The sequence below is a fragment of the Haemaphysalis longicornis genome, unplaced genomic scaffold (assembly GCF_048455015.1).
Source record: "Haemaphysalis longicornis isolate Haplotype H1 unplaced genomic scaffold, Haemaphysalis longicornis Haplotype H1 scaffold_5, whole genome shotgun sequence".
Classification (NCBI taxonomy): domain Eukaryota; kingdom Metazoa; phylum Arthropoda; class Arachnida; order Ixodida; family Ixodidae; genus Haemaphysalis; species Haemaphysalis longicornis.
In genome coordinates this window covers 154058458-154202636 of record NW_027526385.1, presented here as the reverse complement: position 1 = coordinate 154202636, position 144179 = coordinate 154058458, and the positions used below count along the sequence as shown (strand labels likewise).

The 144179-nt window shown below is 45.3% G+C and overlaps 3 protein-coding genes across 3 annotated transcripts in view; all 3 read right to left on the bottom strand.

Moving 5' to 3' along the window:
- The window catches only part of LOC144139957 (uncharacterized), a 10696-nt gene extending 3504 nt beyond the window's left edge, over positions 1 to 7192 (bottom strand). Inside the window, exons 1-2 of the mRNA XM_077672177.1 lie at positions 6983 to 7192; positions 1108 to 1248 (exon numbers count right to left, since the gene is read on the bottom strand). Coding sequence (XP_077528303.1) covers positions 1108 to 1248; positions 6983 to 7175 — 334 coding nt within the window. The 5' untranslated portion in view covers positions 7176 to 7192. The remainder of the gene's footprint in view (positions 1 to 1107; positions 1249 to 6982) is intronic.
- A 25255-nt stretch (positions 7193 to 32447) lies between these two features.
- LOC144139471 (monocarboxylate transporter 9-like) lies at positions 32448 to 59401 on the bottom strand. The gene is made up of 5 exons (XM_077671806.1): positions 59270 to 59401; positions 49347 to 49594; positions 37825 to 37965; positions 34838 to 35848; positions 32448 to 33029 (listed from the first exon to the last, which is right to left on the bottom strand). The coding sequence occupies exons 2-5, from the start codon at positions 49537 to 49539 to the stop codon at positions 32890 to 32892; spliced, it is 1485 nt and encodes a 494-aa protein (XP_077527932.1). The 5' UTR covers positions 49540 to 49594; positions 59270 to 59401; the 3' UTR covers positions 32448 to 32889.
- A 3524-nt stretch (positions 59402 to 62925) lies between these two features.
- LOC144139956 (arylsulfatase B-like) lies at positions 62926 to 99216 on the bottom strand. The gene is made up of 9 exons (XM_077672176.1): positions 99184 to 99216; positions 97204 to 97363; positions 92331 to 92443; positions 91105 to 91221; positions 84324 to 84452; positions 75688 to 75814; positions 70457 to 70750; positions 65948 to 66441; positions 62926 to 63138 (listed from the first exon to the last, which is right to left on the bottom strand). Exons 1-9 carry the CDS (start codon positions 99214 to 99216, stop codon positions 62995 to 62997), a joined length of 1611 nt encoding a protein of 536 aa, XP_077528302.1. The 3' UTR covers positions 62926 to 62994.
- Between the last annotated feature and the right edge of the window lie 44963 nt (positions 99217 to 144179).

Below are 144179 nucleotides of genomic sequence, written 5' to 3'. Positions count from 1 at the left end.
AAGTCCGCGTCCCGCTGTAGTTGGCAGAAAATGGCAAACCTGCTCCACAAACGTCCTCGACTCCGCGTCTGTTTTTTATTGAAACGCGCCGTTTTATTTCGTACAAAACCGGTTTTTCGTGACTAACGTTCTTGTTCGCCATGTAATTTGTAAACGGAGAACCGGGCAATGAGAGCTTTTTTGTCAAAAAACACAATTTGCGTAGCCAGAGACCTGCTTTGATCCTACGCAATCCGGTTCCAGAACTACCCATCATTCCTATTGAAGCGTAAGCGCCGCTGCCATGTTCGCGTTGACACTAGCACCAGTTTCCCCTCTAGTTATTTGTATGACGCTCTATGTACAGGGGTAGACAACTGGCGCCAGCGCAGTCTAGCCGACGTGCCGCCGCCGACCGTGCAGCCGCGCGCCTGTGCGCCGGAATAGTCGGAGTGTATACGCGCCTTTACACACACCAAATTCAGCAGATGACAGGATCAGCAGAAGGCAGCTAAGGCTGCGCCAGGAACATTTATGCGAGAACCAATAGCTCGTGCCTCTCTCTCCTGCTGGCTCGTCATTCTTTTGTTAGGAGGCTACACACACTGGGCGTAATGATCGCGCAAGGAGCCTCGAGGTAGTTTTACAAAAGATTGGGTTTACATCTTCGATTGTTTTACATGAAGCTTCTACAGTGCGCAATGGGCAACAAAAGGCGTGGGCTGTATACTTTATGGCCTAAATAATACCACAGATGCGATACAAATATGTCAAAATTCCACTTTTAGAGCGCAACCTTTCTTAGTGGCGAAGATGGCGTCGCGTAAAAAAAACTAAAGCATGTTCTCAGAGACAGGCTCGTCCACCGAAAAGCTCTAATAAGATCTCTGGTCACTCGGCGCATGCGTGAAACCGGGCTTTTAACATTTGCTTTTTACCGGAGAAAACTTCGCGTTTCAATCACCTTTCATTTCACCCACGATCATCATCATCGGCAATGAAAGTTGACTTTCTACAAGGTTGTTTTGGGACAGCATCGCCATCTAGTTAGGCATAGAAAGCTTCGGTTTAATACAGTCATTCACAATGAAATTTGTTATTGAATTTCAAAGTAAATGCAGCACTTACTGTACATAACGAGCGTTGCGATCATACATGTGGTGCTTGTAGCGAACCCGGACGCCAGCAGGCCCACCCAGAGCACAGTTACGGCCATCAGGGTGACCTGGTAGAGCGAGAACCGCAACTCCAGCAGTGCCACAATGAATCCTATGCGAAGTGAGAGCCAATGAGAATGTTGCTTACAAAAAAGGAAAGAGGGTTACGTTATAAGAAGACAACACAAACATATTCATGTGAAGTTGTTTCAGCGTGTTAACGTCACTGTAATCAATAGTGTTATGAAAATATTCACGTGCCTCTTGTCTTTGAAGATGATGTGCCGTAGTGCATTATTCATATTGCAGAAAATTGTGTCTAGAGTCAACGCATTTGCGTCTAGAGTAGACACAAAATTGTGTCTACTTGTGTGTCAAAATTGTGTCAAAATTGTGTCATCGGAATTCAGTAATTTGTGTCATATAACCATCCTAAATAAATCAGGACCTTGGTGTTTGAGCGTGTTTTCAAGCGACTTTTTAACGGTTTGCACGGTAACAGAAGGGTAAAGCAATAGTAAACCGGCTCCACTGAGAGCATAATTTAAGCGATCGAAAGGCTGCTTACTAACTTTGGTACCTTTAAAAAAATATCATTTCTTCTAATTCGCAGCGCCAACGGCATTAGCTACTGACCGGGGTGCTTAATAAGTCAAGAACAGCAATTGTTTAAATGTAGCTGTCTCTTTGTTTATTTGTGTAGCAAAAGATGCAGAAATAAATTTTAGTACCCATATCATTAGGCTAGCTGCAGCACTGAAAATATTGGCGCGTTCCCACATTTTAAGCAAGAAAAAAACAGCCGGAAGAAGCACTGCCGGAAAAACGGTAAAATGACAAGGGCCTTTTATGTCGAACCTTCTTATATTTTTTTGCCATTGCACTGGATTGATTGAAATATTTACTTGGTTCTTTGCTGTGAGTATTAAGTATAGACTTTTATAGAGATACTAAGCTTTCATGTCGAATACCATTTTTTATGTTCAGAGCGTTCCTGCCTACCCTAAGCCTTGCGCGGTGTTCCCGCAAGTACCGTGAAAACCACACTGCTGCATGCAGTGACCGGACTGGGTGAGGCTGTACGAACTGCAGTCCAGCTCTGCGTCTAATCATACTAAATTTTCATCTGGACATTAACAGTTTCATATCTTCATGGTTCCGCACGCCTTCAATGGGTTGCGATACTCCTTCCCTCTTTGCGGCATCAACGACGCACCAAAGTGTTTCTAGAGAAATGTGCGCTGCATGTGGTTTGCAGAAAAAACGATGCTAAAATGGCATTTGTTCAAAATATCCCCATCAGTTATCTGCGTTGAGTTACGCTTCCGACATAGGGAGACACAAGGGCTAACCATTGTCCGTTCGGTCACTACAGATTTCCTTATATAGGGAAAAAGCTGCTCTGAAGCTATTCCAAATACCGCTATTATAGCTATTAAAATACCACCATTAGATAGATTCAAAATCACGCTAAATTGTAGAAAACACAATTTCTATTTGTTTTGATTGACAGCGTGCTTGTTACAAGCTGAGGCTACGAGCTGAGGATTACGGAACATTCCACTGTTCGGCCCGTTCTGGGACTACCATTTCAGTCCCAACGAAGAGTACCAAGAAATTAGGCATTGATAGACGGACGTCGAGAGCAAATTGCAAATCGTGGTAAACTGTACCTGAGGCATCGTTTTCTAAAATATAACTGCTAACTTCTGAAGTTTTCTATCGTGTTAACCACTGCACCCTCGCACCTTTACGTCTTGCGCGCTTGTTACCGGCACAAACGCAGCTGAACATCACGCAAATAAAAACGGATCGCAGCTTGCACAATCAGTTAACGATCAGTTACACTGCTACAACATGAGCCTACAGATACCTGTTTATGCCTACACGGATGGCTCGGTTGGCCCGTGTAAATCCGCGGCGGTATGGTTGCACTAGCAATGACGAAAGAGAATCCACAACACCCGCTCAAGTCCTTGGGTTTATTTCAGCACGAGCGCGTCGCTTTGGCATCATGCTCCTTGTTTCATAAGGATGACATAAGGAGTCGAAGCGTTCCACAACCACGGGTCGTTTAGAATGTACGTAATGCCATACATTCACGATGGCAAACCCTGTGGCGTTTCTGCCCACTGCAAATCAACACACATTGGTATTTTCGTACCATTGGTTTGGACGTTTACGGCACAGCTGCCAGCTTCTACATACGAAGTTGGTACGTTCGGTGTATTGCTACTATGATGGCCGGCGCTCCTGGTGTGAGGGTTTTGTTTCGACGTGGAGAAAAATTGCCCATCGGGTAGATACAGAGAACATATTGAAGACTACATAGAAGGTGCACCCATGCCGTATGTGCACAGGCGAGTGCTTGAGCGCGAGTTAAAGCATTGCTCCTCACTAATTTCTCTGGATAAAGTATTTTTGTCGAGAGCCGTTTCAGAAGTGGGACTGGGAGAAGGATAAATTTGTGTATGTATTGAAAAGCTTTACACTCCTGAAAAAGTGAGCCTACTCCGTCCAGGAAGCTTTTCGGCTCGGGCAAGGTTCAACTTCCCACTCGATGATGCGACATCTTATGAAGAGAGCAGTGTAGCTGTGGTTTGCGGCGCGACATCCCGCAGGACATGAATGGATTTCTGATAGCCTACGCAGTAACGGCAATTGGTAGAAGAGTCTGAGTGGTGGGAATGCAGGATCAGTGAAGCGTTCGTGTTATCGCATGCGAGCCTCGATTGTCGCTTCTTTGGGTTTAGTGCCAGTGATAGGGTCATAATTCTTGTACCAGTCATTTCCATTCCTTTGGCGTCATTATATCTAAGATGTTCGCGCTGAAGCAGATAAGTAACTGGCAGCTCCTGAAGCATCTCATTGACTTCAAAAATGCTAAGATGAGCGCAAGCTGGTAATGGGTCTTGTTGGACGGCGCTGAATGTTTACATAAGACGAATCAAACACACAAGACAAGTCAGCGCTTTTGTGAAGGTCCCCGGTGTATTTTGATCGCCTTTAAAACAGTCCGCACCGTCAAATGAAAAACATACGGACTTCACTAGTACTTAGCGGCAAGTTTGTAAAGGCGTTTAAACAGCGCCTAGGAGGATTTTAATAAAGAAATCCGTGTGAGGCAACAGCAGCTACTGAGACGGATATTGCCGTTTTGGTGATCTAGGACGTTTTGCCAGTTTATTCGCATCGGCTGTTTTGCATGTATCGTTGTATTTAGATGACCTTTATGCTTTTTTGGCATCTTATCCGGCAATTTGGCTTGTGTGCGTCTAAGGCCAATCAGGCTTCGTTGAGATTTATAGAAGTGCAGTGTATGTGGATCAAGGTCCGGAAGCCCTTTTATGAGTCTGATTTCTGAGAGTGGGGCTCGAAGAATTAGCGGACATCTGTGTCCCCTGCCGTAAGATCCTGAGCCCGGAACCAGCTCCATTCATTGCGGTACTTGTGCCGGTCGGTAATACGCAGCACTTTGTTACCTCTCAGTTTTGAAAACCAGATTCAGGTTCCGTGTGGAGGTTACTGTGACCACTGGCGAACGCTTACCTGGTGAATAACGACTATCAGCTCAACATACAGAGAATAAAGGGGACAAGTGGAGTTGTGTGACGTTCTACTGAATTTAATTGTTTTATCGTGAAAAGCGGCTCATTCAGAAGAGTGAACCTTGCTTCGTGAATAGATGTGTTGACATCTCTGCCTTTAAACATACATGTGAAGTGTGCTTCACATGAAGTCTTCCTCCCCCGATGTGTTCAACGGATTTCAGGGCATTAAGTAATTACCAAGAAAATTTGCTTTCTTTCATATCATAGCAGCTGTTCATATCATTCTCTTAGGCTGGTTGAGTGTCGGCTGTTTTTATTAAAATTGGTGTGGCAAGTTCCAGAAGGAGATAAGGTTCAGCGTCAGCACTGTGCATTCTGAAATGAACAGCTATTCCCTTGCGAATGAAGGTGAGAAAACGCCGGTTATATTGTCAAGTTTGTACGTCGTGTATCCAACGAGCGTCCGGACGAGTACGGACCTATATGATCGCGTCCTTAGTTGTGTAGAATGACGTCGGGCTTCATGTATTTGTTTATGTGCCGACAAAATTGACCTGAGATAGTAACTTCTTTGTATATTTGTTCCTCAAAAACGTCTTGCTATCAAATTCGACGTAAGTGTTGTATTTTGTATTGTGTCCACTTCACTGTGGTTGTTGGCGTAGACGCGATTAAAATCCCAATGGAGCTCAAAATACTAGGTTTATGAGCACAGCAGAGACATTTCTTGGGGTTTTCCGGAATCCTACTGCAGAGGAGCCACGTAAAACGAATTCGTGGACGTCGTTCAGCAAACAAACAGTCAGCATTTCGCCTCTTAAACACACGCAAAACGTGCAAAAATACGTGTCACATTAAAGCCGTAGCGTTCGTTTTCATGGAGCAGAAAGAAGTTATCTTGAAGGAGTCCAAGGACATACATGGACATGAGCATTGTATTCAGAAAAATAGGGACAGCTTATGAGTCGATTACATTCGTTTTCTTGGCTACAGCTCCTAAAGAGACGCTTGCATGTGCCAGTCAAATTCGAATCCCCATTTTTAGCGTCGGCTTTCATTGTCGACGGAGGATATAAAAGACAAAATGTGGCCAGTCATAGCGTTTACTTGCACTGTGGCTGTGCAGCCTTATGTCAGCAAGCAATGAGCGCCAGATAAAAACTATGCCGAGAATGCAAAGTGACATGGGTGCAGACTAGTTAAGTAAAATTATATTTCGCCTAATAGCACAACTAGAATGGGCACACACCCAGAAATCCACATTTTCCTCTTCCAAGTGCTTTGTTTTCCTCGATAATCACTTGAACGGCCATACAGAGAGAGCCTTTCAGAGTTGGACCCTAACTAATGAGGCTACAGGAATGGTTTGCTTTTCGCCATCCGAAATAATCTTTCTGGCAAAGTCCCTGCTTTAAAAAATGCGCAGTACGCAGCACATTACACCTGCATATTTCTCAACACCACACTTTAAAAAACGTTCACTGCATAAAAACAGACAAACAGGGAAAGCACTATCAAACTGAAACAAATCGTGACTGAATGAACACTGAAAAGGGTTCAGCTTTCTTTCTTGCCAGGCTTGCGAGTTAAGATGGGGTGTTTACAATGAGCTACAAAATAAAAAACAGGGGTATAAATTTTTTTAGGTATGCAATGAAGGAATAGAGGCCTAGGAATATAACAGTCAAACTTGGCATCAAGAAGACAGAAATAAGTAAACACAAACAACATCGTTTACTAGTGAGGCATAAATTTGAAGAGCACATTTGTACTTCGCGCTGCGTCAGCATAACTTCACCATAAAATTAGTATGTCCCGCGGTCATAACGAGCTTCGTGGTTGAGGTGGTTGAGGTCGCATGAGCATATGCTTCCGGTGGTTTCGTTCATAGTGTTAATTTTCGGTTGTCAAACAACAAAAAGGCGCAAGCTAAAAAAGTTATACCAGAGGAGAGTCAGCAACGTTTTAAAATCGCGACACACCGGTGTTTAGTTTTCTTTGTGTCGAACCAAAACATGACCCCCAGGGCGGGGTCAAAACTCGTTTCTTTGGGCGCAGCAGCCAAAGTCCTAGCCCCCGATCTACCAAGGCGGGTGCGATAGGCAGTCAGTCACCGCCAGCAGCCAAAGACTTCAGAAATGTCCTTCTTGCGGGGCACATCGAGTACAATCCAAACTGCGTTTCCAATTCCCTCTTCCTATGTTTCTTAGTGAGGATTACGAAAAAGGTGAGTTGGGCTGAAGTTCTACAAGCAGAAAAGGTAGGAAACCAAGTTTTTGCCTTCCTCGTTCTTACCACCTAAATGGGTGACGATACAGGTGGCGGTGGAGACCCACGAAGCGGCTTCGTGGCTCGCATTGAACTCCTCCATGAGTAACACGTAGATCACAGGGCCGTTGGAGACGACCACTGCCGACAGCAATGCGACGAAAAAAGCCAGCACTGCAACGCTCCACGCGACATCCGTGGGCACAGCTGCGGTCGTCATTCTTGATTACACCGGGGTTTGGGGTGTTACTGGTCTCGCTCTGCCCGTTCGATGCACTGAAACAGCAACGAGTAAAGCTTTCGCATTCACATTCCTGGATAACCAAAAAAATGGAGCGAAAGGGAGGGGGCGAAAATTGGACGTGGCGGCCGGCACAAGCCGTAAAAAGTTACGCCTTTTAAGGACAGTGCGTTTGATACAACAGAAGAGAACTCTGGCTCAGTTGATTGGGAATTATATATTGAACGACATGGAAGAGAGAGAGAGCCAAAGAAGAGCCCCACGCAGGAGGAATTTTGGTTCATAGTTTAAACAGCGCTGCGGTGTGTAGCCCTTAAAGGGACACTGAAGTGATATGTAAACATTGCGGGATTACTTGCGCAAATTGTTGTCCGGAGTCCCCAGGCCATGTTACGACCACTCTGGGCGCGTTTACGCGATTTCATTTAGTAGAAAAATTAATTCGAAAATGCTGTCCTCCTCTGTTTACGCTCGCCCATTTTCTGCGGCGTTTTCGTGTGACGTCGAGAGGAGCCGAGCTCGCAATTGGCTGCGCTACTGCACGGCTCCCCGGCCTTCAGACAGAGTCAGCCAGCGTTTCATCCGCCGGTCGCCGACGGGTCGTGGCAATTAGTTCGCTCAGTTGAAACGAAGCCAGGACACGTTTTTGAATGGAAGAATGGGCCTTTCTTTACTTGGTTAGTTTGTACACTATATCTAGCTCCAAGTCAAGGTCGCTTCACACAAGCGCTGCACAAGCGCACATGCGACGCTTCGCTGACTGGTACGCCAGTAGGAAAATATAAGGCCTCTTGAAGGCAGCAGAAGAGTCAGCGAAGTCAATAAAGGTACTAAGGAAATAAAATAAGCTGATATTTTTACCGTACAGCGTAAAAATAGGGTGCGGGAAGCACTTTTTTGCGCTGGGCGAACAAGCACAGCGGTCAGCAGCACGACTACGCATCTGCGAACGCTTTTCCGGCTACGAAATGCAATTGCTAGACGTGAGCTATTGTGGAAACTCGGGGGACGCTTACTGCACGAGCGCAATACAACAAATAGTCACCTAAGCTGCTTGAAATGCCAAAACTAAATAAAAGTGTAAACTTGTTTACAATATATACCTTATATTACCAGGGTCGCCGAGCCCGCTCCGTGGCCGAGTGGTCTGGGCGCTAGGTATGTTGCCGCAAGTGTTTTGCAACTCACGAGTTCGAGTCCCCGCGGGTACGTGCTTTTTTTTTGTAAGTTAGCTTTTTCGTTTTCTGCCGATGTTTTCTACATTGAGTTCACCTTTTTTTGGGCCGCAACGTTCATGGCTCCACGAACTAGTTCACAGAACGCGCGCAGGCTGGCACTGGTGCGCTAGCGAGTTCTCGTTGGCGTGCTGTTGCCAGTAGTTCACAGAACGTGCGCAGGCTGGCACTGGCGCGCTAGCGAGTTCTCGTTGGCGTGCTGTAGCCATAAGCACCGACTGCTTGCGGGCAGTGATCACAGGCCAGAATGAACAGGCCCTTGGCCTGGTGCGAACATGCTTTTTACGGTACAGGCATGAGTGAGGCAAGCTCCAAATATGGGGGAAAAGCGGATTATATTTGGGCGTCTGCGGGTACGCGGAGGGCGTCCATGCACTGCGTAGGCCTCGGCTAGTGAATGCTACGATTCCAAGCCGTCCTGGGAGGCTTATCTTTATGCATTTTTACAGGTGACAACATGGCAGAAGCGCGGTACGATGATTACTGAGTTATTGAGAATGCCCATCCAACAACGCCACCAGTTGTGTTTTACAGAACCGAAACGGAAACCGAAACTTGTTTGGTTGCTCACCTTGGGCATCGTCCAATCACGGTGCCCGCTCCTCCTAACGTCACAGCTTTGGTTGGTGCAGCAGCCGCAAACCGCGCATGGTAGTTTTTCTTCTTTCGCGCTTTGTAAAATAATTACCGATTTGTCAACCGGATAAACGATGAAAAGTGTGCTAATTTGAGCCAGTCTACGCAGTGCAAGCAAAAACGGGAGCTTGACAAATTCACTTCAGTGTCCCTTTAACATTATCGGCTGTTTAAAATCTCTGTTTACTAAGGCGTTGTGCTGCTGAGCGCGAGGTCGCGAGGTCGATTCGCGGCAGCGGCGGCCGCTTTTCTCATGGAGGCGGAAAGCAAAAGCGGCCGTGTGTAAGTGATTTCGGCGCACGTTAAAGATCCCCAGGCGGTCCAAATTAATCCGGAGCCCTCCACTACGGCGCGCGTCATCGCCTGCGATGCGTCGGCGCGTTAAAACCATGCAATCAAAATCTCTGTTTAACATCTTGACTTTGCTTGCGTGATTTGATAAGTTGGCCCCAACCAAAAATACGAAGCTACCACGACACCAATGACTCTTGGAAATAAAATGATCAGCTGTGGGGCTGAAAATTGCACCAAGTTTGTCTGAACACTTCAGCTGTAGGAAGCGTCCAAGCGAGAGTCAGGTTAAAATAAAATTTGATGACTCATTTATACACTAGTAGGAATGCGTCACCATTATTTTTATTGTTCGAAACGAACGCGAGACTCAGCTGGGTGAGCACTGCTTGCTTCAGCTTCAAAAGACCCAACACGCATTTCAGGTAGCACCGTTCTTCGTGTTCTAACCACCTCAGCGGTCACATGTGCTTACTTTATCAGCCCCAATGGCTGGCTGTCCCACTTGCATTTGTCTATCAGAATCGAAATTTTATCGCAGAATTCTGATTCCGACCCGTTTTACCGCCCACTGGACGCTACACTCGCGCCCACTCTATTTTACAAAGCGTGCAAGCAACGGTGGAAGGAATTGAGAATTCGGGGCTTAAAAACTAGTACAACAGACAGTATGATCAAAAGAAATGTACTTGTACACATGAAATGTCTGGTCTTCCAAAAGGAGAACGTCGGCAATATAAATCTAATAAATCAATTCAACGACCTTTTATTATTCAGCAAAACATACTGTATCGTATACAAGAGTATGTCCCCGAGTCGGGGAGCTCAAGGGGTCCTCCCTGTTACATGTGGAGCGTGCAAGGAAAGCGTTGGACTCTCCCAACTCCCTTTAGACCCCTAAAACCGAAAAAAACGTGTTTTACAGGCTGTAGCTGAGTAAAAATCCAAAAGTTTGACTAGTCATACAGGCTAGAATGAACCCAAGTAACCTCTGTGCACTAGCTTCTATATTTCCTAATGCAGCAATCCGTTTGCAGACATTTAACTACGCCCCAAAAAAGTGTTTTGTTTCACATGATTTCGATCTAACTGATGTCAGCAAATACAAAAATTGGATGAAATCGCCTGAAGGTATTCATGCTCTGTACAAAATTTACACTCCTCGTGTATTTTATCTCCGGCTTTTACTTTTGGCTCGATGATATATAGTTTATATAGAGGCAAACGAAAATGACCGCGATTAACTGAGATTAACTAGTTTTAATTGTTTGTTTTTGAAATCGCCGTAATAGTTTGAGGAGCAGTGTTGTTTTGTTATTTAAAAAGCCGTACGTTACAAATTTCTTTCTATTTAGCGTACTGCACTTGGCGACTTCAAAATAATAAGGCCCGTCCCAGGAAGTGCGTGTTGTCCGTATACTACGTGCTAGTTAATAGAAACCTTTTTTTTTGTTTTAGGAACACTCCGTGGTTTTAGCTTCCGAAGATCTCTTGTTCATGGATGTTTTTGAAGATGTTAACGAAGGAATGTCTAAAAATTATGCATCCCAGAAAGCAACAAAAACTACAGAACATCAAAGAGCTATGCTCACCTGATTGTGTCGCCAAATAGAAAAACAGGCGTCAATTAACCTTTATTGGACATATCCATAACACACAAAAAGGAATAAAAAGCGCGTGTGAGCAACCACACGAGACTGGGGACCACCTAACAAAAAATTCTGGGCCATCGCTACTAGCGTGAAACCTGGAAAGCCCCGCTCGTGGCAGCTTTAACAATATTGGTGAGAGTGAGTGGCGACACCGCGGACCCCGAGCTCCCATACTCGCGCTGTATCCCAACGTGGCTAGGTGTTTTAAGGTTAAGGGCAGAAACCACAATGGTGGCCGTCGGAGCCGTGGACAAGCTCCGCGAATGGACTCCGTGTCTGTGTATCAGGAAGGGAGCCCCGGGCCCTCCCTGGTAATCAGGGTAAACCCAGGAAAGAAAGTAGCTGTGTGCCCTGCTTTATACATTAAAATTATGGTATTTTATACCTCCCCCAAACGTGATCGGCCTCCGTAAAGGTGCTACCGACGTTTTTTTCCCTCCTTTGCATTTCATCTCGCTCGCAAAGCCCGAGAATTTCTCGTGCTTTTTGATCATGGCATCACTTCATAAAAAAAACACATCCCTTCCCAGTCTGTGTTTCTGATTTCGAAGCTTCTTTATGCTTTATCGGCGAGCCGTAAAACGCTAAGAAACTCCCCACTGGAGAAGCCCTCATTGACGTCGACAACAAATGCCAATCCTCTCACGTTCTCGCGCCAATGAACATGGTACATGTTGGCATCAAGATCACGCCCCATCGCAGCCTTAACAGCTCCCGGGGAGTGACCTCTGATCGGGATCTAATAAATGAGACCGAAGCTGATCTGCTCCATGGCCTTTGTGATCAGGGCGTGACGGCAGTTAGGCAGATCACCATACGCCCAAATGACAAAGTAATACTCAGCAAAGACATAATCTTGACGTTTGACCACTCAACACTTCCCGAGTCAGTGAACGCAGGCTTCAAAAGATGTCCGGTCCAATTCTTCGTACCAAACCCACTCCGCTGCTTCAAGTGTCAGTCGTTTGGGCACGGGCACCACATCTTGCCGCGGCAAACAGACAGGCGCAAAACGTGCAGCACAAGATCACCCAATCGACAGTTGTCAATCACAGAGCTTCGCCTGAGCGAACTGACAGGCACCACACGCTGCGCATTCCAGGAGTTGCGAAAAGTTCAAACACAAAAAACAGATCATTACCTTAAAAGTCAACGAGAACATGACCTTCCCTGAGGCGCCAAAGAGGTTCGCCTTTTTCCCCTTGGGGAGGTACGCCGAAGCAGCTCACCAGGGGGCGGAGCAGCGTCTGGTTTTGGCGAGGATCCATTATGGTGAGCCGGACTTTGTCCCGCCACCACCTCCGCCCCCCTCCCCCCCCATTTCCCCCTTGGTGGCCTGAGGCAGCCGAACGGCTTTTCATGACACCGCAGGGCAAGCCCATAGCGGTTGCGCCGTGTTGTGCCAGAGCGCCTGGCCCAAAGGCGTTGCACGAGGCGACGCGCCGACAGCGAGGCTGAGTCACGCCTCTCCCTTTGTCGCTGCGGCGCGGCCGAATCCTGCATCTCGAAACGCTGCGGCGCGGCCGACTCCTGCATCTCGAAACGCTGCGGCGCGGCCGATTCCCTCAGCGGAGAACGACCCAAACAAGGGCATGTCGCTACGCCCGGAGGCGAGGTCACGGAGACGGCGGCGGCATCGCTCTCCCTTTCCCCATTGGCGGCGCAGCTGACTCACCGCTTCGCTACCATTCGTCGGAATTCAAACTTCAGGCAGCGAGAGCCCTGATTGGAGCATTTCGAACTTCTTGGGGCCACAACGAACTCCCGGGCTATAAAAGAAGCCCGGATGCTCTCATCGTCGGCTTTTCTTCGGCGGCTTCTCTCCGGCACCAGTCTCTTCGGAAGCACCGAGTGAAAGGGGTGCTGTCGCCTTTGTGCGAGTTATGTAACGTTTGCTTACCTTGTACATACTGTATATAAATGTTACTTCAAGTTTTCGTCGGCTCGAGAACTTCTTCGCTCGGCTCTGTGCCGCGTCGATAGCGGACGGAGCAAGGCAACATCGCTACACCGGTGACTGCGCTCGGGTGGCCAGTCGCAACAGCGAGCGGAGACAGCGTCGGGATGGCTGATTCCCAACCTCGGTGACGAGCAGGAAGGCGAGTCACAACCTTGGCGACCGCCCTGGGATCGCCATTCCCAACAGTGGTGCCAGCGGTGGGATCGTCAATTCCCAACAAGGGATGGCAGCTGCGGGATCGACCGGCAACGGCTACTACCTGGTGTGGTAAGCGCTCGACGTTTTCTCTCAGTTCACCAGACTTCTCTAGCACAGGTTATGGTAGTTTAGAGAAGGGCTGGGTGAAGCACTGTGTATAGCTTTGAGTGTTTCAAGCCTAGAGAAAGTTCGTTGAAACCAAAGCTAGTGCCGAGAGGTAAACAAAGGAGCGTAGAGAATTACTTGCGCGTGCCTTACTAGTAGCTCGATATTATAGGAACGGCAAGGGAATTCTAAAGCGGGTAAGCAGCAAGAGGCCAGTGCAAACGATGGAGGACCTTAAAGTGAAGGAACTCATCGAAATTTGCGAGGAGCTGGGCCTTGACTTAGGCCGTGCGAAACGGAAGCATGCGATCCTTGAGATCATGCGGAAGGAGAACGTAACGGCTGAGGAAGTCAATGAGGCCAGGGAGGATATCAAAGAGCGCCGTGAGCGCGAGGAGGCCGAAAAGAAAGAGCGCCGTGAGCGCGAGGAGGCCGAAAAGAAAGAGCGCCGGGAGTGCGAGGAAGCCGAAAAGAAAGAGCGCCGTGAGCGCGAAGAAGCCGAAAGGCAGAAACGGAGAGAGGAAGCCGAAAGGCAATTAGAGAGAGAGCTAGCCGAAATGGAGCTCGAGTTGATGAGGCTAGAGTCAGAGCTCCGGCAGGGTTCGCCGGCGCCTAGCGTGACTTGTCCAACAGTTCAGGCGAGCGGTCCGAGAAGTCAGGACCAACGGCCGCCGTTCGTTGTGGAGAGGTTAGGGCCGGAAGACGGAGCGTCCAAGGCCAAAGGCGAAGCGACCGCACTCGTATTCCTGGACAGAGAAGCGAGCCAGGAAAGCGAGAACGGCGCGGAGGCAGAGAAGCCGCTTCGAAATAAAGATTTCGAAACGCGCGCAGAGTCCGCGAGCAGTGGCCAGTGCAAGGCACTTACGAGTTCGCAAGCGGGGAAGCTCTCGGAGAATGTTGACTCTTCCCTAGCGAGCGAGACGCGAAAGGACGCCGAGCAGCTTAGCCCGAACTGCGAGCCGACCGAAAACTGTCGCGGTAGGTTAGTCGAACCGCCAGCGGCTGAGGCGGTTTGCGTGAAACCCTTCGGTGGAGAAACGGAGCCGGGCGACACGGAGAGTACGTTGTCACCATTTTCCGATCAGCCGTTACGCGAAGACGAGCTCAAGGTCGAAGCGCTGCCGACAGGGCCGACGGAGAAATCCGGTGAGCTGGTATTGAGTGACGTTAGAGACCGTACCGCCGTCTCGGAGAGCAATGGCGTACCTAAAGTAGATAACGCACTTGCTGAGACGTCCGATAGAGGGCCGTGCGGGTCCGCTGATCGCGTTCATGTGTCGGTCTCGGGTTCAACGATCTCGGCAGAACGCTCAGAATCAGAGGAGGCCTTAGAGACGGCTTCCAACAGGATCGCGCACAGTGCGCGAGATAGCGAGGTTTCGCGGGAAACTTTGGACGGCGAGGCTAGCCAGACGAAGCCGCTAGAGCCCCCGGAAACAGGTGTTCCTTCGGGTGCGAGCTCTAACTCTGGCGATGTTGTGGCTAAGCCTGCGAGCGGGACACGAGAGACGAGCGAGCAACGAAGGCCGAGCGGCGAGCGGACCGAAAGCTCTGGCAGTAGCTTAATCGAGCCGCCGTCGGCCGAAGCGGGTTGCGCCATCCCCATCGGCGGGGAAACCCAGGTGGCCGAGCGTTGCGAGGCGAACTCGATGTTGTCCCCAGTTCGCGATGACTTGCTTGAAAGCAAGGTGGGGCACTTTCACCCGCATTTCAAGCCAGTGGAGCGAAGACGCTCAGTGCGAAAGCGAAAGTTCAGAGCTTTCTGCTATGAGCGGAAACGCGATTGGGAGGCATGCGTGCCGGCCGCTATGTTGGCCTTGAAGTCAGCTCCGCGCGAAATTACGGGCGTCAGCTTTGCGAGGCTTGTATATGACCGCGGAAAGAGAACGCGTTTCGAATAACGAAACTAGCCTGTGGGGAAGAGCTAGTTCTAAGGCTGCGTTCTTAGTTTCCCCGTTCGGACAGTCCGTCCCGTCATGTTGAGCTTCGGTATCAAACGCGCGCCGTGTGGCCTTTTGAGTCGAAACTAATGGATCGGTGTTTCGTGGCCTGTCAGAGTACGCGCTGGGTAGGAGCATGTCGTCTTAGAGTCGTGCTGAGCAGGCTCAAAGAAGCAGGCTTATCAGTCAAACAGTCAGTGTCACATAGGTTGCGCCGAAGTGACGTAACTAAGGCAGGTGGTTGTGGTAGCGCGGCCGACGAAGACCGTCAGTCGTAAAGTAGCCGCAGTCGTAAGCTATCGCCGACCAACGACTAAGTCTGAGATAAGGACTTTTTCGGGTTTGACTGGATGTGGCTAGACTTAGGGGAGAAATCACTCCACACTTGCTAGCCCGTTACTGACGCTCTCAGAACGACGGAGCCAGTGGGGGTGAAATCGAACACAAAGTAGGAGGGCGCGTTTTAAGCGCTGAAACGAGCCTTGAGCGAGGAGCCAGTTCTAACGGTCCCCGACTTTTCGAAAGGTTCGTTATTCAGTGCGATGCGAGCGATCGTGGCATGGGAGCTGTACTAGGCCAAGAGGATGCGAATGGCCGGGAACGACCAGTTTTGTACTTAAGCCGCAAGCTAACTTGCAGGGAAGAGGCGTACAGTACATCCGAAAAGGAATGTGGCTGCGTCGTGTGGGCAGTACAGAAGCTGGCGTGCTATGTAGCCGGTTCCCATTTTGTTGTGGAAACTGATCATTGCCCGCTAACCTGGCTAAATAACATGTCATCTAAAAGCGGTCGTTTGCTAAGATGGAGTATGATACTCCAGCAGCACAATCTTGTCGTTCGCTACAAGAAAGGAAAGTTGAACGCTAACGCAGACGCACTAAGCCGTGCGTTCTAAGTAAGGCTGCGTTCATCCTCCCCGTGTCTTTCATTTCGCCTCTTCGTGAGCAGCTTTTATCTTAGCAGGTAGCTGGGAGCAAAATTATTGCCCTCATTTGCTGCCTCAGTTGATTATTTCCGCACCGCGTTATTTCAAGTAATCAGCCTTAGTTATCATTTAATGTCGTGTGTTACGTTTGACACTTAGTGTGAGTTCTTCTTTTAAGAGTTTTACGTCCCGCATGGGCCTCTTGGTGTAGAGGGTCCAAATTGGGGATAGACACTTAGCTAGGAGAGTTTGTCACGTTTTGAGTCTGGTGTTCTGACGGAGGACAGAGGGTGCTTGCTTGCGCTGGGTGTTGCCTGTTGTCGGTCGGTTCTTTGCAAGCTCCAGAACGATGAGCAACCGGTGCTGAGGACAGACCGGAAGAGCCGGACGAAGCTGGTCGAGACACCTGGGCAGCACGGCGAGGTACCTGTGATCCGGACCTGGCAGGCGGTACCTGTTCAAGGAGAGGGACCTGGTGGAGCCGCCCTTTTCCTGGGGCACTGGAGGTGTACCTGGATGAGCCTGGCGAACGAGCGCGCCCAGCATCCGAGCCACGTGGAGGCAGCTCGTCTTCACGGCGCATTGTCTGGCGGCGGGGGTGCTGTTGTGCCAGAGCGCCTGGCCCAAAGGCGTTGCACGAGGCGACGCGCCGACAGCGAGGCTGAGTCACGCCTCTCCCTTTGTCGCTGCGGCGCGGCCAAATCCTGCATCTCGAAACGCTGCGGCGCGGCCGACTCCTGCATCTCGAAACGCTGCGGCGCGGCCGATTCCCTCAGCGGAGAACGACCCAAACAAGGGCATGTCGCTACGCCCGGAGGCGAGGTCACGGAGACGGCGGCGGCATCGCTCTCCCTTTCCCCATTGGCGGCGCAGCTGACTCACCGCTTCGCTACCATTCGTCGGAATTCAAACTTCAGGCAGCGAGAGCCCTGATTGGAGCATTTCGAACTTCTTGGGGCCACAACGAACTCCCGGGCTATAAAAGAAGCCCGGATGCTCTCATCGTCGGCTTTTCTTCGGCGGCTTCTCTCCGGCACCAGTCTCTTCGGAAGCACCGAGTGAAAGGGGTGCTGTCGCCTTTGTGCGAGTTATGTAACGTTTGCTTACCTTGTACATACTGTATATAAATGTTACTTCAAGTTTTCGTCGGCTCGAGAACTTCTTCGCTCGGCTCTGTGCCGCGTCGATAGCGGACGGAGCAAGGCAACATCGCTACACCGGTGACTGCGCTCGGGTGGCCAGTCGCAACAGCGAGCGGAGACAGCGTCGGGATGGCTGATTCCCAACCTCGGTGACGGGCAGGAAGGCGAGTCACAACCTTGGCGACCGCCCTGGGATCGCCATTCCCAACAGCCGGCAACAAACACCGAAGGGACCGCTCCTCCCATCTCTGCCTTTACGGACCCCAGGACACCTGAGGGTGCTGTGAAGATGGACGTGGAGGCAACAGCAGGGGCTGCCCACGCGGCCTCACCACCTGCTCTACCTGTGGTGTTGCCGAAGCCCGCGACGGTGGCAGCTAAAACCAAGGACACCCTAATGGATGCTAAGTACAGTGGACCAAGAACGCCGGGCACCCCCCGCACATTTGATGAGGAGATGGACATAGAACCTTCCTATCTGCTTCGCAGCGTAAGGCACGGGTCCATTCACCCAAACCATCAGAGAGGCCGAAAGAAAACCCCTCCAAGTATAACAGCATTGAAAATCCTTACATAAACATCACACTCCAGTAGCCCCGAACACTTATTAATGGGAAAGGAAAATCTTGTTCCACGGAACTGTAGCGTTCTTCTTATTAACCTTGACTATGTGTACGAGGTAATTCAGTTTAATCACCCAAGTTTATTGTGGGTCCAGGAAACAGATTTAAATTCCAAACGTACAGATTTCTTGAGTAATAATATGGTGTTCAGAAAGGACAGGGATGGCTGCAGACACTCCTCGGGCGGTGGGGCCATAATCACCCTTAAATCGTTAGCATGCCTACCTATGATCTTAAGAAGTGCCCTTTAGGCTGTAGCGATTCGCAGAATAATATTTAATAGGTTTATTAATATTTATTAATTTAACGTACAAGCCTTCTCTGTCGATGTCCGAGACCTGTACTATTCGTTGCCCCACGACACTACTTTTGAAGCAGTACGAGACGGCATTGATTCATACGGTGCGACCGAATTCCAGAATGCCTGTGGCGTAAGCATTGGCGGCTTTTTGGAATTGCTTGAGTTCTACCTGCAGTCCACCTTTGTTTGCTTTAGAGGTAACCTTTTCGTCCAGAAGAAGGGAGTGTGTATTGGCTCGTGCCTCGCCCCCATCCTCAGCGACTTGGTGTTGACGCAGCTTGACAGGACGCTGTAGGAGGCACTCAAGGAGTTCGTTGTTCAGAAGGTATTCCGCTTTGTGGACGATTTTTTAATCATTTTGGGAGCAGCCGTCGGGAGACCGGAACCGACAAATGGTGAGCTTCGATTCCTCGATGTACGGCTGCACCTAGACCGTCAGCATGTCTGCTGGACATACCCTCCTCGATCAAAGAAGGCCCTCTTACCGCACTCATCGGCCTACTCGAAGTTGGTGAAGAGGGCGGTAGCCACCTCTGCTCTTAAGGATTTCCTCTCCAGGTCCTGTGAGGGCACAGTTGAAATTAGTATTCCCACTCAAGTCCAGCGTCTCCGCTCCGCCGGGTTTACAGAACCGCTCCTAGTCAGCGTATCCAAAAGAATCATGGGTGATCTGCGCAACACAGCCACAGAGAAGGTCCCGCAAGACGAGCATAAGAAGAGAGCGGCCATTGTCTACGTGCACGGCGTAAGTCGTAACCTGAAGAAGATCGTCAGCCGCTCAGGTGTGGATCTCCTTTTTTCAGCGCCCAAAGCGCTGGGCGGTCTTTACAAGAGAGTCAACCAGGAGGAAGCACGCCAGCACTGCACTAAGAGTCACGCCACGCCCTTCGTCCAATGCGAAAAAGGGGTCGTCTACGAAATACCGCTGTCTTGTAAAAAGTCGTACATCGGCCAGACGAGTCGTTGTCACTCACAATGACAGGCTGCGCGAACATGCCAACTCGCTAAAACCGGCAAAGGCAGCATGCTTGTCCAGCATGTGAAAACGTACAATTCGTGCGTGCCTGATTTTGAAGCCTGCCGCGTCGTGAAAAGGTATAGAGGCCAGCGCACACGTGAAATATGCTAGGCATTCCTCATTCACAGCAGAGGATCGTCATGCGTCAGCGCAACATCGGTGGCTTTGCTGGATAAGGAACTCGCTTATATGGCCGCATAAGAGGAGCCCACGTTTCGGCTATATCTTCGCGCGCATGCTGGATAAGAGCTTCCCTGCCTGTTTTCCATGCCTTAATCTGTTATCTGATAACCATGCTAATTTTTGCACCCGTATAAATGTTCCTTCTTTCCAAAAATAAACCGTTCTTAGTCAGCGCCCGTGTTTGTCGCCTATGCTCTTAGTCCCGTCCCTGCGCTGTTCAACTTCATGAAAGTAGCTGAACCCAGCTGAAAGCCCTTCTGTTGTGTTCTCCAAAAGACGTGGGATCAGGCACGACCCAGACATCAAACAGAACGGTGTCTCCATTTGGTCAAAAAAGAACACATGTTCTCAGGCATAGTTCTTGATGAAAAACTTCCTTTTATTCCACATGTGAAACAACCAAACGAATGTTTTAAAAACAATTATATTCTCGAGGTCCTGTCAGATCACTCGAATGGTGCTGAAAAACACATATGCTGCGGGTGTTTACTAGCCTGGTAGGATCGCCTTAGGACTATGGGAGTGTTTTGTACCGATAAGGAAGGGAAACAACTTTCAAAATGCTCGAACCTGTCTACCAGTTGGGCGTTCGGCTCGCGTCTGGTGCTCTCCGCACTAGCGCGGTGCAATGATTGCACTTGAAGTGTCACGAATGGTGCTTTGAGTGCCAACTCAATCATGTCGGTTTACTCTATGCTTTTTTAAGTTTCAGCAATGTCTCGCCATCCTCTCATACGTATTATGAACGATACATCCACATCTAATCTCTTTTTAAATCGTCCATCAATTTCTGTGCCTTCCTCTCTTAGAAAAGGACAGGATGCCTCAACTGTCTGTATCGTTTTTAGACACCTTCCAAACATCTGTCATGGATTCTCTAGCACCGTGGTAGCTTCGTCATGTATCGTCTGATTTGTTTTTTACAAAATTTAGAAAAAACACAGCGCCCAAAACTGCCATTTTGCAGCATTTCAGGTATCTCCAGGAGAAACATGAGGCTGCAGAGTATTTTAGCGATGCATCTAAATCTTCCACTGCGATGTGTTGGGCTGCACACGAACCCGACTTCATTGCTTGTAAAACAATGAATGTGAATTCCAGCATTTTGTACGGGGGAAGCTTATGACATATTTCTTGTTTTAAATCATATCTTGCAAGTTCAACATTTTCACAGATTCACTTAGCGTCGCGGGTACATTTTCACTCCAAAGGTCCTCCAAAAATTATGTCGTCAATCTCGTCTTTAGATCTTCCATGTCAGCATAGGCCGCAAATCTGAAAGACACCGTCGGCTGCTGCAATCAGAAACACTGCAGACAAAACAGTACCCTACACGCAGCTAAAGCCAGTCATCAGACAACACCTGCGTAAACCGGCAAACACACCGTAGTGAACAGACAGACAACAAAATACATGCAATAAAGGGAAACTTGGTACGATACACGACTGACTGATAAAGAGACACAGTGAAGTGACCTCAACAAGTTTACGGATTGGCCACACACATGTAACACTCTCCCGCCTGCTCACTGGATACCGAGACCCATGTGCAGCGGGTATGGAGAGGTCCTATTCTTAATCCAGAAGGGAAAAGGTTCGGGCGTGTTGGTTCATCGTCAGACGGAAAGCAAGCGCTAAATAAAAACACAGGACGAGGAGTGGACGGGACGAGCGCTTACTCATCCAATGCAAGGCATTGACACAACACGACGCAAACACATCTCACAACTATACAGACAACAGATTTCACTACACCTAACGTTTTCCTCTTTGACGACCCCATGCTTTCTGTCAACTGCGTTTTTAAATATTTAGAAGAAGGAAGGATTTTAAACATAATTTTATATCAATCATAATCACCACCTGGCCTGCTAAACCAGCCATCGCTATTGTCTCTGAGTGACTTTATTTTTGTTGTTATCGAACGATTTTAGTGTTTACGGCTTAATCGCTCGTACAAAACTAATGTTTTGGCGCTTTTTTCTCCAGTTGAGCTTGCGCCATAAACCCACAACCATCTTCATCATGAAGCCTGAGAAGGGGCGAAGCGTGCAGTGTATAAGTGTATTCAAAGATTGTAATTCTCTCTCGGTTGTCACACGATGCGCTGATTGTGCACCGGAGAAGCGCCGCTGGAAGGAGAAATCGAGCTCTTGCTGAGGCTGTGGCGCCCTCTTTAGTGTGGAACAGGATTTAAGCAATTAAATGAGACACAGACTGCGAAGTTGTCTTCGCGTCACCCGCAGCAGCATGCTGAGAAGTATGCTTTACAAGAAAAAACCTGCCATTACAAACCAATTTTGGCACGAAATGTAACAAAAAATCGGTTATTAATGCAAATAACACTTGATTATCCCGGTATATTAAATTATATAAATCTTGTTAGCTTATTTTGAACTGGTTTTATCTATCATAAACTTGTTTTTTGACCATCGTTTGACAACTTCATTTACCGTTACAACAGGGAGACGACGCAGTAGAGGCAGACAGCCCGAGCCCCTAAGGTGCTTCGCCCTGATATAGCATAGTAGCCGAACAATTTTGTAGACCGGGTTGCAAGGTATATATTCATCAGTAAATTACTGTTATAGGTATACCCATTTTAGAAAGAGGAATCTGCAAAGTTGAAGTCATTCTTGAAATCACTACGCCTGATTAGGAAGATATATACCAAGTTCCTCGAGCTATTTTATGGTGTCCTACTACCACCTTCCAGAAAAAGAAATTCCCCGGGCAAAATGTTTGTAATCTTGGGGTAACAACTGTTTTGCTTTCAAAATCGTGTTCTGTCTCATTGAGGCCAAATTTAAATAAGTGACTTTTTATGATTTATTTAAACGGTAAATTATCAGCCTGTTTTGCGCAGCAGATATGGGAGCATTATGCGCCACCACGTTCTCCAGGTGATGCTAGTGTAGAAGGTTACGAATCTACTGGCGCATATACCACCCGATTCAATGTTTTGTACAAGTGCCGCGTAAAGCACATTGCGCTCCTGCTAGGCACGGTAATGAAGGGGTGCCTACTGTGGGGAGTGTGCAGGGAAATTCATGTGTCCTCTTGCTATACTCCTTCTTTTTTGCAACAATTTCTTCCCATTTCGGTACCTATGACTCGCAGGCTTCGCCAACCACCTTGTGAACGCTACTCATACGCAATTAGCGGGAACGGGCTTTGCTTCCCTCATACGTCCTACTAGTAAAATTACTATGCTCAAATTTGTCTTCTAGTAAAAACTACCCATCTCTAACACAGGCTTTTAATTCAAAGGCCACAACCTCTTAGCCACGTTATTCTTCATTCGGCTTTGAAGATGGAGTTGCGGTAGTCGGGAGGTTTTGTGCGGATTTTGCATCCTTCAGACCCCTGGCCCGAATACGAGCCAGCACGCTATTTCCACTACTTTTTAGCGAAGTTTGTTTGTTTTAGTATAGGACTTCATTAAGGAATGTGGTGTCGTTCGTTGCATTAAATTACGTGATCTTTTACACCTGAAAGAGCCCTCCATTTTCTCTACCATTCGTCGGCCGTTTTGTGCGCTATGGACACGGGAGGTTCAATCAATATAATCGATCAGTTCATTTTCAACAAAAACCTGTTTGTAGAGGAAAAAGTTCGAAATAGATGGTAATAAAAAGAACAAAGTAAACTTAAAAAGCATGTAACGAATACAGCCGGCGTTAGAGCGCCCTCTTTAAGAACTTGATTGCTAAGTAACCGAGTAAAAATAGCATTAAAGTGCAATAAAACATTATCCCGATTAGAAAAGGTGATCATAAATGCCACCGACATTACAGGCATACTTCTCACCATTTTGTTTAATGGTTCTTTAGCTAAAAGTAATCAAATCAGTAAACCTGGGTTATCGTCTGAATGAAAACATGTTGCAATTCAAATGGGTATTTCTTGACCTCGTCTCTGGGAATGCAGCGCCATCCTCTTCAAGTAGTTCAAAATAGTTAATCTTGTGATCCCGAGATCACGCAAATTCTACAAGAACAGCAAATGTTACGTAATTTCACCCCGACCGTTCCGTACGTTTGACTTTGTTTGGTTAATGCAATTTATAAAAAGAAAGACGCTGATATGTGTTTTCTGATAGAAAAAAAGGTAGGGGATTATATAAAAAATTATATCCTTCTATCAATATTACCGATAATATTGGAGGGCTTCAAAAAATTTCCCTTCTACCGTAAAAATATCTTTGTGAAAAGACCACAATGCAATATCAACTGCACAATTTGGCGTCACAAAGGTTAGATCAACCAAGTCATCAACCAACTGGTGGCGCAAAACGAAGCTATGTTTGTCCCCCTCAAAGCGAGAAGGCTGGTACTGTACGTCTGCACGGCCTCAGGAATAAATAACAACCCCCATTCGAACTGCAATAAAAATTTATATTTGTGGCATTCAAGGTCTTCTTTTCGGGCTGAATAAATTCCGTCTGGCAAGCAAACAGCAATTCCGTTGAAATAGCAAAGCAGTGTGTTGTACGAAATTTTTTTAAGAGTGTCATTATGTAAATGCTTTGAGGGCCTTGTTTATACGCTTGCCACAATGAAGTGACAAATGATGTATCTTGAAAGATATCTTTTTTGCTGATGTGACTGGTACAAAAAACCACAATAACAGAAACCAGCAGCAATATTTAGACGGGACTTGAATCTACACTGCCCGTTTCTATGAACATTTTCTTTCCGGGCCAATACCGGCATATTTTTGTTCCTTCTTATTAGGAATTGTAGAATATCGTATCAAAGGTCGAAAAAAGGTCATTGTATACAATGCCCCCGAATTTCAAACAAGCATCGTAATTTATGCACTCACGTTAATGTAAATTAGGGCCCAACAAGACAAAGGCTGTATCTGCGGTATTTTTAGGATGCAAGTTGAGTGGGCTGTCTGGAAAAGTTATTACGATATGTATATACAACATGTATGTGTATACATGAATATAAACACCTATATTACACCACATTTATTATTTACATTATATTTATTGTGTTACAGTTAGGTGTATTTATTCGTTTCGTTTGTATTTACCGTATAAACAGAATAGTAACTAAGTGAAACGTTCTTGATAGGGAAAGTAGTGCTTCGGTGCGTATGCTTGCATGTAAGTCGACATGTATGTAATGGTTTGTCATTGCTACCATTGAGATTAACGAATTCTTTATAAAAGTTATTGAAGGTCAATGCCAGCTGCTTTCGCTGGAATGTATTTTACTTGTATTAAAACGAAGCTTTAGTGCATTCGCAGCTGCCTTTGAACAGCATTACGCTCGGCAGGAAAGCGAAATTTCTTTGGCGATGATGATAAATGATCGCGGATGAAACGAAAGAAAAATACGCTTCCGTGGCCGGAATCGAGCTTGGGTCCCTCGCGTTACGAAGCCGACGTCTATCCGATTGCTCCATTTCGACATGGTCGAAGCGAACAGCAATTAGCAGGTACGGATTCGCGCCGTACACCCAAAATCCAAACGTTAGTCCTACGGAGTGCACTGCCGAGGTTAGCTGCTGTGGGTATTCTAGAAAAGCGGTGCGTACCTCCAGAGTACCACCTACTACCGGTGTGAGATTGGTCATCCAACAAATTCAGAAAGCTGCTCGTTGAACCATCGTGGTCGTTTGACGGAGGGGCGCGTGATTTTAGGAAAGAAGCACCTTAGCGGTCGGGCTGTGGCGTCTCATGTCGTCACGGTACTGAAATACCGGGACACTCGTTTTCCAACCCCTCGCACTAGAACGCAAGGAGTACTAAAAGAATACACTCGAACGCTCGTATTCTAACGCCTCGCGCTGGAACGTTTCATCTCCGTGGAAGACACGTAATAAAAGAACTCGCTGGTACAGTCGTTTTCCACAGCCTCGAGCTAGAACGCTTGGTGCTTCAAAAACACGATACATTTACAGCAAAGCTGTATACGTCTACCTACCTCAACCCCCAAAGGTTTCACCTCTGGCGGCAAAATCACCATATAAGAAGCCGAGCCAAGCCGCATCATACACATAAACCGCACCATCAAAACCGCCTCACACAGTTATACAATGCGTGCTTCGCCCCTCGTCAATGTATAAGTTAGTTGAGATGGCCCGGTCTTTCCTCTTAGACGTTACTGGCTTAGATATTACGAAAGGTGTGCTTTCATGTTTTTTTGATTTTCTAGTGTGATTTTAATTTGCTGGGAACCGTAGCCGCATTTAAATTAAACGGGAAAATGTAAGTACAGACCACAAGTAAACGCCTAAAAGGTCTTCTAGGCTTCACGCTACTTTTTTCTCCCAAGCAGGTTTTGTGGATAAATTTTTGAAAACCTGGCCGATGTACTCTCTGTACAACAACAAAGTGTCTATAAGTCGCTCAAGTATCAGTAACAAGTCTGAAAAAGTTACCTTACCATTTTTGTCGCACTCCAGTACACGTATTCCAGTTCTGCCACAGTGAATGGGATGTGCGGTGACATGTAGACCAACAAAATCAAAAAGGCGAACATGTCTTCCCCAGGTACTCACGGGCACATTGCAGGATTGCAGGGCAGCCGCAGCCGGAGCGTGATCACTGTCCAAGTTCAGATGGCTGACGCAGTCAATCCAGTAAAGAATCTGACATTTGTTGCTTTTCTCACAGCGGGAGCTTCATTGTGTGTTTCTGGCTCAGGCATTTTTGGGGAGGCCACATACTGCTGGCTTAGTACAGCTGTCTGACTCGTGGAGCTCAAGCACTGACAATGCCCTAAATACAACTCACATGGACAGCTGTATTCATGTTCCTGAGTGAGAGGGCACCAACAAAGAGATAAGGAAGTTCATTAACGTTTCTCCTTGCAAAGCCCTCAAAATGGTTGCTGCCACTTTTTGCAGAAAAACTTGAACGTTGGAGGGAATGACTAGTGCGCACGAAGACTTTCAACATAAGCAAATTCAAACCGCGTCCATTATAATGAAGAACACTCTGTCTTGTAGAACGTGCACGGGCGTGGATAATTATGTGCAGGGGACACTCATAACCCGTAAATTTTTTGTAAAGGCCATCTGAAAATACATCTGACTGTGCGCTCAGCGCAAGAATATTCACTACCATGCGGCATGTTTTGGGGTTTAGATGAGTGTTCTGCTCTTCTTAACCCTTTGATGCCCAACGTTGCTGAGGAGCAACAACTCAAAAAATATTTTTTTTCTCTCCAATCTTGTGAGGTTTTCGTTTGAAATTTAACACCACCTGGCCACAGACAAAAGTTTCCAGAGCTTCAAAAATAAAGAAAAAGAGGGCAGCACGTATTTTCGTGTGTTAAAAAAAGCATTGTTTACGCATGTCAACTCTTATCGAGCCCTTGTTCCTCAAGGGGCTCGTGACAGGTAAGCGAAATTATGCCCTTTTGTTGTTTTTACGAATTATAGCAAAACAAACTTTATGTTATAGTCTTCACTTGAAACATAAACCATGCTGATCAACGTAGCTTTCTTTTTTAACTGATATTTGGAAAGCTGCAGTGCCCAGTGTTTCCCAGTGCCCAGTGTGTCCTAGTGTTCATCCTAACGAACATAATTTTTTTCTGACTTCATATTTGTGATGTCGGAAGTCCTTTATTATCATAAAAATGTTTTCGCATGTTTAAGCAACATAATAAAGTTTTGGGCATGAAAGGGTTAATTATTCCTGATAGATATACGTAAATAATTGAAGAAATTTATTTTTGCAGAAATTTTTGAAGTTTTTTAGTTGTTTGGTAGGAAAATTATACCTTTTCATAGTATTTTGTGATTTATACTAACTATTCAGGAGTTAATTTAGTTGCCGTTCATTGTAAGTTGAGATTAGCTTTAGATAATCGCATGGTTAAAAACCTCGCAATACTACAGACTCTTCAAATGGAAATACTGCAACTACCCTGTACAGTTGCTCGACGTGAGTCCATCAGCGACATATTGCATTGATGCGAACTTTATTCACCAATAAAAACCTGTTGCGCTTTCATGCACCACTTAGGTGTAAATTACACCGTAATAATGAACCCCAATTTGGACGTTCAAGCTAAATGGAATATTTCCAGATTGTTTTTTACTGTGCTCTTCATTCTCTGCACTTCAAAAAATGCCGACAATACGCAATTTGATTGATGTTGCTTTCCTCCTATGGACGAAAAATGTATCCTGCGTTAGCGCTGCCCATGCACCACCCTTCGGGGCATCGCGCGGCTTCTTGGCACTGATTTTTTAGCCATTCAATTTTTACTTTATTTATGCCTTAATATTTCTCGGTACTTTATCCTTAACCTCCTTACTTGAAGTCGATGTGTTCCTACACCAGCCACTTTCTATTTCGCAACCATTTTGGCTATCGATACTGTGGTTTCCCGGCGGCGATGGCGAGGGCAACGGCAACGGCGTTGTAACGGAGCGAGCCAAGGCATAAAAACAATATTGGCTGTTTCTTAACTCAGTCATGCATGGGTTGGCGTAGCGCGAGTTGCGGTTAATGTTATTGCTTAGCATGGTTCTCTGTACGGTTACATCCTTATTGTATAGCTTCGTCTGTTTGAATGTTTAGGTTTGGTTGTTACCTCTCGTTAAGCTACTGTTAGATACTCCGAACACGTTCTTTTTCTGTCCCCGCAGCTCGTTGCCTCCTCCTGGTTCCGTTGCGTCGTTGATCCCCGGCCCTGGGCCGAGATGCGAAATAGACGGTGAACCACCCTCAACTATATCCACTCGGCTGGCCGCGTCGTATTACGACGCTTATCGGGTTCTGCTGCTTGTTCTTCCTGCGTCTCCTGCGCTCGCTGCCTCCTCTTGGCCTCAGTTCAACGACAAAGCCTGGCTTCTTGCCGTCTCTCCGACTCACTTTCCATATCTGACGACGAATCCCACCCATCCCTCCCTTCAATATATACGATGCAACGCGGGTCACTCTTCTGTGGTTGCAACGCGGTTTCACCGGCGCTTCCTCTGACGCCATGCCAGATGGCGCGGCGAGCGGCGCTGCCAGGTACGGTCACCCGGTATTGGCGGTTAGCGCAGACACGGGCGGCGCTGCGAAGCACGCCTCCGTAGGTTCGCTTCCGTGACGTCGGCTTAGGGATTCTCCCATTTGTCGTCTGCTTCAGTCGGGCTCGCTCTCCATGATGTTAGTTTACGCTCGGTTGACGTCTGATGCTTGTCCGCACCAGATTTGGCATGTGGTTACCTTTTTATCATAATATTAGACATAAAATCGCATTCACTAGCTGAAGGCGTGAGTTAAAATGCCGTTTTGGGTACGGCAACAGAATAAACGTTGCCAGCGTCGCCATATTTCTGGCGTAGCCGGTTCTGTGCGGAGTGCGAATAGTACGAGCTAGAGTTCAGCTTCTATCTTTCGAATAAAGTGAACAGCCAGCAGCTAATAACCGACAACAGCGAAATTGCAAGACCAAAACAAATACCAGGCCTTCAGTGCTGTCGGCTTTGGCAGAAGGCATTACGATTTCTGGTAATCATATATAAAGTAAGGGTTTTTCCAACCTTGCCGAACGGCTGAAAGAATTGTAACACATCACTTTACGTTGTCATGGCATAAAAGTAGGCCGACAGGCATTATGGGGCGGCAAGAACTGTAGGTTGAGTTCCGAATAACGCGCTGTGTGTATAGCTGGCGCGTGCTGGGTTCTCCAAAGCCGCCCTGTACGCCTTCATGGTTTGCACCCTGGATGAGAACCTACGACTTACTACCTCGACCGCGGTGTTTCCCAAGGGTCAATTTTAGGCCCTCTACTTTTCAACCTGGCCATGACCACAGTAGCTCGACAAATTGAAATTGACTCAGGCGCCCGCTTCACCATATACGCCGATGACATCAAGGTCTGGATGGAAGCGGCCGACTTTGATTCTTTAGAGGGCCAGGTTGTTGAGCTACAGGCCGCGGCTAATAGCGTTCAGCTCCCTCTGGCTCAGCTAGGTCTAGAACTCGCACCTGCAAAAACCAAATTTCTGACAGTATAAGGTTGTAAGCCACCTGACCCGCCCCAAGAAATTGCAGTCAACCTAGTCAACTGCAATGTATCTTCTTCAATTGAGCCCATTACACCCTAGGCCTTCCATTGGAACAAAAAACAGTCCTGGCATTTGGCCCAAAAGATTAAACAGAAATGGAATGTCATACTGCACTCGATTCGTCGATTTTCAAATAAATATGGTGGAGCATCGCAGAAAGCAATTTTGAATATGGCCAGGGTGGTCACTGTGAGCACCCTCACGTAAGGTGCTACGGCTTACGACCTCAACAAGACGAACATCAAAACCATTCAGGTGCTACATCGGGCGACCCTAAGGACAGTAACTGGCTTACCAAAGCATACACTCATTGGTAAACTGGAGCAAGCTGTATGTCTTCCTCCTATTGAAACCATCATTCAGAAGGCCAAAGCCCAGGCGGACTTCAAAAGACCCCTTACACACCAGAGACTAGCCTTTGCAGCGTGGACGCCAGAACACCACCAGTACTTCCCATTACCCAGTCCCCATAGCACCCTGTGAGCGACCAGCAATTGATACGTCTACCAATAGCAAACCTATAGAGCGTACTAATACTCTATTGCGACAGCGGCAAATTCGACGCCTCCAAATGGATCGCCTTCAGAACGAACTGGACATTTTCACGAACGCAAGCATAAACCATCATGGCGCGGGCTTTGCCCGGTCGCGGTTAGCACAGGACCGGGATACCAGAGAGCAGGATTTATGCTCACCAAAAAACTTTATTCTCTCTATTTCTCTCTATATACACAGAGAGAGAGAGAGATAATAAAGTTTTTTGATGAGCATATATGCTGCTCTCTGGGCTCTCACCCAATAGAAGGCTGTCGTATTCCGGGAAAGCTAGTGTTTCCGTGCAAGGCATGTTTACAAAGTTTTGCTGGTGTCCAAGGTTTGGATCGGCCAGACGAGCCATCCACTGTTAACTAAGGCGGAAAGGGGACAGCTGATAGGCTTGCAATTTGTTGGCATTCCCATACCTGGTAGTGAAGGGTACCGGGAGTGGGGAAATAGAGAGCCTTTGATTACTATTCCTGTCTTTCTTGCACATCCCAGGGTACCTTGCATTTTATACTCGACATGTCTTGCTCATAAAACACCATATAGGATCGTGGAAGTGTAGCTACATTATAACTTGCTTTGGCTTCACAAATTTTGCAAAAGAAAGCTGCTGGAGTTGCGCGGATGTGTGCAGTTGTCGTTGTTAAATTGGCCTTCAATTGGCGTCTTGCGGTAAGGCTTCTCCGTCATGTGTCTTTACTGTAAATATTAGTTTTGCGTTACTCTAGGTGAGATGCATTACTTCTTAAAAAATTACTGATCTCGGTAATAGCCGTGACATTCAAAACTGCATGCTGCTTCTGCAGGTGAGCCTGCTCGCTGATAGCCCAATAAAAATTAAGGAGTCTTAATCTGCTCCCAAATGCTGCGGCAACCGTTTCCGTACCGGTTCTCCGAAGAAAGGTACACAAGTATCGATTGACAGGCACAGAAATGAACGTTGCAACAGGTTTATTTGTTAGTCAGAGCGGTACGAACAATGCCGTTATTATAACTGGTATGCTCCTATGCCTGTGCTTCTGAACAACGGCCGCCAGATTTTTAGAAAACATCAAATCTTCACACGTTTTCTTTGCTGTCGTGGTTGAATATGGATAATTAAACACATTCGCACCGGAGGGACTGCCTGATAGGGATTAGGAACTTCGCATTTACTTGCGTAGACACATCTACATGACGTCAGCACCAGTGATGACGGGAGTTTTTGCGTTCAGCTCAATCCAGCCTCTATTTCAGAAGCAGCTTTTTTTATTGTAATATGTCAATGTTCCCGTATTTATTAGTGATGGTATTTCTTGTACTTTATGCAGCCATTTAAATTGTTTTTCTTAATTACACCAATAAAAATTTTTTCTCGATTCAAGTACTTCCCCACAAGCAGCGTTTTCCCTGGGTAGGGTAGAGTAGGAGGAGGAAAAACTTTTAATGCAGAGCATGCCAGCAAGAGTGGCTCCGTCTTCACGGGATTCCATATGCTGCCTTCGGCTGAGGCGGGGCAAGACAGCAAGATCTCCCATCGCTCGCTAGGGCTAAGGGTCGAACTGTTCCTCACTTGGAGTCATGTTTTCGGCTCAGCGCTATTTCCAGCGAGACTTCTTTCCTGCCTACGGAAGTACATGGTATATCCCCACCAATGAAAGGCTTACTTACAGTTTTACCGTACAAGAGCGAAATGTCAGCGTTTTGTTAGGGTGGAGCTGTTGCAACCAATATTTGTCCCTGTAGAAGTACTTCGTGTGAAAGGTATATTTGCGTTTTTGTCGCCTCAAATAATGAACACGGCAATCATGTGTACCTGTCGTTACATTGCTCGCTCCATTTTGAACCATGGCCGTGTTTTTCGACTTTCCTCTACACTCCCTCTCTATTAGGTGGCGTGAACCCTGTCAAGTATGCATGCACACTGAAAATCCGCAATGGCATAACGGTTCGCACATTTTATTACGCCGTCAACGCTGTCATTTTCCCTTTCTTGTATACCAAATACCCTATGGCGCTGAATTGCTGTAAACGCAGTGTGACGATGCCTTCTGAGGGACGTGTTGCTGCATAAACCTGGAGTGCCCTTCGGAACCCCACAATGGACATGTCGCGGGTGGCACCACAGAGTCCATCAACGGAACACAACAGAACACGAATTATGACTGCAGAGTGGCCACAGTTGAGCGAGATACGCTAAACAAAAAAAGCGTGAAGCGGGCTACACCTGACGACTTGTGTACAAATACGAACTGATGAGTAAGTGCGGAGTATAATGCTCATAATTCTATGTCCTGCTATTTTGGAATTGCTTTGTACTGTCAGGAATCCTTCATACGAAGGCTATGCTTTTTTCGCATATCTGAGAAACTAGTTCTTAGTGTGACCGTCCCAGTAACAGATGTGCGTCAAAGACAGCTTGGTGCCTACTTATCCGAAGACCCCCTCGCTCCCCCCCCCCCCCCCCACAAAAAAACCTATAAAAGAGTGGAAAGATATGCATCATGACGAAGGACAGATTAATAATTGTCATTTTCTGTCTGTGCAGTTGCGAAATGCACTGCCGTCCTTGTTCAATAATTCACCTAATATTGATCCTTGATTATTTTTGAGGCCTAATAGGCCTTACACGAATCGTGTCAGACGCAGACGGGAAGCGACGCCTGCATGCATCGGCTGTCATCGCCTTGAAATTTGGGTGCTGAGGGGTATTACCATATTTCCACAAAAAAAAAACGTCATGCGAGGAATATGCCGTACCAAGATAGCCGCACAGGAGGAGAGAGTTTTTTTTTGCCACATTTTTTACACCCGAAGGAAAAGGTGCACTTCAGCGCGAAATAATTCGCTCTCATGGTTCGAATTACCTACTTCATTGGAAGAGGGAATATTTGAATAAACGGTGAGGGTGGCGGCACCATATCAGTTTTTTATGCAAATACCACTTTTCCTCGTTTCTTTCGCATTTCGTAAAGTACAATCGCAAGCAATATTACCACCACAATTACATTCAAACCGGCTACAAGACGGTAGTAGTTGTCATAGGAGCCCAACCCGTCACGGAAGAATCCTGGAAAGAAACAGAATAGAAAGTGCTTAAAACTCCGAAGAAAATAGGTGTAAAGTGTGAGCTTTTTTTCGTTATTACCTTGTGTAATGTTTACTACGCGAAAAATAAACTAAAACTGAAACGTTTTGTTCACTGCAGGGACGACCGTCAATACGGCAACTTTTTGTTCGCCGTCAAAAGCCCCGCTCCCACCAATCAATTCAATGCAGAATTCTTTATTTAGAAATGCGCTGTCTTGCACTCTGAAAGCAGAATACGAAGCACCGTTCTTAAGTTCAGCAGAAGAGAACTTACAATCTCCTCAATATCGGGCCCATGCCACACAGAACTACAACCGGCTACACGATGTCTTCTACCTTGCTCTCGTAGTTAAACGAGTGAACTTATGTTTGCACGCTATCAGGAACTAGTGAACGAGTAATCTACCCCCCGCATATTAGGAAAAATAAATTATCCTTCTAACCGCATAATCGTGGAATCGACTATAATAATACACGAACAACAAGCCGTTATCCAGTGACAGCAAGACTTAGCTGACAGGGGAAAACGCTTGTTTCTATGCATTGCTTTTTTAGGATAATCCTTTTTTAGGAATGTGTGACCCACTACCAACATCTGGATTGAATCTGCCACCAAATAAAAGTGTATGACTTTGAACGGAATGCATGCCACAACCCATTGTACATCATTGTCCTCCTCGTTAGCTGTTGTTGGCCCGCCTCACTATGGAGGAGAATGAGAAAAACAATCCATGGGACCGGCTGTTAACCCTCAAAATAAATTTAATGAAGTGTGATGACCTCAGTAACGTTAAAAGCAGAGGAGGGCAACATTGTAAAAAGACAAAAAGACAAATTGCACGGTGCGTGTACGTCTGCGAGATGGCTTAAAAATACGCAGTTTTTTCTCATTTAATGAGGATTTCTTACAACCAAGGCCACATAAAAACTGTTCATTCTACCGAACGCGAGTCTGCAATGTGCCGCTTGTTCGCGGAGAACAATTTAATCGGAAACCACGCCAGCTCTCACCGCCAGCAGCACAGTATGCTATATACGCATTGTCACATTCTCTGTGCGTACTGGTGCACACAGCGCATTGAAATCGGTGGGCTCGCATATGTTTTTTTCACTACTTAAATTAAATTAACTTCGATATAAGTATTGTTCTCGCTAACAGTGGTAATGCAGACACAACGGAGTCTTCCTTACGCAGACTACTAACTCTCCTGGTGGCCTTACTCGCTCAAGGCAGGGTGGCCACGGCCACGTAGTCCACCTAAACTAGAGGAGCCAGAGTGAAGGTGTTTTTAGAAACTGTGGTTTCATTTAATGGAACTTTATCAACCTGCTATTGTGTTTACGTCTGGGTGAGGGGGATTTTTCGACTTTTACTGTGCGACAACGCCACACAATTAAAATTCCGTTCATGCGTGTGTAAATGTTGTAGATTAAATATTAGAGTAAAAATAGACGGGATACTGGCATGCTGCTTGAGATGTGGATGGTTTCGGTGAGATATTGTTACCAATTTGCGTATGTACAACGTCCGTCGCCAGGAAGACATAAGTACGGCGTCCATTCCCTTTACAGCACAAAATTGACGTGTTCTTGCGGCGAAAAGTTTCCAGATATATTACTCGAGTATTCAGTCTAACTCACGCATCATCGTACACACGGTCTTAAAACTCAGATAGAAAGTTGCACACCGAGTTGGATACTTTCAACCAAAGTACACTCATTGCGCTCTCAGCCTACTCAACAAAGTAACAGCAGACGTCACTGCAAATATAAGTACCCATTTCTTACCAACAATTGCAGGATTTCCGAAATGCAGCGGCAGCATTATGAGTCCCGTTACACCCATTGCGGGCGCAATCTGGCCGGCGCCCAGGTAGTCAGCCACGAGGACCGGCTTCAGTGACTGCGAGCATCCCACCGCCGCTCCGGATACAACACATAGCAAAAGTATCCCATGGAAAGAATAGACGTGAGGCATCGCCAGAAACACGGCCGCGACGGCAGAGTAGCAGGCTGCCATCAAAGCACTGCGGGTTAAGAATTTGAAGTCCGCAAGCAGTGGAAGGAGCAACCTGCCTATCAGGCTCCCCACAGAGAGACACATTATTAGGGACGTGGCATCCTCCCTCTCCCAGCCTTTGTCCATAGTGTAGTCTACAATGGATAGCTGGGACACCATGTCGTCGTAGTCGCAGATTATGAAAGCTGGTACGAATGCGTAGAATATTTTCTTCCGCAAAGGCCCGCAGACAATAAAAAAGCTCTTTCGGCTCCTTGAATCTAGAACGCTTTGCGGTGCCTTCCAAACGGCTTTGCTTTTGTTGTTAGGCGTGGGTTCATTGCCTTCCGTTGACACGCCATTTGCTTTCACGCCACATCTAACCGCTTTCTGCAGCCTTAAATTGACTTCGCTCCTTTCTGGCGCACTTTGGTTCTCGGCTTCTATACCGTTTGTTTGCTGTATGTTCTCTTTGGTAAAGCAGTACTTTGAAGCTGACGTCGCCCGGCTTTTTATTTCATGGGAAAGTGGGCTCTGCGTTTTGTTTCGTCTCCAGGTTATGATGGGAGGATTCTTGAATAGCATGACCAATGGAGTGCAATGCATGCATACTCCGGCACAAATTATAAATGCTCCCTTAAACCCGTACGTGCTTAAGAACGCCTCAAACGCCATTGGAAAAACGAGGCCTGCGGCTGCCCAGCCGCCAAATTTGACTCCGCTGGCTATGGCGCGGTATCTGTCGAAGTACGCGACAACGTAGATGGATAGAGCAATTAAGACGACTCCTGCCGCCCCACCTGCGAGAAAGAAAACAACACATTCTATTGTTTGCTACTGCCCCTTATTGCTGAGATGCTTGGCAACAACAGATACAATGAAACGAGAAATCTGTTTCTTGTATCGATTACAATCTTTTTCCTGCAGGTATTCTTTGCTTTCGAAGGTAGCATTTACATAGGATTTGTTCAATGCAGGCACTTGAAATCAATGAAAGCATAGAACGCCTACGAAGCCAAATATGAAAAATCTTGTTCGTCTGGTTTGTCAGGACATGCGGCTCGAAACATCAATTCATGAATGAACTGGAATCGCAAACGGTTCTGCATTGCATTACAAAATGAGTGTTGAGCTGTGGCGGCTGGAACAACACTTAACACAACCCTTCATTGCATCACACAGCACTTCATTGGAGTTTGAAATGGCAATAGCATTGCAATAAATGCATGTCCAATTTTGACACTGCCTGCAGACCGCCTCGATAGGCGGGGAATTAAAAGTGATGCGGTTGATTTATACGTTGGACTGGATTTGTTTGGCCAAATTGCGCTTTTTATTCGCGTATATAGCTATAATGTATTCGAATAAGGAGATCGAGAGTCCTGCCAAGGGTGAGCCACAAAACAAGTGCCTTTTATTCGCTTTTTCGAGTAGTTCGGGAGCGCTGCTATCCCCAAACACAGAACAGCTGTGGATACACCACGCGGGTCACGAAGAACAATCGGAACTGTTTCCCCGGCTCGCTGCCTCAGGTCGCCGCTATGACTGGGGCTAATATCCATGGTAGCTTGGGGAAATCGTTGCACAGGTAGCATCGACTGCATCGGCTTCCTTGTGGTCGCTGTCCTCTCAGGCTGCGCCGTATTGGTTTTTCACTGCGTCGACGTACAGTGTTAATGTGTGCGAAGCATGAGCCTTGTGTAGGTCCTTCATCCATTCAAGGTGACGTTCTTGGTTAAAGGAAGGGTGGATTTCCAGCAGGATGGGGGTCGCATTGTCGCGAGATAGGAGCGAGTCCTCCAAACAGACCTTACCACTGTGTTGAACAGCACAGGAGATGTCCAGTTGTGTGAGGATGGGACGACACGTCGCAGAAGAAGCCAGACTGTGGAGTTGGTCAAAACGTTCGGTTCTTCGGAGCTATTGCATGTACTGGTTTGAAGAACCTTGCCAGTAGTGGTGTCACTGGAGAGGCCAATGGCCAGCTTGACAACCATGCAGATGATGGATGCATTGCAGGCGTCGAATGTCAGCCCCGGGGAACTTGAGAAAGAGGTGGCGTACGTAATACAACTAGTGATGAATGCTTGCCGCAAACGAAGGGGGTTAGCGTATTTGAGACTCTGGCTGCAGCTACGCATAAGGGTGATGCATCTGCAAATTTGGCCAGCTGGGTTGTCGAGGTGGGGATAGTCTGTGTGTTGGCCCTCTTTCTGATAGTTGATAATATTATAAATCTAGCGACTTTAGAACATTTTCATTCAATATAACGAATATTCTCATTGCTTTTATAAATATAAGCCAATTTAATTACAATAAGATGATTGAAACGTGAAGCATTATCAGATGCAACATGCGTCAAAGTCAAAGTCGAAAATCCAAACTGCTTCAGGCATGCCTGAACAGCGCCATCGGCTAGACGTGGGTTTTGTTGCGCGAGGGAACTAGGTTCGATTCCGACTAAGGGAAGCGTTTTCTTATGCGCTTGATGTGCGTTTGTTGAAACCCATTGTGTAATTTGGCTTTCTTTTAGTGCGTTTGAACACAACGACCTAAATGTTGGACTTTTACTTTGGACTTTACAAAAAATGACAAAAAGCTGCGTGTTGCAACCACCATTCTCTTCCCACACGATGATCGTCATCGTCAGAGAGAGGTGGCGTTCAAGCAGTGCGTTTTGTAACAAAATTGCCAGCAGTGGGGAAGTTAGCTTCGCTTTGAACTGTCGTTCCTATGGAACATTGTTATTGACCAGCAAAGTAAATGTGGTATGTACCGTAGACAACGAGTGCAATGGTGATCCATGTGATGCTTGTAGCGAACCCAGACGCCAGCAGGCTGATCCAGAGGAGAGTTACGGCCATGAAGGTAATCTGGTAGAGCGAAAACCGCAACTCCAGCAGTGCCACGATGAATCCTATGGGAAAAAAGAGCGAAAGTAAACTGTTGTTTTCAACGGAGTAAACGAGGTTGCTTGATAAAGATTCCACAGAACCACACTTATGCGAATGAATTTTGACGTGTGAACGTAAGTACAGCCAACATGTCATGCAAATAATCAAATTCTTTTTCGAAAGAGAAGGACGCTTAAAACGCGAAGCTTTCTTGCGTGAACCTGCGCCAAAGTCAAATTCCAAAATACACTCTCTCAAAGCCCCCTATCAGAACGGCGAGAGCCTAAAGCCAAATACAACTTCAAGTCAGCCCGATCCTAAACCGAACACACTACTCCACACCACTGAACTTCAAGTCCAACCCTGCTTAGAGAATTTATTTCATCAGCAACATCGCTTTCCTGCAGTCTGTTTAAGTTGGCCTTTCTGGAGCTTATTTTAAGATCATTGTTGCGTTCCTTCAGAGTGTTGAGCTGGCTTTGCTTGAGCTCGTTTTATTTGGACTAGTTACGCCATCAGTGCGGCACAGACAGCTTCGCGTTAAAACATTAACCTGCTACCTTTTGTTTAAAATCATCTGTGGTTATAAAATGATAGTTTTGTAGAACATTGCGTGCAGAGTGGAGATCTTTTTCATGGGGTGATATTTTCATCCCGATCCAGAAACGTATCACCGGTAACTATCCTAGATCAATCAGGAACTCGGTTTGAGTGTTTGTGAAGCGACTTTCTAAAGGTTGGAAATGCAAAAACTGAACTCGCACGGGTGAGGCGTAAAATAACCGGCAGAAATTCCCAAAATGAGAATTTCTTTTAATTCACAACGTGAGCATCCTTAGCTGCTGACCGCGGGACTTCCTACGACGAAAACCGCAATTATCTCTCTCTAGCGATCTATGCAAACGTACGTGTTATGTACTACCGTCTTATTTTTGCCCCTCAAAAACTGACTGGCCTTCTTGCTCTATTGTTTTGTTTAACAAAAAGAATTAAAAATACCTTGCAGTGCAAATAATATTGTGCAACCTACAGCTATGTGGATATGGGCTCGTTCCTACATTTTAACAAACAAAGGAACACTGGGAAAGAGAGCACTGCCAAAAGAGAAGTTGAAATGACAAGGGCGTTGTGTGTCTACGTTTCTCCGTTATTCTTCGCTTTCACTGGTTCGCTTTGGTACTTTTTCTGGTTTCTTTCCTTTCATAAAGTCCGTGATTATATCTGTTTTCACGCTTTCGATCTGTTCACAATGCAGAGACTTTTATACAGATACCGAGCTTTCATGTTGAATACGAATTGTTATGTTTAGAGAATTCCAGGAAGAACTGGCTGCCCCAGGCCTCGCGCCATTTTCTAACCGAAAGTGCCGTGAGAACCACGCTGCTGCATGTTTGGTGATCGGACTGGCTCAGGCTGTACGAACCACAGTGGAGCTCATCATCTAATCTCAAAACATTGTCACAGGAGATCCAATATTTTCAATTCTCCATGCTTGCGAGCTCTCTCGGTTGTTGGCGATTCTCCTGCCCTTTTTTTACATCAGCGTTGCACGGAAATGCCTCAAGAGGGGTGTGCGCTGCCTCATGGTACTTTTATATGCTGTTTACGGGACGTTACTTTAGTGGTACGTCTTATGGATATTGTAGTAGTACGCATGCAAGACGTATATAGATGTCTGTTCTACATTGGTTTTCTGTCTTTGGCACAAGCATTAGTTTGTTATATTCATGATTTGTGTACATTAGTATGATTTTGTTGAGATGAACCTGTATTCCTGAAATTTACATTCTTCATACATTATTTGGAAGTTTGGCCAGCCTCCTTTCCGAGGTTGCCTACGTGTTGTGGGCATTTATACTTCAAATACATGCCTTACTAGCTATTCAGCACTGTTTGCTGTTACTTGTCAACTGGTTTCTAGATTAATGTGTTTCCCCTTTTGAAGTGCTGCATACTGCATGAGGTCTCATATGTGAAGTGCCAAGCTGACCACCCGCTCTCGCAGAAGCACACGAAGCACACATCTAAACAAGAAATGTCGCATCGAAAACAAGAGGCAGTAAGTAACAGCAAACCAGTCCTGATCAGCACAAGCGCCCTGGACACTAAGGCAACCACAGTAGCGTCATCGAATTGTACCATACAGCGCCGCTGTACAGGCCTTCTGCAAATAAACTATCACAGAAACAATTCAAAAATTATACTAATTAAAATGACAGTATCCCATCTTATCTGTAAGTACCTGCATCTGGGTAGTAGGAACGCTTTCAAAGTACACATAAAACACAAAAGAGTTCAGAGAAAACAGTCTATATTGACTTCCAAATTATGTAATATGCTTTCGCAACACAACCACTTTAATTTTCATTCCTCTCTGCTTTGGCCCACAGGCTACACATTGTACAATTACAAGAATAGTACAGATATTCATAACTATAAATAAGTCATACACAGCAGAAAGGTTGACAAAAAATAGGAAGAAAAGCAAACATGTAAACCTAGGGTATCAGCACAAGATACTTATGAAACTTGAAATATCGCACATTAAAATAATTGGGTGAAAAACAACGCAAGAAAAGTGTGAAAACAAAGAAATGATTGAATGGTGGTTATAGAAACACAGCAAATTTACGAAATATAAATAGTTCACATGTAGTGAGAAGTTTGTGGAACAATAAAACAAAAGCACCTAGGAAACACAAAAGTGGTGTTGAGTTGTGGTTGTGAGTGCTATACAAATTTAGGCTACCTTAAACCAACCAACATCTAGGCAAATGGTTATGATCTATAGAAAAGGTGTGTATAAAGAAATCACTGTACGGCGGTTACAAGAGCAGTAGATATTTAGGTGATGAAATGATTCACACATAGTGAAATGGCAGGGCAACAGTAAAACAACAAAAAAACTTTAGAAACAACTTATTGAATTCTGGTTAGCAAAACAACTAGTTACACTATTTCCATATTTCACACAAAGTGATATGATTGGGGAACAACGAAAAAACGGGGAACACGGAAATGATTAAATATTAGTTACGAGAAGACAGATTTACATGACTACGTGATTCATACCAAGTGATACGCTCAAAAAACAATAACACAAAATAAAAACGCATGGAAGCACGAAATGATTCAATGGTGGTTCAATGGGGCATGCCTCCATCATCAGTAAGGGTAGAGAATTCTTGAACAATTTGCGTTCTTCGTTGCGGTGCCAGAAACCGCCAAAATAGTTGCAGACTGGATTGGTTTGAAAGAGAGTAAAATTTCATGGTCCAAAGGCTGCAAGAAAGTTAATACCGCTTCAAGCAATAAAAACTAAGAAGCCGCAGGTTGTCGACAAAGCTGATATTTGCGCACGATGTGACTGACAATAAAACTCTGGGCCCTATACATTGTCTAGTGTAAGAATTTGACGTCTGTAACTAGACGAATATATCTAGTTACACACAATGCAGGATGCCACTCGCAGGTGGAAAAAAGCGTGGTTCCTGTTTCCCAAACCAGGAGAAGTCCTGCGCCAAGTTTACCGTGAACAGTAGCTTGAGCAGGCGCCTTGTGCAGACTGTCGCAGCAGCACCTCCTTTCCAAGTCAGTTGATCAATCTAGGCATGGGTACAGGAAAATCTGTGTTGTTAACAGCTTTTTAAGACTGGTATAATACGGAATGGCCGCCTACCATTGTCCCTGAAACAGACAGTGTATCCTACATCCTACCGGTACATCCTACCGGTACTTGTCTACGGGGCAGAAACTTTTATGCTAACTAAAAGGCTCTAACTTAAATTAAGGACGACCTAGCAGGCAATAGAACGCTAGAAGATGGGTGTAACATTAAACGACAGGAAGAGAGCGGGGTGGCTATATTTTAATGTCAGCACTGGCACTATTAAGGCAACCTTAGCACTAACTATGACAGTTAATGTCATGTACCACTATATATAAGAACTATATATCGTGAATGGGGACTCTGAGGACATTTTAGCCCAGCTACAGGTCCCATCTGAACTTGAAAAATATTTTTCTGTGTCTATCCTAACCGCTTGGTGGATTGAAGTGACAATATATACACGAATGAAGCCATATCAACAAAATGTGGCAAAAGGAAACATGCACAAACCCGGACAGCGTCACAGCCATGGACGTATACTTCCTGCAGCAGAATGGTGAGGTGGGCTAGTTGGTATATATGCATTAGTAAACCTTCAAAAAGCACATCACTGAAAGACTCGTCATGTTGCCCTGTTCGCTTGTCCTGCTAGGCCTACATTTTTAGTTGAAGTATACGTTGTACAGCAGGAAGCATCAAAGTAGCGCAATATATTTTTACAGCACAATCACATTCACACATAGTCTAAGTTGCACCAGTTAGCAGCCTACAACATGTAAGTTATTAGCAAACGACCAGCCAGACACCACAATCATGCTCTGCCTTAAACCTAAGAAATACCAAATGCTGTGTTACTCTGATCACCAAGGTGTGTTACGCACTAAATTCATTAAGCTGAAAATTGCATTAGTGACAGAAATTTAACAGCCATTTTTGAATATTTTTACTAGGTTTTTAAAGGTTAATTTACGTTTGCGATGCAGCGTAAGAGTACGAAGCACAGCCAACGCTGCTCATACTACTGTACCAGTTACGACATGCGTGTAGTTCTGACGTTACAAATAAATTAGGGTTGCATGCACGCTGTTCAATCCAACATTTCACGACCAAACTGAGCGTTCGAAAAGATTGAACACTCAATCGAAACGCGAAAAAAGCATCCAGATGGCATTTTAATCTAATGCTGTAATCTCGGAATTCACTCGATTTATTATTTTATTTTAATTCTACACGCACAGCAATCATTCAAACAATTGCGCACGTTTTTTAACCGAGAACTATTATGACGAAAAAAACGGCATCTGCAGAAACGAAACAGAAACCAATATCACGCTAAAAGTACACAATGTGCGTTTAACCTATACACGCTTATATTCGCACACGCGCTTACATTCGCACTTTCCAGCTTCCCGTATTTCACTTCATATCAAAACATTCGCCTAGCAAAGCAGGACAGAACACAAACACTTCACCAAACACAGGGCTAGAAATTGCGCGAGAATTGATCCTGTTTAGAAACGCGGCAGCCAGGTACAAAGGTCAACCGACAAATCTCCGCAACGCACAAAGCTAGTCCCTCAAATCGTTAGGGCTAACCGCTTACGCATACCGAAGTTCGACAGCAACTCTACTACGTGAAATACATATGTCAAGAAAACAAGGTTCAATAGTACTCACTTACCTAGACTACTTGGCAGTATTTCTTCGTCCGGTAGATAAATTCATGGTAGTCAAGTCACCGAAATAACGAAAGCTCAAGGCGTGCACACCCATGCCGTCACCGGCCTGTAGCACGCGTATCGATACGGAGTGCTGTTAATACAACTGTCGAACGATCGGACTCGCCGCGCAGCGACTTCACGTCTCGTGTTTGTCCGAGGGAAAAACTAGTTCCTGAAAGACACCCACCTTGATAAAACGCGTTGCAAAATAGATGCCCAAGTTATTGGTAAATACACATATTAGTTGCCAATTATATACAAGAAGAGCTTGAGCGTGGGTATTTTCTAAAGAAAACAGTAATTGTACCGACAACCTATATTACGGCATTTAAGGCAATTTCAGGGTCTGCGATGGAAATACAGCTGCCGTGGCGTTGTGGGCGCCGTAATTTTACGGTTTGTTTTGAGGCCGCAACCACTTGCAGCGTATTTTCCGCGCTTTCGCGCGTCGGCTTCGCCCCGCATTGACGGCGTGGGCAAAATACCCGGCGACATGAGCTAACGCGGGTGGAGGAGGGAGAGGAGAATAATTTATTGAACAGGCACATCGAGCTTTGCAGTGGGCGGGGTCCTCAGTCCAGGACTCCGTTGGTGCGGCCTGCCGTCTTCGCCCTTTCAGCGAGCCAAAGCTGTTTACTTAGGTCCCAGCTGGCAAGTTCACCCTCCCACTGCTCCTATGTAGCTACGCCGATGTCTATGCTGTTCGGCAGATATCAGCGTCGACGCAGCGCGAGAAAGGATCCGAAAGCAGGCGACATCGTCCGGATTCCATGTCCATTTCCTGGTTTGGGATCATTACGTGCGCAGAAAACAATCATTTTTTTTAACGTGCGGTAATTTGGTGCCTTGAGGCAAATTACAAGCTATTTGTGTTCGAAAGTGCGCATTCCTCCGTGGCTAGCTTGGCTTTCATCGGGGAGATCGGGGGTTTGGGAGAGCTTTTTGCGAGGTAAATACGGGAGCTCTGGCTACATCGCTTGTAGTGTAAGCATGATGGGCTTGTCTGCAAGATCGGTGCTTAACGAACAAAGTTTATCAACGCCAGAAATCTAGCGGTGCAGTCAATTTCATTCGCAGCTACCGTAGCTTGCATACTAGGAATGATGAAGCGCGATAGCTTTTCTTGGCTTAAACAAGGGAGCTTTGGTTACATCACTTGCAGTATTAGCATAATTGACCTCGCCTCCAAGATCGGTGCCGAAAAAACAAGCGTTAGCACTGCCGAAATTTGTCAAATACGACCAAAACCCGACAATACTCGCTGGCAGCCACTGTTAGGGTACCAAATTCTTGCGTACCGCATTGTTTTCCAGCGTGGTCGAGGGGATTGGAGCTTAGGTGCTGGTGTTGTGTTTTTAAAGTCTATGGTTCGAATGTTGGCAAAACCTCACGGATTTTTTCAGTTTTTATTCTTGCAATGAGCGTGTCATCGAAATTTTTTTCATGGCAAAAAAGGGCAGAGTACCTTGCCGTTTAACCTACAAGTGACGTTTGACGGTAACCTCAGTATCAAGGCAGCCCCGAAATTTGCTTTGCTCACACTTTGAATTCATGAAGTTGCAGTTGGTACGTAAAATCAAGGTTAAATCAAGTAGCAAGTTAAGTTGTGCTAATTGCGTCTTCGTTCATCATCCTATCTTATTTTGTTCAGATTTGACGGCAATGACCCCCCCTCCCCCCCACCAAAAAAACCTTACAAGGCTCGTTGGCAACGTCGCTTGTAAATGAATTCTGCACTAAGTCCCTGCGTCTTTCCGTGAGGTTCGGTATTGGGCTACTGTTTTGAAAGTCAATAGTTCAAAGCAATAGTGGTGGATTACAATACTTGCACAAAACCCCTCGGTACAAAACTCTTACAAAACACATACAAAAACCCTCGGTAACTTCAATACAGTACGCCTGCGGAGAGTTTGAAAATGAAGTATAGCAGATATAGCTAAAATAAATGTTACTGCAATAGACATGCTCGAAGTTAAAAAGGGACATTCCAACATCATCTGAACAACGTCAGCAAAACATGTCTAAATACCGTCCCCAAATGAAGCAGCAGCGACATCGAGAGTACGTCTTTAGCAAAGTTGAAAGAACATCCGACATTAAGGTACCAGCAACGTTATCTCAACATCCAAAAATTTTCATTAAAATATTGCACGTTGTACGGATGTCTAATAGAGATACTGCTGGGACATAGACGTTCGGATTCTTTTGGGACTTTGCAGAGATGTTAGTGGTTTGCTGGGTTACTATAGGAAAGCACTTCGCATTGATAGGTAACATCCCAAGGATTATACACGCCTTAACAATGATGTAGCCAGCATGACGGTGTCAGCATAGTTGACAGGTCACCATAAAACCAAGGTGTTTATATTCACACACAGATGCAAAATTAGTCCCGCTAATGCTATACGAATACATGTGTTTGTGACTCTTGTCTAGTAAAGCGCATCTGCACAGTTTGTCAAGATTTATACTCATGCCCAACTTATCACAACACCACTCTGCCACCTTTTCTACATACTTCTGTAGTTCATTGCAATCGTCGGGACCTTTTCAAACAAGATACAAAACGCAGTCGTCCGCGAGCAATGGAATACAAGATGATTTGCCACAGGCAATATCATATGTGTATAACAAAGTAACAGCGGGCCCAAAACCGAGCCTTGAAACACCCCTGATGACACATAAAACCATGCGACCGTTGACCGCAAACGACTGCGCGTTGAGTTATACAATTTAGGTATGCTTTTATCCATGCAACAACCGCTTTATTTACGTTGGACCACGACAATTGTTCGAGCAACAAAAAATGGGGAACTGCATAAAAAGCCTTCCTTCAATCTGAAAGGATGCAATTTGCCCAACCCTTTGTCAAAGGTTGATGCTAAGTATTGCATTAATTATGTAAGTTTAGCGATACTAGAAAAACTACTTTGAAATCCCTATTGCTGGGGGGATTAATTTGGGAAACAAGTTTAAGGGGTTCATGATGCTGCTGAAAATGGCATGCCTAAATATCTTGCAAAGTCAACTAGTCAAGGAGACAGGCCGGTAATTCAACACAAGTTTTCGAGGTCATGATTTCGGAATAGGCACAACATCGAAAATGTTTTAGTCTGAAAGTAATTCTGCGCATGTTCAGAAGTTAAGAGCCCATACAGATATTTCTGCTCATGCTACCAACACATTGGGTCAGTGTTCGTAGCGCGCGATGAAAAAACAGCTTAAGAAATAGTTAAAACATTCTGCCTTATAGGCTATCATGAGAAAGAGACTCATTGTGTTCGAGCACAGGAACTGGTACCTCTTTTTGTATGTTCCTCTTGATAAATTGCCAGAATTACCTAGGGTGACTTTTTAACCGCGAATACAAAGAAGCATAAAAATATTTTTGGCTTGTGATATTGCATACTGAAGTCGAGGGTTTGACCGTAGCCCACCGGGAAGGGAGACATTTTACAAGTGCAACGTATGTGGGTCGAGGTATGGGAGCCCTTCAATGTGCTCGATTTCTGAGTGGCACTCTAAGACCTAGAACACATCTGTGTGCTATGCCTTAAGATTGTGAGCTGGGAAGCGGCTCCATAAATTTCAGGACTTGTACCAGTCTCCGATAGGCCATATTTTGTTACAGCTCTCGCAGCCAAATTCAAGTTCGGTATGGATACTACAGTGACCACTGGTGAGTGTTATCTGGTGGTTGAGAATTGGAAACTCCATTATCCGCGAGTAAAGAAGAGATGTAGACTTGTGTGGAGCTCCACTGAATTTCCTTGACAAGTCGTGAAGAGCACCTCATTCAGGGCGAATTTTTCGTCGACAATGACTGTGCTCACATCGTTGCCTTTGAACTCACACGGGAAGTGTTACCGGGCGGTGTGGTTGGCATTGAAGTTTTCCTCACATAGATTTAGAAACGGTGACTGGGGGCTAACAAACTTATAAAAAAATTTGGTCGTTTTTAAAATAGGAGCTTTTCACATTGTGTTAAACAGTTTGAGTGTGTGCGGTTTCAATTACAATCGATGTGATAAGTTCAAGAATTAAATAGTGTTAAGCCTTAGCCCTCTACATTCTGAAGTGTAAAGCTATGTCCCTACGAAAGAAGGTAGCAAAGGGCCTGTTATATTCTCAGGCTTGTACGTCGGTTATGCAACGTGCGTCCGGATCAGGACGGACGTATGATATTCCGTTTGGACTAATGTAGAATGACATCAGGCTTCATGTATTTGTTTATGTTCCGATAAAATTGGCCTGAGATAGTAGCCTGCATTTATATTTCTTCCTCACGAATGCTTTGCTGCCAAATTTGAGGCAACTGTTGCATTCCGTTTTTCGAGTGTCCCTCTTACAAAGCTTTTTGGCATAGACGCAACTTAACTGCTAATAGAGCTCGAACAGTCCGTTTACAAAACACGACAGGCAGCGTCTTTGAGGTTTTTAGTAATGCTGTTGCACAGGAAGAGTGGAAGGATAATAAATTACCAACAATTTATCCACGTAAAATGCATTCATGGATGCCTTTCAACAATTAAACACTCAGCATTTCGCCACTTAAAAACATACAGAACGCTCAAAAATGTTGCTAAAATTGAAGTAAATATTGGTGTGAATGGAGAAATAAGACGCGACCTAGAAGAAGTCCCCGGACTAATATTGACACGTAAATTATGATTGGGACGTCAGGCACAGCTTATAAGACAATAACGTTCATTTTCTGGGCGACAGCGCTTAGCGTGACCGTTGCGTGTGCGAGTCGACTTCTAATCCCGACTTTTGGCGTCGGCTTTGTCTTTGTTGGCGGAGGATATGAAGAGAGGAATTGTGCCCAGTCCACACGTTCACTAGCACTGTACTTGTGCAACCTCATGACGGCAGGCAATGGTTCCCAGAATTGCATCAAAGGGAGAAGAGCATCCCCAAAGATGAAGCCGAGAAGACAAAGTGGCATGGGCACACACTAAGTTACCAAAATTACGTTTTGCCTTACATTAGGCATAAATAGCCCAGCTGCACACATAAAATTGGCACTTCCCTCTGCGAAGTGTTGGTTATGAGCAAAAATCACCTGATCGGTCATACAGCATATGGTAATGAAGTTACGTATTGCGGCGGCAAAACTGGTTTGTTTTTCGACATCCGAAGTAATTTTCTGTTTCTGGCACTGCTTTGAATAAAGTGTATGGGCAGCATATTACGCATGCACACTACTGCACACCACACATCGAATATTTTTTACCGCATAACACAAAAAACGGAAAGCACAAACAAACTGAAATAACGAGAACCAGCTTCAATAGACACAGAAAAGGATTAAGCGTTCCTTATGGGAAAGCTTGCGACTTAGGATAGGGTATTTGCAATTAGGTAAGAAATAAAAAGGGAAGCTGTAAAATAGTTTAGAAATGTGTGGAAAGAATCAAAGCTAGGGAATATGAATGTTAAACCTGCCAGGAGAGAAGAGGGAAATCGGTGGACATGAACAATAAATAACCTGGTCTGCTCGTGATCCACAAATATCAAGAAAGCATTTGTCCGTCGCACCGCGTTGGCATAATTTTACACTTGCTTAAGAGAGCCCGCAGTACTAACCCACCTATTTGTTGCAGTCGCACGAGGACTCTTCCAGTGGTTTAGTGCTCAGTATATAATTTCCTTTGTAGAACAAGCCGAAGGCCCCCATGGGCTTTGATGCGCGCAACAATTGCATCCGTTAGGCCGCAGGAAGGTTACCAACGTTTTTTATTCGCGACACACGGGTGCGTCCCATTTTAGCCTTGAACAAAAACACTACCCCCCAGTCGGTATCTCAACCAGTGCCCCTTGGCGCAGACGTGAAAGTCCTAGCCACTGATCTGCCGCGGCGTGTGCGATGTTTAGTAAGCAGCCGCCAGCAGCCAAAGACATGTGAAATTTTCTTCGCGGGGCGCATCCAGCATAATGCAAACTGCGTTTCTAATTTCCTTTTTCTATGTTTCTCGGCCAGGATTACGAAAAACGGGATAGGAGGGCTGAAATTCTAGAGGCAGGAAAGGTTGGGAACAAAATACGCAGGTTTGGCCCTCTTGGATCTTACCACCTAAGTGGGTGACGATCGAGCTGGCGCTAGGGACCCATGAGGCGGCTTCGTGGCTTGCATTGAACTCCTCCATAATTAGCACGAAGATCACAGGGCCGTTGGAGACGACCACTGCCGACAGCATTGCGACGAGAAACGCCAGTACTGCAACGCTCCACGCGACATCGATGGGAACAGCTGTGGTCGCCATTCTCGATTAGACCGGGCTTGGGGCGGTTATGGTCTCCCCGCGAACAGTCGATTCACTGAAACAAAAAGCAGTAGTGTTCAGCCATTCACATTCCTGCACAGCCAAAAAATGTGGCAATTAGGGGACGGGGAGAAAAAAAATGCTCCAATTAACGCTGTGAAGGTGCTTGGAAAGCAAAGATTTAGACGACCCTCACAACAATTGCCCATGCGACGTCACTTGAATTCAAAAGCGAAACCAGAGATTCGGCCAGCCGTTACTTGGAATTCGTAGGAGCGGCATACCGAACGCCGCAACAGCAGCTAAAATAACAAAGAAATGCCGAGTACGGGCACCTGAACGCGTGCCTCGCGGCGACCACCCGGCAGATAAGATAGGCAGAAAAAACCGAGCGCTCGTGTGTGCGTGCTTTGCGATGGCCGCCCAGCGTCCCGGGCGCACGTTTGTCAAGCCAAGAACGCCCACTTTAGGAGAATGGCCAAGATTGGCAAAAGAAAACCAGAATTCGCCGCAATAATAGCAACACTTGCGGGGAAAGAGAAAGACAGGTCATAGCATACGGTCCTCCATGGTGAACTCCAATAATTACCACTTCCAAAAAATAAGGAAACTCACACTTATAGCAGTAATGGTGGAGTAAAAGTCGTTGCGACAACAAAGTAGAAGCAAATCGGCCGCAATCGTAGACTTACGCCGTCGTGATGGTTGTGAAGGTTCCGTACAGCTTGGCTACCTACATGCCTTACGCTTTAGCGTAAGATTCCTTTCAATTTTTTGAACAGCTTTCCTCCTGTTTCGGTTGCTGTGACTGACAAACATTGCCAGGCACATTATTGACCCTTCACATACGCTATCGGCGGAAACGGGCCTTGCAGCTCTCTGACGTGCTACTTCTGTATGACTATGCTCAAATTCGTCTTGACGTATTCAGTACGCGTCTGTAACACATGCTTTTAACTCGAAGGTCACAACCTATTAGCCACGTTAATTTTTAGTCAGCTTGAGAGACTGAGCTGCGGGAATACGGACATTCATTGCACGTTTCGCATCCTGGAAAACAGTGGCCCGAACTCCACCTAACTAATTTTCAGCTAAATTATTTTCTTTGCGGATAAGGCTTCATTTACAACGTGACGTCGTTCCGAGCGTTCAGTAGCCTGTATTTTTACCCCTTGAGTAGCCGGTCATATTCTGTACGATTTATCGGCGGTTATGTGCGAATGGATGCTGTATTTTCAACCAAAATAGTTATCTAATGCCTTCAGTTCTATTAAAAACCGCGATAGGAAGAAACTTTTTATTTTTTTATTTATTTATTTATTTTTATTTATTTATTTATTATTTTCCGTAACTTGAATTCCACACTAATGCCGCATACTCGAGCTTCGAGCAAATTAATGTTTTGTAGATTAGTAATTTAATTGATCAAGGGGCCTTCGAAAAGTTTCGGCGGAGGTATCCTAACCTGCGGTTAGCATTGGCAATTAAATAGTCTTTGGAAGTGGTCCACGTCCGGCCGGCTGAAATGTGAACACCAAGGCATTTATTTTTTTATCCATTTATTTATTTGCAGTGCCCTCAGGTTCATAAGGCATTGGAGAGGGTAGTGGTTATACACAGTAAAGTAAAGATAATAGCAATATATAAAGATTTTAAAAATCGCTTGTGAATATACAATCGCATCTGAAGCATAAAAATGCAAGTTGAAAGATAAACATGCCGTTTTAATTATACCGTATTATCTAATTCATAACAATGGGACGGGAAGGGTAAAAGATCCTAAAATTATACAATGTTAGTTATTGTGGTATTAAATGACTCATCATCAATAATGGCAGCGGGGTATGCAGGAAGGTGATTCCATTAAACTGAATGTTCGGTATAACAGACTGAAAAAAATTCGTTAGTTCTTGACAATACTATTTCAAATTTATTAGCATGATCCAAGGGAGGTGCGATAAAATGCGGAGGCAATTTATGCTGCTGACGTAGTTGTGGCTCATAAAATGCATTGTGGAACAGAGAGAGACGGAAAATTTTTCGGTTTTCGGAGACAACCTAATTGTGGCAGTTGAAGGCTACAATTCATCGAAGTTGTGCTAGCAGTGCGTGTACTGTTCGAAAAAATAAAACGACCAGAGCTGTTTGGTGCCACTGCTACTGGTTGTGTTAGGGTATCGTAACTTGAATTCCACACTGATGCCACATACTTGAGCTTTGAAGGAAATAATGTTTTGTACATTTGTAATTCAAGTAATGAAGGGGCTTTTGAAAACTTGCGTTTGAGGTATCTTAACGTGCGGTTAGCATTTGCAATGACATAGTCAGTGTGAGTGGTCTATGTGAGATCGACTGAAATGTGAACACTAACTTATTTATAATATGACACATGATCTAAACGGGAGTTAACGATAAAGGTAGGTAACTGCTGATCTGTTCTGGTGACATGTAAATGCTTAAATTTGATAGCATATCATTTCCACGAGTCAACTTTCGCACCAGGAAGAATTGCCGTTGAGATGGGATTATAAAGTGGTTTTGTCATGTTAAAAGATAATTGCCGGTACACAACACAGTCATTGGCGAATAAATGAATGTAAGAGGAAACGCATGCGGACAGATCGTTAATATAAATAAGGTAGAAAGGTCCCAGCTATGAGCCTTGTAGCACACCGGAACGGACAAGAGTTAGCTCAGAGTTAAAATGATAAGTGGCACAAATTGAGAACGGGTGGTAAGAAAAAGCTCAACATAAGATAAACGTCTGGATTCAAGGTTAAGCTGATGCAGTTTGAACAGCAATAAGTTCTGACATACCTCATCAAATGCTTTGGAAAAGAAAACGAAAATTCAAGCGGCAAAAGAGCACTGGTCAAGAAAACTCTGCCATTTATGAGTGACCAAAGCAAGCAGCGTTTTGGGTGAATACGTTTTTCTAAAATCGCGTTCTCATTAAGAAAAATATGAATTACGAAGGTTTAACTAGAATAGAGAACAATATATGTCGTGTTTTTTTCGAAATGAGCCAGATTCAGAAACCAAAACCGAATCGGATAAAGCTGCAGGGACAAGAAAGACTCGGCAACTTTCCCCTAAAAAAAGGTGGCTAGAAAATAGTGGTGATAACGCCTGAAAACGCGTACGGAGATCATAGTTCGTATCAAGAATTAGCCAGATCCTGCTGTTTCACGGATCAAAATGAGCCAAATGCATTTGCTCAATGGGAGTTAAGAGCGAAATGCAATTGCCCAATGGGAGTTTGCTTTACCATAAGTGTTCAGACTATTTCGTGGGTGTTTTCGAAAGTTTTGTTTTTGCGTTTCAGGGCGGGCTTATTATGAATTGAGACGGCAATGAGGAGATCGGCGAAAGATCTGTGCCCAGATGTCAACGACGAAGTTAACGGAAGAAGCGAACGAAATGAAGAGATGTGAAACAATAATTTCGTTTCGTTTACCCCGTTCTTACGAAATAACTGTGGTTATAACTATTTTTTACTCCCATATTTACCATTTCAGTGCTTGACCTAATAGCTGCCGCTAAGAAGCACTGGCAAATCCCCCCCCCCTTTCAAAGTACGAACCACTTCACTGTGCTGAAGAATAAGATTTGAGCCGCCTTCTTGTGAAGCGCTTTGGAAATTCAAGACAAACGAATGAAAAGCTTGCTTACTTCGTTAGAGCCTTGAGGCATGCCCAAGATAATTATCTTAGGGGAGTATTCGGGAAGAGCAGCTAACCTGCTCTGCATGTACAATTCCACTGTTCCTGAAGCCGTGATTCATATTAAGTGCGAATGCACTTTATAAGCGACCCTGAATTCCGTTGACCGCCGTCCGTCCACACAGCAACAGCTGCGGGTGCGCGCGCTCCTCGTCTTCCTTGGCAACGGGGGGAGATGGCACATACCCACGTGGGGGATTGGCCAGGAATCTCCTCGTCTTCCTTGGCAACGGGGGTAGATGGGCGCGCGCTGCCTGGCCGCTGACATGGCACATACCCACGTGGGGGATTGGCCAGGAATCGGGCGTGAGAAGGGCTAATGCACCCGCCTAAAGGAGTACTGACACGAAATTTCAAAGCTGAGATCCGCTCTATCAATCGAGTACAACGACAACACAAATAGGTGTCTGTGCATGGCACATACCCACGTGGGGGATTGGCCAGGAATCGGGCGTGAGAAGGGCTAATGCACCCGCTTAAAGGAGTACTGACACGAAATTTCAAAGCTGAGATCCGCTCTAGCAATCAAGTACAACAACAACACAAATAGGTGTCTGTGAATAAATGCATCTTTCTTTCTTTGTAGTTGTGTGTGTGTGTGTGATCTCTCTTTTGGAACATTACCGAACCGCGCAAATTCAACTCGTGCATTCGCACTTTCACATTCTTCCCCTCGGGGAAATGCGGGGAAATTTTTTTATTTCGTTTTCCACTAACATTCAATCGCACAATACTTGAAAGTCAATTTAAATAGAGTTTTCATTAGAATGCACCATCACCTTGAGTGTTTGAATTCAATATGAGCTAAATCCAAACGTATCTCCTTAATATTGCTCAAATTCACTCCATAATTTTTAATTACTTGTGGCCATAAACTTTCCCTAGCTGACATGTAAATAATACCATATAATACTTTTGACGACGCTACATTTAGGTCCGGTAACAAACTTTTGCTTGATTCACAAATTTGCTTTGGTGGATCTGGCTCGTTTTAAAAAAAAACGCCTCATATGTTGACTTAGTTTTCATGAAGTACTAGTTAATGAGATAGAGCGGTAATTAAGAGGCGAGTGTCGATTACCAGATGTGTAAAGTGGTACCACTTTTGTAATTTTGAATTGAGATGGCAGGGCCCCAAGATTAAGGGATTGTTAAAAAATGGTTGTTATTATTATAGAAGAATAGGAAGTAGTACAGATACAAAATTTTGAACTCATTATGTCGCCACCACGACCAGTTGGTGATTATATTGACTTAAGCTTTTCGACACCACAAGAATCGGTGGTAAGTACAGGCATTTGACTTTGATAGTAATTGCGAGGTGAGGATAGTAGGACATTATTACTTTCATAAAAGTTGGATGCAAAAACTTTGTTCAGGACTCCAGCACACCGGTTAGATAGAATAGAGGTGTTACTATTATTAAAACGGTTAAAGAGTGGCCATCTTTAGGGCTTTTATAACCGGCCGAAACTTTTTTATCGTCAGTTAATTTCGATGGCAATGTAATAATCAAATTTTGTTCTTAGGCATTGTTAAAAACGTTGACATAACGTTTGGATGCCGCCTTGTAGGCAGGCCAAAAAACAGGTCTGGAAGACAGCCTGGCTAACATGTACAAATGCTTCTTTCGATTTCATAGCGTTTTAAGGGGGCAGAGTACCATGGCGCGTTATTATTAGACAGTATGGTGCGAGTGGGTACGAACGTATCTGTTTGTTCACGAATTTGGTCGCAAAATATGTCTAAGTTAGATTTTACAACACGGCGGCCAGAAACCCGTGATAAAGGTATCAAAGAAACTGGATAGTTATGCTGTAATGGCTATAACATTGTCTGTTTCGCAAAACCGAATCGTTTTTGTCTCATCTTTTAGATTTCGGACGTGCGATGCTGAAGTTAAACGACAAGATACAGTGGTCGCTCAAGCTGGATAAAAGCGCAATACTAGAAACCCAATCTAGCCTAGAGGTTAGTACAAGATCAAGAATGTTGGCGGTTGCTGATGTTGATCTAGTCGGCTGTCTGATTGGGTTAAAGAAATGTAGAGCAGAACAAGTGTCCAGGAATTGTTTACCTAAAACTGAAAAGGGATGAAGTGTGCGCCATTCGTTTTTCCAAGATATGATTAGAATGTTAAAATCACCAAGTAAGGATAATAGAATAATAAAATAACGCCAGTAAAGGAGGTTGATGACATCATGTAACTCAGTGATAAAAGTGGGAGAGTTAAAGGAGCCATGAAGAGAAAACACAAGTTTGGTTCATTCAAAAGATTGTCTCGTTAGAATCATACTGACACCACTTTTAACGTAAACTTCGCTCAAATAAGCTACATAATTAAGAAAAACGGGAATGGTCATGCGACCCACCAGCTCATTTCCCGCAACAGAACCTGTGATGTCACATGAGCTAAGCTCTGCGATTGGCGGAGGCTGGCAGAAGCAGACGCAAATTAGGTAGAGCTTACAAACTAGACGAACGAGCGATTTGCGCTTTAGTTTAGGGCACATTCTTTACAAAGCAATAAGAATGATGGGACAAACAGTGGAAGTTACGAAAGCACATGTAAACATAGAAGTACTACTGCGTTCTGCTGTTCGTACTGCGCACAGCATGCTTGGTTTAGCTGCACAGCACTACAGGGGTTGGGGTTGTCTCAGACGACACTGGCCGATTGACGCAAGCAACGGTGTCTTACGTGAGCCCATTCGTCGAGCGAGCACTGTTTCAGGGAACGAATATTTTCTCCCAGAACAAAAACAAGCCAGGTTTAAATGCAGGCAAAAACAAACCAAACGCTTGCCACGGTATGGTGGCGCCATCTAGGTTACGGAACGTAAAGAAACGCGGGAACAAACCAACACCGCTGTACAGGGTGGAGATAACCTTTGAACGGTCCCGTGCCGCCGCAATTGGGCCAACGGGCTCAACGCGTTATTCTTTTCGTTTCCCAAGAGACCTAGCAACGCGAAACAGACATTATGATTCAAACTTCTTCAGTAAACCGCGTTGCGGCGATAATTTTAGCGCGGTTTTGACACAATGAATTGCTTCGGCGGCGAGCGAGCAACCGAAAATGGCGGCGCCAGCGTATACGTGTCTCTACCCTGTACGGCGGATGCGTGAATGAAGGTACTCTAGGCTGCAGAGCGGTCGGTTCCTGTGATGTCACTTGGGACCACGAAAACGCACGATTGAGCGGGAAAATCAAAATTTTAACCTAAATTGTTTAATTTCTCAGTGAATAAAGCACCGTTTGTATCCGGACAAGCACTGGGAGCACTATAAAACACGAAATCTTTCGAATAAAACCAACTTGCATGTTCTCTTCATGGCTCCTTTAAGTGGCGGACGGTACCACACACCGATAATACGTTTTTGGGAGTGTAGTGCGATGAACCCCAAATTATTCCTAGGTTTATTTGAACATGCACTATTCTGATGGGACATAGTTATTAATGGCTTTATTTTTTAACAATTAATAATAGGTGATCCAAAATATATCGTAATACAGAGAACAAAGTAAAGAATGATGTAACCAAGTCAGTCCGTGGTTGAGTAATCTTCGCAAGAACTTTATTTTGAAGGGAATGGACAAAAAATGCCTAAACTGGCCCCTCAGCTGGAAGTAATCAAATGTGTAAAGCTTGGTTCTTCTCTAATGTGAAGCTTCTGGCTATTCAAATTTAAATGTTTCTCGGCCCCTTCTCTGAGAATGAAGCGATACCTCCCTTCAGGTAGTTTGAAATAGTTAATCGTGCGATTCTGAATTCATGCGACTTCAGCCAGATAAGCACAGCCAACGTATATTCACACCGTATGCTTCATACAATTGGATTTGTTTGGTCATTGCAATTTATAAAAATGCAAATCGTTAACAGAAGTTTTCTGTTTCATAAGGGGCAGAATGACTGTATTCATACCACCAGTATTATTACAGGGCTTCCAGAAATCCTGCTCCGGCAGTTTAAAACTCTTTAAAAAGAACAGTACAATACGAATGGCACAATTCGGCTCCATAAAGCTTGCATTGACGGAACAGGCCCACGGGGGGGCAAACTCAATTGATATTCGTCAACCTCAAAGAGAGAATGCTTGAACCGTATGCCTTCAAACTATAAATAACAACCTCAAATCGACATTGTACAAAATTGGATAGTTATGAATTTCAAGGACACCGTTTCGGTCTTCATATTAAAACACTGCGTTGGAGTGAAGTCTTCTTTAAAAGATGTTCGTTAAGGAAAAGTTTGGGCCCTTTTTTAAAGGCTTGTAATATTAATGTGAGGAGTATTCATGTGAAGCGAAAATATGTATTTAGTGCTCATAAAGCGAGTACACTTCTCTCGAGAAAAATCTGCAGGGGTATAAGGTGCGAGACAAACTATTTTCTGTTCCCCACTTGTCAGGAACGAACAAACAAGAAATTATTGCCAAGAAAGCTAAAGCTGAATTCTTTGTGCCAAAAGATGCACATCTGAGAAGAAATGCAGTGCTTATGTTTGGAGACAAACCAGTGCCCGTGACATCATGGGAATACTCTGTGTAACACTTTCGAGTCGTCCGCGTGTGCACGAATATATCGAAGCTGTTGCAATGCCGTTGTCTAGAGTTGTTGGAATTTCGCTAGGTGTGAAGGAATGCTGTCATTTGTAGTTACACTTCTCATTTATCAATCTCTTTTTTCGTGCTGTTTCATTGCTTATTGATGAGAGGTACAACTACATCTGCATGTTTTCATAAATTATGCGTCTTGCAAAAAAGAAGTTTGGCTTTTCTTTTCTGTATCCTACACTTTTCTACCTTTAAGTTCTTAGGCAAAGCTACATCATTTCTATAACACGATCATACCATTAAAAATTAGCAACACTAGTTAGACTGCAGTTGAATCAAGACTGATCCTTTCTACGAGCACGTGCTACCTTGAACCATGCCGACAAACCTTTATTACCCCTGAATATGAGTTCTAAAGGATGGTCACACCAGGTAAAAATGTTTCCAAAGACTGGGTATTGTGTACAAGTCCCCTATTTTAAATGAATATGGTAATTGAGGCTCTGACGTAATGCAAATTAGGGACCAGCAATCAAAAGACCTGTGGTCGGTGTCTGTGGGGGCAAGTGGAGTGTACTTTTTGGACATTTTAACTACTTGATATGTATATATAAAATATACACATGTATATACTTATAATATAACTAATATATTACACCACATTTATTGTATAAACTATGTAGTTTGCATTATACGTACATCGCTGCGTTCATTCGGGTCGCTTGTGTTTACCGTGTCATCAGAACCGTGCAATTTTCTGGATCGGAGGACTATAGTGCTTAGATGCTGAAGGCACAAAGAAATTTTGCTGCACGTAAAGATTCTTAGGTAGTAAAAATTAATCCGGAGTCCTGGCGCGCCTCATCGCCTGTGTAGCGTCGGTGCGTTAAATCTCAATATCAATCAATCAATAGTGCTTAGAAGCGTATGCATGCCTGTATACATGGACACATATCATTGGACACACGTAGATATTTATGTCTACATGTACATATTTCTTTATCGGTGTTGTTTTACAGGCTTTCTTTTTGTGTTATGATAGAACAACTGTTGTTAGCTTCTACCTTGTGTGTTGGGTGCCATTGCGATTGCCGAATATGTTGTAATAGGGGCTGCAGTCTAAGGCTTGCTGCTTTAGCTGGAATTTATTTTACTTGTACTTTCTGAAGCTGTACTAATTTCGACAAAATTGAGGTTTATTGTGGTGTTTTGCTGCAGTGTAAATGTGATTTGATCATAACCGTTGCTACTTCCTAATTATTGCGAAAATGCTAAGTAGCGCGTCCACGCACAGCGCCTAAAAAGGTGCTCGGGGCTTGACAAAGCTCTTTTGTCCAGAACATTATATGTGGCTTAAAATTGAGAAACTAGGCCTATTTGTTTTTTATACCGGGAGTAATGGTCTAGAAGTTAATCGAGTGTCAAGAACAAGAGAGAAAAATCAAACCTACGATTTTGTCGGGCTCCAGTATACGTATCCCACTTCTTCCCACACTGAATGGCACGCGCTTGTGACATGTAGGCCGAAAATTGAAAGGCGAGCATGTCGTCCACAGGTATTCATGGACACATGCAGTGCAGCCGCAGGCGGAGATGTGAGCATTGCCCAAGTCAGCTGGAGGACACAGTCATTCCGGTAAAGAATCTGACATTTGCTGCTTTGCTCACAGCGGCAGTTTTTTTGTGTGTTTTTGGCTACAAAATTTTCTGGGGGCCTCGTACTGCTGGTTTATTACAGCTGTCTGACTCGCGTGGATCAAGCACGGTCTATGCCCTAAATAAACTCAACTGGACAGGCACTGGAGCGTTTTCAAATGCACTCCTGTCAGGTGGCACCAACGAAGAGAAAAACAAGTACATCAATTGTATCTCCTGGCAGGGCACTAGAAATGAGTGCTCCCATTTTTGTGGAGAACCCTGAGTACAGGAAGGAGTGACTAGTGGCGGAAGTAAGTTGCCCCATCAAAAATCTATTTACCTTCCCGTTATTATTACCAAGAATACGCTTGCGTGGAAGGCACATAGCCGTAGATTCTAATGAGCGCCAAAAGTCATAACGCATGATCCTTTCGTGAAGGCCTTCACAGGACCCATATAAAAGCATTCTCAACGCAAGAATGTTCACTCCAATCTGGGGTGTTGGTAATCTATAAAAAGTGCTCTTCTCTATAGATGTGTGGTGAGACCTGAAAAAAAAAATTATTCTTCACAAAATAGTTGAAAACATTGTAACGTTGTTAGGCAGCAAAAATATAGTTTTAAGCATATTTTGCGAGCCCCAAGAAGTTTTAAGGATTCATTTGCAGTGAATTCTAAGACCTGAATCAGTTTTCGACAGTCCCACCCTTACGAAGATCTCGCAATGACGCATTTTTTGCCAGTTCAAAGGCTATAACTGCCTTGTTAAGTTGTTTTACATGCATCTATCAGCGGGATATCGCATTCACCCAAACTTGCTGCATCTACAGAAAAACTTGTTGCGGTTTGTAGCCCCATCTAAGTTGTAATTAAACCTTACTAATATACTCTCCGTTGGATTTTTAAGGCAAAATGAGTATTCAACCAAAAAAAAAGGCTGCCGCAATTTACTGTCTCCGGACAGAAAGCCTAAAGCTTCCATTTATTCCCTAAATATTAAATATGAACAGTGGTATCAGATATTCCTATCCAAAGAATGGTGATGTTAATCTCCGTGGCCTACAGGATATAATAACAAATCTTGCTGGTTTGAAACAGTCTTCATTCTTCTTTTAACAAACCCACTTAAAGCTACCTTACACAACGGATTGCCGTAGGAATATTCGCTGATCACGCAATCACTTTAGTGCCTCGCAACCAAGTGCCGGTATGGTGTCCTTGTGCAATAGTCTCAAGAAGCACAATTTTCAAAAATAAGGTGAAAGCTCTCTCAGTGGGACCGCTGGCGACCTGTGAAAACCAAATGCATTTATTTATAAACCGGTTGGGTGGCCGAAAAGCTCTGATGAGATTCATGAACACATGGCACGGGCGTGAAACCAGACATGCGTTGTGTCAAATCGGTTACATGAAAATCCCGAAACAGGAACGGTTCTATAGATAAGACCATACACGCATACATCATGAAGAAGGCGAACAATAGTATAGCTTTATTCGATAAAGCACGTATCAGTATACATTTAAATCGCTCGTAGATTCGTTTACGTTGTGCACGGAAAATCGTCGGAAGGGCCCGTTCTTCGTTTGCGATTTGCGCCTTTGAAGGTTTGGACGCGCTTTCAGCGAAGGTATCGACGCACTTTCCACGAAGTTTTAATTACAGGAAGCCTTCGCTTCTCTTAAGTATTTTAAGAAGAATTATAACGTTTTATCAATGGAGCTCGAGGAGCATTTGTAAAACTTTGCACTGAAAACCTATCTCACAAAATTGCTTTGTCGTTTTATTATATGCACTATGTTCCCTGAGTTTAGATGGATACAAGCAATAAATAATTACTCCGTTATAATCTCATGTTCTTTCGCTCCTGTTGCGCAACTATATATACAATGAGGGAGTCTACGACCCGACAATATAAATCTTGGGTTTACGAGGCATGAAGTTGTTGAGTTACGGAATCGCCTTTTCGCTGCTTCAAGTGCCAACGTTTCGGCGACGTCGCAAGGGTTTCCAAAGGTGAACAGCGTTGCAAGCGATGTGCAGGTCCCCATGACTTTAAGGAGTGCAAAGGAGACATCGTATGGGCTAATTGCCGTGGTGACCGCCCTGCAAGCTTCAGTCGCTGTTCCTTCTGGATCAGTGCCCTACATCGGCGTATGCAGTTTATCACGGGACCTAAAACACCACCACCTACCGATGTTCGGCCCCCTTGTAACAAGGACTTTCCACCATTAAATGACCAGGAGCCTGTTAATCAGGCAGACGACGCCCAAACTCCCAAGAGGCCAGACCAGACGAACGAGGTGTCTTCAACGGCAATTGCTCTTCTGCTGAACAGCTTCCATCGGCACCGGTGCAATGTCAGCGAGAACCCTAAACCGGTGCAGTGAAGGCCCAAAGCACACGAACCAAGGAAACCAATGATGTCCGGGAGGACAAGGTGGATGACTGCAAGGAGATCCTTCGAGTCCTTTTTGCTGCCGTGCGATCACACGCTGCAACTATGCCTCCAAGCGTAAGCAAGACTGTGCTTGAAGCAATCCTCGCCCTAGAGTTTGTGGTATTAGGTAGCGCAGAGCATCCCTCTATGCAGCCAAATGCCTTCTGAGAACATACCTCGCTCCTCAAAAGTGCTCTTGATTTTACAGGGAAACTGTGCCGGTCTGCATTGCCGTCTATCGAAGCTAAACTTCTTTTTGAAAGAATCCCATATACCGGTATTGGCTTTGTCACGTTCCAACGTTCCCAACCTCTACAACGTTCCTAACCTCTGCAACGGGCCGAGGTATAACCACATTGCCACCAATCCGTGCATCCCCTGATGATTTGACAATGCCGATGTCCCCATATTGTGCATGCAACGGCCTACCGTCTCCTGCTTCTGCAACCACAGCCTCACTTTGAATTCGTAAGACCATAACCCCTCTACTTACTTTATTGGATCAGACGTGGACTGTTCTGATCCAACACAACTAGCTCAACACCAGTTCGGCTACCTGAACATTGTAGTCTTATTCCGATTTGCTTGTTGCTTCTGTCACCATCTACGTTTATCTTGCATAAGTACTCTTTTGATTCATAATTCCCATATAATGAGCTACAATCTTTGACCTGTCTTTCAGTTCCCTGTCTTGAGTATCTGAAGCCTCATAACACCATATATATTGCTATCAGCACTGATATACGTCAGTAATGTGAAATGTTATTTAAATCTGCACCTTTCCCTAATGACAGCTAGTGCCCTTGCAATATGCAGGCAAATGTCCCTATTATTATAGTGGTGGTGGTGTACGACGGTGGTGTCCGGTGGGGGTGTCCGTGTCCGACTTTTCACTCATTGTGTGTGCGTGCCGGGTGTGTATGGGGGGGATGGGTTGCCTGTCTCTGTTAGGGGGTGGGGGTGCGTGTGTGACTGTGCGTGTATGTAAATGGTTGGACGTTTGAAGTACTCAGTAAAACGGCAGCGCGCCCGCCTTTTTATTTTTACAACGTTCTTGCGAGGCCGGGGATACGGCGCAAAAGTCTCGACAGTACACTCAGTCAGCGAGCGTGGTCCTTATCCATCCAAGGCGCCCAGGTGCAGTTGTTGCACTCGGGATATCCTCGGACGTCGAGCAAATCCTCTTTGGCTGGATACGAGAGGGAAGAGTAGTAGCGCAACCGGTCCTTCATTTGTTCCACAACCTGCGATTACGTACACAAATACGCAACCACGTCATCTCCATTTGTTCGGCCAATGTGATATATACGTAGTCTGTGGAAACTACACTATCGTCTTGTGTGGCGCAAAACATTTGCCTATAAAGCTCACAGCAGTTGCTCATGACAAGACACACGAACCCTCAGCGTCGTTTTTTCAGTACGTCTGATACAGCGTATACACTTCAGGCATTGCGTTAAGGGTTCTCACCGTAGAGACAAGCTCTGAATCTAAGCCACAGTTTTTACATCCTTTTGTAGCGATTGCACAACCACACCCAGCACGTAAAAAAGGCATGGCAGCCGCTTTGATATAAAAGTAAACTCGTTACGTTATCAAAATAATACTCTCCCGAGTAGTGAAACATTTAAAAAAACCAAAGAAGGTTCCTGGTGGGTGGGCAACGCCCTTCTGTGGGAAACAATTTGCGATACAGTGAACTCTCGTTAAAGCGAACTCGGGAAGAACGAATTATTGCTTATGCCGAACAACGTGGGAACGTTGATTTGGCTTTCCATAGACCCAATGCAAAAAATCCGCTTAGAAAGAACAGCTTTGCACGTAATCTTCGGGTTTACACAAGCAACTTTCACGGTGACCACCACTGCTGGAGATTCTGGGTACGAACATGCCAGTCTTGGTGGGATGCGGAGGGGCATTCAAGCGACCAGAGCGAAAGAAAAGTAAACGAAATCCACAGCGTGAAGTAAAGTCTCGCCCCTGGGGATGGGAGCCAATGAGAAAAATACACGCGGATAAAGCTACCACTTCTCCCACCCTTCAACCAGCGGGGCCATTAGGAAAGCAAAAAAAAAATTACGCCCACCTCCCCTCGCGGGAACACGGGGGTGATGAGATGCTGAAGGGGGTTTCATTGGCGTCGCATCAAGCAATCGTCAGGTACGGCAAGAGAGCAAGCGCAAGCGCAAGCGCTGACGACCGTCGACTGAGAAACCGGCCGGATCGCGGCACTCCGCTTCTATGCGCAGCGCGCCCGAACGAGAGGAGACCTCGGAGAGAAAGAGTACTGCACATGCGCACAGTGCGCAGCCGCGCGCAGCGCGACCGCGGATGTTCGGAGAGAGTGTTCGCTATCGGGGAGAGGAGATGAGGCGAGCGGAGGAGAGACGCAGCTGTGCGGACGCGGACGACGGACGCACGCAGGACAGGGCCGCCGGCAAGAGATGCTCCTCTCAGCGTCGCATCTAAAAAAAGAGCAAGGGCGAGTTTTGGGGCCGCTCTGCTGTGGTGGAGGGAGGCGCAACACTAAAGAGATAAAAAGAAGTTAAAAACGATTGCAAAGACTTCCTTTTCGCGAACGTAGCAGCTCTCCCGGCCAATGCCGTTTGCAAAAGGGAGCATGTCAGTTCGCGTTGGTTCGCGTCGCGAGTCCCACTGCGTCACCGCCGAGAACGCGAGGAGTGCCCTTTCTGTTTCTGCTGCGTTTTCGCTTGAGGTAGCGGGTGTACCCACTACGTCACCGCTTGACTGGGTAAAACGAAGCAAGAGCACTTGAAGACAGTCTTCTATCAAGTTGCTCAGTCAAATAAATGATTGTTTTGTCTTTTTCGCCTGTTGTAAGTTTATTTTATTCATCGTCTTGAAGCAAGATATCTCAATGGGCCTGGAAGTGTTGCCGATTCTTTTATGGAGGGCTTGTGATAAGAAGAACTTCTGATAAGACGCACGAACCATGAGGGTCCCTTCGAGTTCGTCTTAACTATGTTCACTGTATATGCAAAAGTAGCATCAGATGTGGTGCTCGCCGTTGTGGTGCTGGCTTTTTACGTTTGTTTGAATCTACTGAGATTGCTATCCATTGATATCTTCGGTTGATTTCGCAACTTTGTAGTTCTACGGCAAATAAATTGTCAGCGCTCATTTTCAGTTCCCACTGATGTTCGTGTAGGTTTGCACACACGTTTGGATATGGTATTATTATTCTGCACGAGCTTATGCTGGCCATATTGCCAAGAAGAGACGTAATAAAAGCTCTGTTCAGAAACAAGCATACACTTAGACGAGCGGGTGGAGACGGCGTGTAAGGGTGAATGTGTCCTCCGGAGAAAACTGGTTTGCAATACGCCACATCCACGGCGTGTTGCCTACTCTAGGGCACTAAAACGATTAATCGAGGCAGGTATCATCTCAAATTCTTGACAATACCGCCCATTTTTTTCGACAGAACATCAGGCAAAATCATATTGTGGGCAATGTATTTGTTTCTGAAAATACCAAACCAGCACATAAGTCAAACATTTTCGACGCGCAAACATAGGAGAGTCTAATGAAAATAGTAAACGGCGCACGATGATTCAATGGGTGTATATCTCTCTACAACGGTTCTGGCTTGATCAATTTATTTTATACAATGAGGTTTGGGGAAGCAAAACAACAGTCGTCGCTTTCCCGCAGCGGAGGCGACAACGTAAAAATCTTGGTCTTGTATCAACCCGCCTAGCAAGAGCGCTCACTGATGTATCTAATGTAATACGCATCTCATGTATTGACGACGAACACGTCTGCCATCATCGCATTTTCGAGAACAAAATATGCGCTTCCCTTTCTGGTTGTCAATACGGCCGAGTGTATCTTAATTTACATTCTCACTTAAGCACTTCTAGCTGGCGCGTAAATACCAAATCCATCATGTTATTCCATCACTTCGGCTTTCCGTTATCGTTTCAATTACTCCTTCGTCCTTGAATTGTGTAGGTTTCACTGCTATTATAAGTTATTTTCTTCACTTTTCATGCAATGCCTATGGACAAGTTTTGGTTGGTCAAAACTCACTTTTGTTTCCATCGCAGAAATATCCCTGAGCTCGCATGGGTCGGTGACAATGTCGAAAAGGTAGTGGGCACGGAATGACTCGAAGTTGCTGCTTGTATCCTGTCCACAATCTACGGCAGCATCCTTCCTCCAGCTTGGTTTCACAGGAAGCTTTTTCGTTTTGTACAAGTCTCTCAAAACTTGGCCCACGGCAGAGCTCGTCATCATCTCGTCCAGGTTCACCCCAGCAGGTACTTCTCCACCAGGCGCCATTATGCGATCATCGTATTTACCCTTCCAAGCAGTGCCCACGACATACTTGTAGTTCCCCATTCTCAGGGCCGTGCCGATTGAATTTTTCAGGCCTGCGTTGTCTGGCAGCGCCAATTTTGGGGGGCTCTGTACAGACGGTTCCAGGTTAAGCAGCAGCTCCTGTCGGGCCGACGGGTTGCCCAGAGACAGACTGTCCCATTGGTTCACGCCGTCTATGGTACCAAGGTCTCGGATGTTCCCTCCTTAGAGATCAGAAAAACATTGCACCGAAGAAAAATAAATTCAACTGAAAACCACGCATATACAACTTTCTCCAATGAAGTTTTATTCTACGAAATTGCAATATAGTGAACCTTCGACTTTAGACACAGAACACGATAGAGTAATGTACTCGGCAGTCGGAAGACTCTACATGCCCACCAACAGCAAACTAGCATCAAAGCTGGTTTGCTACAAAACTAGCGTCATGTCATCCTATAGAATAAATATAGAAGTAGCGTCTTCACGGCGTGCACACTAGCACCCCCGAGCGGTCAAACTTTCTACTTTTGCTCGCACGCCGTTTGTTGGGGTAGTGCGTTACAATTCTGAGCGTCTGAGTGTGCGGCGCAAGATGACACTACGGTATTTCTTACTCATAGTGAACACCGCCGACGTCGTATACGTTTCTGTGGTATAGGACCATTAACCCAAAGCTTCAAAGCGTGTAAGAATGTTGGCGTTACAGGGCTCCTTTACTCAGAACGTGGTTGACATCGTGTACTACTATTGAAAAGTGATGAACTCTGAACTAGGTGAACTTAGGACTTCTGCTGAGAGGGGAAAGAAGAAATATCAGTCAAAATTATCACCGAAAAATAAAGGGCCGTTCATTGTCCCTTGTTTTGTCGTCGATTCAAACAGACAGCGCATTTCTGCTTTAACGCATACTTGGTATAACACATCCTACTTTGACACATTCCAGCAACAATGGCAGGATGCCAGCCGTGAAGAAATCCAATGTTGTTTTTACGGCGGCCCACTACGAGATGGCGTCAATTACAATTTCAGCATAACAATTTGTGCCCCGTACGTTACTGCTGCGGGTGCCACTGGGTAAAAGGCCAAAGAACCTTGCAACCCATAAAAAATTGAGGCAACTTTGCACTACTGGCGAGACACAGGGAAAACAGCAAAGCTGGCGACCCCGCCCTGCGTATTCTTGGTTCGGCTAAGTTTGTGATTGGTTATGCTTCGAAACTCGGCCATGGTTTTTCCGTCGCTGTGCCTGACACTCGGTCAAATTTTCTGCGTGGTGTCCTCGTTAGCTCCCCAAAAAAACAACGAACACTCGGCCGTTGAAATATGTAGAATGTACACATTTCCGCTGGATTTCCGGCAAAGCTCGAATAGGAGGCGCAGCGGGACGAGCGTTTGCTCAAAACGTCTGAACCCGTTCGGTGGCTACCGTTCGACTTTTGGGGCCTGGCGTGTGGGTCGCCGATTAAGACGTTTATTAACGTCATTGCTTCGCGGTCTTTTGGATTCTTTTATTGTAGCAATAATTCCTCTTTTTGCGATGTAAAACCTGCATCACTTGTCGCAACATGCGACAGAGTGAGCGACCCGGCGACCCGTTTCCAAAGCAGTGCTTGTTCAGTTCTATTGCATCTCCCACGGGCGGTCACACGAGTCCCGCCAGAGCACGGCGAGGAAGAGCTGCGGGAAAGCGGTGCCGGCGTGCGCGATGAATTTATCGCAAGGCGAGGTTTTCTTGCGCACGTTCGCCGGCCCAACCACGAGCTTAAACAGCAACATGTTAAAAAAGTAGACTCTCAGGCGTATGCCCCTATATCTCTTCTATGTATAAAGTCACAGACAGTCTAGAGTGCCTTCCGATGACAAACACCAAAACAAGCTCGCGCGCTGCCGTTGTTGTGTAGAGGTTCCGTCTTAGCTTGATGATACCCCTGCGGTGGTTTTAGTCCCGCTCTTGCCATATTAATTTTGTTCATCTTTCGTTTTATTGTAATTTTGCTCGCTTGGTTTAGTGTTTAGTGTTTTAAACGATTGTTGTTGCCAGAACAAACATTTTCAAAAACTCGTACTTTCCTCGAACCATAAACGACTGGAACTGCCTACCTCAGTCGTTAGCCGGCTCTGTAGAAGCACTTGATCGTATCGAACCATGACCCATGATGTATCTTTTTGTATCTTTTTATTGTTCTTGCTGATTTACAGTTGTGTGCAGTGTTATATTCTTGCCCCTCCTGCTGGGGCCCTTAAATGGGCCTGCAGTATTCTGTAAATAAATAAATAAATAAATAAATAATTATTTTAGATAAGGTTACGGTACTTAACGTAATGGTGAGCAATGTAGTGCCAGTAGGGTCCTTTTTGGGGAAACACCGGTGGACGTCGCTTAAGTGGAGTGCTTTTAGTACCGTCGGGTGGCACTCTAGACGCAGACATAAACTTACCAGTTGTCCGGAACGCGAGATTCCGTTCCCTTGAGGGTGCCAGCCAGGAATTCCCTGTGCTTCGATTGCAGCAGGCCTGTTATTATGTTATGCAACTGCTGAAAGAGCTTCAGCTTTCTGCGTCAATAGCCTAGGGGGCAGAATTGTGGGGTTTTGGCGTACGCCCTGGGTTTGTGGCCCAGCAATGCCAAAATGTTTTTCCAGGACGCGTGATTTTTTTATCCTAAAATGTCCACTTGTCCTAATTCTCCGCATTGTTTTCATAAATAAAGGTCGTTTGGTATCAGTGTTCAGGCAGGGCGCGCCATATCAGCACGTTTAATTCAACGTTTCGCATCGCACCGGTGTTACCGGTCCTGTATCTACCTTCGAAGGCAATATCACCGTTTGGACTGGTCACATACACTGTCGTATCCCCGCCCCCGATTCCCTAACTTCCATTTGACTGCGACATCCACATACCGGCCTGCAATGTCAAAAGGCCGTGTCAAGAGGGCCGTAAGACGGCATTGTAAGGACTCCGCTATGTCGACGCCCAGCAGCGTTATGTAACAAAATTTCAGCGTCTGGCACTACATCGCTCTAGATAACGTAATGCTAGGTAACCTAACCTGAACCTAAGATGTCCTAACGCACACAAAGAAATCATTTAAAACACCAAAACTAATCTAAGCCTTAAAAATTATAGTTTAATTTAAAGATGAAAAAAAACCAAGGCAAGTGCCGGTCTCAAACACAACGTCCTTTGGGTCAAGGAGCTAAGAGAGATCCTCTGCACAACGACAGATGCCTTTGGCGGTTCTATCGTAGTTCCGAATATTCGAATGTCGTCGGACGTCTTTGTAGACAATGCGATGGCACAGACGATTGAGGGCGACTGGGCAGTGAAGTTGACAGCCGCCTGAGAAGGCTAATTACTGATTGAGCTATTCCGTTACTTTAATGCCCCCACCCTTAGAGTTCCTGAGAAGATTTCAGTGGCGCTGAACGCTTGTTAGCCAAGGCGGCCTGCTTTTTTATTTACAGGTATTGCTGCGCTTGGCAGCGTTGGCGACAGCGCAATTCATTTGTTATTTTTTGTGCACTAGTTCTATTTCGATTAGTTTTAGCGCTGCGTTTTAAATACTTTGTTTAAAAATCTTCTCTAAAAACATCTTGTTGTTCATTGTAGCAAGGAATGCTGTCGTTATTCTTGCCGGTCGTTTGTTTTGCCTCAGATATGCACGAAGCAACGTGTGCGCGACTCAACTATTGCATAAGCCGTGCGACCAGCCATAGCAGCTTAAAACGAATACAGTAGCCGACCGATTTTCGGACCTGAAGGGGAACGAAAAGTAGTCTGAATAGAAGAGCAGTCTGTTTGCGCGAATTTTCTGTTGACGCCAACGATCGCCACAGAACACTTGTAAGGTAGAGGTCAAAAGCTTCACTTCAAAGCCGTGCGTCCGGTCTTTTTGCATTTCCACGTTGACGCTGTTCGCCCCACAACGCCTCTATCGCTTGATTTGTGCCTGACGCACCAGCTAAGGTGTCCTCAGCAGTCGCTTGCTGCGCGCGCGCTTTACATCACGAAAGATAAACCCAGCCATAATCTCCCCCTAACTTCTGACTCCTTTCCAACGTGTTTTTAAGCCTGCTTATCGGGCTTCTCTGGAGGAGTTTTCTGCGTATTAGGGACTGCAAAATTTTGCTTTTGCACAGCCATATAAAGTACGGCCCTACATTGTAAATTAATAACCGCATTTAATTCATGACTTCAGCACTTGATAAATGCTAGAAAGTTTTTAGCTCACTGTACCGGCCCTGTAGTAGAGGGTCGGCAGCCAGTCAACGGCGTGCATGAGCTCCCAAGATACTCGACGCCTGTTACGCAGCAGCGGTGACCAGATGAACGCTGGAAGACGTATGCCACCTTCCCACGCGGTGAACTTGGCGCCGCGCAGTGGCCAGTTGGAGCCATGGTTTGCAGTGAAGCCCGAAGGCACCGCACCGTTGTCGCTGGCGAAGATAATGATAGAATTGGCCAGCATGCTTTTGGAGTGCAGAGCACTCACGATAGCTCCAACCGACTGGTCGAGGACGTCCATCATGCCTGCACAAAACAAAAGGCGATAAGACAGAAATAACCGAAAGCTTACGTCTTTTAGAAGTACAACAGACGTTTGTCCAACCGTTTGAAAAATCGACCTGCATTCCTCCGTTCATGCTTTGCCGTATATTTTTGTAAAGCGACATACTGTTTACGACAATGGCGCCGGGCGCAGTACTTTCTTACTCTAGCCGCACATGTATGACATCCTCTCACAGTTTTTATGACTTACCTGCAAAGGCTACCGTGGCAGTTATTACTGAGTGCCGTACTACTAAACCTGCCACTTCTGGAAAAGGTTTTCTACAAAAAAAGTTCTTTAGGAGTAAAATGTAATTATTTTCCGATACACAGACGCACCTTAGTTCCCATTTCCTCACCACTACACATATCCGGAGTAATTGTGAACACCCCGTTAACTGGCAACAGCTTACGCTCAACTGAAGGCGCCCGCACGAATCCAGCGAACGTGGTTAAATGGCCTTAAGACGGAAGCAAATGACAAGTTTTGTCTTCTTTGGACAAAAAACTGCGGGTAACAGACGGGACCGAGAAGAAAGACAACGGTGGAAGAAAGGTGACGCGAGGTTCGTTCTATGACACTGAGATTCCTAAGCGAAAAAAAGTAATTGTGACCTAAATCCACGGGGTAGGACCCAACAGGGAAAATGTAGTCAACAGTAACAAAGTGCACGGCATTGCTTTCTGAACCTCGTAAAAAGGATAGCCTGCGCGCTAAGGCTATGAAAGTTCAGCCAAGACAACAACTTGCCAAAAAGAAAATGGTCAACGTATGTGGGGTACGCAACTAGAGGTGTTTACTCAATTCAGAATGATTGATTGTGGCGTTTAACGCGCTGACGCTTCCCAGGCGATGAGGTGCGTCGTAGTGGAGGGCTTTGGATTAATTTTGACTCCCTCGGGATTTTTAACATGCGCCGAAATCTCATACACCCGGGCTTTCTTGCTTTTCGCCTCCACCAGAAAATCCGCAGCCACGGCAGAGAATCGAACCCGCATCCTCGTGTTCAGCTCTTCTCAATAGAGCTCACATGCGGGACCGTATACATCAGCCTGATCAACCACGGCGAAAATGACCGCTGAAGAAGCACCAGTGGTCCTTGAAATATAAATTAGGTTCGTACCTCCAGCGCAATTGTATTCTATGCGCAGTTACGGCATCTGAGCCGCGCTTGAACGAAACGAAAGTGCTGGTCAAAAGGCGGGAACAAGTTGCCGGCGAAATGATGCAGGATTTTTAAGGTAAAAACTACAAATGGCTTCTTGGGGGTGCAAAAACCGGCGTACGTAGCGGAAAACATTCAGTTCTGTTACAGTCTGGAAAGAAGGATGACCAGCAAAGCTGTACTGCCGAGCGTCTACAAGAGCGGCAATATACTTTGACCGGGTCGTAGTCCAGTAGGGGCACGAATAAAAAACTTTTATTTTTAATTTGCGATTGCGCATACCTCCTGGTTATTAACCGAATGCAACTTTCACGAACAATAGTCATGTTCCCGCAGGGAAACATGCGGCTGTCCGTTTGTCTCTGGTAGAATCCCATGTATGAAGAGCAGACGACAATTCCACAGTATGGACACCCTTTGTCGAAATTATCTGTTCTAGAGCAATGCCTACTGGACCACAGAGAATTCAAATAATAAGGTTTGCTTTTAATTATGAGAATAATATTTTATGACAATAGGAAATAAATGTGTTTTTTCTAGCTTTGCGGCACAAAACGTGTCAAATTCGCTAGAGAAGTAAGCTTGTACGCTGAATGTTTCTTGGCCTGCGCACCTCCTGCTTGGCCTACAAAGTTTTTGCAAGAAATGTACATCTTCACTGTAAGCTATGTTGTTTTGAACAGCCAATAAAAGTCGGCGTAATGGTAGTGTTGTCTTAGCGGCTAACCTTCACATGATTTGTTTCGGGATATTTGCAACAAAACAAGTTATATCCATTTTCTGTAAAGATACTCCCTCCGAACACTGACGTGCTTCACTCGATGTGGCACCGTCATCTAAGACCAAGCTCGGTCGATCCCCTTAAAGTGGGATTCACCACAAAAGCCCATTTTTGGGAAGACTTATTTCCAGGGGAATTATAAGGCCTAATAAAATATTAAGGCTTCAGAACATTTTTAAGGTGCGGCGGGCTGTTTCACGATCCCGGAGGTTTGAGTGGGCGCCACAAGGTTGTGCTACACTCAGGTGCGATTGCTGCCTATATCACTCTTTTTCCGGAGACAATCTGCTGGATCCTAGCCACAGACAGCTTTGCTGTGAAACGGCTTCTTCGGAGACGTGATAGGGTGGACAAGAAAATGCATCAAAATTCACCATTGTCATCAGCTCTTGCGTTACATGGCAGCGAGAACGAGCAGAGCCACAACGCGTACGAGGTCGATTGAGGCCATTCAAAAGCTTTGAGGCGGATCGCAATCACATGAGTCTCGAGCAGCAATAATGCTAAGTCCTTCGACAAGACGAGGCGGAACAAGGCATCCCGTGCAATCAGCTGGACGTTCATGCCTTTGCAATCACAACCCACAAGAAGTGATTAGGTGCCCTCGAACTTCTTTCATACTCAATGTTAGGAATTGCCTTCCGCAGAATTACTTTGCTTGCGAATGAATACAATTTTTAAACCGATTGATGAATTTATAAATAGGTTGCATAGAGCGAATTTGCAGGAAGGGTATCTATTCATGTTCTTCTGTTCAATAAAAGCTTTGAGTATGCGCCCGTGGTTCCTTTATTGTCCCGCACGTTACCCGCACTTTTTGTCTCAAAATGGAACGCCGACGAGCCCTGCAACATTTCGTATGCAGCCAATGTAATGTGTGCCTTGAAACACAATAATCTTTCAGGGCTAGCTATGAATGCGGAAATTTTGATATGACTGGCTGTCGGTCTCTAGGCTGAATAATTCACCCTGGCAAAACATTCATCCCGCGTGCTTTTGGTGCGCTGATTAGATCTTCTAAACACGACCACCTTCTGCCACCACCTGCCACCACCTGCCACAGAATACCAAGCACGTCTCTCCACCTCCCACCCTCCCGCTTTTTCCTACCCGTCTCGCTGATATCTTATAACAAGCAATAAAGGTTGCTCAATTCAATTTTCTTCCCTTCGCAGGGATCTTTCGTCGTATCTTTGGCCTTTTTCAGTGCTCGGCTTGAACTAGCTCAAGACATTTTTTTTTGTTTTAGTGTTTGCTTTCACCTTGCCTCTCTTTTATAGCAAATTCGATCCGTTGGTTTTTATTCACCATCGTAAAAGTGAATCTTACGCGTAATAATTAGGAATCAAACTCTAGTACTCTTCATTATGTACTTCTGTTTATCTTCAAATATGCCTGATCTTTCCATGGCGATGCATGATGAGGGTACCTATGATCCATTGCAGCAGTTTTACTAGTAGGGAATGGTCTTACAACTCTATTAGTTACGGTCCAGCATTCCTTTAAATTTGTTTTTCTGGCCAGGCGGTTGAATTGATTGCCAGACAAGCAGACATACCGAACGTTCATAATTGGGTACTCTAAGAAAGGCTATTTTGTTTACAATAGTACGTTTGTGTCGTTTTGACCACGAAACAACGCTCTCATTACTCCTAAGACATTTAACACGTTAGCCTTCAATTTTAACAAAAAAAATTAATTGGAAGAACATTGCCAGTTTGTGTTATCTGCATATGTACTTGTTCTTGGTTATACCGAGAACAAGTACATTTACCTGAAAATTCAGTCCTAATTAGATAATGGGTGTTCTTCAAAAACCAAAGTCGGGCGGCATGGATAGTTGTCTCGCTCGCCCTGTTCTGTCATGAATGCGCTGTATAGGTTCCTGGCAAGAGAGGAGGGCGTCTATCATGACGCCCCAGTGATTGATTGATTGTAGGGTTTAACGCGCCGACGCAACGCAGGCGATGAGGCGCGCCGTAGTGGAGGGCTCCGGCTTAATTTTGACCACCTGGAGATTTTTAACGTGCGCCGAAATCTCGTACACACGGGCGTGTTTGCTTTTCGCCTCCATCAGAAAAGCGGCCGCCGCGGCCAGGAATCGAACCCGCGACCTCGTGCTCAGGAGCGTAACGCCTTAGCCACTGAGCCACCGCGGCGGGTCATGCCGCCCCAGTCACCCGTAACTTAACGTGGCCATTGTGGGGATCATAGCGGCCGCTTCTGCAATAGAGAGATTGCTTCGACAGAAGTCAGCGCAAAAAAGCTGGAAAGACGACACAGCAAAAACATAGAAGACGAATTCTCCCTTTCAAGTCTGCTTGCTCCGAAGGTAACATTCAACTATATTTCTAAGTACTGAAATATCAAATTCTAGAGAAAAAGACGCCCCCTTCTTGCCACAGAGACAGAACAATCATTCGCTGACCCAGATATCACCTGCATTTTTTTATGTAGCACTCCAACAATCTATAAAGCCAAACAAGTATATTTACAGAGAGGGCGTCGCAAGTGTAAAGCGGTAAGGGGGCGTCGCACTGCTGGACACCCGCTCAGCGTGCTCACTTAGAAGATGTTTGAGCAGCGCCACATCATCTTTGTGGACACACTACATGAGTGACTGTCTCTTGTACGCTGGCCGAGAACAGCAACAACACAGTCATTCACTGAAGATATGTTCAGGGCGCGTTTATGGATATTCTGAGAATAGTGCGACCAGGATATCCCGACGTGGTATCCCAGATTGCTCTCATATACTTTCCTCACTTGATGTCTCTGATGTGGCAACATGACGAGTCGGGAATTCATGAAAACGGAAGGGTGTCCACGACCTAAGAGATTCTTCAACAAAAATGACGGCCAAACGAGCCGCAGTTTGCTGCATGGGGCTTCCCGTAGACAGCGACCAGCAAGCGCATTTCAAAAGCCTTTCCGTGTTATAAAACATAAAAGTGATAATAAACATGACTCACCGGCGAACACCTTCCGCTGGGGGTCCTGTATGTGAGCGAACTTCTTGACGTTTTCCGTAGGTGCGGCTAGTGGAAGAACTGTGTTACCGGAGTGGGCGGTTTCGTACGGCAGGTAGAGGAATAACGGCTGCGAGTGAAAGGATGGGTCAATTTTGCCAAGGTCTGCACAGATTTTTTAAAAAAACTTCCCCATACAGCGGTAGACATTTTTATCAGACCCACACTGATTGTGCGAAAACGATCTAAATCACATGCCCGTAAAGAGGGGGAACGGCTGAGGCTCCAGCACAACGGGAAATGCTGGATGTAGTTCGAAATAACTACTGCCGGAACTGCGTGGTGATGACGCCAAGGAAACTATCTAGCTGGCTCTGGCAATGTGCGGTGTCGTGTGGTTATATATATATATATATATATATATATATATATATATATATATATATATATATATATATATATATATATATATATATATATACTTTGATTGCGAGAAGGGCTGTCTTTGGTTGCCGTAGCAAATAGTAAAAAATGGGTATAGCTTCTAACAAAACTGTTTATTGGTCGACGTTTCGATCGGATGCCGATCTTTCTCAAGACAACATTTCGTATTTCTGTGCACGTATTTATAAGCTCGTCGTCCAACGACGCCGAAAAAAGAGAGAGGGGGGATTTGGGGAGAGAGGTAGCAACAAACACGCTCTCGGCGAGGTGAGGTGAAGGTTTGCAAAAAAGAGAGAGCAAAAAAAAAAAAGAGAAAACGCAAAACCAAAAGCAAACCTAAACATGCAGAAAAGGGAGAGAAGTACACAACTCTTTCAAAAACACTGTCCTCCATCGTTCGTCAGCTTGTAGAACGAGTGACAGGTAGCGCCCACTTCAGAGGGGGGCCGCTCTGCTTAAGAAACGAAAGCGCAAAGCAGTAACAGGGACGCTCTCACACCATCACTGGGAGGCACAGAATTCTAATGGTCACTGACCTTACGGGAAGAGTTTACAGGAAGCGGTCGCAGCCGCACACATATCTCAGTGACGCCAACCCCACAAAACAAACAGGCAGGCTCGTTAAGAGTGTAGGTACGATCTCCGCACTGTGGCTCAAAGCATGCACGATTCTGCCTACCGGCAGGACGGGCGAGTGCCATTCATCATTCTTAGCTCTATTCTTCTGCCCTGCCCGGGCAGCCGACAGGGTCGTCCCTGACCATGAACCAGGGAGAAGGAGCTTAACTAATCCTCTAACCGCACGCGGGAGTCGCGCGGGTCCTTTGTTGGAGTAAACGGCGGCGGGCGCCTCGATGTTGTTTGTGGCATATGCCGCCTGTGCGGACACCCCAGGAAGGGAATAAATAAAATAAGAATAGCTTGATTACTTGTTTAAACAACACAGAGACTTAATTTAGATAGGGGATTATTCTGCAGCCAGATTATCAACAGCATGTATAGACGACATAATGCCCGGGCTAACATTCATTCCTGCCTTTACGGTGTTGAATTTGTAAATAATGTAAGATTCACGTTGTTCGCGTTCTCTTGTAGTAGAAAATCCACTCTGTAAAAGTGTGACCCTGATGGAGTCGAACGGGTGGTTTTCGGAGTTAATATGTCGTGATAAGGGTAGATCCGGGAGTGAAGGGTAGATCCGGGAAGGGTAGATCCGTAAAGGCAGGAATGAATGTTAGCCCGGGCATTATGTCGTCTATACATGCTGTTGATATTCTGGCTGCAGAATAATCCCCTATCTAAATTAAGTCTCTGTGTTGTTTAAACAAGTAATCAAGCTATTCTTATTTTATTTATTCCCTTCCTGGGGTATTGTGGCATATGCCGCACAGGCGGCATATGCCACAAACAACATCAAGGCGCCCGCCGCCGTTTACTCCAACAAAGGACCCGCGCGACTCCCGCGTGCGGTTAGAGGATTAGTTAAGCTCCTTCTCCCTGGTTCATGGTCAGGGACGACCCTGTCGGCTGCCCGGGCAGGGCAGAAGAATAGAGCTAAGAATGATGAATGGCACTCGCCCGTCCTGCCGGTAGGCAGAATCGTGCATGCTTTGAGCCACAGTGCGGAGATCGTACCTACACTCTTAACGAGCCTGCCTGTTTGTTTTGTGGGGTTGGCGTCACTGAGATATGTGTGCGGCTGCGACCGCTTCCTGTAAACTCTTCCCGTAAGGTCAGTGACCATTAGAATTCTGTGCCTCCCAGTGATGGTGTGAGAGCGTCCCTGTTACTGCTTTGCGCTTTCGTTTCTTAAGCAGAGCGGCCCCCCTCTGAAGTGGGCGCTACCTGTCACTCGTTCTACAAGCTGACGAACGATGGAGGACAGTGTTTTTGAAAGAGTTGTGTACTTCTCTCCCTTTTCTGCATGTTTAGGTTTGCTTTTGGTTTTGCGTTTTCTCTTTTTTTTTTTGCTCTCTCTTTTTTGCAAACCTTCACCTCACCTCGCCGAGAGCGTGTTTGTTGCTACCTCTCTCCCCAAATCCCCCCTCTCTCTTTTTTCGGCGTCGTTGGACGACGAGCTTATAAATACGTGCACAGAAATACGAAATGTTGTCTTGAGAAAGATCGGCATCCGATCGAAACGTCGACCAATAAACAGTTTTGTTAGAAGCTATACCCATTTTTTACTATATATATATATATATATATATATGCATTATCACTTGCAAAACATATGATTACCGCATTCTAGAATATTCTACAAACTGTGTTGATTCGGCGCCTGACCAAGCTACAATGGCACTTCTGCACGCTTGCCACACGTATGCCGATCTTTTCTCCTTAATCTTCGGAAATATTGCCTTTATATATGGGCAGTTTGGGAAAACCCGCCACTCCAACCATGGCATACACCCTTGCCGCTTAGGTTTTCCTCATGTTCAAGTGAAACCCGCATCAATGCTCTTTTTTATTGAGGTGGCGCAGCTTCTGGTGCCTGTGAAGTGATATCGGCTTAAAATAATGATAATTGTGCAAGACGTTGCAGATGTGTTCATCTAGGACTCCTTTACAACAGTTCACTCTCCGATCAAATCCCCTTTATTTTACTTTCCTCTAAGTATCAGAAACACAAATAAAAATTACGTTGAGCATTATGTTAAGTTGACCTATTATATTTATTAAAGTTCATTCCTCGTTTCTGCAGCTGTCCATATTATGCGTATAAATTTCCCCACATTGTTCCCGCCGAATGTCTTGGGACCTGCTTGGGACCAATCAGCACGTCAAGCTTCGCGTTCATAATGTGTGCGTTTGTGCCTGGGTTAAAAAAACATTATTACCGCAAAACAAGAAAAACATTGATTCCCTTGCGTCAATTTTTCTGCGTGCGAAAAGTTCGTTAGGCAGTTTAATTCTGTAGCCATGCACTTAGGGCAAGCAAAGCATATAACATTGTTATTTCATTACACACTGAATCATTCAAAGGATGGCTTACGCCAGGACACCTAACGAAGCTGATATGATGGTGCATTGTTTAGTGCCTGCCTTCAGGAGCGCGTAGAAAGGAATTAACGTTGGGAGCATATGGCACTTGCACGGCAAGTGTAAGGTGGCGATCTTATGCACCAACAGCCTCGCCCTGTTGTTGCATTGGGGCTCTTGGATTTGCACTCTCGGACTCACCGCGGATAGTCCGCGGGTAGTCCGGGGATTCCCCGAAGCCATAGGGATACATGAGAAAACCGAATGCCGGACTGCTTCTCGGGGAGTCCGCGGTGAGTCCGAGACTATAAATTGAAGAGCCCCATTGTTACCCCGAAATATGGATGCCTGAATCACTCGTATGTCATTTACACTATACACACCTGTGGACACAGTTAGCAGGGCCATCGCTGCACCGACGTACTGTAACAATAGCTGGCCCCAGTCGAGCTCGATGTACGCCTCTTGACTCCGTATTTGACATGCAGATTAATTTCCGCGCAGAAGACACCGCGATTTAAGTCAACATCACTGTTGACGACATAATGAAGTCCCTACTGCCATGCATTGCACAAAGCCCGCATATCTTACGCTCGTGTCTGGTTCATAACCCAAATGAACCCACGTGTCCACAGATTTATGCCGACTCCACGCCCATTCCGAATTGTAAGCTCTTTTAAGCCTCACCCAAGTTTCCTAGCGGCTCCCCCATGGCCCGATATCGACGCTGTTCCGAACCAACCCCTTACTTCTTGTGCGCACATTGCCTTCCGGTTGATAGCCAGTGATGCTACTGAGAAGCATAACTTTCGTCTGTGTCAAGTGCCTATGGACCGAACAGCCACAGCAGCGGCATGAATGGCGCTAGAAAGGAGACTCCGAAACAATTTTTCAGTTGAAACTTGGGCAACAGAATTGTTCAGGAGGATTCTTTGAATCTAGCATCCATGTTTCCTAATTCTGGTGGTTGAAGTGTACGAAGACATGGTGATCTTGGAGTAGTATGAAAAAAAGCGTGTCTGGGGGCATATGACAAGGTTTTCGTGGCATAACCCTACCGGTTGAGGCGCTAGGCCTTTCCGATAACACTGCCGCACTGAGGGTGGCCTTGGTGACAAGCTTGGCCTCTTTCGCTACGTTTTAGGTGTATTCGCCTTCGCTTTAGCGCTTTAACGCCTTCTCTTTGAGGGAAATGTTTCAGTTGCCGACCGAATCTGTGGCTGCATCGTTGGGCGGTGACGCGTGTACCTTAGGCATGACGTCGTCCTTCCCTTCTTTGAAAGATGACTTGACGTTGGGCGCTTACTGGACTCCTCCGAAGAACTAAAAACGTGTTCATAGCTGCAATCTTCAGTGCCGCTTATGCCGTGTCGACAGTTCGAGGCGCGATGCTGCACTACTGTATTGCTTATAACAGTGCTCTCGGAAGTGTTCAACGTTTCCCGTAGAAGCAGTGAAACATCCAGGGCGTCCGCTGGGGATTCACTTAAAGTTCCTCCAGCTGCCCATGCATAACACTTGACGTAAAAATGACGAGTCCTGTAGCCTTGGTTCGCCACTCGGCTTCTTCCAGTGCCTTCCACAGTCTACCACCGATTCGCAGAGTTTTTGGCCCCAATTGCAAAGAGAGCCGTCGAGATGCAGGCGTCATTAGAAAACCTTACTAAGTGGGAGGACTTCATTCACTGACAGTTCCTTGTAAGACGTTTCGAAAACTGCTTCGAGCGAAACGACCTTAGAGCGAATGTCGGCCAGCGTCTTGTTAGTTTTTACGCTTCTAGCGAACAGTCGATCATGCATTTAAACGCGTTTCAAGGTGTCAACTTTTCATTTTCGCGCTTTTAGAATCAAGCACTGTTCATTGACCAACCTCGAGAGATATACATTGCACTGGAAGGGTTTCTTTTTATGTGTTCCATGATTTTAACGTATATTTTTCTTTTCCCGTTATATTAATGACCTCATGTTTCCCACAATATCTGTCCCACTGACCACCGAAAATGGCGGAGCAGACGACAAATGAGGCCTTACCATTCGTTCTAAATGTAAGCTCGTTTCTTTCAGTGATATTGGCATCAAACGTGAGTAGTTTGGGCAATGATTCACTCCCTCGCTCACATAGGGCGAAGAGAATAGGACAACCTGGAGGCCCTGTTCCATGCTTGATATCATACTTCTTGTTTCTCTATTACTCATCACTTCGACCTCTTATCTACGAACAGTCTGCTGCTCGCTCCTCAACCTTCTATCAACGGTATAACACTCAATACAACCCGCACCTGTAAATGACATGCTCTCAAATATGCCACGTTTAATACGAAATCAACGGATGAAATGATCTTCCCCGATGGAGCGGCACATGAGAATCGCTTTCTCATTGAAGTTACTCCGACGAACAACATAAGCTTAGTAATCGAGCAGCGTTTCTCTGTTGATGAACACATTTCGACTACCAAAATATACCTACAAGCCATCCTCTTGATTGGTCACATGTTACCAGGTGTTATACCTCATATGCAACTTGCGCTGTAACTCCACTTATAGCTCAGAACCCATGAAAGGATATTACCTCTCTATGACGACACACTGTGCCTCACCGAATAAAAATGGCACAAGTTTAACAGTTTGAAACCTAGTTAAACGAGCGAAAGCAGACTATTAACATATTGTTTCGTCAAAGTTTGCCTTCGCTTGAGATTTCACACCATGCAGTCCAGCTACCTAAACGGGATGGTTGGATTCATGCTTTGACTTCCGCTGAAAGGCACGCACACATAGCAGAGTCGAACCGCCATCGATTAGGCAAAGCCAGGAATGGAGCGCTTTCGCATTAGTGCATGGTATGTTTGTACAGCCTTCGTTCTTTACCGGCCGAGAAAAAAGGATGCCAAAAGGAACAAACGGCTCTTCCGCCGCCATAGTCGCGTCAAACACGGTAAAAACAAATTGCATTACAAGCTTCACCCAGAAAAACATCGCCCCATGTGACTTAGGCTTAAAGAAAAATTAAGAAGAATACTTGAAGCTTTTAAACAACAGAACATACTCCCCCTTTGTTAAAGATAAGTTGTTACTTACTGACTAATTGAATTTCCGCGCAGTACTTTACTTATGGCATGATTCAGCCAAGTGAAGTATATTATACAGGAAGCTGTCAATAGCATAAAAAGTTATTATATTTTTACATATTCAAAATCACTAGGCTCTCAAAGTGCTAGAAAAATTGCCAGGCGTTTTCAAAAAGCCAGCCTACCAGAAAACATTAGAATTCTTTTTGTTGGTTTACATCAAAGCCGCTCAATTACTTACCAAACTTCAACACAACAGAACTCAGATCTGTCACGTTAGAGAGCCCCTCAAGGTTTAGTAGCGCTTGTTGGCGGGGTAGTTGATGGAACCTAGTTTACTGTTACTATTTTCAATGTTACAGTTAGAATGCCCGCACGATAGTGACTGAAAGTCCAAGTCATTCTCGGCAACATATTTCACATTATCCCCGCAGGTGTATACTCTCCCAAGAGACGGAATAAAACAATGTTGTAACAAGTCGCTACGATTCGTTTGTACACTTCGGTGCACATGGGCGACAAGATAGTTACAGCCGTTAACAGAAGCCTAACACCTATCTAATATTGCTTATATAAAAAGTTTTGCCCCGCGACTATTGCTACAGTGACTATTTATTACAATTTTGCTTCGCTGCAAAGAGAAAGAAAAGGGGACGTGTGCTGATACTGTATTTTCAATGTGTTAGAGCGCGGGAGGAATAATGAGAAAGAGGGGTAATTTGCACCCAGATACCTAGACGTGTCATCACGTGGATGTGGTGGCACGTCAGTGATGGCACGGCAGTGATGGCATGGCAGTTTCACGTCAGTGAACGGTACCTGGCGTGCCATTCACTGATATTGCGTCGGTAATACCTTTTAAGGACAAACAGCTGTGTTGCTATCTCGACGCACCACTGTCTCATGCCCCCTTTTTTCTTTTGGCACATTCTCTTGCTTTTGTCGTAAACGTCGTTCAAATGTGAATGCGCTCACATCACAAATATTGGTTAAACCAAAACGTTTTCTCGCGGGGCCTTTACCTCCCATGGGTGCTATGTATTTGACCCCCTTTATCTCGAAGCATCTCTTCTCCAAGTGTTGCCTGAGAGGACAAAAAACAAAACCCAATGCAGGCAGCTGATATTGTCTCCGTTCGAACGCTGTACGTGGCCGATGTCCCCGTTACCGGAATGCTGCCCGATCCCTACATCGTTGAGATTGCTGTGGACGATGCAGCTGATCATGTGTGACGATAAGAGCCTCCAGAAGCGTCTAAAACAGCAGAAACAAGAAACAAGCTGCGCCTGCTTCGCAACACATATAATGCAGCGGTGGCGACCTCCAATTGATCCGATGCATTGAGCAACACGAGAACGCTTTTCTGGGACCAGGTGCGGCCGGGAAAAAGACGAGAATCACGCAGTTATTTCTTCTGCAATAATAAAATTTGTTTTTCCTGCGAACTTTTTTGCCTTTACTATGAAAGCTCCATTGTGCTGTGGCACTTTTGTTACCAGCAGTAGCTCTTACATCAGTGACCTGGCCACAAAGTTTCGGCATCTCGCTTAACTCTAAACTCCACTTGTCTCGAAATTTGAGTTGATTCTACGATTTCGAGCTAACGAGGGAGTACTACTGTATGTGAATAGGCTCCCAAGCGTACTGCATGCCGGATGATGCAGTTGAATGTAACGGAACTTTTAGTTCGTTAGATCAAAAGTGGCGACAGTGCAAAAGCGCATCACGACTACGTGTTCTAGGCAGACCCATAAATGGGGGCTAGTTAGTTCGAACTGTGCGACATGGTTAGGTAGCGTGGTATAGATGGGATAACAAAAAAGTGACCACACAGGACTAGCGCTGGACATCACTGGATATATCCAGATGTCAAGCGCTAGTCCTATGTGGTCTCTTCTTTGTTATACCGTATATACCACGCTACTTAACTATATTCTAAGCCATTTTTTTTTACTTCGGGGCTCTGCAATGCACGCGCAGGGCTGCCAGCGACGAGCAAACATCGTCGGCAATGTAGGCATGCCGGCAGGCTCATGTTACCTGGCCAGAAAGGGAAGAAAACCCTCTTCTAAAGAACACCTCCCAACAACGGCTGTAACAATGAAACCTGCGCTACATTATAAAGACAATTGCGAAACAACATACCTTTGAGGACTCATGTTCGTTAATAAGGTCCACGGCTCTCTGCGTAAAAAGATGCGTTGTGTATATTCCTGAAGCGTTCCACAGAGCCTCACGGTTGCGCCACATGTCGTAACCCCACTTGTCAGGGATCTGTCGAGGGAAGCACAAGTACAGCAAATGGTAAACGCATCACCCTTTTCTATCTTGTAGGGGCTTAACTTTCGGCGTCCCAGTGAAACCTGTTATTGCTCTCTGAGTGATTATTCCGATTCCTCCAATCCTGCGGCTAAAACTTGTCCGTATTGCAGCCAGTTTTAGCCTCAATACGCTTTGTGTTTAATCCGAGTGGTTTTGGATATAGCCACGCAAGTAAAGTACTTAAATATGCTCTACTGTGCCGTCCAGATGAACGAAGTAGTGGTAGAGCACAAAAAATAGGTATGCATGGATGAGTAGGTGAAAGGTAAACATTAAAGATAAAACATTTAGCTTCCTGGCAACAGTAGAGTATTTATGAAAACCATTATGGTATAAACTTTAGTACGTAGCTTTCGTCTTTTACAAAAAGGAGCCAGGCACGTGACACCTTTTATTTTGAATATTTTAAAGCTGGGCGGGTTTTCTTTCTCCTGCTAGGGAAGGGAGAGAGGAGGGAGCTTTGCGCCGCTTAACTTTAGCTGCCGATTGCTTTGGGCGAATCGTATCATTTTCACGGTGACGGCGCTGCCGTTCTCCGGTCAGTGCCTGTTTACATTCGAACTGACAAAAGAGGACAAGAACTCCGCTGTTGCAGCAGATTTCACACTGGCTTAAACTGGGTTCAATTTTTGTTTCCCGTTCTCCATGTCACACCACAAGCTCCCGTTATTTTATTTGAAAGACGATACTCTTTCTGACGCTACGTGAACGCGAAAATTTTGGTCTGTCTGCCTGTCTGTACCGCGACTCAGCCACCCGGCCAAAGTGAAACAGAAGCTGCACATGCTGTTTACATACAAACAGCCAGATCTAAACTGCTAAGTCCTGCGTTTATGCTTGTCAACATTGTTGAGTTAAAAATATATTACTCTTATCTGGGGCAATACATCAATAGATTAGTGATGTACCTTCAGTTTTCTTTACTAAAAATACACGGTTGGTTAATTTAATAAAGGATACGTCCAGAAAAATACAAAAGCGGTCACCCGCGGATTCCCTAGCGGAATTTTACAAAATTAAATGGCAAGAGTAAAGAAAGATTGCCCCAGATATTCACGATCCACTGGCAATGCACGTCGAGTAGGGTGCGCCGACCTACGCGCGTCTCCGCCGGGCGGCAGCGCTGGCATCGAAGCATTCGGCGTGGAACAGTCGAACCAGGTAAATTTCAATTGGCTTCAGCAAACCACTAGCGTGTTTATCTCGGCAAGAGCGAAACAGGAGAGGAACAGCGTGAGATGAGAGCGGAAAAAGAAGGAAGCCATGTACTAAGCTGGGGCGCCAGACGAATATCGTCTTTCGTCGACATTTGAAACATGGTATAATAATTACAGTAATATGCTGCGTCTTAGTGATTATAGAAATTATTTTATAAACCGACCCAACAAACGTGGAGGCGGCGTCGCTGTATATGTGAAAGGATGCTACACTTATGATATAGTTCCAGAATTCTCTGTTATAACCACTGATTTTGAAATTTTGACTTTGAAATACAATTTAGACGTTCTATCTGTCGTATATAAGCCCCCGAATGGAAACGCGTCCCAATTTATTCAATTCTTTGAGAGGTTTTTGCAATATGTCAACAAAAACAATTTCCGCCTAATTTGTGGAGGTGATTTCAATATAAACATTTTAGAAGATTGCGATCTAACCAACTACTTTATGAGCACTATTCACTCTAACGGCTTCACAAATTTGATTACCACACCAACACGTGTTACCACTTATACTTCCTCTTGTCTTGACCTATTAATAACCAATATCGACACCTTTGTCTCCCAAGCTGGTACAATAGTTTCTGATGTAAGTGACCACTGTCCTGTGTTCATGTCATATAATCTAGAATCCCATAATTCCAATGATCGCGATGAACCATTTACTATGCAGTATGTATCTGACGAAGCCTTGGAATCATTTAAAAATGACATTAGTGCACATGATTGGTCTCCATTGTTTAATATATCAGATGCAAATATCGCTTACGGTGAATTCATCAAAGCCTTTGAACAAATATATGCTACACACTTTCCTCTCACAACCATTAAGCTGTCAAAAAAAATAAGAAAACCGTGGATCACGGCTCTGCATGCCAAGATGATAAAAAAAACAAAAACAAGCTTTATCATACATTTCTGCGCACGCGATCACTAGAAGTGCTGAAAGTGTTTAAAAAAACGAGAAACAAATTGAATGCCGAGCTCAAGCGGGCCAAGATAGCATATTATCAGCGAATTTTCGACGATGTTGGTGGCAAGCAACCCGGAGCGGTTTGGAAGGTTATAAATGATGTACTAGGCCGTGGAAAGAAAAATGTGGCGCCTGAAAAGATAATTCACAATGGCTGTGAACTCTCCGGTAGGGCACTTGCCGATCATTTCAACAATCATTTAGTGAACGCTAACATCTCTGTCAGCGGATCATCGAGTGGGCTAACTTCTGCTAACGCTTGTGTCGATACCATATTTTTAAATCCCGTTGATGAACAGGAAATATTCAGCACATTTATGAATTTAAAGAACAGCAAATCTCTAGATATTAATAACATGCAAATAAAACCAGTTAAGTATGTTTTGCCAGTAATTGTACCTGCACTTACTCACATATTCAATTTGGTTTTTGAATCTGGCATATTTCCTAACGAGATGAAGAAAAGTAGAGTAACTCTAATATTTAAAGGTGGAGATAAAAATAATGTTAACAATTATAGACCGATATCAGTATTGCCTGTCTTCTCAAAGGGATTAGAAAAAGTAATTTTTTTTTCGGATATCACAATTCTTTGATTCCAAAAATATTCTATCTGACGCTCAATTCGGTTTTCGAAAGGGCAGGTCAACAGAAACAGCCTTACTAACAATTAAAGAATACATATTACAAAATATTGAAAAGAATATGTTTACTCTAGGTCTTTTTATTGATTTTAGTAGGGCTTTTGATTGTCTTAACCATTATGTTCTAGCACGTAAATTGCACTGGTGTGGCATTCGTGGTAAGCCTCAATCTCTTCTCCAATCATATTTACAGAACAGAGTCAATCAGTATATATTAAAAACCACAAGTCCAGCCTTCTGCCCATATTGAATGGCGTGCCCCAAGGAAGCGTGTTGGGTCCTTTGCTTTTTAATGTATATATAAATGACCTTGTGCATATTGATTCAGTTGCAAAATTTGTGATATATGCCGACGACAGCACAATACTTATTCCTGGTTCCGATTCAATTAGTGTAACAAGAAAATGCAACGAAATTATCAGCAAGCTACAAACTTGGTCAAGGTCCCACTTTCTTAGAATAAATCCATTAAAAACAAAAGTAATTATATTTAGAGCAAAAAATAAAGTTGTCGGGCTTCACGAAAGTAATAAATATGCTGAACAGGACATTGAAATAGTGAACGAACATAAAATCCTTGGTGTCACAATCTCTTCTCACCTTAATTGGGACACGCATGTAAAAAATACATGTAGTAAGCTCTCTCTTGTAGCCGGAGTGTTGTCACGCTGTCGACAGTTACTCCCTCTGAAAGCGAAACTCCAAGTCTACTACGCGCTTTTTCATTCTGTGGTCAATTACTGTAGTTTAGTTTGGTTAACAACTAGTAAAGGTAACTTAGAAAAGGTACTTAAGTTACAAAAAAATTTCTCCGTTATATTGCAAATCTTAATTATCTCTCTCCAACGCATGCTACTTTTTTACAACATAACATTATCAGAGTTGAATATATATATGATTTTCGCATTCTTCACTCCTTTTATTTCTCGCATTGTGCCTTTAGATATTTTTTGATGAGTATTTCTGTATTAACATCTAAAGTAAACGCATTAAACACACGAAGCACTGAGCCCTGGGTTCTTCCGAAATTTCGCAATAATTACAAACTGCAGTCATTGCAACATAACCTCCCATCTCTACTCAATAAATATCAATGCACTTCTAAGTTCTCAAAACAGGAACTAAGAACGTTTTTTGTTTGTAAACAATAAATATTTGTTGCTACTGTATTTTTCTTTAAGTGGATGTATTTTGTATTCTCCTCTTAACTGTTTTTGTGTTTCATTGTATTGTGGATGGTGATTTTCAAAATTGACACATGACCTATCATATTGTTTTTTTCTCTCAATGTACCACTGTAAAACGTATTCTTTGGTGCTGTTTTTAAAATTACATGCTTGTATTATATTTGTATACCGCTTTTGTTGTACTTCCAATGTATTGCGAGCATGTTTTGTTTTTTAGTGTGGAATCGTGATGCCTTGGTTAGGGTTCTCGGGCCCAGTCAAGCTGTTCATACTCAGCTTTTAGCCCGATAACCCTTCCAGAATGTTGTTGTTGTTTTTTCTGGAAAAATAAAAATTGAATTGATTTGAATTGAAGTGAGCAGATACGCGTCCAATTTTTTGTGTTAACATTTATATCTCCTTTTCCCCCATTTTGTGCCGTTGTTTCTATTTTATTTCCTGTTCTGAGAACCAACCTGACGTGTGCCCTTAGTAGTGTAAGGCGAGTACCCTCGATTATGTACATACATTTTGCCTCAAACATTCTTTAGGTTTTCTTAATGCTAAAAATTGTAGGCGTCTATGGCTTATGCCTGCAGATTTATTAGTTCTGAATAGTCCTGCTCGCATATCCTTCACGAACAAGTATTTTTCGAAGTTAGGTGGGTTGTGAAACAGCGCGGAAAACGAGACTACAGAAAGGGCACACCGACAGCGCCTTGTCTGTGTGCGCTTTTTGTAGTCTCGTTTTCCGCGCTTTTTTATAACTCAGTTATGTACCAACGGGCCCGCCTTCAATCCGTATTTTAGATGCGGAGCATCTTGTAGCGGTGGCCTGTCCCGCGTCGGCGTCGTCGGTGTGCGCACTCAATGCGCATGCGCAAATCTCATCCTTACACCCACAGCTGCGCGATACTACACTATAAAAAAAAACAGTTAGCGGCGCCCGGTTTCGATCCCATGACTCTTTGGCCAGAACGGGAGGCACGCGGTGCGCTTCCCACTACTCTACAAATCCGGGACAGGAGCAAGTGCTACGAACGCGCCTTATGTCCTTGACTCATTCAAACTACGTCAAGAAGCTACTGACACAACGAAGGCACGCGAAGCTGAACGTCAACAGAAACGACGAACTGAAAACTTTAGAGGAGGATGTTGAATTTCCCGTGGGAAAGCTGTGGCGGGAAGCGCCACGCGCCTTGCAGCTGAACCAGCCCCGTCCGCAGCGCCTCTGATGCTGATTGTGGCAGGATGCCCCTAGGGATTGGCCAATCAAAGAATTCATCACGAGATAGTTTTGCGTTCAACGACCGTCGTTATCTTCCCGTAGGGGAACCGCCGAAGAAGAAGAAGGAGAAGACAAAGCTCCGAAAAGGAGGGCGTGTACATTGCTCTCAGCCGGTGCACTAATGTCAACAACCTTTACCTCACCAACGCTGACGGAGACTGCCCATTCTACCACAGAGACAACATCCACAAGAACATGATGGACGAGTTTCGGTGCCTCGAGAACCGCCGCCTACTCACAGTAACACAAGAGTACTTGCGTGCCTTTGCCACCGGTGTGGATCCGGACGCCGAATTCCCTCTGGCGCTAGTTAAAACCACATCACTCAACATAACGGCAACACAATGGAACCATACGGAACCGCCACGATGCTTCGCATCCTCATCAGGGTTCCCCACGGGAAGATGGTGTAAATTTTTTATTTTGATCTGGCGGCTAAATTAAGTGATATACAAACAGCTGACAATTTTGGCGTTTAGGTAGGCAAAGGCAGGTCATCGCGTTCTAAAATCTGAACAGACTGTTTAGAAGAAGCCGCACTTAACCTAGAATGGATGTCCTGTACTGCCATCTTAGGTCTACTAAGTTTTGTTGCTTTGTTTACGGAGTACGCGAATTTTATCAACAAGGGTTGATGTAAAGCCCTGAACGTAGTGAAACGACAGCACATTATAAAAGACTGTTTGAAGTTTGTGGAGGTGGGTAAGCCACCTACGACGTTTTCAATGTCTCTGCTCCCAGGAGTGATAACGGGAACACCTTATTTTACGAATAACAGATATCCAATGTACGAAATACATCTTTATAGAAACATTAGAAATGGATTGTTGGAAGCTATAAATCTTTTCAGAGCTCGAACTGTACGAGCACCCACCCCTACTGGCCAGCTCGGCCAAATCATCCATTGTGTTGCAAAGACAAGTAAAATTTCGTAACATGAAATTAGTGCTGGTAATAAATATATTCTGCTAGGATTACCACGTGGGCACTAGTTGCGCGAGATTGCTGAAATTGCGTTAATTATCTGCTGCGAAATCGTGTACCTGGCACCCTCCGGAAAACCACGCTCAATATCACGCATTATTATGCACATGCGCCAGCTATATCTGGGAAGCCTGTACCAAACGCTTAAGCATCACTCGGCCTGATTTCAGTGCGTATCTCTCGCAGGGTCATCACATGTTAGACCATCTACCTACTGACCGGTGAAGAAGGACGAAGCGCTTAGGTGTCAGCACCGATCCAGAAATGCAATAGCTGACGTGATCTATATTAAATTTTAACCTCACCTTTTACTTCTTGCCATGCAAACTTACCATTGGCGAGATGTGGATGTGCGTGTAATAGTCGACCATGGCGTTGAAGAAACCAAGGTGGGTGTCGAAGCCACGCATCGTCGGGGTGTATTTCCAATTCGAATAGCCCAGGTGCCACTTGGAGAGTAAACGCGACAGCGGATGCTTAGTTCGAGTGCGATATGCAGCTACATCCGAACGTAATATCAACTTTTTCGCCTCGTTTCTATTTAACCACTTTTGTTGGCAATGCAGCCTATGTGGACAAAACAATTGTGTGGCTTTAAACTGCGCCTTTCTGTTCCAATTCTCGCGGCGAAATTTCTCGCCACATCACAGTAAAGTTAGTTTTGGATTCCTGAACTGTATACACTTCATTGATTTCTGGTAATTATTCAAAAAATTTTTTTTCAGTTCCTGCCCTCCTGAAAGGTTCCGTATGTACGAAAATATGGCAATACGGAGTACTTTCGTAGAATGGCACAAAGCCGCCAGAAAACACGGAATATTTTTGAGAAACACAGGTGAACGAAATAGTGCATATTTATCCAAAAATTTGACATCCATTTTATGTCTGTAAGTTTACTAGAACCGCCAAATCATTGTCCGTATGAATTCCTTATATACGGAGTATACGGGACACATACGGAGCGGCATTTTGCTTAATATTGAAGATAAAAACACGACAGTTGCGCCAAACGTTTTTATTGCGCGAACTAATGTGATCCCCCTTTTTTAATACTAACATCTACTTTCCAGTGCTTGGGGAGCGGCATAATTCGTATGGACTCCGTATTCCCATAATTCTGTATATACGGAACGTTTTAGTAGGGTGGCTTTTCACATATTGCTTGCAACCGAATACAAAACTACTAAAGGGTAATGAGGTCAAAATGCGGATTCCTGTGCATGTTTTCAATTTGCTTCTAACCGTTGCATCCATGTCTAAATTTTTTTCGCTACCGTGTCGCCGGAAATGACGGTCATGGTTAGTCTTGATTGACCGCAACATCACTGTGTTTAGTTTTTAGCGAAGCGTTTTTTTTTCTGAAGGGGCCACAATGTGCATTATCTAATAAAATTTTTACAGATAATCGGATGTTTAAGGGAAATTTCATGTAAGCTGGACGACGACAGCTCTCATTGACCACAAACACTGTAGAGTTGAATGTACATGCCTACTAAAGGGTCAAAAGCTTTACAACTTGTGGACATTGTCAGCAAATAATCAAGCAAACGTTTCTTACCTTTCCCACGATGTGGTTTACATATCCCAGTTTTTTTAGGTGGTCCGACATCAGCGATACGTTTAAAGGAAGCCCGCCTTTTTCCGCAGCCAGGAACACAAATTCTGAAAGGCCTGAAAGTTGATCACTTGTCTTTTATAGGAGATCTGAGTGCGAGAAAAGCTTTGTTTGTATCAGTGATGTACAGTTTGCAAACACATTTACATTATTTGTGGCATTAGTCGCAAGATAACCGTAAAATCTTTTAAACGGCAAAAATTCTTCTGCATCATACATTTCCCGTACAACGGATGGTAAAATCCGCTGCCCTTCCACTCTGTGAACTAGTGTGACCAGCGAAACTCTGTTAAATAACGTTAGAGGGGTTTCAGCCGCTAATTGTTATATTGCCCCGTGCGCAACTACTGTGGGACAACGTCATGATAAAGCAGGACGCACATGCTAATCCCTTACGAGGGTACGTGACATGTGATGCGGCACAGCAGACGACGATGAAGGAGCGCATGGGTTAGCGGCTCATGTTTTGGTTTGTTCGTCATATTGCTAGCCACCGCCCTGTGTTCTGTCGGTTTCACCTCGTTAGTTTGGGCACTTCGCCTAATAAATACTCTGCATTCTGCGTCTTTGTGAAGTTTACTTGCTGGCGTCTATGTTTGACAGGACGCTGCAATATCATCTATCACCTTTTTCGGATGGGTCCTGTACAAAAACAGTTAGTCGTTTTCTTCAACCATACGCCCTCTTTAGATGGCTCTGTATTGACAGCCGACCGTAATTTTGAAACGCTTACAACTTCACTGTGCAATAAATGATAATGACAAGTAAATGAAGTTCGGCGCCACTGTAGAGTCGTCTTTGAGGTCAATCGTCATATAATTTGTTATACTTTCGATAATAAAACAGTACAATCGTTTACTGTAATTATACTCGTACGTTATATCATGATTCTTCACTGCGCGACACACAATGTTGAAACGCCTGTTGACTAAGACCAAGGTTACACGAATTACTCTTAAAGTCGGCTTCACAAGTCAAAAAAGGGCATTGTTGAGAAGACATACTTTTGCGAAGCAGTATAGACCGCCTTATATCAAAATATGAAGACCCTACAACCCTTTTTTGCTTTCAGTGAATCTTTTTTCTATACTAGAGACCGGTTCCTGCGCGAAGGAGATTGCTGCTCCAACGAGGGAGCGTTACACGACACCAGCACAGACTCATCAGCGCCAGCCTTGGAACAACTCGGCTGTTAAAAGTTGTTGGCAGAACTTTCGAAGCTTTTTTTCAGGAGAAATGGTTGAAGTCGGCGGGCATGAATCTAAAAAAATCGCATTTTTAGTTTTCTTCTGAGCGCACGTTTACAAAATGATAAAAGTTTCCCTATTTTTTGTAGCGAAGAAGCTGGGTACCTGTCTACCACAGGTTTTTGGCGTTGCAGGATATTATTTTTGTTCAATTGCTTCACAAAGATTGACAAGGTAAGCGTGAAAATTTGGCGAATAAACAGCCATACAACCCTCTATAAAAAGAGTTGTCATACTAGGTGCACGTCCACCGAGGGTACCCGGCCACGCCACTTCAAACAAAGCCGTTCCACTTCTTGACACAGTTATACGAGGTGCGCCAGAGAAAAGTGCGGTGATGCGCCGCAGTCTGTTCTGTTGTCAGAGGCTGCTGGCACTAATATGGATTAAGCTTAGGTGAGGGAATTCCTGCACTTGCGGTGTGCGCACACACGCGGTCTAACTGGGCACTCAGAACGGCAAGGACGCGCCGCTGCGCGACGCTGGGGCTCTTCATAATCTTGCTCACATAAGAGCACCGCAGTCTGCTGGATGAGGTATGGTCATTCACTGGCAAACATCCACGTAAAGTCGACTATCAAGGATATCTTTAGTAGAAATCCTGGCTTATGCTTGCATGGCTTACAACGTATTTCTTTGTCAACAATTTTTTTTGCTTTTTGTAGGCGCCCGTTTATCTCCAAGGTTTGAAGCGCAGTTTTAGGCCAGTCGAAACTTCACAAAAATCACTACTTTTTCAATCACCACCAATTTTCATGGGTATCATGGTGAGTCCCTTGACTGCCCTATGCCGCATTTCAAAAAACATTGTCGCTTTTTTTCTTTCATTAAGCCATTGAGAAAACACACGATGTTGCGCTTTTCATTTTTTACAAATAAAAGCATATTATTTCAGCCAATGAAGCATTTTTTTCTAACTTTCACCATTGCGCAAAATTTATAAAAATAAATTGACACTGGAAAAAGGAAAAATGGACGAGAGAATATCACTGAGATATAAAAAATCGCCTTTTCGGCATTTATTGACCCCTAAATTTCGCATTATTGTTCGTACCAGACATTTCAAGTAAAAGACATTCACTAGTACAAATTATCGCAGTTTATTTCAGAAAGTGTAATAGAAACAGTTTTATTTTAGCAGAGAAAAGTAAATTTAAATTTGTACACCGACACTTCAGCACATTGACCACTGAGCGTCTTTTCTGCACGGCATCTGCCTGCCTTCATTAAAAACGCGGAGCCAGCGGCTTCTCGCTGCAAAAAATATCTGTTTACTTCAATACCGCAAAAAAGAGACAGTTCGCGTTGTGGTGCGAAAAGTGCAATCTGGAGCTAGCGGTGGTGCGCTTCTTCTGAAAGATTGATTGATTGATTGATTGATTGATTGATTGATTGATTGATTGATTGATTGATTGAATAATTGATTGATTCATTGGTTGGTTGATTTATTGATTTATTGATTTATTGATTTATTGATTTATTGATTTACTGATTGATTGATTGATTGATTGATTGATTGATTGATTGATTGATTGATTGATTGATTGATTGATTGATTGATTGGTTGATTGATTGATTCTAGGGTGTAACGCGCCGACGCAACGCAGGCGATGAGGCACGCCGTAGTGGAGGGCTCCGGATTGATTCCGACCACCTGGGGATCTTTAACGTGCGCTGAAAGATCGTACACCGGTGCGTTTATGCTTTTCGCCTCCATCAGAAAACCGGCCGCCGCAGTCGGGAATCGATCCCGCGTCCTCGTGCGCCCATTCTAGGAGGACGTGTAGATTCAACAGCTGGCTGGACAGCAGACGTGCATTTAAATCACCAGCGTATCTCGTTCTCACTAACGAATGCAAACAAATCCGTTCGACTCGATGACTCAGAATTACGGTGCTGTGGCTGCCAGATTGCACTGTGCAAGAGAGGAAAGCGAAACTTGCAGCAAGCTTCCAAAGAGCGCTTTCTATCAGAGTAGCACCACTATTCCATCTGTTTCAGCCGCCTTTCCCCCCTCCAGGCTGGGCTAACTTGGTACTCAACTACCGTGCAAGTCCGCGTATCCGAACAGTTGTCGTGAGGAAATTTTACTGACAACTTTATGCTTTTTAAGAAAATGAAAGATGTCTGAAAGAACAGGATGAATACTGTAGTTGTACAGGAACACGTGTCCCGGCCTGTTTTAGTTCCTGGTGAAATTCAGAGATGATGTTTTGTGGAACGGCGTGGTGAAGCGTCGATGTACGTGCTCCCATTGAAATTTGTAAAACTCCGATAATTTGTATTTGATATTTCACTGCGAGCAGCACACCAATGCACAATTTAGGGGTGAATAAGGGCAGGAAATTAAAATTTTCCAATATCACAAGTGTTTTCTCACATATTTCTTCTGCTTTCGTGTAAGTATTATTTTGTCAAATTATCCACAGTGTTGACATTCAGAAAGAAATGATTAACTGGCGCGCCGGGACAATTGCACCGCATTGAGATTTTCTGTAGCCTTGTGTAGAGTCAGGTTCCCTCTATTCTCATGGTTTTGTCGGCTGTCTAGTTTATGATACACGCTCAGACACCATCCGTCCTGCACACATTTTTAAGCGAAGCTTACCTCGCTACCGTTTCATGTGTTTTTCGCGTCTGTGAACGAAACTTCCCTAAGCGACATGGGTCAGCAGAGCACGAGCCGTTGTGAAGGGCAAAGCGTTGGAAAACGAACGCCCCAGTGAATGTCTCCTCATGCTTCAAATGACCTGTAATTTTGATGGGACAGCGCAGTTCTAAAAAGCACCGGATGTTTATTTTTCTCACGAAAGGAGCTCGGGACTTGAGCTCCAGGGTGGCACACGCCCTGAACGCGCCAAAAGAGCATTTATTCAATTCGGCCACTGAACTTCGCGATAATGCGGTCTAAGTGTTGGATCGGCATGTACTAGAGCTCCTTGTATTTTTCCTCTGCTTGTGCAAAAATGCCTTGCTACGAAACCAACTTTATCGTGAATGCTTAGTAGAAAAGGGCTGATTTTTTAGGGGTGGCTGCCGTCAATGCCCAAGAGAAGTAAACCTTGCTCCTACCCTTCACCAAAGTTCTGACCTCTATAACGTGTGCTGAAAAATTTCGCCAGTCATCAGCTTTGACATATGACGACGGCACAGGATTTTATTCTACCAAAACCTTTCCCTGCACCATATTCCAAACTTATTCCACTATATATAGGGACCCGGTACTGAAAATTGGCTCACCAGTACATCAAGGTTGGTTGAATGGCCATATTGTAGAACAACCCTGCCCCAATTAGCACCCCTGATTTAAAATAACATAAAATAAGCTCCTCATCCGAAGGTGGGCTAAAACGCTGATGCGCAGATTTCAGTTTCCCACAAAAACATACACCAGCTTTTTCTTAGTGAGCCAATACCGCATCCAACCTTAGTCCCTAAAGTGCAAACGGGCGCCCTTCCGCAGATGCTGCTTTGGTACATAACTTGTATTCCAAACCTAACACCCATGTGTTTCAACATAAAAGCTCTCCAAGAATGAACACGGTTAATGGAAAATAGCCGGCACTCACCCAATCGTATCGGATACCCACCGGTGAGAAGTGCAGCTCGGGATGGTGAGCACACCGACTGCCCGTAGTAGCTGTTGAGCACGATTCCGTCCCAGGCAATAGCGTCCAGATTGGGTGTCGGTATTTGTCGTGATCCCTGGAAGCTGACGTCATTCCAGCCCTAAACAATAACGCGACACTGAACCTCGCTGCTTCCAGCGGGAAATTCAAAGGAAATATTTGTGTAAAAAGCGCTGTAATTAGGTGATAGTAGCATCACAATAACTGCGACTAGTTAATAGTAGAAACTAAAACACATCTCAACTTTTAGTATTGTTTAAATCTAGTGGCACACGCTTTCTGCTCTTCTGTGGCGTGCTTTCCCTGCTCAACTTGACAGATATTTAGCGAGAGCAAAAAAGACGGGCATCGGCCTGGACGAAAAGGAATTTTTTGCATGGGTAGAGCAGTGGTGAGATCAGTGTGATGCAGTACATGCTAGGAGCAAATAGGCGTAAGAAGAAAGCCAGTAAAAGACGGAGAGTTTGCGCAAGAGCTTTATGAAATGTGCCTGAGTTCAAGGAGCGAATTTATCAAAACAACCTGCACCGCGAATGATATTACATCCATCCGCATTGGAGGAGGGATCAGACAGTGTTCAACACACCCGCACCAAACACGGGTGTGGAGGTACCTAAAGACAGAAGTATTGCACGAACAAAGAACAAATAATTTATATAGTGTTCTTGGTATAGTGAACGGCATGTTAATAAAAGTGCCTCAAAGGAAAATAGCTGTACTGGTGCGGTGATGAGTCCCTAGAAAGTACCATTGCGCACAATCTCACAAGTTTCACTGATGAGCATCTAAGGTATTATTTCCAAAGCATCTTAGTGAATTAAAACTCCCAGGGACAGTGCAAGCACTTCATTAACGAGCATGCAACAAAGTGATATGGGGAATTCTGGTCAGGTTGAATTCTGAGACACAGCTGCTTTCCAAACCAACAGACTGCCTGCACCAGCCGCGCAAATTACGATGTCATCTCCGTAAATAAGAATAATGTGTGGCCTCTGCGAGCTTCCACGGCTAGAAGTTGACAGAGCCAGCACCACCATTACCAGTAGTAGCCACGAGTGACTTGAGGCCATGCGGAAGGAACAAAAACACGCAATGAATAAATATGTGGATCGTTATCAACAAGAAGGAAAGAACCTGATTGTCTACTGTATGAAGAAAATACTCTCTTTATTGCTCTAAATTAGAAATCTCCCTGCTATTACACGATTCCATATAGCCGAGGCCGGACTGCTGGGCACAAACGTACAGTTTATTTTCTTCCTTCCAGAATCTTGAAATGGGCAATCTTAAGTTATAGTTTCCACATATTATACCAAAATGTATTTGAATGCAACGGGTGCCTTGAATGTGCTACCGCAATACAAATGTCGAAGCTTTAAGTATGTGTCATACCTAAAAGTAAGATATATAGGAATAACAAAAATATTTTAAAAAAGTTCGGTACAAATTGCAATTATCATGTAATTATTCCCTTCAAATTACGAATACCATGCTTGCACAGAAGCTTGCAATCGGTCAAATACCTTCGTTCGGCCTCAGTGCGAAAAGTTTTTACCGGTTGTGAAACTTTGCCGGGCTACTCTGAAAAAATATTCGTGCATATGCGAGTCATCCACATCATGCACTGCTTACTTCCAAGATTCCTCTCGTTTTATATATATATACATATATATAACAAGACGGTTTTCACTGTGGGTGGTACATTCTATGACACGCTCCATAAGCAAAACCAAATTTTCACTGTCAAGGGGACATGCATCGCGCGCACGTATTAACCTAGCTCCAACCTAAACTGTTTTAAATATATCGCTGATTTCATTTATTTACACAAGGGGATGCATATTGATTAGTTTTGAGGTAAAATCGTGTAACCTCACGGAGGGGATTAATATAGTGACAATAACGAACACGTATGTTCACCTTTCCGAGGACCCACTGAGGCAGAAGGCCCATATTTTTAAAGTATTTTCTTTCATTCAGCAGTGGTATGGCACTGGAGAACCTGCACTTTCTCAGAGATCAATTATATGTAGTCAATAGCATAATGAATCCAAAACTCGTGGATGCGATCAAGACGTACGTGAAAGTGAGCAATCACCTGGGGTGTAGTGCGATATCCATTATATTTCCAATCAAACAACGTTCTCAACAGAATCGAACCTGTGAGTAAACCGCTGTGCTCGTCCAGATCCTGCAAAACGAAAATAACAGGTTAGATGTGACTCCTTTCAAGGCTGAAGCCCTACTTTTGGGATGCTTATAGACACAGTGCTCTTGGTTCCTCAATTTGATTGTGCCTCCAGAGCAACAAAGAAAAACACATTGTTGGAAGATGTAACATTCGAGCTGAATCTCACCTCACACTACCGCTTTCCTCTTTGCTATGCTCTAAGCCTTTGGAGCAGGCATAAGCTGTCTATATGAGTACCACTGGCGGGTAGCATATATTTTTACATTATGCCGCGCCCGTTCCAGTGGGTTGAGAAATAGGGAGCCACGCCGTGATCCAACTTTCTGGTAGGTTACTCACATTTTGAGTTCGTTTTCCAGCGGCTTTTTAAATACGTAATTTTCCTTGTTACACGTGGATAAAGACCTTCCTGCTGGCTCCCAGCAACTACAGTTGAAGACGTTTCGAGCAGCGCCAGTGTAATGCAGTTCTCATCAGTTGTGCTTTTTAAATGGCAACCATAATTTTGTCCTGGAATTTTCGAAGACAGGCCCGACGTATCAAAGTCAGAGGGATGTAAGTAACGTGGTTATTCTTCAACTAAAATGTCTAGATTGCTGTGTACGTAGTAACACTGTATCTAGGAAGCTGCGCAAGCCCCATGGTGATCAGTTACTTTTCGTTCAATAGACCTACTTATTCTTAAAATTTGAAACCTTTTCTTCCAGCTACACAGATATGAAAGACCAGAAAACGTAATAACAGTTCTCTCCATCGGCTTCAAGCTTTTGATACATGTCGTTCTAATTACCTTCAAAGGCGCTCTTATTCTTGCGACAAACTACAATGAAGAGATCTTGATTAAATGACATTTACAGCAATGTGATGTCACCACATTCTGCATGTAAATACTTAGCAGCATCTTTTCAGTTTCATAAGTTGATTTTCACTGCTGCAATTTTAATCCGATTACGATATCAGGTCAGGTCTCAAAACACATTACTACCCTTTTACAATAAAGTTGCATATTGAAGCTCTGATAGCCCAGCGTTAATGCGTAAATTGGACAGATCTCTGATACCCTGGGATTGTCGATTCCATTCCTGATTTCAACAAGCGAGCACCTAAAATTCTACCTCCTGCAAAGAAGATGGGTCGCCCACTGTTATATGAAACCCCTTTGAATATGACCCCAAGTTGGCTGCATGATAACAATTTTAGATATTGGTTGTAACTATATAAAATATTTACCAGCAAGGAACTGGCACTTTACATACTGTTTTACTTTCAGAACTCCAAATTTGCCACGGGATTATTGGGGACATTTTTGAAAACGAAGCCGAAAGATTTTTTCACAATAAATAGAAGCAACACCTTCATATCAAATAATATTAGGCTTATATAGAAGGCTATAAATTGATTTACTAAAATATATACGACCGCTGTTACGGGCTAACGCTAGTATTTGAACATTTTAATGCTGATATAAATCGACACCTCGTCGCTTTCTCACTTGAAGCTTCTGTGGCTAGGATTAGATATATTTTCTTTCTACCAAAAAACCTCCCGATGGTCAACGCCTCTTTGAAGCCCCAAGAATTATATAAAGCAGGGGTCTCACTAACAAACACTGACAAGTACATTGGTGTGGATGCTTTAGCTTGCTGTTCCAACCAAAGTTGCCCCCCTTCAACAGAATGATTTGGCGTTCAAGCATATACGACTCATCACATGAATGCGCACCTTGGGTGGATTAGTTAATAATAGGCAGTATTTTTTAAGATCAAAACATGGCTTACCCCTCAAGCCTATACGTCCAACCACTTGGATATGCATTTTGAAGACATTAGCTATCAATCGGTACGAGTTAAACATCGTTCAAGTTAAAAATTAAGTGTGTGCTTGTATATATGCGCGTTTCTTAGGGACAAACTGCCGTCAACGCTTCAGAGAAATAAAATTTAGGCATGCGGAAACTTTCCCTTTTCACGAACGGCAATGGTCAGCCTAGGAACTCTACAAAGCGAAGTAACTCATAACCCCGCAGAGCATCCCACAAGGCTGAGTGACTTCTCCGTTATTATTCAACCTGGCCATATTCAACCTACTTACCATACTACTAAAATCTATCCCAGGGATGCGACATTTCATCTGCGCTGATTGTATTACCCTCCGAAATATGGCACGCTCCTCCGGCACACCACAAGATGTTAAACTGAAAATGGTATACCAAACCCATCATACCTACGGAACTGTGGTCTTTAGGTAGAGAGAAATTCGCACTGATAATGCTCAAGAAACGGACGGAACGACGAGCAGCACCGCCGTCCCCCAACCGTAATGTTACGCTTCATTCCGCTGTCACCCCTAAATTCGACTCGCAGAGTGTTGGACCCCGCCTTCCAAAATAATGAAGCGGGATTCACTGGCCTTCAAAAATTGCAGTATACCATTGCCATGTCAGTCGCCTTCTTGAACGGGTAACCAACAAACAACAGGGGCTAAAAACACAGACAACCAGAATGCACATCCTCCGAAAAGAAGCCAGAAATCCTTTCACAACCTTTAGAGTAGGGACGACAGATCCAGGTACGTTGACACGACAGAATATATAAATCAAACATTCTAACGAGCCCTTACAATTAGTGTGATCGACTAAATAAGCTGCCACTCAAATTTGGTGACGATCAAGCATGGAGACAGGAATTCAGCAGAGGAAACAGTGGTCGCACTTCCCATCACCGCACAGAAAACAAACAACTTGTCAAAGCGCTCGCGGGATTTCAAGCGGCTTGAATAAATTATAAAAAAGAATAATTTCACCATAGGGCTTCGGATAATATAAAACTCATTCGACACCCGCTAGAAGTCTAAACCACGTTGCCGCCGTTGCACAAGTCCCCTATCGGCCCACCTCACCGCTTGAACGTTCTCACTCAGGGCGGTTGACGAATCAGGGGCAAATCACTTCCCCGTGATGCCACGTAGCCATACTATTCTCATACGAAGCAGCGACGTCTTGGAACATCACGGGCATACAAGAAGAAAAACCTGCCTTTACATCACAGACTCGCCAGAGAAGGAGCAATAAACAGGCAGACTTAAAACAAATTAATTGCCACCCTTCCCCAAACTGCGTATAATGCACACCGCATTAAAACTGATGAATGGAACTTCTGCAGCGTGGCTCCCAACGTGCTATACGACGTTGTAAAGGAAAGCAAGGGTGTTAAGAAACTCCCATTGATCTAACACCATCACCGGTGCAGTGGGAGGCCTTGATGTTTAGCGCTCCTCGAGAACCAAAATGCCCTAGTGACCCGGCCCGTTCGTGCTGCGGCAAGCCATAATATCCCTGACTATGAATGCGAATCACCCTGGATTGTCACTTCAGGATCATTCTTCTACTTTTTTGCCAATTTGGGAGTAGTAAACGTTTATATTACTTCTACTACTCATACCTGTCCCCTCAATTCGCCACCTCCGCCTCATGCTAAAAGGTTCCTCTGCTCAGACACCTTCACACATTAAAAAGGCAGAGTTAGTTTATGTTTATAGATCCCTGATATAAATCTTATAAGCACTGCATAGCGGCGACACTAGGAGAGAATATTAATGTCCAAATGCCCTCTAGTATGAACAGAAAAGTTGCGCTGGCGTGCTTCGAATTTTGGCATGGAATAAAAGCATAATTGGATTTTTTCTAGGTTGTATATGCGTGTTGTCACTGCGGGCTCCAAACAATATCACTTTACTCGAGAGGAGAAGAAGGGTCGCACAAGAGACTTCGAAACTTGACATTTTACACGGGTGGGTGCTTCGTACGGGTTTCTACAAAGAAGCTCAGCTGTCCCAATGCCTGTGTGCACGCGTTTTCAATATCAACATCTCGTTCTAACTGACGCGTAATTGTTAAATGTAGAGATTTTACCGCATTGGTTAGCGTCCTTTGGCAGCCATTGAACATGAAGGGGAATTCCACGGGTGACCTTTTCTGAGTTACTCTCGTGCTGTGTGTTTTGTTATTGTTAAGTTGCAAATCCCACCTGTGATTCCAAAGAGCAACATTATGCAGTGATGAATTTATTCATAACTGGTCATCAGAATCCCCTATGATAGGATAAACAACGCTGTCACCCAGGAAAAGAGTGTCGGAATTTTAACTTTCAACACAATCAGCCACGTGATTACATACAAAAGAAAAAGGAAGGGGCCGAGTAGCAAACGCCACGGAGCACGCGAAAAAACATCGAGGTGGTCAGATTTCAACTTGTTGCGGAATACATGCTGGGATTTCATAGATAAAAGATAAGAGGCTAATGATCACACTAGTTATTATTTCACCCCGCAGCCATCCGTGTTCAGCAAGCATGCATTGCAAGCGCTGACTGGGGTGTGCTCGTTCGCGCACACAACGCAAAAAAAAGGCAATAGGCTAAACTTTAACATCAAGGGAAGCATTTGCTTGCAATAAAAGATCAAAGACAGTGCGCACCGGCTAATCATAGGCTCTGTAATAACAGCAAAGTGAGGCATTAAACAGTACTGAACAGATCTCGATGGTTCTACTCACGAATGAAAAAAAAAACGAAGCAGCGGTGCACCGTCCGCTGCAGCAGCGATTGCGTTTCTGAGATCGCGGGATAGGCAGCAGTTACCCGAACGTGCGCTCACTAAGCGTTTCTCAAGTCAAGAAACAGTCCCCTCTCCTCGACTTCCCGCGAGAATTCTTCAATGGGTGGCGCTGTAGCCACAGTGGGGGAAGCGGGTACAGGCCAAGGCAATGAGGAAGAGGGTCAAGGACACAACCCTCGCCAAAACGAACCCGCAGTGTGCGGACACTCTCCCACCGCACGAAAGGAAGCCGCACTACGAAAAGCATGCGGGGCGGAAAGCTAACGTGGGCTCGTGGGAATGTCACGATCTCCTCGTGTTTCAAGTGTCGCATTTTTTTGCAGAATTCATGTCCTTGGACTCGCGATTTTCTAGTGTTTCGTTGATCGGGAATGTCCACACTTTCGAGGAATCAATAATCACTGCGTCAAATGTAAGTCTAATTTATTTCTGAAACAAAGTCGTGTGTTATTTCTGGAAGTTGAGTTACCATGGGCATATCTAAATAAAAGCTGTGATGTTTTGCAAAACAGGTTATTTTGTTCCAAATTATTTGTAATTGCTGGGGTGAAAATCTGTTGCATTTACTTCCAGCAAAGTTTTTCGATTTGGTGAAATCAGCGTGTTCATTTTTGCCATCGTTTGGGTCCACCTGTATGAATAGGAGTGATTTTTACACATAGCTACTCTTCTGGCATGGTGTATGTACTATGGGGCGTCGTAAAGATTACATGCAAAAGTGCAACTACCTTGTAAACGTTCTTTAAAGAAAAATGCTTGACGTAACACTTCGAAGCCTGCAAAATTTCTTGACGTCCCTCTGCAAGAGTGACTTAGGAGTTGTTGGCGCTATCTTTACAACCTGCATTACTTGGACATTGTCGCCGATGCTGCTGCGGTAGAGGCGCGGGTAAAGACAGATTGCAAACACTTACCGAAACAGTTTGAAGCTAATTTTTTTCTTGTTTGTTACGGCACAGGCTACTTCCGATGCGGGGAGGGCGCTTTTGGGTTAGATAATACCGTGGCTGATTTATCCTAAAGCTTATCAACATGCTTGAAAAAATTTTAACAGCAAAGCTGTTCTTGGTCGATGCTTTCGTGGGACGAAATGTGCTAACGCCGCCCCAGAGATGTGGCGACGGCTTACTCTAGGGACTAGGAGAGCAAGCGCCAAGAAAGCGTGCAGCAAGGTAAAAGAATGCTTGAACGAGGCGTATATACAGGCAGAGCTTTTTGAAATTACTAATTCTTGTGGCACCGCTTATACTTATCAGCATTGTGGAGCAAAACAAAAACAATAGGCATATTTCAAGAAAGACATGGATACCTAAGTTATATATGTATTGTTCTTTTAATGAAAACAAATGTCTGTTTCATTTTTGCAATAGTAAATAAGAAAATGCACAATGAGAAAACAAAAAGCACTCACGGCATCCCATGGTTGCAGAGTTCAAAGTTAAAACATAACAACAGGTCCTAGAATATGGGGCAGGGAATTGGCGCAAAAGGGAATCGTTCTGTTGTCTTTTTAAAGTTCAATGAAGCTTAGCCTTGCTATTAGAGAACATGACGTAAGGTCGGTGAAACTGGGCTAAGTCTTTTCACTGACATGTTGTTATTTTGAACTTAATCTTTGTGCTCATTTTCTTAGATCGGCGGAAGTAATTTTTATTCGCGTTCCTCTTCACTTCATTTTCAATGAAAGCAGCCACCACATGTAATCCGCAAGTATTTCCATTCTGTGCGTTTTTATTTAGAGGAAATGAAGTTTGTTTTGTAAATCTCCTATTTCGCGTGAACTTTAACCAAAGGCAAACCAATACTTGCACTGGTAATAGATAAACATTTCATGAACATATACAACTACTTGATAGAAAAAAACTTTGTCGTTTGCACTATTATATTGTTTTAGTGGAACAAGTGGAAGCGTGTCTGGTATTGGCCGCAAGGCCCATCATTGGAGATGCGGCGATGCGATCGTTTTGACGCCAGTTGTAGGATCACCGATCCTATCTTGCTGCGGAGTTGGCCAGCAGCACGTACTTCTTTTAGGACACGTGTTCTAAAAATATTTTCCGTCGTTTGAAGTTATTTGTCAGTGCGTCAAGCGCAGTTTGACCTCATCGGGACTTTAACCGTATCAAGCGTGGTTCGTTATTCCCAAACATCGTGAGTGTGGTGGTGCATGCGGTTGTATGCGACCGAACCCGGTGTAAGCGTAAGCTGCGGCTCGTTTCCCCGAACAACAATGTAGACTACGATGATCGCCGAGTTAAGTTTCTAGAATTCCCTTCTTGGTGAGAAATGTATAAAGCAGGAAAATATGAAGCGTGTACTGCTCGTAGAAACGCTCCGCACGCACACCCGCCGTGTCTGCCCACCCGGCCGACGGAACGGCTCGAACCGGTGCAGGTCGCGACAGCAAAACTTGTCGCCGCTTGTTAAAATCACAAAAGTCGAGAAAAAAAAGTTCCAGATTGGTTAAAGTGGAGGTTAGTGTGGTGAAAAATTGTGCTAGATAGTGTCAGCAGCTGTGGGTTTCAAAGCGACGCTCAAATATCTTTCGCGATTTACACCGCCCGGCCCGTTCACGCGCGGTGTGGCGCGTGAACGAGCCGAAGGTTGGCGGTACCTGCGCCCAAGAATCGGCAGAGGCTCTGCAGGCATCTTAATCATCGATCGCTTAAAATGCAATTACCGCGGATAGAGAGTTCCAGGGGGTACCAGTGCGGTGGTAAGTTGTGTTAAACTGTCGTTCGCAACTCTTACGATAGCGGCGATGAAATATCTGCCGCGACGCTTATCCGAAGCCCTGTCGTGTCGCGCGCGCGTCTTGCGTTTGGGTTCCCCTAACTTCTTGGGGAGCCAACGCTGGGTTATCCTAGCGCTGGGTTAAAACTCCACATTACCCGAAATTATTATGGACGAGTTTTGCCTCGTACACAGCCTCGTCTTCTGTAAGCAGTCGTGAGTTTCGAAATTGATGCTAGAGAAAGGCAGGTTCGATTCCCACGCCGAGCACCTAATGAAAACTAAATATAGCCATGTCCAAACCTGCTCGAAGGCGTTGAAAACTCGCGTTCATACCATTCAGACATCGCGGACAAGTTGTCGTGACAAGTAAATATATCAGCGATGAAGAGTACTGGCTACGTCAGTGATCGTTAATCAAATCCGAACATAACGATGAAAAACATTGTAGGGAAAATAGGCACTGCTTAACCCAAACTGCACGAAAGAATAAGTTTGCGCAGGAGACGAGGGCGAAGAGATGAGAGGACAGGACGGGTCCTCGTCTTCTGCGCAAACTTATTCTTTCGTACATCATGAACCAACTAGCCAGCAATAAAGTCCTACCGAACTGCACGTCATAGCAGCACTTTTAAGCATGTGCGGCGAAGCAACCCTATCACCGTTCTCGCGTAATCATTTATTTACCCGGCAATGCGAGCAGTACGAGCGGTGAGATCACGAGAGAGCGACGCGTTTCAGTCACTGTTACAAGGTGTTTCCTTGCACACACAGCCTCGTACATGTGACGTCACAAGTATTTCATGATGAATTTACAGCGTATTTTCTCGGCATCAGTTGCATCGCCCTCAGCGTTTTTTGGCTGCGTACAAGCTGTGGGTCACGATAGTAGCAACTACCTAAACGCGGCGGTGTCGCGGAACAAGCGAGTCGCTGATTACTTGCCCGGATGGTTCTGTCTGCAGACCACTACTCTGGGTAATTCGCATCGAATCCAAAAGGCAGGGGGAGACGGTGGCCACAACAAAAAACACGCGGTCGTATACGCACAGGAACTGTGTTGTAGCAGACGACAACACGACCCGGTGACCTACAAGTGACGTCACGGTATGTCCTCGAGGACAATACGGATTTTGGATACCAAATTGGAGTAAAATAACTGTTTCATTAGAAATACTTTATTCTACGCTCAGTTCGGAAGTTAAGTGGCGGGATATATATGCGAGATGAAATCCTAAATAGAAATACAGTAACGTTGCTGGTTGGTGGTCACTGATCATTTAAAAAAAAAACATCGCGGAGAGGCAAAACACAAGAACCCCGGGACATCGACACAGCTCTGTGTCGTGGTTCCTCCATGTTGTGTCTTGTCTTCTTTGCGGTGTTTTTTGAAATTATCAGTACTAAATACACGCTTCCTTGCATGCAAGTTGACCCTTACCAATAGGGGTACCCAGACCGTATCCATTTTATTTAAAGGGACACTGAAGTGATTTGTAAACATTCCGGGATTACTAGCGCAAATTGTAGTTCGGAGTCCGTAGGCCTTGTTTCGGCCACTCTGGCCGCATTTACGCGAATTTATTTAGTAGAAAAATCAATTCGAAAATGCTGTTCTCCTCTCTTTACGCTCGCCCATTTTCTGTGGCGTTTTCGTGTGACGTCAGCAGGAGATGAGCTGGAAAATGGCTGCGCTACTGCACGGTTCGCCGACCAGCCGACCTACCGATCGAGTCAGTCGGCCCAGCGTTTCGTCCGCCGGCCGCCGACGGGTCGTCGCTATTCGCTCGCTCAATTTAAACTAAGCCACAACACCTTTGTGAATGAAAGAATGTGCCTTTCTTTACTTTGTTAGTTTGTACACTGTGTCAAACTCAGTGTCCGGGTCGCTCCACACAAGCGCTGCACAAGTGCACATGCGCCGCTTCGCTGACTTTACGCTAGTAGGAAAATCTAAGGCCAATTGAAGGCGGGAGAAGAGTCAGCGAAGTCAATATAGGTACTAAGAGAATGAAATCAACTGAAACTTTTACCGTACAGCGCAAAACTAGGAAGCAGGAAGCATTTTTTGCGCTGGTTAAACAAGCACAGCGGTCAGCAGCACGACCGCACATCTGCGAACGCTTTTCCGTCAAAGAAATGAAATTGCTAGACGTCAGATATTGTGGAAGTTTGGGGGACGCTTACTGCAGGAGCGCTATACAACAAGTAGTCACATAAAGTACTTGAAATGCTTAAAATAGATAAAAGTGTAAAGTGGTTATATATTATAAACCTTTAATATCCAGCCAGGTCAGTGCTCGCTGGTGGCCTAGTGGATTAACGCCTTATGGCATTCGCTTTTTGCCGGAAACAATGATGGAGGCGTGCCCTATGACATGTTCGTGGCTCTTAGTCTGCATTCTATGTGGAAAACTCGCATGGCGGTTCAAAATGCCGAAGAGGATGCTCGCACAGTGCGAGAGTACTTCATTGAAAGCGTTGCTTATATAAGAGAAGTTTATCGAGTGATGCCGGAAGAGCCTGAGTGGTTACCCATTCTGGATGTTTTAGCGCAATTTAAGATGTTTTAAGCCACTCCCTTCAGCCGATTGGTGGCTGGAGCTAGTAATTTGTGTACGGAACAGTACGTGTTGTGTTGTCGCCAAGCAGGCAATAAAGAAAAAAAAAAAAGCTGGTGGCCTAGTGGTTTGAGGCGCTGGGATTACTGTTTTGAAAGTCGCAGGTTCGAATCCCCAAGAGTACATTTTTTTAAAGTTGATTTTTATGTATGCGGCCGATGTTTTCTGGACTGAGTTCACCCTTTTTAGGCCTTAACGTTCACTGCTCCACGAGCGAGATCGCAGAACGCGCGCATACTGGCAATGACGCGCTAGCGAGTTCTCGTTGGCGTGCTGTTGCCACAAGCACCGACTGCTTGCGGGCAGTGGGCCCAGGCCGCAATCAGCACACCCTTGGCCTGGTGCGAACTAGCTTTTTACGAACAGACATGAGTGAGGCAAGCTCCGAATATGCGGGAAAAGCGCATGGCATTTGAGAGTCTGCGGTGACACGGAGGGCGTTCATCCACTGCGTAGGCCTGTTCTAGTGATTTCTACGATTCCAAGCCGCCCTGGGAGGTTTATCTTAGACATTTGACAGCCGACAACATGGCAGAAGCGCGGTACGGCGATTACTGAGATATCGAGAATGGCCATCCAACAACGCCATCGGATGTCAAGCATGTTGTTTTACAGAACCGAAACCGAAACCGAAACTTGTTTGATATCTAACCTTGGGCATCGTCCAATCACGGTGCCCCCCCCCCCTCCTGACGCCACAGCCTTTAGTTAGTGCGGCCGCCGCAAACCGCGCATGGTAGTTTTTCTTCTTTCGCGCTTTGTAAAATAATTACCGATTTGTCAACCGGATAAACGATGAATAGTGTGTTAATTTGAGCCAGTCTACACAGTGCAAGCAAAAACGGGAGCTTGACAAATTAACTTCAGTGTCCCTTTAAAGAGTGACTCGTATACCTATTTACTCTTGACTACCGGTCCTAGTCTTGTTTTAGTCCATTAGCCATAATTTGAAACTCCCAGTTATGCAGAGTTTAGTGGGTCAGTTCTCCTTGCATTTCAACAATCTTCTGGGGTTCGTACGTTTTCATTAAGTCGCAACTATTAAAAGAGAACCCTCATATTCCATAATTGCGCAAAAGGTACTATCTTGATTATATCGGGCTGCCTTAATGGGTTAAAAGAATTAGCCCGGTTTTTATGGCAATCGCTGCGCCCCTTTTTGAACTGTCATCCGCACGTACGGGGGCATAAGGATATAGGTTAAGGCAACTACTTTAGATTTATGTACGTTAGAATTCAGCCACATTAACTTGATAAGGAATATATAAGGGAAATAAAGAAGCTACGTGTCTAGTTTTCCTCATTCCTGCAAAATATTTTCTCGGTTGAAAACACAATAACCAAAGCGGTATATTATTCCTGATACGTGGCCCTTCGAAGTCCTGACGTCTTCGACTAATTCAACTGGGGATAATTTAAATCCCTTCCCTCGTTCTGCGCGAGGGTCCCACACGTACCAGTATTTCTTTACGTCACCTTTTCCCCAAAGTAAAGTTACTTTAGTACCGCTGTCGCGCGTAACTTTTGCCAATTCTCACAGCTCCGACACGTTTCATGAACAGCTAATACGCAACCCCCCCAATGCAGATAAGCAAGACCCCTTCAAAACTTCAATCAGCTGGTAGCGCGCCGTTTTTTTAATCATAAAAGGTAATTACAGAACGCTCTTCCCCCCGTACTATTTTTTGTCGACGCTCTCTTTGCCCTACAGCAACTCTCATTTCACTCCTAGCGAGTAGCTACAGATGTTTTTAAGGCGAAGTTTTAGTGTTATCACTGATGGCTTCCGTAACGAGAAAACGCCCGGCAGGAAAATCAACTTCCTGTGACAATGACGACGATGATGATGATAGATGATCGTAGGTGAAGTGAAAGAAAAACAAATGCTTCAGTGGCCGGAATCAAACCTGCGTCCCTCGCGTTATGAAGGCGGCGTCTATCCGATTGCTTCATTTCTTCTTTTTTTTTTCTTACATGGGAGAATACGCTCAGACGTGGCAGTACGAGTAATACATAGTCAAGCAAACAAAAGAATACATTGAAGTTATGAGAAGCACGTATACATAAAAATTCATGCAAACATGTCTCCAATAGAGAAAACCGGTCAGGTGGTTGTTCAAGCGAACTATACACATTATGTACAAATGCCACAGTTTCTCGGAAATATGACTTAGTTTATCTTGGTGGCTTTGCATGCCTATCACGCAAGCGGCATCGCCACAGACTGTAAACCAATCAGCACAAACATGTCATAATGGGCTCACGACATGGGCGAAACTCAGTCCAAACTCAGACGGCAGCCAAAGACTCCGTCCAGAGGGGAGCTTTGCGTTTCGGAGACATTTCGGAGATTTTGTTCTCAGTGACAGCTGGTAGTCTCGCAACGCCTAGCATTATGGGGACCAATGTTTTCCCCAACGTAACCCCAGGGTTCCAAGAACGACCTCACAACGCGTACTGACACATATCAACGTAGAAATACCCAAATTTGACAAACGACCACCGCTCACTAACCTGAGGAAACAGGAGAGCAGATTTTAGCATCATGCAAAACAAATGCTCAAAACAAATGCTCAAAAACACGAACATCACAGCCCCGCAGAGCACCCCAAAGTGAATGGAAATTTTCATCAATGACGCTGGTCGTGTCGAAGCGTTAAGCGTATACGGCTGAATACGTTTCATGCAAAGATAACAAAATGCAGCAAAATAACTTTCATATTCAGTCCTGTCTTTCAGGATGTCACCAATATTTGTTACCACAGAAGTGAGTTTTAGTACGTAAGACTTGTAATATTTCACTTGAAATAAGCAAGAAACTCAATCATGTCTGCGGGACAGTTCCGACTTCCCGGATGTTACCAAACGTACTAACAATAAAAATGCGCACCTTTTCTGATGGTAGCGAAAAGCACGTGCAGAATCGACAGCTTATAGCGTCGCCCGTCCACCTATGCGGTATCTATGCAGGGCTGACAATAAGAAATTGTTATAAAATACTTTTAAGAACGTTTTGCTATGAGGCCCAAACGATAACGAAAAATGATATATCATGCCGGGTTTTATTATGTAAGCTCTTCCTGTTGCCACATAACGACCAAATTGGCTCCGGAAACGTTCCCGGAAGTTCAAACATTGTTGATTTGTCTTAAAGGTCGCGGCGTTGTCAAACAAGAGTGTTTCGAACAACCAATATGGCCGCGGCCTACTCGTTTACAGTGCATCTTTATTCACTTCCGGAAGAACAAAGAGAAAAAACATGTCTTCGGTTCGTTTGAGCCGATATAAAAAACGTCAAGGATGCTTCAAACTTTCTAAAAAATGTTAAAGCGACACCGAAGTGACTTTGTCAAGCTCGTGCTTGCACTGCGTAGACTGGCTCAAATAAACACGCTTTTCATCGTTTTTCCGGGCGATAAAGCGGTATTTATTTTACAAACCTGAAAGAAGAAAATCTGTCATGCACGGTTTGCGGCGGTGGCAGCAACTAACAGCCGTGACGTGAATAAAAGGTGCTACGTGATTGGAAGATGTCCAATATTAGCATTCAAACAAATTTCGGTAAAGGTTCTGTGAAACAACAAGCTTGGCATCAGACGTTATCGTCCGATGGGCATTCTCGGTATCTGAGTAATCGGCATACCACGCATATGCCTTTTCGGCTGTAAAATGCGTCATATATTCCTTCCAGGACGGCTTGGAATCGTAGCAATCACTAGCCGAGGCGTACACAATGGATGAACGCTCTCCGTGCCACCGCAGATGCTCAAATGCAATGCGCTTTTCCCCCATCTTTGGTGCTTCCCTTGCTCATGCCTGTATCGTAAAAACCTTGTTCACACCAGGCCAAGGGGCTGCTGATTCGGGACTGTACCCACCGCCCGCAAGCAGTCGGGGCTTATGGCCACAAGACGCCAACGATAACTCGCTAGAGCGTCAGTGTCAGCCTGCGCGTGTTTCGCGAACTCGCTCGTGGAGCAATGAACGTTAGAGCGCAAAAATGGTGAATTCAGTATAGAAAACATCGGCCAAAACCAAAAAATCAAGTTCAAAAAAAAAACGATGCACCTTTGGCGATTCGAACTTGCCACTTGCAAAACTAAATACCTAGCGCTCCAGACCACTCGGCCACGAACTTTTTTTTTTGTTGCCTGTCTTTGACAATTTACAACATATTACATTTCAACATTTATATATGCACACATACAAGATGCGGAGCTGTCAGCCTCTATAGGGCTGACGTTGTAAGTGCCCTCATATCAATTAGTTGCTTTAGTTGTACCAGCCAATCCGGTAGTTCCTGGTGAAATTGAATGAATTCAACAAATCTGCCAATGCTCGTTTTGAAATACTCCCTGGCACATCGCGCATCAACATCATTGTACAACCGCACTGTACGTGAGTGCCATATGCTATGAAGACCAAGTGCCATGAATAAATCGTCAGGCACTCCATCGCCATTGTCTATGGCAAGAAACGTAGCCGTAAGGGTCTAGTGAAAAATCTTTTTTTAATGTCCTCTGTCGTACATCCCATAAATATACTCCCTCCCTACAATGACAAAATACATGATCTATCGCCTCGGGTGATTTCCAACTAAAAAGATCTGCCCCCCACGGTACAAATAAACCACATTCTTACATAACTTTTCTGACTAATAATGTTCCTGTATGTAACCTAAACACAAAGGACTTGACCCCAGGTTCATTCTGCATCCTTTTGAGCCTCCTTAGAACATCGCTGCCGGGCTTTGCACAGTACATGGCTCTGTACAGGGGCACAGAGAACACAACACCGAAAATATTATGATACAATTTTTTCCGCGAAACCGTACTTAAATACTCTTTTGAAAACCTTACGGTTAAAAATTCTACGCTAGAAACAACCTCCTGAAAATATCCTAAAATACCCTCCGACATGTATTCAGTCGCAATAACAAATTCAGGCTAGCCTATATTGAGACTTTACGAAAAAAAGGGTCCCTTACTTCTCTCAAAAAAAAAGAAATCTATTTACTAGTTGTCGCACAAATAAATGCGCTAGCCCCACTCCTCCATCTTTCACTCGCCTAAAAAGGTTGTTACGACTGCAGCTATCCCCATTCGAGGCCCAAACAAAAACAGCGAGCTCTCTATGCACCTTTTGCACGCTCGTGCGTGTGCATAGCAACACCTGCATCACACAACAAAGTTTGCACGCTAAGAACAAGTTGCACGCGGTAGCCCTAGCAAACGTGGACAAGTAAGCCCCCTTCCACTTCTCCGCTTTCGCACGAGTTTCTTGTGTCTGTTCTCGCCAGTATGGTTCACTATCCCTATAAAACTGTAGGGGGGCTCCCAGATACCTAACTGGGGTTGTTTTCCAGCCTACCTTGGCAAAAGCGCTGGGGGTGGATTGCCATTCGCCATGCCAGAACCCCTGACACTTTCCCCAATTTACATGGCCTCCGGTTGTAGTACTGAACCATTTTGTGACCTGGGCTACTCTATAAATACTTTCCTTGTTTTCACGTCACACAGAAATATCATCCGCATAAGCCAGCAGTTTCACTTCGGTCTCCAGGAGGCGGAATCGATGAATCTCTACGTCTTTTAGGATACGCAAACACAAAGTTTTCATGTAAATACAAAACAATAGTGGGCTGAGTGGGCATCCCTTGTTCACCGAGCGTTGCACGAAAATTGGCGCTCCCAATGTATTATTCACCACTAACCGCGTAGTGCAACTTCGGTACGCCATAGCCACCTCCTCTTTGATAACAGAACCTACATATATATAACCCAGTATACAAAATAACACTTCGTGTGCTACACAATCAAAAGCCTTCTCGAGATACAGCTGAAGCATCGGGGCGCCTACTTGTGCAGCATCCCTACACTCAAACACGCACCTGGGCTTGTGAATGTTAGTACATATATATCTTCCTCGTATACCGCAGGTTTGATGAGAGCCTACTATTGATGAGATGGTGAGAGCCCTGATGATGAGAGCCCTGGAGCCTACTTGCTAATATTTTCATAAAAATATTATAATCTACATTCGTGGGTGAACTGAGCCTGTATGAAGTAACCTGTTTAGGTTTTTCCGAAACCATCTTCTGTTTTTGGGATGAATATCATGTGAGCGGATCCCGAATAAGGCGGAAGGACATTCAAATAAAGGCTTCATTGAAAATGGCAGTTAGCACCGGAGATATTGCACTCTTAGATTCTTTATAGAATGCCGCACTTAAACCATCTGGCCCTGGCGAATTTCCCGGGTTTAACTTGTCAATAGCTTCTTCAACTTCTCTTACTGTTATCGGTTGCTGTAGGAGCTTCTACGTTTCTTCATTCAGTCTCGGCATCTTGACAAGAAATTCTTCCTTCAAGCTTTCCATGTCAACTACCCGGACGGCGAAAAGCGACTAATAGTGCTCGAAGAACGCATGCTCAATGTGGTCGTTATCGTCTGATGTAACACTATTCCATACAATCATGCTTATATGGTCCCGTCTAGCGTGCGCCTTCTCTAACCCCAGAGGCCTGTTCGTAGGCCTTCACCCGCTATCACTTGCTCTGCTCTTGCTTGCACAAGCGCTCTGTGATAGCGTTCCTCGTCTATACTTTCTAGTTTTTGTTTTGTTTGTCTTATGTCATCTCTGTAAGCCCCAGACTGTTTGCTTTCTTGTTGTTTTAACATTTGCAAGATAGCCAGATAGCTCTTAGCGATGTTTCCTTCTTATTTTTTCGTACTTTATGCCGCCTACCCTTTCGATAGCTTTAATTTCGACTGCTTGCTTTGTTAGTTCCCACAACTCCGCTACCTTATTTTGGCCGTCCTGTTTAATTTTGTTAAGTTTGTCCATAACTATGTCAGCGAAGGCTTCGTCTTTTAAAAGCTTAGCATTTAACTTACACAGTTCCCATGTGAACTCATTACTCAATTTTTGCATCCAATCTTGCACGCGATCATACAATGGTAAGAAAAGCACATTGGCAGAACACTGTAGTTGCGGCCCTTCAGAACCAGTTTTAAAGATATGTATATTCGGTCTAGACGGGCGTGGCTTGCACCCTGGAAATGGGTGTATTGTACGCTTCTGGATCCCTCCATACATTCAGCAACATTTTCCATAAGGGTGTGCGAATACCAAATTTTTCGAATATTAATCTACTACGAATATCTAGCTCCGCATATCGAGTCAAATATCGAATAATTAAGGGGGTGTGGCTTTCGAAGTCAACTTTCTGATTTCTTTGTGAATTTTGATGAAAAATAGCACATCAACTGGAAATGCTTCTGCGATAACACCGTAACTGTTTCAAAGTAATACTTCGAAAAATTTTAGATATGAAATTTTCTTTCTGTCCACCTTGTACCGAGCTCGAGTGGCCTATGAAACATGTTAGAAGACCTGTTCAAAATACTTTGCATTCCCAAATGAATGGATGAGGTCGTGACCTTATTTGATGTTTTGTTAGGACACATTTGATTTGGTTTTCAGTTTTTGAGAGGTGAACGTACAACAGACATGTAGACAATGAATGATAATTTGAATAAAAAATTCACAAAACGTGAACCTGAAAAACCAAGAGTGTCAGAACCTGAAAGGTTCATCAAGGAATGTAACGCAAAAAACGGAATCAAAGATAGGCCTAAAGGTAATGACGAAATCACTAAAGCAAAAGACCTATGGGGCAAAAAAACCTGTTATGTGTAAACGGATTCCGAAGTCGAAATATAGATTTAATTCATCAAAAGTCGCTAGGGTTGTAGCCTTCCGTGTTTTTTTTAACACGGGGCTTCTGTAATGTTTTGCTTTGAAACTGGAGTGTCTTTTTCGGCCTTTTTTTTTCATAAAACATCATTTTCAGCTCCTCTGTGAAGAGTACCATACCCCAGTTTGCGGACCAAGGGGGGAAGATGGCTTTCAATGCAAAGTATGTTAGCCGGTTGCTCGTATTGCACCGAAAACGTCCCTCTGCAGTGACCATGGCAACAAATTAAGCACTCTTTTTTTTCTTAAATATGAAAACTGAGCTTTGACTTCTTTCATGCTTTATAATCTTGCGTGGAGCATCAGATTACGTCCAGGCGTTCGTTGCCAAAAGTTTACATACCACAAGGATACAAATTAGCTACTTTGAAGCTTGGTATATTATTCTGCATCACTCCAACTGCAATGCAAGGACAATATTTCGTACTCAAGGCATCCAATATTCATCGTGGCCCAGCCAATGTGCCTGAAACTGTATGCATTGGTATTATTAGTTTTCTAAAAAATCAATTTGTTAAACTGAACGACAATAAGGTGCATTTTTAATGCCGTCAACACGTTTTTATTGCCAACTTTTATTACTCCAAGTGCACAGGAAACGTTGCGCAAGAAAGTGATATGGCTCACCCGCATCACGGCGCTCGTATCCCGCTTCATGTCATACTTTGTTTGTCCCTGACATGACCCGTCAGGTTACTCTTAAGAATAAATCTAAAGTCACAGGCATTATTCACAACTACTCGCGTTCAATCGTGCCAGGTTGCGTAGTAAGGCGATGCTCCAAGGAGCAGCGGCTACGCCGTGCCCGACGAAGATTTTGACGCGTCGCCCGTTGCTTTCCCAAGGCAAGGGAGCCTACTACCAAGCTTATCAATACGTAAGCGTGTAAGCATCGCAAATGAGACGAAAAATTCACTGCGTGAACCGCTATCGCAAGTGCGTACTGAGTTTCACCGACCAGGGTAAAGACACGCGCATTAGGAAGCGTTCGGTGACCTGCGCTTCACGAGCCACGCAACTTTCGTATATGGCTTGTGATCTCGGGCATTCCCATCGAAATAATGTCTGTGTTGAATACCACAGTGGATAAAATGATTGAACGGAAACTTGGCCGAGCGAAGCGGTGCAAACGAACTCAGAAAAACGCACTATGCAGTTCAGGCGGCCGTCATCTTGAAATTCCGCAGCGACGCAAGGCGGTCGAAAGGCCAACGGCGCTTCAGCATCTATATCTGTTTTCGTTTGTGCACCTTTTTTGCCATTCATGCGTTTCTGAATAAACGAAGATAAAAGAGACGGTGAGGACCAGAAAGAGGGTCGCTCGGCCCATCCTACGGTACCAAAAGGTTGCGCCCGGTGGCACCGGTACGGAGACACAGCGCTCCGAAAATTGCCGTTTTTTCGCCTATTTGCGCTCACATTTTGTAACCGCGGCTGGTAAAAGTATTCCTTATGCCACTTCGCGACGGTTTTGGGCTGAAAATTGTTGCAAATGCACAGGATAGCAAAAATAGAATCCGAATATAGGCATTCAAAAAAAACGTTGTTCTGTGCTTTTTCCGACGTTGAAAGATACGTCCCCCCTTAAAATAACAAATCCAAATATTCCCTAAGAGCCGATTATTCGAAGCCGTTGGAATATTCGAAATAATTCGAATACATAGTTTTCGAAGCGAATTCGAATATAACCTAATTAATATTTGAGCAATGCTCGAACTTTTCGAATATTCGCACATCCCTAATTTTCTATCTAAAATTCAACAATCTACTGACGTAACATCTCAGTGCTCGCACACTTAACAGCCGGCTGCTTGTCGTATCGCGTGCCGTTATTACGGAGTTAAAGTCCCCCAGTAATATTGCCCTATCATTAGATAGGGGCCGCCCTACATTGGAAAAAAAGTCTACCCACTCATCGAGAAATATCGCGCATAAATACGCACAACACGCCACTCAGCGTTACTTAAAGACCGGTCACACACCACAAACCTTCCGGACAAGCAAGCCATAACCGATTGAACCACAAAACCATACAGCTTTCAAACGAAAAGCACACAATCCGCCGAGGTGCCGACTGCTTGACTAATGCACACATAGTACCTAGCCGTGAAACATCGCACCATGCTCTCGGTCTCTGCCTCCCCCTGAGCGTTGGTTTCCTGAACAGCCAACACATCAACGTCATGCTCAGTTAACAGTCGGTGCACTTGACTTTGCTTTCTTTCGCTTCCCAATCCCCTGGCGAAAAGCAAAAACGCCCGTGTGTACGAGATTTCGGCGCACGTTAAAGATCCCCAGGTGGTCACAATTAATCCGGAGCCCTTCACTACGGCGCGCCTCATCGCCTGCGTTGCGTCGGCGCGTTAAACCCCACAATCAATCAATTAATTCCCAATCCCCTGACGTTAGGCGTGGCAATGTTCAGTATGGGGTCACGAACCAGCGCTGCGGGGATGGAAATATAGAGCATATGATGTATTGCCAGTTTACATTTTTATTGAGTTTTAACATTTCAAGCAGCCTAGATGTAGACATATATGTTGCATAGCGCTCGTGCAATAAGCGTCCCCCAAATTTCCACAATACCTCACGCCTAGCAATTGCATTCCTTAGACGGAAAACGTTCGCAGATATGTGGTCATGTTCCTGACCAGTGTGCTTGTTCACCTAGCGCAAACAAGTGCTTCCTGCACCCAAGTTTTACGCTGTACCGTAAACGTTTCGGTTGATTTTATTTCCTTAGTACCTATATAAACTTCACTGACGGTTTTCCCGCCTTCGATTGGCATTAGATTTTCCTACTATCGGGCCAGTCAGGGAAGCGTCTCCTGTGCGCTTGTGCAGCGCTTGCGCGGAGAGACCTGGACTTAGAGCTTGATGCAGCGTACAAACTAAAAAAAAAACGAAGGCCCATTCTTTCATTCACAAACGCGTCGTGGCTTAGTTTCAATTGAGCGAACGTACTGCGATGACCCATCGGCGGCCGGTGGCCTAAACGCTAGGCCGGCTGACTCTGTCGGATGATCGGCGAGCCGTGCATTAGCGCAGTCAAGCCACGCCACCTTTTTGTGATGTTATACGAAACCCCACAGAAGATGGGCGAGGATGCAGAAAGGAGGACAGCATTTTCGAATTGATGTTTTCAGCGAATCGCGTAAACGAAGCGAGAGCGGTCGAAACATGGCCTACAGACTCCGGACTACAATTTGCACTCGTAATCTCGCAATTTTTACGAATCCATTCAGTGTCCCTTTAAGGCGAAGGCTGAGTTGGACGTTTTGTTTACCTGCTGTTGAAATTTCTCTCGAACCTAGCATCCATGCCCGTCAGCACTTGACCATTGGCCTGGGCAGCACCCTCGAAGCCCGTTCTGCTGTCCACCGGCAGTGTCTTCACCCCTTAAGGCGGCGTTTACTGCACGTGCGGCAACAGTCTAACGGCCTCAGGCACTTCTGTTTATCTTTTCCGGCGAGCAATCTCCGAATGGCACTCACTCCTACCACGACTGCAGTCTTCCGGTTCCACCGATCGCCTGTACCCAACGCGCGTACTTGAAACATAGATATATGAGGCTTTCACATGAATAAGGTCTGCATTCTTTTATTCCAAAAGGCCGCGTGTTATAGCCGCTGTTTTGACCTTATCTACCCGGTGTTCAGGAGCTACAAACGGGAGACCGCTTTCACACTGCTCTGGGAAGTAGGAAAGAAAAGAATGTTAGTGGTAGAGACATTAGCATAAAAATAAATAAGTATATGTATTCGTACCTCGTTATTGGTGCAGTTAAATGGGTATGTTGTAAGGAACACGTGGCGGAAGACAGGGCTATTCCAGAAGCCCTGGCTTCAGAGTGGCCTCCATGTGCCCACCTGTGGGACGCTAGGCAACGGGTAGGATACCTGGGACCTTCTCGTTGCAGTATTTGATCGCGCTTTTTATGGAGTACGTTATCCATAGCGCGTTTGTAAAGTTCTCATGCTCTGCTTCAGGTACGTTTACACACGGTTTATCGCGGATACTCTGCTACGAACAGGAGCGTGCTGCAAAGAAGCTTCACTGCGGGTGACTGAGTAGAGACACAGTGCGAAAACCCATTGCGTTGAGTGTATAGTTTGTAGGGAAGAGGAATATGAGGATAAAAGAAGTGGGAGCCACCGTGCTTTGTATTTATGGTTTGAAGATTGACTACCCCCTCAGTGGAAACACGAGATTATAACGCCTATACCCATGCCGGGGAAGCCCCTTGAAATAAAAAAAAAATCTATGACCTTTCTATCTCACCTTATGTATCTGTAAAATCTATGAAATAATAATTACGAAAAGTTTTCAAAAGTGCGCAGTAGAAAATCAACTTTTACGGACTGCATTATTGATTTCCAGCAATGGCTGTCTACGCAGGGCGCCTTTCTGCAGTTAAAACACGATATAATAGACAACGATAACGACCAAGATTAAATAATCCTTGCACTGTGCCTGAAAGGCGCCTTCAAGATTGTATCGCAAAATTGTGTCTTCAATGTCGCCGAAGATATGCGATGAGGGGAAACAATCGGCATAGGCAACACTCGATCCGACCCCTTTAGGGCACCAAACAGAGGCACGCCACAGGAAACGATTATCTCGCCTCTTCTGTTCATTTTATAACGGGAATCAAGTGGGCTGGTCGCTGCATGTTAAAAACGTGAATAACAGCGCGAACTAACGAAGCGCATAGTATAAGGCACACACACAGCGCTGAATAACAACAAAACTTTTATTGCTTGTAGGCGGCTTAAGTGCACATCTAGAAAACAATGGAAAGGAAAAAATAAAAAGAGGCAAGAAAACATAAAATGAACAAAACTTCATGCCAAAGAAAGCGTTAAGACTCATCGATAAGTAAAACCCAGTTATTCATTCGAAAGATACATGGTTTTACTACACTTGAGATATGACACATTTGGTTATACGTACTCTCCAGCATCCTAGTCAACACGAATTTTGTCAAAGTTTTTTGCTCAACTCAGCTTGTTGAGTTCACGCATGATTCAGCTCTAGCAATCAATAAGCGTAAAGTGGTTGTCCGTTTTTTTTTCGGATTTCAAAAAGGCATTCGAGGATGTATCATGTGGCATTGTTAGTAATGGGCGAGGCTATTAACTGAATGAATCGGTTACTGCATGAATAACCCAGTACCTCACTCTAAGACAGCAGTCGGTCGTTCTCAACGGTTGTTCTTCCAGATATGTTCCCGTGGACTCAGTAATTCCCCAGCGCTCACTTGTGGGAGCTCTTTTGTTTCTATTATGTGGAAATGATATTACTACTTACCTCAAATCTTTGTTCAAAATGTTCGCGAATTAGTGTGTAGTTTACAGGACTGCAGAAAATGAACATGATTCTGATGCATCAAGCATGATTTTAAGGTACTAGCTTCCTACTGTGCCGATTCAGAAATATCATTGCATGTTAAAAAGTTTGTTCACGTCCCCTTTACAATGAAACCTACGTACCAGTTCAATACCTATAGTGTAAATCACGCTGATTTAAGAACCGCCAGGGAGTATAAATAACTAGGATTTCATTTAACGAGTGCTTTGAGGTGAACTAGGCAGCTTTACAGCATAAAAGTTAAGACCGCACGTATTTTGGGTTTGCTGAGACAAAATTTTAGCGAACATTTATCTAACTTAAAAGAACAACCCTATTTTACTCCAATGCGTTCAATCTTGAAGTACGCATGTGTTTGCTGGGATCCGTACACCAACGAGCTGGTCGACACGGTCGAAAACGTACAGTATGGGCAGTGCGATTCCTTTTAGGTAATTGGGTTCGTCAACTCAGTGTGAGAGAAAGCAAAAGTAAACACAAAACGTAAAACGCGGAAAATCACAGACGAAACAACAGTTAGAATTTGTTCATAATATCTATCATTCGAAAGCCGGAATCGATAAAGACAAGTATATACATGCGCCATTCTACATATCCAAAAGTGGGACCAGAATTGAAGTATATCATTACCTTTTTTTGAAACGTGACACCTTGCGCAATGATGTTTGTCTAGATCAATACAAGTGTGAAGTTATCGTCCACCTATGATTGTATCCATGTTTTCTAATGAGGATTATCACCGCGCATTGTTTAATTATGTTGTTATTTGGTCTCACAATTGAGATCATATGTGAGACCATTCTTTTATCCATCCCCCTGCTGAAGTGCATGGAAAGGCGAAGCAGGTATGAAATAGAATAAATAAATAAATATATAAATAAATAAATAGATACCCAGTGAAACGTTTATTCCTGGGGCATCCTTTGACAAATGGGAATAGCACACAGCAAAAATTGTTTCCCCGGAGTGTCAGTTGCAGTAAAAAAAGACTAACACGCAGCCATCGACGCTCCTGAAAGTGCGAAAACGTGGTCACTGGAACGGTAGAGTGCAAAGCACGGCTGGTGCTGTTTTCGAGGGGCGTGCGAGAAAGGTCATCCTACAGTGTAGCGTTGCAGGAAGGTGTGTATACATAGGGCCGAGCCGCAAATTCACCTTCGAGAGGTTCAGAGCCGATCTCTGCTAGGATCAGCACCTTGAAAGCTAATCAGAAAAGTTGGTCGAACATAAAATTTCTTCCAAAAAAGAAATGGTCAATAACTGGACATACGTTATGTGTGTAGTAGATTATATGGAATGTTCATGAGTGTTTTGTTCACAATCAAAACGCTTCGTAAAGGCATTCGGGCCAGTTTTATATACCACCTAACTGGTCAAGCTACTGTTGTAAACATAGGTGATTCAGCCAGAACATAGAAGTGTTCGAGAAGGTTGTCCTAAAAGAAATTGGTTAAAAGCAGTACTTTCACCTTTGTGAAATTCAACCCACTAAAGTAAGCTCCCTCTGCCTCACCCCCCTTTTTATTACAGCTGAGCCGCCGCACAGAAGATATCAGTACCTGGACAATACAACTATTCCAGCTATACCAATAAAATGAATATTTTCTGTATCCGACGGTAAAAGAGGCACAGCAATTATAGAAACGACAAGTTGTGACCAGTGTTTAATAAATGAATTCTACTGTCAACTGAGGCTGATGAATAAGCAGGGTTGCACTGAATGCTGGTCGGCTCGTGGCGTCGCGCGGGCTCGCTTTGATGTGACTGCAGTGGACCCAAAATGGTGGGTTTGTACTGCTGCACAGTGCGGCTGAGTAATCTGCTTGCACTGAATGCAGTGGTCGTCCAGCGGCCTCAGTACAGTTAACGTACTGTGGCTTAACTCCAATGCCCGTAGCATGGCCGAAGTTCCGGCAGCTTGAAACCGGCTGGAGTCCGACAACCGCATCTCGGCTGACCTCCAGTTGCCGCACTTCGGCCCCACACGGGTGGCTTTCGAATGACCGGAGCCCTACGGCGGGAATCTGGCCGTATAAACGTTAGCCGGTCAACTGGCTGAAGGAGACTGGCTGCTTGATAGCCACGGGTTTACGGCTGTATACGGCCAAAAGGCAGAAATTTGGAGACGGGCCGAACACGTCTGCCGGAAAAAAGCCGCATAAAAAATCACTGGCCACAGTAGATCGTGTTGAGTTATGCCTTACGGTCCTGTGCTGCCTGGGTTAGCGCTATACGTGTCATGCAGTATAGGTAGTACTGTTAAAGAATATCAAAAGCGGCCTCGCTTCTCAGAAGGCCGGCTGCAGCAGGGTATCGGGTACACCGAGTTTTCCGGGCCCTCATCAGCGTTTTAGTAGTTATCGGGAAGTATTATTCCGTAATGTGCTATTCCACGACCTACTAAAACACAGTGCTATTGATTATAGGGACAATTGATTGATTTTACGTTTAAAAGAAAAAAATGTGTCTGTCTAGTTTTCCTTGGATTCGTCTTTTGCGCTGTTTTTTTTTTTGTTGTTTAAACAATAGGAACCAACTGGCCCGTGTTACTTCCCTTTTACAGTTCTTGTTAGGCATCCCCGGAGATCACGGCTTTGATATCCTTTCCGCACCTCCCCCGGGTGGCCCTGTAACGCAGTTTCAGGTTTGCTTCTACTGGCGCTCAGCAATTCAAATGCCAACGGCAGCTAGCTGTGGAACTTAAGTAATTGCTTGTCGGACGGACGTACATACCGCAGGTGCATTTTTTTAGGTTGATGACATTTGCAGGCACATATTTTTACCCAGGAACAACAAAAGGACACCGACCTAAAATATAGCCGGGGTCACACGTCTGCAGGCATTCCTTTCGTCTGCCGAATATATCGCCGCTGACGGGCCAGCGCAAAGAGCTCTGTCTAACGTTTCCTTCATACGTAGTGCTGTGGGCAGCGTAATCCTAGTTTTTGTCATCCTTTAGTATCATAGATCAACTGCAATTTCTCTTTCTTTCTTCAAACCGTTTCCTGGCAGCAATTCACGGAAAGTGGTTGCATGTTGCTAAAACATTACAAAGTGGGGAGAATTTTATCAAAATAGAGCTGAGAATATTGTGTGTTGATGCCACCTTTCATGGGTCTTTTTAATTTGTACAGCGGCTTTGTGATTAGGACGTAAGCTGAGATAAAAAGAGCTGTCTGTATGCTACAAAATATGCTATGTAACAGTTTCGAAAATAGATTCAATACGGCAACGTTATGTTGTGCGAGCCCCCCCCACCCCCCTCCCCAAATACGCGCATGTGTTCGCAAGTACGCCACTTACTATGCACCATAATGAACAGAAAGCAGTGGTTAGCAAAACCTTCACCAAAATATTGCCTTCGAAATACTCTATACCAGGAGTATTTTTATGCAAATGTCCTATAAATACGTGGTGCGTGAGACTGCACTGCGTGGTGTTGTAAGCGTTTCTCTGCTGCAATATGCAGTGCCACATACTTTTATACGTACTACGTAGTGTTCCAGAGAACACAACGTTGTGCATGCATTGCATATACCACCCTTTTACCAACCTAAATCGATTAGTAATTTCAGCAGAAAAATCTTCGTCTCCGCAAACCTGAGCGTACGATTAAACAGCAACTAATTATACCAACTACGCATTTTACCCTTCATTTGTAAGAACTGCAGATGAAATGGTAAGCACAGTTCAGTTTGACACAAGAGCATACCGCTTGTGTCTTCCTAACTACGGACTTGATTTTAGTGCTCAATCTGTAAATCTCGGCCATCTCTACCGATTGCTTCTAGAATAAGCCTTCCATACCTGGAGTTGACCTTGTTTAAAATGATAAAATGAAAATGTATAACAGGTCGTTAGTGCCTTAAGAAAATTATTCTGGGGTACTAACGCCTATAAAACTGCAAAACCCGGGCTATGGGGTGTTTCGGGACAAGTGTAACCTACCAGGTTTGATATTGTGCGGGTGCAGTCTATTCGATATCAATATTTTGCGTATGAATACAAGTATGCGACGAGCCACAGTATATAGAAGTAATTCCTTGCCATGGCACGGCCGGTCGATGGAAACTATTTTCCATCGAGCGGCCGTGGGCATGGTAAAAATCTGCTCCGAAAAAAAAATGCAGAACCTAGCACGATGAGACCTAATACACAATGTAGTAACAACCGAAGCTCTCGGACACGAAATTATATTCTGCTGGGTTCCTAGCCACATCGGAATTAATGGAAACGAGAAAGCTGATATATGTTCCGCACAGGCCAGTAATGGAACAATAAATAACGTAAACATTCCTCCCCGTGACTGAGTGAACTTTATACGAAGCAAACTCACAGCAAAATGGTCATCCTCGTGGGATACCGAAACTCACAACAAACTGCACACAGTTAAACCCACTATATCGAATTGGCAAACGAGCAGACATGAAGATCGCCTCCCAGAGGTCATTCTAGGCCGCCTTCCCATAGGACACACACATCTGACACGTAACTTTCTCCTAATGAAACAAGATAAACCGATATGTGAAGAATGTTACCAAGATCTAGCAATAACCCACGTTTTACTCACATGTGCGAAATTTGAGGTCCTGAGAAAAAAAAACATTTTAGGCAGATATACAGCGAACACATCCCCTTTCACCCCAGTTTACTTATGGGAGACAACGCCTTTGTTGGAATTTTCTCCGTTTTTGGTTTTCGAAGAAAACCAAATTGATGAAAACTTGAACAACACTAATAGCCGAAATTGGCACATTTTATCGGCTCGTAGTAAATTATGCACTAGAGAGGCTTCCCTGGTTGTGTCGGCGACCTTTAGATTTGGCATTTGGCGGATGACTATTTTTTGTTTGGTGAAAATACTATTCATGTCAATTTTAGTGGTTGCAGCTCAAACCAAATTGCAGTAATTTATGTGTGAACAGAATAAGGCGTAGTAAACTTGATATTGTGCTTCTAGCGGGAGGATGCTACGATAACATGATAGCAGTCCTGTAACTGGTGGAAAATTTTTGCTTAGAAAGTTGATGTGAGTATGCAAGTTTAATTTCGCAGAAAAATATACTCCCAGAAATTTGTGGTCACTGACAATGGGAACAAGCTGGTATCCAGAACTTAGCTTATCAGCTAAGTTCCGCATGCCGGAAAGAGATACTTTCTCATTTTTATCCTATAGATCATGATGACCTTAGTTTTCCTTGGATTTACTATAAGTTTATTAATTTTCGACCATAAGTATACCAGATAGAGAACTTCCTTGCATTTTACTATAAGCTTATGCAGAGTGTCCCAGCTATCATGCAGCAAGATGTTTAAAAAGAACAACGGCGTTACTCGAACAAAACCTAGCGCATAATGTTTCTGATACTGTGAAGCACCGGCGAGTGTTGTTTTAATTTAATATTTAATTTAATATTTGTAAATAATTAACGAACTTGAGAAGCACTGTCCTTATCATTAAAGTGTCCATGAGGCACTTGTAGGCACCCACGAGAAGATTCTAACTGCGGCATTTTTAGCTACGAATTAATTGCGTACTTATGTAATCTGAGTGATAAAGAAACCCCCGAAATTTGAAAAAATACCACGTGACGGCGCTTCCGCCTGCATCATAAACGAGCGCCCTGAAATAAGCTGATTGAAAGCAACTGCGATTTGCCTGTCACCATACAGTTTCTCAGTAAGTAAACTGTATAGGAAACTGCACCCGTAGAGGAAACTGCACATTATGACTTCCTTTAGTGCACAAGCGACTTCAATTGTTTCTTTTGTGGCATCTTAAAGAGCGGTCAGAGGCGCTCGGTCGGGCTACCCTCACCACTTCGCAGCCGGTGACGCAGCCATGTCACCGCCGCCTGCCGTGCCCCGCACAGCATGCGGGTGGTATCTGCTGCAGCGTCAGTGCGCCTGCGTCATGCGCGGAGCTTTTCGCAAGTAGAAAACGCTCCATGCGGTTCAGGCTAAAGCTCGTTGCTGTCGTTTTTCTGCACCCTTTTCCCTATGCTTAGCTCGGCGAAGTTCGCATTATTCATAGGTTTCAGCCTTCCGCTTTATGTGCTCCTACTTACGTTTCCGCTTTAACTTATTAGCAATCCGAGGGACATCTGCAGGATGGTCCGACGGCGCCGGCGGAGAGAGCAAAGAAACAGAAACAACTTTGTTGATGCTCAAGGATCACGTGAGGGGGTGGGGGCGGTCCGCCGCAACCGCCAGGGCCCGGGTGGTAACCAAGACTTGACTCGATGCCTCCGGGTTGCGCAGCGCCTGCTTCCAGAGGGAGGGGAGTGAAGGGGGGAAAAGGGGTCTGCTGGGCACTCGCACAAACAATGATAGTGCGTGTCGAGGGCCCCGCACGCAAGGCATGTTGGGGAGTCAAAAAGGTGTGGGTGGGTATGACAGAGCTGAGCGTGGTGGGGGACGGTGTGGGTCTGGAGGACGCGCAGGCAGTGAGCTGCGTTGACGGTGAGTTGGAGATGTGGTGGAGGGTACTGGCGGCGGAGGTCGGTGCAGCGGCGGGCCACTCCATTTATTAGTGTTGGATTCGATTCATAACGCGAGGGATCCAAGTTAGATTCCGGCCGGCCAACGCTTCCCGCGGCCGAAATCGAATCTGGGTCCTTCGCGTTATGAAGTGGCGTTTATCCGACTTCACCATCTCTAAATGGTCGATGCGGTTGGGAAAACTGACAAAAATAAAGAATCCGTTACGAGAAGAATGGCTATGCACTGCGTGCTTTAAGGCTGTTAGCCACGAGACGTTCTGCCTAACATCCCCTTTTGAGTCTTAGGCGGTAGGCCTAACGTCACATGTTGCGGTTTAATGCATCCAACCGGCATACACTCAAAACATTGCTCACTGAACGACAAGCAGCAAGTATCCATTAGCGCCGTACACCCCAAAACACGATCTATGGAGTGCGCACCCCGAAAGTTACTGTGGGTATTCTAGAAAACTTGTGCGTTCTCCCACAGTAAATCATACTCGCAGTGTGCGATTGGCCAACCAAAGAATCCATCGCGAGAAAAGCTTTGCGTTTGATCACCGTCCTCATTAAACGGAATGGGGCAGACTTTTTTGTAGAGTTCTTCCGTTTTTTCTTCAAAACATCTTGCGTGGCTGAGTGAGTTACCAAAGGCTAGTTATTTCAAACTGAACAAAGCTGTATGTTGTCTTCATGGTGCATTCAAGCACGCTTCACATTTAGCTTTAGTGCTGGAAAAGTGAAATGCAAAATATGGTGTGGCCACGATATCGCACACAAGAAGACCGACACCTAACAGTATAAAATCCGGTCAATGAAACTCGCCATTCACGCCTCACTTCTCACGGAAGCTCCTGCAAATAAAGTAAGGTAATTCAGTGGAACACAAAATTGTTTAAATTGGAGTCTGAGTGGAATTCGAAACAGGGGCCTCCAGTATCGGCACAGCTGGATTACTATACCTGAATTAAGGTATGTCCAAAAATGCCTTGTAATCAGAGAATTAGGGACGTCCGTTGGAGACATGTACTCAGGGCTACGTGAGTGATTTCATCATGCTCAACAAGAAGTAGCCATTATAACAATGGCAAAGCACGTTTCCATGTAAAAGACACGTTTGTCTGGCTATTGAGAACGCGGGTATGTGTGCCAACTAATAATAACCAAGAGAACTAAAATAGACAAAGAAAAACTAGTGATCAACCAATTTTCCAGACAAAGATCAATCAATAACTCTATGAAGAGCTTTATTATCACAAGACAGGAAAAATGTTTACAGACTGTTCGGACAGAAACCCAATTTGGCTAGTTTCCGGTCCAATACAAAACTACTCACACGAATGGGTCGCAGGAATCCACCAAGGGTAGATTCCTGCGCCCAAATAAAGAAAATGAACAGAGAAATGCAAAAGGAAACAAAAATGAAAAAAATAAAGCAGTAAAAACATCCGCAATAATTAAAATAGCATGATTAAATTACACTGTTTACCCAGGTGAAACACCTGACAAGACAATTTGAAGTTCCTCGCCGTTCTTACTTGAATATGTACATCGCTCCACACTTTGACACCGTAGAATTCAATGTTTCGCCCTTTACGTTGACAGATTGGAAAGTGGAAATTTTCATTGGATGCTGGCCTAGTGCTTTGAACCGGAATAGAAAAACGTGCTAAGAGTAGAGGAAAGTTATTGTTCATAATTGCGTTTACTAAAAGAGGTATTTTTTATTCCCAAATAGTTGACCAAAAAGTAGACGCAACTCCTGAGAAATTGTATTGAAAAGTGCTCGTCGTAGTAATCGATATAACGGAGTGCAATATGTTTCGTAGGTAAGCCCTCAGGTACCCGTACAATAACTAATGTGGCACTAAAATGAAGTAAAGTATAAAGATCGTAACAAACTGCACGAGAAAAAAGACCCCGCTTTGGTTAACGTGAAACAACTAAACGCAAGTTTTTTACGCACATTTCGGATTTTATTTTTCCAATGTAGTGGTGAATCAAAGAAACACCCCCCCCCCGATATTTGAAGGAGGTTACATTCTGAATTGGCTCATCATTTATATACACACTAAACGAACATCATCCATTACTTTTCCCCTTGAGTGAAAGATGACATTGTTAGTTTTGTCCGTATTCATGGTTAATTGACTTTTCCAAAACCATGAATGGATACTATAAAATTCAGCTAGTATCGTATCTTGCATGTCAGATAGAGAATCACCACAAAATACAATATTGATGTCATCCGCATACATTATTATTGTAGAGTTGTGTACTGCGTGTGGGAGTTAGGTTACATGTAGTGAAATTGACGTAGGATCAAGAACTGATTCCTGCGGAGCACCATTCTATCATTGTATGAAGAATAGAGATTATCGATCACCACTTTCTGTTTTCTAGATGAAGGGTAGCTCGCAAACAATTTTAAAGAGGGGCAAATTCCAGCATATGTTTTTAGTTCATTTATTACAATGCAATGGTTAACCATGTCAAAAGCTTTTTATGTCAAAAACCACACCACAACTGATTTTTGTGAAGAGCACTGCTTATAACTTTAGCAAGTGTTTCAACGGAGTAAGACGTAATCTTGTTGGGAACAAAGCCGTGGTGCTGCGGGAAAATTAGATTATTTTCTGGAAGATATTTCTTAAGCTGCAGAGATATTAATTTCTCAAAAATGTTATTTTATCACGCCTGATACAGATATTGGTCTGCAACTGTTTCAATTATTTGGATCTCCAGTGTTATATACTGGAACAACTCAAGCAATTTCAAGTACATTTGGATAAGAAGCTGAAACAATTGCATGATTAATTACATGATGAAGGTGAACAAATCTAATTTCAATGGTTTGCTTTACTACTTGTATTCCGTCATACCCGGCAGCTGTGTTCTCCGATACTGGTTTACGATATTTGTTATATCTCCCTGCAATACTGTATTACTCTATATACATCATTGGTCGTTGGAAAATCTTCAGTTTGGGAGGAGATAGGTCCGTTTTTACAATCTTACTCATGTTGTGAAACAAGCATTAAAATAATTGCAGACATCTTCTGAGAGAGAGAGAGATAATAAACTTTAATTTAATAGAGAAAATGCTTCACAGAGGCGTCCTCATTCCAGGATTCCTTTGAGTTGGAGGCGTTGAAGCAGATGCTGTCCGGGAAGTGTTTTGGTTAGTCGATTCATTTGTCCAATACGGTGTGCTTCTATGAGCTCCTATGCCATGTTGTAGGTACCGGTAGCCTCAAGAATGGCAGTAGAAGTGCCGGGTGGGAGTTGTAAGGTAACCTTGTAAATTTTCCGTATCAGACAATCTATTCTTGCTAGGTCCGCGCCAGTTGGGTGCAGGTACGGAAGAGAGTAAGTAATACGGCTGATGATAAATGCTTGGAGTAAACGTAATCGATCAGCTTCTTTAACGGCATTACTTTGTGTAGCAAGGCGTTTAAGAAGATGGTTTGGGTGACGTGCGAAGAAAGTTTCTTTTATAAAGTCCGTAGTAGTTCTGGAGCGATTTATAGTGAGTCCGAGAATTTGGATTTTTGAGACAATCGGTATAGGGGCTCACTCAATGTAATCATAGATATTTTGATTCCAACGTTGTCTTTTCCTTGGGAGTAGAAGCAATAGCTCAGATCTCGTGGGGGTGAATTAGAGGCCAGCGAGGTCAGCGCCCTCTACGACAGCTGTCGCATCGGCTTGGAGGATTTCTTTTATTTCGGTGTTGCGGCCCCCTTTGGTCCAGAGTGTAATATCATCCGCATAGAGACTATGGTGAAGATCTGGTATTGTGTTCGGTGCTTCCGGGATCTGATGTAGGGCTAAGTTATGGAGTGGCGGTAAAAGCACTGCTCCTTGCGGTGTTTCTAGTGATGGTAAGCTGAATTCTTCCATTTCTAGAGGACCAAGGCGGAGCGTCGCTGTTTGTGAGGTGAGGAAGGCTTTAATGTGGTTGTATGTTTTTATGCCGGGGAGGTAGTTGAAAGGGCCAGTAATATGGCCTGATGCGTGACTCTATCAAAGGCCTTTGCAAGGTCTAAGGCTAGAATTGCAGCTGTGTCGGCCCGCTGGGGTGTGGCTAGGATGTCACGATGAAAGAGCCCAGCACGAAAGCCAAAGATTGTGGATGGGAGAAAGTTTCTTTGATTTATGAGTTTGAGGAATCAAGGTCAGCTAAGGCTTTGTGCACGCGGCACCCCCGCCAGTGACAGACCCTGTCCTAAAACTACCCAAGTGGTGAGATCCTCACTAGCCTCCCGGCAAGCCCGGGAAGCCTCCACACATCCATCACCTCCGACCGATTTCCCTTACATCCTGCCTCGGCAAGCTGCTGGAGCATGTTCTCCTCAATCGCTGGCAGACGTACCTAGAAGAAGCCGACCTGTATCCCGACACTCTTCTGGGCTTTCGGACTAAGCTCAGCACACAAGACGCAATGCTCCTCATTCCACGCGAGATTCTGAACCCCCCCCCGCCGGATCCCTCGACAACTACGCTCTACTGGGCCTGGATCTTCAGAGCACCTTTGATAAGGTGCACCACTCAGCAATCCTCGCGCAGGTCTCGCACCTCAACATGGGACACCGCACTTTTGGGTATGTCAAAGACTTCCTCGCTAACCGCACGACACAAATCGTGGCCGGCGACATCGAACTCCCAGAGAAGACCCTACGTAGCACCGGCACACCCCAAGGATCAGTGATATCCCCCCTATTGTTTAACCTAGTCATGATGGGAGTTGTCCGCAGACTGGGCAACCTCCCAGACGTCAAACACACCCTTTACGCAGATGATATCACCATATGGAAGGACGGTGGCAGCGACGGACAAATTGAAACCGCCCTGCAGCAAGCTATTGACACTGTGGAAGAGCAACTCCAAGGTACGGGACTCCGGTGCTCCCCGGCAAAGTCCGAACTGCTCATCCTCCCACCCCCTGGCACGCGCAACAATCGTGAAGCACCCCCTAACATCAAGCTGAAGACGAAGGACGGCACCCCCATCCCGCAAGTCAAGTCCATACGGGTACTCGGCATGTACATTGACGCACTCCGCCACAACGGGCACACGTTACAGCGCCTCAACGCCAAAATCACCACGGCCATGCAACCCGCAAGGTAGCCACACGATATGCCGGCATGAGAGAGACCAGCCTCCTCTGGTTAGTTCAGTCCTTTGCCGTTAGTCACATCGCATACGTGGCGGCATACCACAATTGGAAGCCGGCAGAGCGTCAGAACATAGACGCCCTGATAAGGAAAGTATACAAGACCGCGCTCGGTCTCTACATGTATACCAAGACGGAGACACTCCTCGACCTCGGCGTTCACATAACGATTGGTGACATCGCCGAAGCCCAGCGAACCACACAGTTCGTAAGACTCATCCAGACAAAAACAAGCCGCGCAATCCTGGCCCGCATCGGTTACAACCCCCCCGGCTACGTCGGCCCTATACCCACCGGCCCACTGCCACTAGTTTTCAGCCGACGGCTCAGGATCCCCCCGCTCCCCAAACACATGTACCCCGACGCCTACCCCGAACGACGCCTGGCCCGCGCTAAGGCCCTAACCATGATGTACGCACAAGACACAAGCGCTTACTACGTCGACGCCGCACCATACCCCGGCAGACCCGATGCTTAAGCAGTCGCCGTCATATCAGCTACCACGGGAGCCCTCAAGACAGCCGCAAGCATACGTACAACACACACGACTCTGGCCGAGGAGTTCGCTATCACTCTGGCCCTCACCCAACTTCCGTCCACCACGATCCCTAGTGACTCTTACTTAGCGATCCTCCGATTCGCCACCAACCAGTTAGCCCCCGCCACCCTACGGATCTGCACCACCTCCCGGGCACCCGCAAAGCTCGCCCGACTCACATGGTTCCCGGCCCACACCGACCTACCGAACGGCGGAACTGTTAACAGGAATGCTGAGGCGGACGCTACGGCACGCGCGCTCACCAGTCGCGCAGTCGTACACAACCCTGCACGTTCCGTCCAACAGCCCACCCCCAAACCCACGCCCCACCTCACATACGGTGAAATTCTAGCCTGGTGCCGCGACACCAAACGAAAGTACCCACAACCGCACCCCGACATCCCACGAGCGGAGTCGACGATACTCCGTCAACTCCAAACGGAAGCGATGTGGACCCCCGTATTCGCCAAGCACATCTGCCCCACGGTTTACCCGAGCGACCACTGTCAACACTGCAACGAAGCCAGGGCTACAACACCACAACTTCTATGGGACTGCAGGCCACCAGAAGACACCCAAGACCCAATGCCACCAAGCATGGCACTCGCCATAAGAAGCGACGACATCGGCCATCAACGCAGCACGGTCCGGCAGGTGATGAACATCCTCGCGTGGCAACGGCCGAAAACGCCGTCTCCACCGAGACGCGCAGTGATTAGGTGGCCGTACCGGTGAGGTCCACCACACATCTTGCCGCCCCATCCCTTCTTTCCCCACCCCACTACTGCTGAACATGACCTAACCTGGCTAGCCCGGCAATACGCCAGCGTGCATAGCACAGTAAAACCCTGAGGATTCAACCCCGAGACCTCATGTCTCATGGTGTTAGTGGGTCACCTAGTCTCCACCCCTGATGCAGAGGCCAATCAGCATCACTTGGCGATCTGATTGCTCGGGTTACCACATCCGGGTTTAAACCGCAGTGGGCAACGCCCCCCGTAACCCTGAGACATTGGTCACCCTCTCTAACAACAAGAAGGAAAATGTCAAAAGCAAACCAAACAAACAAAACAAACACTAAGAACCCGCGGGGACACGTGCAAACGGCCGGGATCAAACTTCTACAAACGCGGCCTGCGCCGCCTGTTCCCACAATTCTCGTCCTACGCCGGAAATCCACTCCACGCCAACTGAAAACCATAACCATCCGTCTTAACGACCAGGCGTGTCCCCAAGTTCTCCGCCGTTGACAGGCGATGTCCCGTTAATTGGGCCATGGGCCAGAAACAGCGCGTAGGGAAAAAAGGACACGGCGGCCGGCTCAGGCATCGCCTCTGCCGCGCCTATCCCGGGCCGCTACACGTACACCCTCGCACGCCTTCACTCCGCGGGTGGACGGGCCAACAAAACGAAAGCTATCGCCATAAATTGGTCATTGTCTAACCACAGTTGACAGCTCCGTGCTCCACCGTCTCCAGCCACTCGACGGACAAAATGGTTTTACAACTTGGCTCTGGCTAAACGTGCGCGCAGGCGGCCCCCGAAGCAAGCGCTGCCACGTCCGCGGAAAGCGCATCGAACATCCGACCCACGCTTTCCCACGCTCGTAATGTGCTTTGCAACACACCGTTCAAAACAACACCACACCCCAGCTAAGGCTCAAGATAATTCGTCTTCACGCAGGCGGCATGATCCCAAGGCTGTTCGCTCTTAGCAAGCTGGCTGCTATAATTCTTCATGCGCCCTTCAGGAAACCGTCGCTTCCCACGCGTTCGACTTTGCAGCGTCGCTGGCGCCTGTAACCCTTACACGCCCGTCACAAGATTCACGTAGGGGCCCACTGGTCACTGCGGGAATAACACAAACAAAAGGCAGGCGTGCGAAGCGAATATGAGAACACTCATGTACTGAAAACACGCGCACACGAGCATGCATGCACACAAGCCCTTCGAACAAGGACACCTGAAAAATAAGTAGAGTTCCAAACGAAGGAGAATATGTCAGCTGTAGCACCACGTGCGCTCACGGTCTACAGTCCGCTGTGCTCCGCTCGAAAACACGCAGCACATGCCCGGTGCAGTGCGCAACGTCTCGTGTCGCTGTCTTCTTCAGCGGCACGACCGGTCATTGTTGCGACATCAAGTTCTTGGTTTCACAGTAGGGTCACCCGCCATGCACCCGCACGCGAACACTGCCGCTCCCTTAGCGACCGCAGAAGAATGGAACCCCTTCCGTATTCACACAGAGCTGCCCCTTGCCGCAACACTACCTCGAGCTCGATCTGGCCATCGAAAATCCACACCTGACCGAAATAGCCCCAGGCCACCCAAAATGAGCACCTGACAGCCGCTGGATATTCAACCTGCACCGGAGCAAACTCCCCGCGCTTGCGCATGAAGCTACCCCTGCCTAGACAATGCCAAACCTCGCGTGGAAGGCCCTTGCAAGTGAACAAACGCTTGCCCGCATCTAAGGTGTCGGTCTCTCCTTCACTACGAAAACACCTCAGCTCGCTTGCACGTTCACGCGATCTTACCAGCGCGACACGATCCCCAGTTTCGAACGGCTTGTGCCCTTGCTCCGCCGAGCGCTGTATGCGCCTCTCGTCTGCTTGCTGGAGAACAACGCCCGAGGGGAATGTTAGCCATACCGGCGCGTCCTGCTCAACCCTGTCGCTCTGCTTCTCTCACGGAACCACGACAGATGGCTCCTGCCGACACACGGTGTCGTCGAAAACACCTCGCGGGGCGAGCGCTGCTGAAGCACCGTGCCTGCCCACCACGCCACTCTGCGAGCGGTGATTGCGATCACTACTGCCCGCGGCCTCAGATACTGCGGCCGCGTAGTTAGTCTGCCCCGTCTGCTCGATTATCGGGATCACAGCCTCATGATGGTGTAGGTCTACACCCTCGCCTGCGTTCTGCTGCGATTACCCGTGGTCTGAATTTACCGACCGGTCCGAGCCAGCCTCGGGCGGCGACTCCTCAAGCCGTGGTTCGACTGCACCAACTAGGATGCATTCGCATCCCAGCTCTGCCGCTGGTAAAGCAACAACCGCTGGTCCATTGGCACACGGAAGGCAATGCTGCGTCGCCTCACCCTTCTCTTTTACGGCCTCGTCGGCCAGCCCCGGCTCCTGAGCATTCGCCAACTGCCCTAAAGGCTCCGCTCCCGGGATTGCAATCCCTCACCGGCGTGAGACCAGACACTCTCGTGCGGTCTCTCTATTCGTTTCGAGGTCTGAATAAACTGACCACCCCGAGGCGGAATCGGGCGGCGGCTCGTGAACCCCGTGGCGGCGGCATCGGGTGCGACACACTCTCGTCCCCCCGCCTCTGAAACGGCCGCCTCATCGGTGCTCGGCCGACAATGCGGCGTCGCCTCACGCATGTTTTGTTCTGCCGCTCCCCGCCACTGCAACTGCCGGGCTTTTTGGAGGTGTTCCATTAGCTCGAGCTCCCGCTCTAAATGTCTAACATTCTCCCGACCAGCACTGAGCTCTGCTTCCATCACTTCGACCGAGCGATTCTTGCTCGCCATGATTAGCTTTACCAACTGAATCGTAGTTTCCGCTACTGCATGCCCTGACCTAGTGGCAGTGATCGCGCGCAGATGAAGGCAAAAAGGACTCACCCCACGACGCGCTGTTACAGACGCCACCGTCTTCTCGGTGGCCTCTCTTCCCTGCTGCTCCTCACCGCACGATCACGGCGTTCCGTCACTGTCCACAGTCACACACCTGATGCGCTGCTTCCCAAGTAGTCGCTCTGACGCCGACGCTGTGTCGACACCTTCGTTGCTCGTGCTGGTCCCCTGCAAGCAGACAACTCGCCGTCCCGCTGTCTTCACGGGCTTCCCGTAGCCGATGTCTTCCTCAGTTGCAGATGCGACCCATACTTGTTGTTCTTCAGTCATCGCCCTGCTTGTCGTCGCGTCTCAGAGATCCTGTCGACTGCGCCAGTAAATGTTAGGTTCGTTCGTTGGTTGTTCTATGATGATCATCTGCGTTGGTGCCTGATGGTTGCGGCACTGATGGCACGACGACAATGGTTGTTCAGCGTTTTTCAAACTGTATATTTCAGCGAGAGACATATACAGGATATTTACAGACTGAAGTTGACGGAGTAAGGAATAAAGTGGGGTTCTAGGTCAGCTAAGACTTTGTGCACGCGGCACGCCCGTTAGCGACGGACCCTGACCTAAAACTACACAAGTGGTGAGATCCTCCCTAGCCTGGCCTGGCTAGCCCGGCAATACGCTGGCCGTGCATAGCACATTAAAATCCTGAGAATTCCACCCCAAGATCTCGTGTCCCGTGGTTTTGATGGGTCACCTACTCTCCACCCCCGATACACAGGCCAATCAGCATCCCTTGCGATCTAATTGGGCGGGTTACCCCATCCGGGCTTAAACCGCGGTGGGCAACGCCCCCCGTAACCCTGAGATAGCAGTCACCCTCTTTCAACAGACGAAGAAGGAAAATATTAAAAGCAAACCAAACAACCACAACAAACACTCAAAAACCCGCAGGGACACGTGCAAACGGCCGGGAACAAGCTTCTACGAACGCGGCCTGCCCCGCTCGTTCCCACGATTATCGTCCAAGGCGAGACAGCCATTTCACGCCAGCTGAAACCCATAACCATCCATCTTAACGACCAGGCGCATCCCCAAGATTCTCCGCCGTTGGACGATGGGCCAGAAACACCGGGTAGGGACAAAAGGACACGGCGGCCGGCTCAGGCGTCGCCTCTGCCGCGCCTATCCCGGGCCGCTACACGCACACCCTCGCACGCCTTCACTCCGCTGGTAGACGGGACAACAAAACGAAAGCTATCGCCATAAATCAGCCAGTGTCTAACCACAGTTGACAGCTCCACGCTCTCCCGTCTCCAGCCGCTCGACGGACGAAATGGTTTTACAACCGGCTCTGGCTAAACGCGCGCGCAGGCGGCCACCGAAGCAACCGCTGCCGCGTCCGCGGAAAGCGCATCGAACATCCGACCCACGCTTTCCCACGCTCGTACTTTGCTTTGCAACACGCCGTTCAAACCAACGCGACAGCCCAGCTGAGGCTGAAGACAATTCGTCTCCACGCAGGCGGCATGATCCCAAGGCTGTTCGCTCTTAGCAAGCTTGCTGCTATAAAGCCCCTCATGCGCCCTTCTGGAAACCGCCGCTTCTCACGCGTTCGACTTTGCAGCCTCGCTCGCGCCTGCAATCCTTACAACCGTCCTTTTACAATGCCGCAATGGCGGGGGGTGAAATAGTCTGGCTGCATGTCCTGCACAAGCGACTACAGGTGAGCGTTCACCGTAGCTGTGGAGGGCCCCATGTTCACTCGTGAACCTTGGTGGCGTCGGGCACCTACCAGTAAAAAAGGTACAAGCGACTCCCCGGCCTGACAATCATTCTTGGTCGAGACTGCAGTGCCTGGGAAGTTGACACTACTTGTACGGAAAATCGCCCCAATACAGCTGAGCGGCTGGAAACCCCAACTTTTCTATACAATAATATGTATATAAAACAGGTGTGTACCCTTATACACGACGAAAACTTACAAAACTGTACATACATAAATCAATGTTGTAAAAAAATTTACAGTCCTTGCGGAAACGTAACATATTCATGTCGGAACCAAGCATAAAAGCACACTGCAACAATAGGCTTTATTACAACAAATATCGTTCATTGACTAAGTGAATTAATTAGATGTTGTAACCCGGAGCAGAATATTTGTTTTTCATAATTGGTACGTAGGTGGTGTATAACCCGCGCTTCTGGATGGCGTGTGTTATAAATGGCATGACGTGGAGGCAGTTCCGACAGTTTTCTAATAGAATTACAATTTGTATTTCATTCATTGTTGTAGCTATTATTGTTTTCCACCATGAAGTACTTGAGCGGGACGAACACCGAGGCTTTTAATAATCGGTTCTGTGTGAGCATCATAAGCAAATTTAGAGGTTCTCGAACCGTTTTCTTTTCTAGTAGATGTAGCACTGGTATATTATTTGCTGTCACACGACCCCAAAATATTACGTAGTATTTAAGCAGAGAGAAAGAAGAGAATGGTAAATTAACAATTTTAATTTCTACTTTAGAAAACACCGTCACTTTATGAGCCCACCAACGACACGTGCAAGTTTCCTCGAAACATCATCGACGTGCTTGTTCCATGGCAACTGTTCAACAGGAAAACGCCAGGGCTTTTTCATACGAGGGACAATTTTGATGCTCGAAGCATCAATACATACTCGTTGCCAATGCTTGCTTTAGAATTATTTGATGTGAAGGACACTGCACTTGTTTTAAAAGGGTTTTATTTGTAATGAATCAACTGTGCCCCAATTATCTTGTTTGATTAGCACATTGCTTGCATTAAGAGAGCGCGTCAACCTGCAAGAACTTCGGAACAGACTGACCGGTGCCGTTCTTGAACAAAGAAAAACCGACACAGCAACTTGACTAAGATTAATAAAACCCGAGCAGCGTTTTGGGTTTACCTTTAAGGGTGTGCCTGAAAAAAATTATGATAGGTGGGCAGTGCAGCATGAATCTTCCCTTTGTTGTTCTTTTTTTGGGGGGGGGGGTCATTACAAATGTCGATGACCTTTCATGCACCGCCGACACTAAATAGGTTGACGTCAGAGGTTTGGCTTAGTAACAGAGATAAGCAAGTATTTTTATATTACCATTTTCTGAAGCAGAGCTATGATGAGTCGGGTTTTATTAAGACCTTAGGGCATGCGAAACAGCGATAGCCGAGAGTGAACTTATTCACTACTTGGACAGGATTGTTTATTTCTTGTTTTGATGCTACAAGTGTTTTGTTTTTAGCGAAGGATATAAAACTCATTGCTCTCCTCCCCTAATCTCGGAAGGTTACTTTCTACAAGTGAACTGCAAAAGTGTATGTATTATCGAATATTGATTTTTTGCTTCTCAACAATAATTGCGTGAACGATTGTGAACAATTTTGAAGTGTTTTAAAAGGCTTGTTTGTGTCTAAAACAGGCTATTACCACGAAATGGTGCTCACAGCACAGCATGTGTGAAAGTTGTATAGCGAGGGAAAACACCTATGTGTAAAGGCGGTTTCACACTACTTTTTTCCTCCCGCTGGGGCGCCGATTATTAGCAAATTAAAGTTAATGTTTCACTTAAGTACAAAAAGCTACACCTATACTTAGAGCCGCCACGCAGTGAGAATTACGAAATAATTAACTGCATTTGGTATTGTTTAACCGGGGGACCAAACGCGATTTTATTTGCTTCCACCAGGAAATCCCTGTATTGGGATTTTTAAACGACTCTAAGGGAGCAAAATATTGAGAGTCTTCTTAGAAGCAGACGTTTTGTATGCGGATTATTCGGACATTACGTGGAGGCGATTCCTATTTGTCATCCTTTAATGGCGTTTCTCAGTATATGAGATAACGAGCTCTTCATGCGTGATTTCCACTGTGGCCAAGTGACTGATCGAGCTTTCGTTTGCGGCGGTAGAGCTTCTTTACGGAGAATTGCTGATTGAACGTAACAGTACATATATAGCTACACAGAAAGCTTTGCAGTGGCAGCTAGAGTGGTACACTTTGAAAAGAGATGATGCTTGAAAAGAGAGGACGTTCAACAAGAAGATACCAAATATAAAATATAACGAGGAATATCAGGTGCCAAAAAGACGCTTCAAGAGGGAGATCAGAATAAGGACGAGCCTAGATGAAAAATACATCTGAAGTTTTTATACCGAGTTAGCGTAGTCTTTGCTTATGATGTTACCTTTCAAAGGCAAAGCTTTTATTTCTAACGCAAACCCCGTAAGAAATGCCATGAGCCCGAAACATTTTGCTAATAATAAAAACTGCAACCCTGGAGACTCTTACGAATAGTTTTTGAAGGTGGCCTCATCCCGCTATGTTTCGCAGCAAATGGCGGACGGAAGTGTTCCGCAAACTACCGTGACTTGCGTCTGCTTCTCATCTAAACCCGCCGTTTTACTTCGTTCAACACCAGTTTTTGTACACAGAGTAATTTTTAAAGAGCAAACCAGGCAGTAAAGATTTTCTGTTGGAAAAAACCTTATTTGAGCAGCCGTAGCCACGTTTTGACCCTACGGAATCCGGTTCCACTACTACCTATCGGTTCCATCGAAGCGTGCCATTTGGGAGTGCTCTTTGACACTTGCACCCGATTGCTCGCTAGGTATTTTTCTATACAACCTTATGGTCCGAACCATGCGGAAACAAATTCGCTGATATGTGATATCTTTAGCGAATCAAAAGATAGCACTGGCAGTGTAGTTTGGCGACAGACGTCGATTCAGTCACGGAAGGCACATGTGGGTCTCTATTGAGACATATCTTCCAGGTGCAAATTGTTGTCTTGTTCTCACTCCGTATTCCTCTGCAAACGCTGAATTCATCTGGAGGAATACTGCGTAATGCCTCTAGAAAGCCAGAAAGTTCAGCTTCTACAATAGTGTAGTAAACGTTGTGAATTTCGCGCAGTGCACCGAGTGTGATAATTAGGCAGGGGTAAAACCATTGCCAGCTGTGTTATTAGCAGCCGCTGCATCCCCGTACATATCAACTTCATCATTACCCTTTTGCTGTAGAGCTTTTTTCGCACTATCTTCGCATGCGCGAATTGTGTGTCATTTCTTTTTGATTTTGGATTAATGGCAATAGTCCATTAAAATTTCTGGCATCCGCGGACGACGCAATATTTTCGTTTTCCTTTGTAGCCACTTCGGTCATGATGGTAACGACGAGCTTCTGGATCTTGGTTCTATTGCTGGTGAGTGATAATTACGTTCATTCAACTGTGAGAAGAAGTTGGGAAAAGAAAAATATGCACTGTACGTTGACCAGAAATACAGCTTCCCAAGATACTTGGGCCATTTATTGCGCATCTTCTGTCCGTGCAAATACAGAAATACTATATTACGTGAAGAGCGGCGATTAAGGTTAATAACGAGTTTTTTTTTAATTAAACCTGATCTACGTATGACAAGTATCCGTGTTTTTATCCGTATCTATTACTGCGAGTAATTACTGCGCTTAACGAAAAGGTAATTTAGGCCATAAATTAACGCGGCTTTACGTGCTAACCCCTTTAAAGAATTTGATATTTATAAATAATGCATATTGCCAAGACCACGTGCAACTAGTTTTAGACGACGTCCACCGGGAAGAGAGTAATAAATCTTATGCGCGATCATACGTACTCTACTCGGCATTTTCTCGGGGGTGAAGCGACGCACGATCACATACCTTTCTCCCGATGTGGCAACAACCTGAAACTTTGTACACGCCCAGCTTACGTTTCTTGTTTAAAAAATAGCTGTGGCCACGAAAACAGTTTCGGAATATCTTTAAAAGAAGCAGAAAAACTGGTATGTTGAAACTACGACTCCTTTTGGAAGAATAG

Bases quoted from the DNA above. Each gene is read 5' to 3' on its own strand.
- LOC144139471 (XM_077671806.1), bottom strand. From the start codon at position 49,539: ATGGCGACCACAGCTGTTCCCATCGATGTCGCGTGGAGCGTTGCAGTA. The intron at 35,849-37,824 runs GTACATACCACA...TCTTTCTCGCAG, and splicing joins CATTGCACTCGTTGTCTACG to GTGGGGCGGCAGGAGTCGTC. The intron at 33,030-34,837 runs GTAAGAAATGGG...GTTTCTTTCCAG, and splicing joins CGGAAATCCTGCAATTGTTG to GATTCTTCCGTGACGGGTTG.
- LOC144139956 (XM_077672176.1), bottom strand. From the start codon at position 99,216: ATGGGCCTTCTGCCTCAGTGGGTCCTCGGAAAG. The intron at 91,222-92,330 runs GTAAGAAACGTT...TTACTCTCCAAG, and splicing joins TAAACCACATCGTGGGAAAG to TGGCACCTGGGCTATTCGAA. The intron at 63,139-65,947 runs GTGAGTTTTGAC...ACGTAATCGCAG, and splicing joins TTTCTGCGATGGAAACAAAA to GTTGTGGAACAAATGAAGGA.